The following is a 141,358-nucleotide window of genomic DNA, read 5'->3' on the forward strand; positions in this document are numbered from 1 at the left end:
GGTTGCCTAATGGTAACCCTGGTTTGTGAGTATTAATATTTACTCTATCTAGTAACCATTTACCAGTACATATTACACTATTGGGGCTCTTGGTGTTCCTTGTTTTTAGGTAGTACAAATAGAGACTGTGATGAAAACTAAACATCAGAGGTTACCTGCAGTGGAAATTACAGGTATGCATTGTCATTGTTAGTTCAGAGATTGGGGAAGATGTAAAAAGCAAAGCATAACTGAGAGCTGAGTGACCCTACTGGTCAGGGAAGTAATCTATCCCACTGAAAGACCAATGTGAAGGCTTGACAAGTCAAGGGGAAGGGCCTTCCTCCTGTCACAAAGGGATTTTCTCCTGATATTTATAGCAACAGTACTAATTTGCATATCATCATCAAGGAGAAAGCTGTTGTGTCAAGGCTCGGGTTTAGAAACATACCTACCTTCATAAACACATACAACAACACTTACCTAAGTAGAAGAAAGCCTCTCTATTTTTCTGATGTTTCCTACGCTGTCCTCTGGTCCTCCACCGTTGTCTGGGACCCTCCAGCAGCTGATCGAGGCTACGGCCGCTACGCTCCTCTTCTGATAACAGTGCGGGTGTGCTGCAGTCACGCAAACACAGCTGCCCATGAGCAGTAGCACGGAGCTGCTTGTCCTCAAGTGGCTCTGGCTTATTGCGCAGGCACGGACATACTCGTGCAGGCCCAGAATGGACAGGCTCGTGCTTAAAGAGGAGTGAGGCCCCAACCAGATTATCAACAAGCCCTTGTTGGAAATCTTTGGAGGGTCCGCAAACGGCTACCGGGGCTCTGCAAGACGCCATGGAAGCCTCTATAGGATCCAGAGGCTTCCCTCTTCTTAGGTAAGTATGTGATTTTGTATCCGAGCTTCTGCTCAGGTACAATTTAAAGGACAAGTCCAAGTAAAAAAAAAAAAAAAAATCAGGATCTACTTACCTGGGGCTTCCTCCAGCCCCTGGCAGCCTATCTGTCCCTCGCTGCAGCACCGGCCTGCACAGAACGATTGCGGCTATGGGAGTGCAATCGCAAGCGGTGTGGCCGTGTGCTTGCACAGCTGCAGTAGATGCAGACCCGGCAAGGTCGGCCTCTGCAAAGGAGAGGATCCGGGGACACCGGAGCCGCAGCGAGGGTCAGATATGGTAGGATGCCAGGGGCTGGAGGAAGCCGCAGGTAAGTAGATTTTCTTTTTTTCTCGGATGGGCGTGGCCGCGGTGGCAGCCCTAGGACCGCCTAACGCTGATTGGCGTAAAGTCCTGGGGCTCTGTTTTGCAGGAGCTCCGCCTTCAGTCTCCGAGCGGCTATTGCCGCTCGGGAGACTGTTAGACGGCGTAATCGCCGTCTAATTACCCGTACAGTGCTGCGATCAGCACCAGCGATGTACTGGGGACAGCCGTGTGACACGGCTGTCCCCTCCTGAGCTGCAGAGGTGATCGGCTGTCATAGGCTGAAGCCTATGACAGCTGATCACAGGGATTGGCCGGCGGGGGGAGGGAAGGAGGGGGGTATACAAGGGGAAAAAAAGCACACTTTTTATTTAAAAAAAAAAAACCCAAACACATACAAATAAACAAACAAACACGGGGGGGGGGGGCAATCAGACCCCACCAACAGAGAGCTCTGTTGGTGGGGAGAAAAGGGGGGAGGAATCACTTGTGTGCTGTGTCGTGTGGCCCTGCAGCTTGGCCTTAAAGCTGCAGTGGCCAATTTAAAGAAAATGTGCCTGGTCTTTAGGGGGGTTTAACACTGCAGTCCTCAAGAGGTTAAAGCCAGGTAGGTAAGTGTTGTATGTGTTTATGAAAGTAAGTATGTTTCTAAACCCGAGCCTTGACATACCAGCTTTCTCCTTGATGATGATATGCAAATTAGGACTGTTGCTATGAATATCAGGAGAAAATTTTCTATGGATGAACATTGTTTTGTGTGAATTAAGCACTAAAATAAAGTTTCGTAAAAATGAATTCACAGCTTCATATTTCCTCTTCATAAGTCCCCAGTTTCCTACTCATGCACCCTCTCCACTCTCTCCCTTTCCCACTCAGTCTCACTCGTGATAGGCTGACAGTCAGCAGGGGGTGTGGCTTCAGCCACTCTATTCCCCTGCATGCCCATGTAAAGAAATGGGGGAGTGTTTCAGACTGGATGGGTGTTTGCAGGCAGCCTTTCAGTCCGTGAGAATCCCTGAACTGTGGAAGCAGACTGATTCCACTTTATATTTGGCAAAACAAATATGTCAAATATATTTTGTTATGTATAATTGATTTAAAATAATTTTCTAGTAAATGCATGTAAAAGAACTATGACTGAACTGGGGACTTAAGATGCCAAATATGGCTGAGCATGGTTATTAGACAGAAAGAGAGATAGAGAAACATACGAACATATCATGCATGCAGTGACCCAACTAATCAAATTGCTTTCCCCAGTTTGCACTGTGTAAGTTCCTGCAGTGCAACCCACATAATTTGCATAGTGCACAATGGGGAGTGTGCTTTGATTAGCTGGGTTGCTACATACAATATCATAATCTCCTGTTGTATATGTGCTGTTTTATCCTTCATCTTTCTTGTCACTGTGTTTTGGTCTATCATCTTTTAGCCACTGTAAAACCCTATGTATAAACCCGCCAGCAGGGCAGTTTCTAGGCTAAATTGCACTCAGGGCGAGGTTGTAAAAATTGCACCTCCTAGCCCCACCCCCACCCCGTGGACTCGCGAACCCTTAAGCTGGCCATACACTGGCCCGATTTGCCGCCGTTTCGACAGCAGATTCGATCACTGGGATCGAATCTGCTGCCAATCGTTCGCACTACACGCCGAATTTCGATCCATTCCGTCCGATCCCGTCGATCGCGCCGTGCGGAAAATAACCGTCGATCGCCCGCGGGTAAAGAGCGCATCGCTAGCGGCGTTCGAGTGCCCGACGACCGACGCAATAGAGCTGCAATACATTACCTGCTCCGCCGGCGCGAGTCCCGGGTCTCCGCTCTTCTTCTCCGCTCTGGTCTGGTCTGGTCTCCGGCATGCTTCCCTTCTTCCTGTCCCGGCAGGAAGTTTAAACAGTAGAGGGCGCTCTACTGTTTAAACTTCCCCCAGACAGGAAGAAGGGAAGCATGCCGGAGACCAGACCAGACCAGAGCGGAGAAGAAGAGCGGAGACCCGGGACTCGCGCCGGCAGAGCAGGTAATGTATGCGGGATGGGGGGAAGCGGCGGCAGCACCACCACCACCACAGATTGTGATCGGTTTCAGGCTGAAATCGGTTTACAATCTGTTTGCAGTAAAGGTAGCCATACGATCCCTCTCTGATCAGATTCGATCAGATAGGGATCTGTCTGTTGGTCGAATCTGATGGCAAATCGACCAGTGTATGGCTACCTAACCCTTACTCTTTAGGGACAGTCACACAGTCACAGGTCCCAAGTAGATCAGCCTACTTACTAGTGACCAGCCGCTCATCCAGGAGGAAGCAGGGACCAGGAAAACACACAAGCGAAGAAAACTCGGAAAGCCGACTTCTCCATGGGCACAGCACACTGACAGCCTGCAGTACCGCTACAGGACATCAGGTGTCATCACAGGGTGGTGACGTGATGATGACTTGACGTCAGGCGCAGGAAGCCCAGCAGGAGTCAAGGAAGGTGATCGCACTGGTAATCTTCTTTCTTCTTCCATTTGACTGCACCGCGCATCACCAGCTCCCTAGCGGTTATGTCCTTCCGCCTGCGCCCCCCTTCTTCTACTTGCTGGTCTGCGCCCAGGGCGGCCGCCCTGCCCGCACAGCCCAAGAAACGGCCCTGCGCCGCCAGTATAGATAGCTTCTCTCCTTTGCTCCGCTCACGTTACTCTGCAGTCTGCACCTAAGGTTGCCCACTGTAAATCCTGTTACCGCTGCTGGCCATTGCCACTGAGCCCCTTTGGCTAAAGACCCCATTGCAGCCTCTACGCCCCAACTATACACTTCCTAATGTGAATGTTACTTCACCCCCTCGTATTATTAGATTTGTCACAATCAGAGTGTTCCAGCAATATCCTGGCACATATGAAATGAGCCGTAATATTCGCTTACCACATATATGGTGCAATTCTATTTTTTCTTCACTTCTGCAAACGGAAGTTGGCTTGAATTTTCTGCAAGGTTCAGCATATATATTTTTGATTGCTCCAGTTTATTAAGTCCCTATAAAGTAGGTACATTATAAAGACTAAAGGAACACAGAGGTAGAATTCAATTCAAGAGCACCAGTCTGTTACGTGTTTTACAATTTACTCAGGAGAGAGTGTGGTGGGCCGGTATCCAATAAGAGCCGCAATTATAGGTAAACGTTTTGTGTTAGTTGTGGACAGTGTGGTCCGAGATCATCTTTTATATTTGCATTTTCCGTGTCCCCATCTGTGAGAATTTCCATCAGTTCCTATTCTGACAGGAAGACTGGGAGGAGTTATAGTCCTAGACTAGTGTTTATTGTTATAATAAGCAGGGCCGGCACTGCCATTAAGGCAAAGGGGGCAATTGCCCCAGGGCCCCCAGACAGCTGCTGGCCCCCCCTGGGCCACCAGAACTCCAGGGGTTAAACGCCCAGGACTGCTCCAGGTGCCCCTGTAATATGTGGGATTGGCTGCACGGTATTGCAGTGCTGTGTAGGGGATTTGTAGGCCACACGCATCCGCACTACAATCCCTTGCATTGCCTACTGCTTGTACCAGGTGACTGCTTATTGGCTAGGAGCCGTCACCTGGTAGGAGCCGTAGGGGATGCAAGGGATTATCCTATACAGCACTGCTATGCCGTACAAAACTAGCGGCTCTCCCTGGGTCGGGGTGGATGTGCAGCGGACCAAATTGAGGTCCCCAGGGGCTGATTTTGGTTGGGATGGGGCAGATAACCTTTGCCCTGGGGCCCCTTGTGCTGCTTAAACCGGCCCTGATAACAAGTATGTCAAGAGCAGCGCCAACAAGATAAAGTACACTAAAATACATTTAAAAGGGAGCGGACAGTGGCAGATGGGGGGGTCGGAAGGACACTGAGGGAGCTGATGAACTACAGGGGGCTGAAAGAATCCCCAGGTAAGTATACTTCCTCTTCTTCCCCTCATGACAGGTGCACTTTACAGTTTAGCAGCTGGTTGGATTTGCACACACCAATCTGTGAATGTTATTTGTATCTGTTTTATTTATGCATCCGGGAGAAGGGCAGCGTGTAGGAGAGTTTCATCTTGGCATGCAGGACGATCAGAAGGTTGTGGGGAGAGTTGCTCAATGTTGCGCACATAAACAGGATCAGGATATTTTGTAAATGTGCGGCTTCACTGGAAGGCCAAACACAAAGCATCGTACCTTTCCGCCAATTTCTTCAGTGGCCTGTATTACTCAGAATTCCTCCTTATGAGGATCTGACAAAGCAGCAGAGTACCTGTGTGACTGGGGTCTCCTGAAAGCAGATACAGATTCTGGAAGATTGCAACCTGATCCAAGACTGTGAGAGCTTGTTCACACCTAGGGGAGCTTTCGCTATTTTTTAAGTGCCGGCGATTTTGAAAATAGCCTTAAAACGCTTGTGCAACGAATCCTTATGGGATTGTTCATATCAGGTCGTTTCGTCAGCTTTCCGCTGACCAAAGCGCTGCCTGCACCATTTTTTCGGCAATTTTGCTACAATGGAATGGACCTCAAATTGCTTTTGCGGCGATTGCCTTCGCGCTTTTAAGAATAAATACATTGTATTTATTATTTTCTGGGTCAAAGAGTTCACTTCCTGATTTGCGTCAGAGAGTGGAAAAATAAATAAAAAGCGCTTTACATAAAATTGTAGCGCGCAGGTAAGCGCCGGGAAGGGAAAAAAAATCACTCAAAGTCGCGAAACGCGGCCCTCAGCGATTTTGATTGTAGATATGAACAAAGCCTAAGGACTGAGACACGCTATAAGTGCTTTTCTGAGTGTTTGCTCTTTCTGAGCACTTTTAAAAAAATCGCTTCCATTCACTTTCATTAAAATCGCAGTAAAAATCACCACGATCGCGTAAAACATAGACGCGAAAAAAGTACACGATGGCAAAAAATTTTTTACCCCAATTTTATTGAAAGTGAATGGGAGCGATATTTTAAAAGCATTCAGAAAACGCAATCACTCAGAAAAGCGCTTATAGCGTGTCTGAGCCCTAAGGCCTTGTTCACACTACAAGAGCTTTTTCTAAGCACTTGTGATTTTAAAAGCTCTTGCTAATGTAATGCTATGTGTGTGTTCTCACTTGAGTATTTTGACTTAATAAAAATCCCCCATAGCATTGCATTAGCAAGGGCTTTTCAAATCACTGGTACTTAAAGCGGGAATGCCAGCCACAAAATCAAATTCCATTTACCGACTACTCTATGTTTATTGTGCAGCCTGCAACCTGACCCTGCATTGCAAGCTCTCCAGTATAATCAGAATTGTTTCTGCTGTAATACATCTTATCTCAGTCAGCCTGTGTAATAGATAGCGAAGATACCGCCGCAGAGACAAGCGGCATGGCAGATATCTCCGCGTATCAGCCAGCGGCCTCTGCCGTGCAGTTACATGCTGAGACTTTGCCTGGTCCTTCTATTGCTCACAGGTTAAGGGCTACATGCGTGCGAGCCGAGCGACAGGATCTTTATGCATCTAGGAGGGGAGTCAGCTGATGCGCGGTCAGCTGATTCCAGCCAGCGTCCGGATTGGCTGAGTGACTGGGGCGGCGCTGTGGAGCATGGTTGGATATATATAGGACAGGCCTGTCAGTAGCTCCTCGTCTGCTGTTGCAAATGCTATCGTGTTAGCACTCAGACCCTAGTCAGATCCCAAAGTGTGCTAGAACCGGCCGGAGCCGGGGATCCACTTTTAGCCAGAATCTGTTGATAGCTTAAAGTACTAATTGCATTGTTTATTTGTTATGACTTTCTGCTTACTCTGACTATCCTCCTGTTTGTCGATTCTGTACCTCAGCCATCTGATTCACGTTGCCGACCCTGCTTGTTATTGACGCTGAATCAGTCTTCCGTTTCTGTACTGTATCTGTCTGCTCGTTGCCTACTCTGCCTGTCTGACCTCGCTACCCGCACCAGTGGGCCTAGCCACTGGTGAGGGAAATTACTGTCTGTATCATCTACTCCTAGGCTGCAGTACTGTCTGTATCATCTACTTCTAGGCTGCAGTACTGTCTGTATCATCCACACCTAGACTACAGTACCGTCTGTATTACCAACTCCTAGGCTGCAGTACTGTCTGCATCATCTACTCCTAGGCTGCAGTACTATCTGTATTGCCTACACTTAGGCTGTAGTACCTTCAGTATCAACTACGCCTAGGCTGCAATACAGTTCGTATCACCTGTTCCACAGGGGATCGTTAGTGCAGTACTAATTGTATTACACCTCCTTGTGCTGTGCACCAAACACTACTAGGCTGCAGTACTACCTGAATCACCTGCTCCACAGGTGATCAGTTGTTCAGCTCTGGTTGTATTATCTTCTATTTGCGTTCGTGCTTCCACCACTCTTGGCTGCAGCACGGTCTGACTCACCTGCCCAATAGTGAGCACCGGTTGCAGTACTGTCTGGGTCACCCGCTCCTCGGGTGAACCCGCTCATCCTTATTACTGTTACACCAAACACTATCTCACATTGGTAGTCTTGTATCTGGCTATACTAGCATTATTGGTGATTCTGCAGATCACCACATAATCAGATATAGCATCTGTATTATTGGTGATACTGCAGATCACCAATAATCAGAAAATCTGTTAGCTGACACCAATCGTTACAGAACAGCAGACCAAAACAATATGGACGCACTACGCAGCCAAGTTGAAGTCCTGATTACCGCGGTGAATAATCTCACCGGGGGGATTAATACCCAGCAGACTCAGATCACCCAACTGTCTGGGACAGTCAGGGTACTTCAAACGGCTGTCGATACAGCGCAATCTCCTCCAGTCACAGAACTACGCATGGCTGTACCCGAGAAGTTTTCAGGGCATAGATCTGACTTTCAGAATTTCAGGAATCGTGTGCTATCCTATTTTGAGTTAAGGCCTAACTTGTCTGGTTCAGAGAGCCAGAGGATAGCGTTTGTTAACACTCTATTGTCAGGAGACTCGCAGACATGGGTGTATAGTCTTCATTCTGAGCATGAGGCATTATCCTCGGTTCAGGAGTTTTTTAAGGCCATGGCCATTATATATGACGATCCGGATATTGCGATTACTGCTGAGAGGAAACTAAAAACTCTCAGGCAGGGTCGTAATCCGGTGGAGGTTTATGCTGCGGAGTTTAGAAAGTGGGCTGTGTCAGCTAGATGGGGGACGTATGCATTACTAGATTGTTTTCTGTCAGGGTTGTCTGATGCAGTCTCTGATTTGATGTTGGGACATCCCGAACCCAAATCCATAGACGAAGCAATCTCTTTGGCAGTGCGGGTAGATCGCCGCCTGCGTTATCAGAAACAGACCCGTGGTAAAACCACTGTAAGATCTGTCTCCTACGCCTCTCCTCCACCTTCGTCATCTCCAGACGAGCCGATGCAAATCGGACATTCTAGATCGACACAAGAGGAAAAGAAGGTCAGAAGGACTATGTCTATACTGTGCGGAGCAGGGTCACATTGTCCAAAACTGTCCTAAGAAGTCGGGAAACGCTGCCGCCTAGGTGTAGTCAGAGGTAATACCCTAGGCGAGCAGTCAATACCTCTAAACAATAACCGTTTGCTCCTCCCCTGCTCCATCACTTGGGAGGGTCAGACCACGCCCACAGAAGCCTTTGTAGACTCCGGCTCTGCAGCCAATTTCATAGATTTTGATTTTGGGAAAAATTTGGGGATTCCCTTGCTCCCGTTAGACCGGCAGATTGTGGTTACGGCAGTTGATGGCTCTCCGCTACAGTGTAGACAGCCTCTGTCTCAGACCCCATTGCTGATATGCAATATAGGGGTGCTACATAAAGAAAAATTACATTTCTTTGTCTTGCATATGGCAACCTCTACTATCATTCTTGGCATGCCCTGGTTGCAACTTCACTCCCCTCAGATTGACTGGGCGTCAGGTCAGCTACAGAGCTGGTCTACCCATTGTCATCATCATTGTTTGGAGAGAGTTGCTGTTTGCGCCACCAAGATTCAGGTTAAAGGGGTGCCAATGCAGTACGCAGAATTTGCAGATGTATGCTGTCCTAAATCTGCTGATAAACTTCCGCCTCACCGGAGCTATGACTGTCTTATAGAATTAAGATCCGGTTGTATGCCCCCTAGAGGCCATCTGTATAATTTATCTGGGCCTGAGAAACTGGCAATGCAAGAGTACATTAAGGAAAATTTGGCCAAGGGCTTCATCCGTCCTTCCCGGTCGCCAGCTGGGGCTGGGTTATTTTTTGTGAAGAAGAAGGACAGAGGGCTTAGACCCTGTATTGACTACAGAGGTCTAAATAAGATCACAGTGAAAAATCGTTACCCGTTGCCTTTGTTAGACGATTTGTTCACGCAGGTGACCAATGCCAGTATTTTCTCCAAATTAGACCTGCGAGGGGCATACAACCTGGTACGCATCAGAGACGGTGACGAATGGAAGACGGCGTTTAACACGCCCAACGGGCATTACGAGTATTTAGTTATGCCCTTCGGGTTGTGTAATGCCCCGGCCGTTTTCCAGGAATTAATCAATGAGGTTTTCAGGGAGGTTTTGGGAAAATTCGTGCTTGTATATCTTGATGACATACTAATTTTCTCATCTAATGTGACGGAGCATCGAAAGCATGTTAAATTTGTTCTACGGAAATTAAGACAGAATTCACTGTATGCGAAGTTGGAAAAGTGCCTCTTCGAGGTCACGGAGGTGCCATTCTTGGGGTATATTATTTCCACTTCTGGTCTCTCAATGGATCCCGCAAAGGTCTCTGCTGTTTTGGAGTGGCCTCAACCTGTGGGATTGAAGGCACTCCAAAGATTTCTTGGCTTTGCCAACTACTACAGGAAGTTCATCAAGGGCTTCTCGTCTGTAGTGTCACCCCTCACCAGTCTTACTAAAAAGGGGGCTGACACGTATCACTGGTCGGCAGTGGCCCAGTCAGCTTTTGCCACTTTGAAAAATTTGTTCTGTTCCGCTCCCATCCTGAGACACGTGGATGTCACCTTCCCCTTCATTGTGGAAGTCGATGCGTCTGAAATAGGGGTTGGGGCTGTGCTGTCTCAACGCTCTGGTCTTCAAGGCAAATTACACCCATGTACCTTCTTTTCACGTAGATTCTCTCCAGCTGAGAGGAACTACGATATTGGTAATCGGGAGCTCTTGGCCATTAAGTTAGCCTTTAAAGATTGGCGCCATTGGCTGGAAGGGGCAGAACATACAATTACAGTTTATACAGATTATAAGAACTTGGAGTACATTGAAGGGGCCAAGAGGCTTAGTCCTCGACAGGCCCGTTGGTCTTTATTCTTTTCAAGGTTCAGATTCATTATAACGTATACACCAGGTAGCAAGAACGTCAAGGCAGACGGTCTATCCAGGTGTTTCGAGCCTGAGACAGGTCAGCCCTCAACCCCTGAGACCATTCTAATTCAGCAGGTGGTGTTGGCAGCTACTGAGACCTGGGAGGACTGGATGGCTACGCTTGGCCCTTATCAACAGGATATTCCAGAAGGGAAGCCTGAGGGGGTTCTGTTCGTTCCACTCCCTTTCCGCCTACAACTCTTACAATTATTCCATACCCATAAGAATGCTGGGCACCCAGGGGCCACCCGAACTCAGGATCTTTTGGCCAGATGTGTATGGTGGCCTTCACTGGCATCTGATTGTAAGGAGTTCGTGAGGGAGTGTTCAGTGTGTGCCAGAAGTAAACCCTCTCGCTAGGCTCCAGTGGGCACGTTACAACCTTTACCAGTGCCAAGCGAGCCCTGGACCCATTTGTCAATGGACTTCATAGGAGAACTCCCTAGGTCTGAGGGCAAGATGGTCATTTGGGTGGAAGATGGCTCATTTTGTCCCCTTGAAGTAACATGGCTCATTTTGTCCCCTTGAAGGGACTCCCCTCGGCCCAGGAATTAGCTGATCTTTTCATTCAGCACATCTTCTGGCTGCATGGCATTCCGGAGAATGTGGTGTCAGATAGGGGAGTCCAGTTTGTATCGAAATTCTGGAGAGCCTTTTGCCATCAGTTAGGTATTAATCTTTCCTTCTCATCAGGCTACCACCCACAGACCAATGGTCAGACCGAAAGAGTTAACCAGTCTCTTGAACAATTTATCAGGTGTTATGTGGCAGATGCACAGGCAGATTGGGTAAAGTTTCTGCCGTTCGCGGAGTTCGCGCATAATAACCTGAAGAGTTCCTCTTCAGGATTTTCCCCCTTTCAGGTGGTATCGGGAAAATCTCCCAAGTTTTCTCCTTTACCGGTGGCTTCTTCTCCTTTCCCGGCTCTAGAAGATTGGCAAAGGGCTCTAAAGGAGATTTGGGGTTCAGTTAAAGGGAAGGTTCAAGCAAAATAAAAAAAAATGAGTTTCACTTACCTGGGGCTTCTACCAGCCCTATGCAGCCATCCTGTGCCCTCGTAGTCCCTCACTGTTGCTCCAGTCCCCCGCTGGCAGCTTGCCGACCTCGGAGGTCGGCGGGCCGCATTGCGTACATTTTTACGCATTCCAGCTAGTGCAGGAACATTAACATACATTTTTACGCGTTAGTGGTTCAACGTGTAAAAATTTACGCATTAACCTCCCTGGCGGTTTGTTAAAATCCGCCAGGGGGCAGCAAATACCTTTTTTTTAATTTTTTTTAATTTTTTTTTTCATGTAGCGAGACAATGTCTCGCCACATGATAGCCGCTGCTGAGCGGCATCCCCCTAGCCCCTCCGATCGCCGCCGGCGAACGGAGATCAAGAGATCCCGTTCAAAGAACGGGATCTCTTGGAGGGCTTCCCCCGTCGCCATGGCGACGGGGCGGGATGACGTCACCGACGTCATCGACGTCGTGACGTCAAAGGGGAATCCGATCTACCCCACGGCGCTGCCTGGCACTGATTGGCCAGGCAGCGCACGGGGTCTGGGGGAGGGGGCGGCTGCGGCGACGGGTATAGCGGCGGATCGGCGGGCAGCGGCGGCGATCGGAGGTTACACGCAGCTAGCAAAGTGCTAGCTGCGTGTAACAAAAAAAAAATTATGCAAATCGGCCCAGCGGGGCCTGAGCGGTGCCTCCCGGCGGCATAGCCCGAGCTCAGCTCGGGCTTACCGCCAGGGAGGTTAAACCAGTAACGCGTAAAAATGTATGTGTTAATATTCCTGCACAAGCGGAAATGCGTAAAAATGTACGCAATGCGGCCCACCGACCTCCGAGGTCGGCAAGCTGCCAGCGGGGGATTGGAGCAACAGTGAGTGACTACGAGGGCACAGGATGGCTGCATGGGGCTGGTAGAAGCCCCAGGTAAGTGAAACTCATTTTTTAATTTTGCTTGGACCTTCCCTTTAAGAGGAATTTGGGAAAAGCCTTCCAGAGTCAGAAGAAACAGGCAGATAAGAGGCGGTCTGTAGAGTGGAAGTTTTCCCCAGGGGACATGGTGTGGATATCTACGCGGCATTTGGCGTTGAAACAACCATCACCCAAGTTAGGACTCAGATTTATAGGCCCATACCCTGTCACCAAGAAGATTAATGATGTCACATATGTGGTTGATCTCCCAGCCAGCATGAGAGGCGTGAGATCGTTCCATGTGTCTCTGTTGAAACCTGCTGTGCATGTGGATTCCTCTCTCCCCAAGTTCCACAGGGGATCATTAGTGCAGTACTAATTGTATTACTCCTCCTTGTGCTGTGCACCAAACACTACTAGGCTGCAGTACTACCTGAATCACCTGCTCCACAGGTGATCAGTTGTTCAGCTCTGGTTGTATTATCTTCTATTTGCGTTTGTGCTTCCACCACTCTCGGCTGCAGCACGGTCTGACTCACCTGCCCAATAGTGAGCACCGGTTGCAGTACTGTCTGGGTCACCCGCTCCTCGGGTGAACCCGCTCATCCTTATTACTGTTACACCAAACACTATCTCACATTGGTAGTCTTGTATCTGGCTATACTAGCATTATTGGTGATTCTGCAGATCACCACATGATCAGATATAGCATCTGTATTATTGTTGATACTGCAGATCACCAATAATCAGAAAATCTGTTAGCTGACACCAATCGTTACAGAACAGCAGACCAAAACAATATGGACGCACTACGCAGACAAGTTGAAGTCCTGATTACCGCGGTGAATAATCTCACCGGGGGGATTAATACCCAGCAGACTCAGATCACCCAACTGTCTGGGACAGTCAGGGTACTTCAAACGGGGATCGTTAGTGCAGTACTAATTGTATTACTCCTCCTTGTGCTGTGCACCAAACACTACTAGGCTGCAGTACTACCTGAATCACCTGCTCCACAGGTGATCAGTTGTTCAGCTCTGGTTGTATTATCTTCTATTTGCGTTTGTGCTTCCACCACTCTCGGCTGCAGCACGGTCTGACTCACTTGCCCAATAGTGAGCACCGGCTGTAGTACTGTCTGGGTCACCCGCTCCTCGGGTGAACCCGCTCATACTTATTACTGTTACACCAAACACTATCTCACATTGGTAGTCTTGCATCTGGCTATACTAGCATTATTGGTGATTCTGCAGATCACCACATAATCAGGTATAGCATCTGTATTATTGGTGATACTGCAGATCACCAATAATCAGAAAATCTGTTAGCTGACACCAATCGTTACAGCCCGGCTCTATTTGGTACATTGCCGATGAGGGGAAAGCTTGTTCCCCCCCCCCCCCCCCCCCACACACAAACATTCCTTCCCCTCACTGATTGGCTGAGGGCAGTTCAGTGTGAAACTGCTGAAATCTGATCTATGCTGTGCTCACATGTTTACAAAGCAAGTTAGATATGACAGTGCAGCGAGAAAAAATACGAGTAAGGGAGGAAATGACATCAGGATTGGCTTAAGTCAGAAGAAGTCAGAATGGAAAATGCCTGGAACAGTTTTCTCTTTATATACTTTATAGAATTCACTGAAATCAAAATGTGGACAGTACAATACATATGTTATGTAAGAAGAACAAGTATTTATCTACTTATAAAAGTGTTTCCCCCCCTGGGATAGTATAGCTGCCTCTGCTGCTTTAGCCACTTCACCTCCAAGGGTTTTTCCCCTCTAAAAACCAGAGCAATTTTCACCTGTCAGCGTTCCTTCCATTCAATCGCCTGTTTTTTGGGGGGGGGTTTTGCCACCAATTAGGCTCTCTATGGCCTGGTGCACATCAAAAACTGCTAGCAGATCCGCAAAATGCTAGCAGATTTTGAGACGCTTTTTCTGTAGCGTTTCAGCTAGCGTTTTGCGGTTTTGTGTAGCGGTTTTGGTGTAGTAGATTTAATATATTGTTACAGTAAAGCTGTTACTGAACAGCTTCTGTAACAAAAACGCCGGCAAAACCGCTCTGAACAGGCGTTTTTCAGAGCGGTTTGCGTTTTTCCTATACTTATGTAACGATTGTGGAACTTTCTCCGTGATCAGCGCACAACGCGTGCGCTGATACGGCGGAAATCCTCCACAAACGTATAATTTGCGGAAACCCAGCAGAAGGTGCAATGCACCTGTAGAGGGAAATTCCTGTCGACAGGGGGAGCTGTGGAGTGCAGAGGAACAGCTCCTCTGCCCTACCACACATGCCAGACAGGAATTGCACGAAGGGACGGAACGCAATCGCAAGAGAGGCGATTGAGAATGAGCACAGAGACAGATTGTATGTGTGTGCACCAAACTAGTCGCCAACCCGCGACAGTGCACACACTACAGCAGGTACGAAGCAGGAATGCGATCGCGAGAGGTGCGATCGCCAGACGTGACACAAGGCTACAGCAAGGCAGAGCACGAGAGTAGCAAAGGCACAGCAAATCATACAACGAGAAGGTAAAGAAAACAACAAACGCTAACTGAACGCAAACACCGCACTAATTCGCAACAGTGCACGCGTTCGTGTGCGGTCCCCGCATGATAAGCACAACAGGGACAAGCACGCCTAACTAACCACCGACAGACAAACATAAAACAGAGGACGCGAGCGCTTGCTTAACGGTTACCTCACCGAGCCTCCAGCAAGCGTTCGTAGCAGACAAGACAGACACACGAAAACAGGAACAGGCGGGAGATAGGATCCACAGCACTAGCGAAAAGAGGCCAGTGCGATCCAGGGAGACAGAACAGAAGGATCCACAGCACTAGCGCAGGATGCTAGTGTGATCCAGGTACAGAGAGATGGAGATCAGACGGATCCACAGCACTAGCGAAAGCGACTAGTGCGACCCAGGGAGACAGAACAGAAGGATCCACAGCACTAGCGCGAAGCGAGTGCGATCCAGGCACAGAGTAGCAGAACAGAAGGATCCACAGCACTAGCGCAGGATGCTAGTGCGATCCAGGGAGGCAGAACAGAAGGATCCACAGCGCTAGCGCAAGATGCTAGTGTGATCCAAGTGAGACAGATCAGAAGAGATAGCTGGTAGCAACCGCTGCACCAGCTATACTCCAAGAGCAGAGATCAGAACGATTTCCTGTCGACCACCGCTGGGACAGGACAATCGCAACAGAACAAACAAAACAGATAAGCAATCCTAACTGCACTAGAGAAACCTGCCTAGCGCAGTTTCTGGAATTACTCTAAGCTGAACTTCAAACAAAGAGTAAGGCTGACACTCCTCCCGGAGTTTTACACAGGAAGGAATCCTTATGACCAGCCAAGCATTGTGGGAAACACATAGTACTTATAGTACACGCCTCCAATGAATGTGGCCAGGCAATTTGCATGACAACGTATGCAAATTCCTCAGCAAGCACAAGCTGCAAAACTGACAGAAGCTCTCCTTTCCAGAGTCCTGCAGCATGCAAACCAAAACAATGGTCAAAAAGCTGCCTGCCTGCACAGGCAGCTGAGCAGATCATTACAACTTAACATTGAGGCAGAAACGCATCCACAATCCAAAAAAATGCCTCACCCCGGGAGTATGCGTTTCTGCAAAACGCCTCCCGCTCTGGTGTGCACCAGCTCATTGAAATACATTACCCAAGCGTATCCGCAGCCGCAAGCGGATCGCAAAACGCAGCCGAACCGCTCTGGTGTGCACTAGGCCTTTGGGGGTACTTTTTACTAAGAATTATTTTATTCTAACTGCATTTTAACAGGAAAAAGAAGGAAAAAAAAATTGAAAAGTGTTATTTCTCAGTTTTATCGTGTTAAAATAATACATGCTACTGTAATTAAATCCACACATTTCATTTGCCCTTTTGTCCCGGTTATTGCAGCTGAGCTCGTCCATACCGCTAAGGAGGTTAAAGTGGTATGAAACTCAGCATTTCCTCTTTGCTCTAAAAAGTTATTTACAGCATAAAATCTACTACCACAAAAAATAATGTAGCAGAACAGCATTCAAACAGTTAAACAGCACTTTGTTCTTCAGTGGAAAGCTCCTTGCTTCAGTGGGCAGCTTCTGGCCACATTCAAAAAGGTGATAACATTATCTTTTGTTTACATTCCCTTGTCAGATACATTTAGTAAACATTAACAAACTGCCGAAACTGAGCTGTACCGAGCTAAGAAGCAGGAAGAGCTGAGAAGTGATCACTAAATAGATTTTAATATATAAATTAGGCAGATATGCAATGAAAGGCAATCGCAGCTTTCAGAGCAGATAAACTGTACTTTAGGATTTGTAGTTTGTAGACAGACAAAATTACTTGTACACAAAAGCAAATATGATAGCTGTGTAATAAAAAGTAGGAAGACACATTTTTATTGAATGCATTGTCAGAGTTTTATCCCACTTTAAAGAAGATCTGTAACAAAAAATTTCCTCTGGGGGATACTTACCTCGAGATCATAAGGAGGCATCCCCCGTCCTCCAGTGTCCCGTCAATCCAGCGCTGCAGCCCCCAAACAGCGGTGAGGCAAATATTTACCTACCGCGATCCTGCGCAGGTTCACTAGCGGCTCTCTGTTCGGGTTAAGGCAGAAATAGCCGAACCTGATCGTATCTGCTCTACTGTGCAGGCGCGAGTCCTTTGCGCCTGCGCAGTAGAGCGGATACGATCAGGTTTGGCTATTTTCACCTTACCCAAACGAAGAGCCGCAGGATCGTGGAGAGGTAATTATTACTCACGCCTGCGCTGTCTTTTCAGGATTTGTCGAGGGGCTTTCAGGGGAGCCAGCGCTGGATTCCCCCAAGCTGCAGAGGACGGGGAAGCCTCATTGGGACCCTGAGGCTTCCCCCTTCCCAGGAAAATATCCCCCATAGGATTTTTTTTTTTCGTTACAGGGTCTCTTTAAGTAACACAAGGAGAATGAGATGGCTGAATAATGGGAAAACTCCAGGACAGACTCGCAGAGGGCAGTGTGAGGGAGCAGGGGGAGGACTGCTGAGCACCACAGACTTGTGTCAGACACACAGAGGTTGAGGGAGGATAGCTTGTTGTAGGCGGACAGCCTATTCATATGTAAGCAGAACCCTAGTGTGGAGATGGGCAGGGCAAAGCTCAGCTCTGAATCTTAGTTGAGAAGGAGGTCTCAGTCTTATCTGTTGCCTGTAGCAGGCACAGCACTGGGGTCTCCCTCTCTCTCTCCCAGAAGTTTGGATTTAGCAGACACAACTTTGCTGAGCAAGGTAAGCCTCACTGTCATTCTCTCTTCTGTATTCATCACTGGATACAAACTTTTTATGAAGTGTTTGTTCCCCACTTGGGTCCTTCATGCTCTCCTGACAGCCTGCAGCACACTGGAATGCAGCCTGCATGCCCCATGTCCTTCCAGTCCACCGCTTCACTGGGGATATTCAATACAGATGTGCCATAACTTCCATATAGATTCTGCAATTTAGAGTGTAAGTTCTGCAGGCGGTCATGCGTTCCCCGCGCTCCGCAAATGGTCCCTTCCCACCGCCGCATCCACTTGTCACCTCTTGTCTGGAAGGATTAAGTGATGGATGGGCATTACCTCATCGTTCGCTTGGCACAATAGGCAGATTAGCGGGAGAAATCGCTGTTTTTCCTGGAAGTTCTCTGAGGATGACTTATTCAAACAAAAGAAAACTGAAGCCATCTAAAGCAGCCCTCTAGTTTCTGCACTTCTGGTACCAACCAATCAGGATTTCTCTTTTTTTATCTCATCAACTTACCACCTTGTTCTGGTTGCTATGGGCAACCGCACTGCTTAACGTAAAGCTGAGATGAGTCAGAAGAGAAAAAAATTATTCATACCTGGGGCTTCCTCTAGCCCTTTCCAGGCTGATCTCTCCCTCACCGTCCTCCTGCGCTGCCCGGATCCTCCGCAATTTGCCCTGGAAAGTCCTCGTGTCAGGGATGTACTGCGCATGTGTGCGTGTCCCTGTCGTGTCTGTGCCTGCGCCGACTGGCCCTGACTGGAGGATTTTCCGGGGCAATTTGTGGAGGATCCAAGACTCGCAAAAGGACGGTGAGGGAGAAATCATCCTGGAGGGGGCTGGAGGAAGCCCCAGGTATGTATCATTTTTTTTCCCCTCCCCCATTTCAAGTACACTTAAATATTACTTCTGTCAGGGTCAGTTTATAATAGGCTGATTGCTGCACGTGTAATTTGCTGATGATTGAGGCTAGGTAAGGTTCACAGCGTTGCGGCGTAATGGTCGCTTTGTAACGTGGCTTTCTGCACTGCAATGCACCACCTATGTGAAATTCACAGTGCGGCCGTTGCGGTGAGATCTAATGGCGTGCAGCACCCCAATTCACTGCATGAAGTGTGTTGCCGCAAAACGTGCGTGTTAACAGTGATGGTGAAGCATCATTTTTAATTATTGTACGATCACCATGTGCGACACAATGGACAGATAACATGCAGCACGACTTTCCCATTCCATTGCGCTTCTGCTGATACAGGGAACGCAACTAAACTCCCACTGTGAACCTAGCCTTGCTGACAAAAAAAAGTGCAGCTTCAGGGCTTTTTTACACAGAACGCAGTGCAAATGCAACGCAAACATAATATACAGATGCATAGCAAACACAGCTGCAAACTCAAAATCCAAACACAGCAGAACAGAACCTGCTATATTAGGAAAGGCGCAATGCAATTCAAATGCATCTAAAACCGTTCTGCAGGCAAGCCCAAAGTCATCCTTATTTGTGTGTTGGTTTAACACCTACTAAATTCTACCAAATATCTTCCTCTCATGGTCGTTTCCCTTTTTTGTTTTTTGTTTTTGCTTTTACTGTATTCACTGGAAAACATATCTGCAAGTCCAGATGCGGATCTCGCTTTTCTGTAATGACTCCCTGTGAAGATATTTATAAAAAAAATGTTCTAAGTCCAGATAAGCCCCAGATTTGATGGTCGCTGACCGCATATTTGCTTGGTTAGCTCAGTTTGCGACTGCTGGTTTTCATATGGAGCACGTAGACATGTGAGATAAAGATCTTTAGCAAACCAACGATCAAATTGTAGATAATCTTCATAAAACAGTTTGTAATAGAACTCCAAAAATAGCAAAAAAGATATATATCAATTTCTCAAAACCACTCCAGTGGATACGTTCTGCCGACAATCGTCCTTTCCTCAAGGTGTGTATGAGATCGCCAGATATTTATTAACCCATGTAAAGGTGCCCATTATTGGTACAATTTTTCCTTCAAATTCGTTCTTTCGAAGCACTTTTTATGATCGAATTATATAGAAAACTGTGCCTTTTGCAGGGAAAATCGATGTGATACTATTCTTTTGTCAATTGGAAAAGGAAAAATTATCGTTCCAAAAGTTGGACTTTATGATCTAGTCGGAATATAAAACCTTCTTCTAATGGGAACAATTGATAATTGCCTTCTGATTAGTTATGATCGTTCAAATCGCGCCAAAAGATTGCACCTGATGAAAAAATTGGACCATTCATGTGCACCTTTAAATTGACTGGGTCTTTTGCATAAACTGACCGATTGCATGCGTTAGAACGATCTGTCGTTCAAACCTTTCTGCCAAACCTTTGCAGTAGACCTCATTTTCCAAAGACTTCAATCTCACGTGTATACGCAGCTTTACAAATATCGTTGCTGTCACGATTGGATGCCTTTAAATGCAGATCTTCCTGAATCTAACCGTTCTTTATCAATCGATTCCCTAAGTTTTTGGCACTTGGCCCTTTTGTCTCTGGCGAGAGACAACAAGAATGCTGCGAGGAACAGGTTCTCTTTTCCTCTATGTACGAAATCATTTGAGTAAATATTATTTCACCAGTAAAACATATTTATTCTGTAGTTATTAAGTATTGTTCAGCTACAGTGACAGGATCTAACTGTTCTGTTACCGTTATCTCTTTGGGCCCGTTCACACCTAAAACGCCTAGCGATTACAGCTAGCGTTTTGCGGCAGTGATTTTTCCGCAATTAACGTGGAAAAATCACTGGACACTGTAGCGGTTTGGGAGCGATCGCAAGTAGCGGTTCTATACATACTAATGGAGATTGCTCCGGAATCGCCGGCAAACTGCTGCATGTAACATGTTTGCAGTTAACAGTAACCGCAAACGCGGCAGTGAGAACACTGCCATAGTGTTACATGTGCTAGCGGTTTATAAAGACCGCTAACAGTTTGCTTTGAGCGGTATCGCGCGATTCCCGCTCAAGTGTAAGCAAGAAGTTAGAGTAGCCGTCAGGACTGTGTTTGTGTTCCGGCAGAGCAGAGGCTGGAAGAGCTCTTGTTTTCTGCTTGTTGTAGGTAACGGGATAAACATATACATGTTTTATGCCTGTATGAGACGTATCAAGCTTCAGTCTTTTGTTCTGATACTCCCAGAGCTCATTCAGTACAATGCAAGTCTGGGTATGCAATGTGCAGTAACCTCATACAAACCTAACTGGATTTCCCCAGCCTTTATTAGTGCAGAGCTGTCAGAACAGTGAGTGAAAATGAATTCTGAGTGCTTGGGTAAGCCTCATACAGACGCTAGGCTAAATCAAGGTTGTTGGCCAACGAATGACAAGTCGTAAGATAATCAGTGCATCATTTACCTGATCAATCAAAATTGGATGTGTGTATGCGCCTTAAAGAGGAACTCCAGCGAGAATAATGTAATAAAAAAAGTGCTTCATTTTTACAATAATTATGTATGAATGATTTAGTCAGTGTTTGCCCATTGTAAAATCTTTCCTCTCCCTGATTTACATTCTGACATTTATCACATGGTGACATTTTTACTGCTGGCAGGTGATGTCAGTGGAAGAAGACGCTGGTCACGCTGCTTGCTTTTTTGGTAGCTGGAAACAGCTGTTATTTCCCACAATGCAACAAGGCTCCCACAGTGTGATGTCAGAACCCTGGTCCTGACATCACACTGTGGGAGGGGTTTCACCACAATATCAGCCATATAGAGCCCCCTGATGAACCGTTTGTGAAAAGGAATACATTTCTCATGGGAAAGGGCGCATCAGCTACTGATTGGGATGAAGTTCAATTCTTGGTCACGGTTTCTCTTTAAGTGTGTAACAGGTGTGTTGTTTGTTCGTTATTGTGCATACAGTGTCATTCCTATCCTATGTTAAAGGGGAACTGAAGTAAGAGTTATACGGATATATGTAAAAAAGAAGAACCGAGAGCCAAATATAGTGTAGTAGGTTAAGACAATGGGTAAATGTAGAAGAGTACAGTGATATACTCACAAACCAGGGTTACCTCCAGGCAACCACTGTATGGGCAGGTGAGGAATTTAGCCTGTCCTCACTCAGGAATAAGAAGTCGCTCTCTGTAGACAGGAAAAAATTGGGGTAACCCCCTCCACCAAGGGTGGATATTAAGTATAGCGTAACGAGGACAGAGGCGCCAAAAGAGTAAAAACAGTAATTAAAAGTTTTAAAAGAATTGCTTAGGAGGCAGTGGTGGACTTACCTCTCACAAGCAGACACAACAAGCTGTGTATTCAGAAATAAAAAGATTTATTGGTACACTCCGGGGTGTACCAATAAATCTATTTATTTCTGAATACACAGCTTGTTGTGTCTGCTTGTGAGAGGTAAGTCCACCACTGCCTCCTAAGCAATTCTTTTAAAACTTTTAATTACTGTTTTTACTCTTTTGGCGCCTCTGTCCTCGTTACGCTATAAGAGTTATACGGAGACTGCCATATTTATTTCCTTTAAATCAATACCAGTTGCCTGGCAGCCCTGCTGGTCTATTTCTCTGCAGTAGTATCTGAATAACACCAGAAACAAGCATGCAGCTAATCTTGTCAGATCTAACTTTAAAGTCTGAAACACCTGATCTGCTGCATGCTTGTTCAGGGGCTATGGCTAATAGTATTAGAGGCAGAGGATCAGCAGGAAAGCCTGGCAACTGGCATTGCTTAGATGGAAATAAATATGGCAGCCTCCATATATCTCTCTCTTCAGTTGTCCTTTAAGGCTGGATTCACAGGAGTCAGTTGCATAATGCACGCATTAAAATGAGAGTGAACTGTGAACTGCAATGGAGACTGGACATAGACTAACGGACAACTATAGCGAGGGGAATATGGAGGTGGGTTCTTTGTGGAAGACAAAAAGGACACAGAGAGACCGGGAGCCCGATCTAGTGTATTATCAACAAAACACCAGAGTATATATGTACGTGAGACGAAATATACTCACAAGGTTTAGGTTGCTATATATATGCAACCACTTGTGATCGCGTGTGAGGAAGTACCGTCCTCACTCGGCCTTGCTTCTAGTAGTGTGGTAGGTCGCGGCTCCTCATAGGAAAAATGTGCCCCTGGAAACTGCCTTCCAGGAATGCACGCCCCTAGGCAGGGGTAGGATGAACTGGGAGAAGGGTAGGAGGCGCCCGTGGACTTATAACTGTTACTTCAATAATGATTAGAATAAGGTATTTAATTTTCCTACCTTATATCAGTAGATACGCACAATAGTAGTAGTAATTTCTCAAGCTTTATTTGGGCACAATTGACAACGCGTTTCGCGGCCACGCCGCTTCCTCAGGTCTATAGGTGTGCCTACAGTGTCCACACTTATGTCCTGGGCGCCATATATGGACTATATGGCGCCCAGGACATAAGTGTGGACACTGTAGGCACACCTATAGACCTGAGGAAGCGGCGTGGCCGCGAAACGCGTTGTCAATTGTGCCCAAATAAAGCTTGAGAAATTACTACTACTATTGTGCGTATCTACTGATATAAGGTAGGAAAATTAAATACCTTATTCTAATCATTATTGAAGTAACAGTTATAAGTCCACGGGCGCCTCCTACCCTTCTCCCGGAATATGGAGGTAGCTTTTTTATTTACTTTTAAACAATATCTGGCAGCCCTGCTGATCTTTTTGGCTGCAGTAGTGTCTGAGTAACGCCAGACATAAGTATGCAGCTAGTCTTGTCAGATCTGACAATATTGTCAGAATCACCTGGTCTCCTGCATGCTTGTTCAGGGTTTATGGTTAAAAGTATTAGAAGCAGGGGATCAGCAGTATAGCCATGTCACTGGTTGGTATTGCATATGGCAGCCTTCATATACCTCTCGCTACAGTTGTCCTTTAACGCAAAGCCTGCATGCAGTGAGTTACACAGTAGTTAGACTAATGCGGTCAGTTACAATTCAGTACTGTGAACAGGCCCATAGAATTGTATGGGCAGTGAGTTGACATGCAGAATTATTCTGCAACACAACTGCAACTAGGCCTCAAAGCGGACCTGAACTCAGAACTTTTTCTCTGCTCTAAAAGATAAGCAAGAGCATAATTACCTTTAAACAAAAAATATTTATTTGTTACAGCTAATACAAATCCTGCAATAAATCTTCAGCGTGTCTACTTCCTGCATTCATGGAAGCAGATATGGGGTTAACATCCTGTGTTTACAAATTAGCTGCTCTGCCGATGCAGCCAGCTGACACCACTGAGAGATCAAATTGCACTTGTGATTAGTCACAGATGAGGGGGTATTAGACAGGCTAAACTCTGTAAATACACACAGGTTGCATTTCTCTCTTATTGGAAGCCAGAATTATTGTTATCTTATCCGACTGACTACCTTAAACTTCTGATGCCGCGTACACATGTGAGATAAAAATCATTGAAGACTGAACGATCGATCTGCAGATAATCTTTATAAAATAGTTCGTTAAGGACCTCTAAAGATAGCGACAAAAGATATTTGTCTTATAAATACATCCGGATATGGTCTGACTGCCACCAATCGTTTGTTCAACAGGATGTGTATGAGATCGTCAGATATTTCTTTTGTGTGGACAGCGCATGTGTGGACAGGAGTAAATAATGTAAAAAAGTATTTTTTTGGGTCTTTTGCATGAACTGATCCGTCGGTCAAACCTGCCTGCCAAACATATGCAGCAAAACAATTCCCCTTTTTCAAAAGATTTTCATCTCATGTGTGTGCTTCGAACCAGGCCTCTCCCCTCTGTAAGATCATGACCCTCGGCCAGGTGGGGATCTTCTGTGCATGCACAAGCGTGCTGCGAGCCTCTCGTGACCTCAATTCTCTCTAAGCTGCGCAAGCGCAGAGCACTCCCGGCGACCGGAGTGCGATAATGAGAGGCTCGCCCGTGCATGCACAGAAAATCCCAACCTGAGTGTTCCATCAGAATCAGAATCAATTTTATTTTGCCAAGTAAGTTTGCACTTACAAGGAAATTGTCTTGGCAGTTGCTTAACAAACACAAACAAAAACAATGCAAGGACAGACAGTGTGTATATTACAAGTCAAGGACATTATGACCATCTTCTGGCCGGCGGGTACACTCGACGTCACACAACATTCGCAAATGGGAAGTCAAGTAATCGCGGTACTTTTTGCAGAGTTGTCGAAGATCTTAAAGATCTGCCGTGACAGTGGTTATTGTTGCACGTCACTAAACTTTGTTCACATGATTGCGCAAGACGCAAGATTGTAGAAACGATCACTCGTTGCTCGACAAATCGCCGGTGGTCGGAAGAAATCATTGGGAAAATCGCATAGTGGGTACAGCCTTCAGGTTCAGTAATCCTTCCGTGTATTTTTTTTTTTCTTCAGAAATCTTGTCTACTAATAGCAAAGGTTTGCAGCCTCGGTCTGGTCCACAGATGACCACAGCCAGGACTGATGACAGGCTAGTAAACTCGCAGCCATACAGTTGCAGTCACGTGCAGCGCCTTCTGGGAGAGCTTTTGGTGAAGGATTCAGGCTGTCGTAGATTTATTGCAGAACGTTCTCCTCTTAGCTGCACGCACGGGGCAGCCATAGCATGGCTGCAGCTCACTATCCATGTAGCCATCCACACTAAAGTTTGCAGATACAACCCAGATAATGATTGTTAGGCCCTATGTACGCTTCACCGCAACGCGCCCCATTTTGATTATGGGCTGCAAAACGATGCACCTCAATGCAGCTCAACACATTAAGTGCAAATAGGGCTTAAATGAAAAGGTTTGCTGGATCCACTCAGGTCAATTTTACTCTTATTTTTTGAGTTGCAATGCCCCTGCCACATTGCATTGCAACGCAAAAAATGTCGATCATATGACTCTGCGGCAGAGTGCGCTAACAGAGTCATATGCATAGCGCCACCCCCTGCTCAGTGACACACTCCCTGCTGGACAGGAAGTAAGTCACTGGGGATCCCGCGCTTTGTCTTTATACTACATGATGCGTCGCCTGTAGACTTGCATTACCCCAAGTTCTGAGCGTTAAGTGCTTGCGGTAGCACTCTGAAACCCTTATGTCGGGTCAGGTACTTCCAGCGCATAGCAAAGAACCGCAATATGTATGAAAGTCTCCAAAGACTTCAATCCCCTTGCGGTAAAATAAGGTAACGCAATGCAGATGTGTTTGGGTATGTGTGCGCACACAAATTCTAGTTGTTATCGGTGAAGCTTTTTAACCTCTTGAGGACAACAGTGCTGAACCCCCCAAAGACATAGGCCATTTTTTTGTGAAATTGGCCACTGCAGCTTTAAGGCCAAGCTGCAGGGCCACACAACACAGCACACTAGTGATCCCTTGCAACCCCCCCCCCCCCTTTTCTCCCCACCAACAGAGCTCTCTGTTGGTGGGGTCTGATCGCCTCCCTTGTGTTTATTTTTTTAATAAATATTTATGTTGGTTTTTGTTTTTGTTTTTTTATTAAAATGTATTGTTTATTTCTTCCCCTGAAAAACCTCCCTCCCCCAGCCAGCCAATGATGCGATCGGCTGTCATAGGCTTCAGCCTATGAGAGCCAATCGCTCTCCTGTGTGCCGGGGGACAGCCGTGTTACACGGCTGTCCCCAGTACATCGCTGCTGATCGCAGCACTGTACAATGTGTAAAGACGGCGGTATCACCGTCTAACAGTCTCCCGAGCGGCGATAGCCACTTGGAGACTGAACGCAGGCTGCGCGCAATCTCCTGCAGTAGTCGGCCCCAGGACTTGACGCCGTTAGGCGGTCCTGGGGCTGCCGCCGCGGTCACGCCCATTGGCGTGGGGCGGTCTTTAGATAGTTAACGTAGTTTAGAGTCGTTAGAAAAAAAACCATTTTCAGACCATTTAGCTGTCACCACTGAGATCAGGTGGCAGGCTCCGCTTTGCTGTGCCCCCCCCCCCCCCCTCCAGCTCTGGAATAAACACACAGGCTCAGCTGAGCTCCTAACCTGCTGTCTGCAGTCTGATGATAGTCACATTGTATTTATGGGGCAGCCTCCCACCCTGAACAAACAGTAGAGAATTGCTGGCTGGCATCATTTGAGATTTGCCAGCAGCCTGCATATTGGGTTTGGCTGAGTGTCATGCACTGTGCTATGGAGAGGGGAGGGAGAGGCCAAGCAGCAAGCTGCTCGCTGGACCTGGGGACAAAGCAGCATGCAGAAAATGTCCCCCGCAGGTTATTTTTTGTCACTGGTGTTTTAAAGACTGCAGAAGAATTGGGATGCCTGCCCTGTATAGATGTCAGAACGATTGCAAACGATTGCTTTGCTTGTCAGAGGTTTTATGTCTCTGCATAGCTTGAGGTTTGTAGCAGAGATCCTGGCAGCGATCACAGCTGGAGATTTGTGGCTACTGTAAACCTGTCTGTGTTGTGCACATAGCTCTGTGTATGATTTATCACTTGACTTCCCCATGTGTAGCATTGTCCTGTCTGGGAGAGGCGCAGATAAGGTGAGATTTATAATAGTGCACACTTAGGTTTACTTTACGCTAAGATTTTAATGAACTCACTAAAAAGCACATGCTGCATTTGTATGCATGCGCCCAGGTGATTCTAAAGCTAAACTTGCATGATTTAAAGGGAACGCGAGCCGAAGCTCGGGTTCAAAAAGAGATGCTCTGATGTCCCTGCTTACTCAGGGCGGGCCCCCGCCATATTGGGGCCGCCCTCCTTTTTCTGTTACAAGCGGGGCCATGCAGTAGCCGTGCGAACACAGCCGCGCATTCGCAGTAGCACCGAACCGCTCAAACACAATTCAAGAGGAGGTGCGGTGATATCATAGCTCCCAACTGTCCCTCTTTGGGAGCCCTGTCCCTCTGTCCCTCTTTCCTCCCCATTTGTCCCTCTTTCTGGACTCTGTCCCTCTTCTATATAAATATGGGTATTTCTCTACTAAAAAATGTGCTTGATTGACTCTAAACTATATGGGAGTGTAGACAATATACAAGATATACATATATATAATTACTTACTTAAAGGGAACCTTAACTGGCGAGCAAAAAAAAATTCACTTACCTGGGGGCTTTCCCAAGCCTCCCGCAGCCGTCCGGTGCCCGCGCCGGTCCTTCGGTGCCCTCCGGTCTCCCTCCGCCGCTAAGTTTCGTTTTCGGACGACTGCCAGTCGTCCTCGGGCCACTTCCGCATTCCTCGTCGTAAACTGCAGTAAAGCGCGCCGCATGACGCGTTTGGCGTCATGCACATGACGCGTTCGGCGTCATGCGGACGCGCTTTACTGCAGTTTACGACGAGGAGTGCGGAAGAGGCCCGAGGACGACTGGCAGTCGTCCGAAAACGAAACTTAGCGGCGGAGGGAGACCGGAGGGCACCGAAGGACCGGCGCGGGCACCGGACGGCTGCGGGAGGCTTGGGAAAGCCCCCAGGTAAGTGAATTTTTTTTTGCTCGCCAGTTAAGGTTCCCTTTAAATAAAATAAAACACATACACAACCTCCAAAGTGGCATTTAATTGGCCGTGGCCTTCTTTATTGGTTATTTAAAACACAAAGAGGTCCAAATAACTTTATTGAAATATATAAATATAAATATCAAAACTGTCATCAACGATCAAAACAGGTAAAAACAGTTCATTGTGATCCACCACTACGGTTCGGAACACTTGTAACACTCAAATTTTCCAAAAAAGGACCCCTTCACGAAATTCGTCCACACTAGCCTGTGTGACTTGAAGAACCAATAAAGCTTGACCACGACGAGCAATCGCTTTACCTAAAAAGGGGAAGGGTGGGTGGGGAGCTCCCCAGACCGCTCTGGACTAAAGGCAGATTATGCTGAGACGGACCCTTAATTTATACCCTGTACCTTGACCTGATAGGCTGCTGCAACATTGTATGAGCCCCAGCAACACCTGGCAGACTACCTACTGCTCACCTGCCGACCAATCACCAGATGAGCTACATTTTTTCACCCTGCAACCTGTGCCCAGTGACCTGACCAATCAGCAGCGCAGTTACCTCACAGCTTAACTTCAATGTTAAATTTTATGACAGGAGAGCCCCTTGTAACACAAACCCTTCTAATTGTCACAATCCCATGTAGGGCCTATTTTATTAGATTATTGGCCCTTCTCATTCCTATCCTTTAAATTGATATACAGTATTTCTAATTTTCAAATGTTAATATGAAGGAAAATGAACCAGGATAGAAAGAACCAGTGTCGTTTGAGTTATAAAACAACATATTTTTCTTATGAAATCTTCAAGGTAATTATGACTAGAGGTTTGCCGGGGGCGTGATCAGGGGTGTGGCTTAAGTGTCCCTCTTTCTCATCTCAAAAAGTTATTAGGTATGCTGATATGATTAGTGACAATGCCTTGTCGCTAATCTTCTAGGGGGCTACTAATGTTCTATTAATTATCAGTACTACACATACAAATCTTTACATCATACGTTTTTTTTTCACTTCAGTGTCACTTTAAGGTTCCTCCAAAATGTCAATGCTATTCTATATACACCAAATGTAACATAAAATTCAAAATTCTAACACCATAGGCTATAGTTTAAGTACAATTCTAGTTTTTCCTTTGCCAGTGATGTCCCTTGTGGTCAGTGAGTGTTGCTATTTGTTCCTCACCGGAAAACAGCAGTTACATGCTAAACACATCACATTGCATTTAAATGGCATATTATTGGCTATGTCACAATGCAGATTGGATTGTGCTGTTGGCCGCATGCTACGAGGCAATAACAATTGTGGTTTATTAACATCCAACCAGGTCTCTGCTTAGTGTAAATGAGGCTATTCAGAGATGCTGCCTGCAGCTACAATCTGTTTTCTGTGACCTTTTGTTAGTGGCCTCTCCAAAGAGCCTATTCTGTACAGAATGCAAAATCCACAGATGGCTGAACAGTTATATCCAAATGATGATGAAAACAGATACATAATCAGTTCTTTTGCTGGTTTTGTGATGTGCTGGTAGATATTAATTGGTCCTGCACATGTCACACCATCTACAGGTGCAGCTAACTGATAGATATATACAAGGGCCCGCAGGACGCGGATGAGAAATTGATCATAATGATTGATTGCTCAAAAGCTTGCTTGTGGATTGGCTCATGTACAGTAGATACAGCCTTAAAGGATATCCGAGATGAAGGATAAGAACTAGCTTTACTTACCTGGGTCTTCTTCCAGCCACTAGAAGTCATTTGTGTTCCTTGCCTCAGCTCTGGTATTCTCCCATCTCCCGCTAGCAGCCTCTGAAGGATTGCCAACCTGCTGGAGAGCTGAAATGCAACATGGAGGGCAGCGCACAGAGGCGCGCAATAAGAGTAAGTTAACCTGTCTTCCTGGCTTCTTCCCCCTCCCTCTGCCGCATGTCATGTTGCAGTTCACAGATGGGAGGGAGGAGCCAGGAAGCCTGCGCATTCACAGAGAGGACCGGCAGGCTTCCTGTTCCGGAGCACAGCGTGACTTTATGTTAGAGTCACGAGATCCAATGTAATTTATAATGGCCAGCCGGAGAGCAGGAGCGCTTACATAAGGGGCCGGTGAGTGTCTCCTCTTTACCAAATAGCCGTGGGCATGCTTATATTAATACCCACGGTGTCTGCTCAGGCTCCCTATAAGCATTCGGAACAGTGGTAAGAATCGGAACGCTCATCCCTAGCCCCCAACTTCGAACCTTTCGCCCTATAAAGGGGTCCATCCTCCAGATCAGATGTTTTTTGTGGCTATACATGTTATAGGTGTAAAGGTCGTGTAAAGGCTCATGCACACCTACAAACAAACTGTCCAACTATCTTCCACACTTGTCTGTTGGAAGATAAGTTGGGTGTGTGTACGGCTGGCAAACAACCAGATGACTAACTGATAACAGGTTGTTTGCCAGAGCCAACCGAAGGATCAATCTGACCAATTATCATGCAGGTTGGAATGTGTGTACAAGTCTATTGAACAACTTTGTTGATTTTGAATGCGGACATTTTGTGCAGTTTGTCATTTAGCTTACACACATAGGGCTTGATTCACTAAACCGTGATAACTCAAATATCACACCTTATCAACAATACCACACTTTATCAAAGATTTCACACCTTATCAAAGTTTTCACACCTTATCAAAGATATCACACCTTATCAAAGTTAACGCGCCTTATCAGAGTAGCATAGTGAGCGCTATGAACCCACAGGGCCTCAGGGCAGGACGAGTGCCATTGCCAATTAGCAGGCATTAGTGCATAACGCTCATTATGCTACGCTGATAAGGCGTGGTAACCTTGATAAGGTGTGATATCTTTGATAAGCTGTGATATCGTTGATAAGGTGTGATATTTGAGTTATCACGGTTTAGTGAATCAAGCCCATAGTATTTAAGTGAGTTGTGAGTTGGTTGGCGTGTGTGTGTATACACGTCAGGTAAACAACTAGTTGTGCAGTTGGTTGTGCATTAAGTTGGACGTGTGTATGAGCCTTTAGTGACACTTGTTTTATGATCCTTGCAAAAGGGGCCCCCAGGCTGTGCGGATCGCCGAGGGGAGGTGAGGGAAGGGGTGAGAACACTGGGGAAACCCATCAAAGTTTTGCTAAGGGGGCCCCATGATTTGTAGTTCCGCAACTGCCAGTACGGCATTCCAGAGGAGTTTAGGCAGGAATTGTTTCAGGCCTTGATAAAGTACCTGGTCATTGTTTATTTCTGCTGATGTGGGCCATTTCACTTGTGCGGATGGAGGGGGAGCAGATCTGCATAAAACCTTGGAAGCTTTTCGTACACATTAAACTAAAACATCTGCTGAACCAGGATCAGTAAAATAATCCCTCTTCCTGGTTTATCGCTCCATAATTTGGCCTGGCAGGTGAAATGAAGTGTGGATTTGCATATTACTCGCTAGGAGAACCAGATTTCTATCTCAACAGACCATACAGAAGGTTCCTGGAGGGTTCCTGAGAGGCTGGAGAAGTATCGGTTAGGAAGGCCTCACGCGGGAATACTGAAATAACGAAACTTTCAGCAAGTCTCACTATGGTTCTATAGGATGACATGTTGTTAGTAGGGATGCTCGTTCAGATTACGTGGAGTTGAGATTTCCGTGGAAATTGGATTTCTGCAACTCAGCAATTTTAGCCCAATCACAGAACTCGGAAGCATTGGACCAATCAGAGAATGCAGAATTTTTCTGCAAAATTTTAATTTTCGACCAATCACAAGACTGATTTTCCCTTTTTCGGATTTCCATTTTTTCCGATTTTTATTTTTTTTTATTTTTTACATTCTCTGATATTAATAAAATACTCCTCGAAAATCGTAAAACAGAAAAACGTAAAATTGGAAATTTTGTGAAATCGGGAATCAGTATTTTTCGACCATCCCAGGTTGTTAGCCGCAATGCATTAATCACTGTGACATTTCTATTGTCTACTAACTGTATATTATATAACAGCGTATTTTATGTACCCATGTGCCTTTTGCTGAATGACAGGGATTGGCCAACATGCGTAGTGATGATGAGTGGTCATGTGATCAGACCTCCAGATGTGCAGAGCTGGCTTCTAGCTGCCTCCGCCTCAGGTCAGCACACTGACTGACACACAATGACCTACCCCACAACATTTACATAGGAAAGGTGCACAGGCTGAGGAGCCCACTGTACCAAACCTATCCATTTCCTTGCAAATTTCCAATTGAGATGTAAACTTGCACATATAATTGGAAGCATAATAATGCTTTTTCTGTAGCCTCCAGCCAGGAAAATGTCCTGAAGGCTGCTTAGATTAGTGTAACCTTGGGGCAAAGGGGCTGCTTCCAGCTGGGAGCAGATCTGCCCATTGTCATAGACATTGGATGAGGGGGTGAATCCACTGCTATTCAAGTTATCTTGGAACAATCACAGTCTAGAAGCCAAACACACCAGCTATTCTCTTGACTTTTGTCATTTTCTGCATAGGCCTTAGGCTAGACACACATGGGTTCATTATGGGCCGATATGTCAAGCTGATCCCACCCTAACTGGAATTTGATTGCGTAGGAATCGACCCCTACATGTCAAACGAATTACTCAGGTGAAATCTATTAACCACTTTCCGACTATGTCTGACATTGGCCTTTTTCTACAGTCTAAAGCCTCGTACGTGCCTCGTACGCAGGTGCAGAACTACTGTGCCTGCGCAGTAAGCCGCGGACAACGTGGCCATGAGTGACAGCGGTGCTTGACGCAGGAGAAGTAAGGGTGACCTTGTGGTTGTCCTCTGCACCGTACGGTGACAGCTCGGCAGCGGCGGAGAGCGGAGGTGACAGCATGGGACAGTCGGCTGCAAGGGGCTGGAGAAAGCCCCAGGTGAGTAAAGCAGATTTTTGTAAATTCGCCTGATGATTCCATTAAGTCAGCTGAGGCGGCCAATAACGACTGTCTCAGCCCACAATCAGGCGTGTGTACGGCACCCGATGCCCTACCTGCAAACAATCCGCTGGACGGATCTACCCAACAGTGAACAGTGGCAGTGTAGTGTGAACCCAGCTTTAGCCACACATCTGTCACTCATGTCTTCATTACCCTACCTCTGCACAAGCAATTTTGAAGAGTGTAGAACGATGGGAACTCTTACTGGTGGCCGCAGTTCTGCTTTCATTATATTGATACATAGTTAAAAAACAAGGTCCATCAAGTTCAACCAGAATATAAGGTACAACCCTAGCCTGCACCCTCACTTATCTCAGCTGATCCAGAGGAAGGCAAAAAACCTTTACAAGGCCAAGGGCCAATAACCACTAAAAGGGGAAAAAAATCCTTCCCGACTCCAGATGGCAATCATATAAAATCCCATGATCAACAATGGGAATTACCTACCTGTAATATGGTGCCCAGAACTGAATTCCAGATTTGGCCTTACTGGAGAGCTAAACAGGGGCAGTATTATGCTAGCATCCAGAGTTTTTATTTCCCTTTTAATACATCCCAAAATATTATTTGCTTTAGCTGCAGCTGCTTGGCATCAAATACGATCATTAAACTTGTTGTTAACGAGTACCGGTACTCCTAAGTCCTTTTCCAAGTTTGATGCTTCCATCTGTATCTTGTTTACTTTGTATGGTGCTAGTCTAGACCGTTGGTATGACCAAAATGCATTACTTTAAATTGTTCAACATACGGTGGAAACTAAGATGATTGGTTAAACAATCCAAAAACATTTTTAGAGAATACAAAGTACCAGTACTGTATAAAGTAAAAATTACTTTCACTATAATTAACAGAATGATTGTTATCTTTTGGCTCACCATAAGCTTTTTTTTGTGTGGCTTTAACAAGGAACTTACACAATGAAAGTTGCTTTTGCCTGCTTCTGAGGATTTCATGGAAATGTGACATTGTACAGTCCCTACACTCAGATTAAGTACAATCTTGCAGCATCAAAGGGAAAAAAACATTGGCTTATTTCTGATGATGTGACATGAGTATATAAAATGCATATATGCCCGTCACATCATCACAACTTTTTGTATATTAAGAAGTTGCTTGCTTATCAAGTCAAAATTTCATAAAAATTGATGCTGCCTTTGCAAAGTGATCTTAAACTAAGTTACTTGCAATCCAAGGTTTTACTGTACATCAATACCCAAACATTAAAGTGAACCTGAGATGAAACTTATCTCAGGTTTTATACTTACCTGGGGCTTCCTCAAGACCCCTTGAGGCCGTTTGGTCCTTCGCCGTCTCCCTGGGTGGTCTTGCGGGGTACAGAAACCACCTAGGGAGACAGCGATGGACTGAGTGGCCTCAAGGGGGCTTAAAGTGGATCCGAGATGAAAAACGAATAATAACAAGTAACTTGTCTATATATCTTATCCAAAGTTTAGATAGTTTACACAGCAAATCTAGCTGCAAACAGCTTCAACAGTTTATGATTATTTATTCCTGTGATACAATGAGGGCAGCTATGTTCTGTTTGTCACATTACACACAGGCAAGCTGATCTGTATCTCCAGCCCTTAGCCTGTGATAACTTCACTCCCCTCTCCTCCTCCCTTCTCCCCTCTGCCTCTGAAATCTCTGGCTAGTAATCTCCTCCTCCTCCTGCCCAGACTGAGCTCCCATAAGCCCTTGCTACTAAGGCTCAGAGTGCCAAGGCACTCTGGAGAAGCTGTGGGCGAGGCTTGTTTAGTTTATAGGGAATTAGAGTATTAAGACAAAACAAAAAAAGTATTTGCCTTGAGGAATGCCCTATAAACTACTGTATATGAAAGGAACACAATTATGCAATGAGTAAAAGTTTATCTCGGATCCACTTTAACCTCCCTGGCGGTATGAATCGCGCGGCTGCGCGGCCACGGGAGGGTTTTTCTCACTTTTTTTTTTTTAGCATGTAGCTAGCCTAACGCTAGCTACATGCTTCCCCCCTCCCCGCGGCGTCCGCCCGTCCCCTCCGATCGCCGCTGGCGCCGCTTGCCCATAAGGAAATCCTGTTCTGAACGTGATTTCCTTGAGGGCTTCCCCCGTCGCCATGGCGACGAATGGAGTGACGTCATCGACGTTACAGGGAATCCCGATCCACCCCATAGCGCAGCCTGGCGCCGATTGGCCAGGCTGCGCAAGGGGTATGCGGGGGGGGGGCATGTATCGCGGCAGGTAGCGGCGCATCGGCGGCGATCGCAACAAACACGCAGCTAGCAAAGTGCTAGCTGCGTGTTTGAAAAAAAAATGATGCAAATCGGCCCAGCAGGGCCTGAGCGGCACCCTCCGGCGGCTTACCCCGTGTCTAGCACGGGGTTACCGCTAGGGAGGTTAAGGAAGCCTCAGGTAAGTATAAAACCTGAGACTTCTTTTGTCTCAGGTATCCTTTAATGCTTAGTAGAGTCTGAGCTCCCAGATCCACTCTTAATTTCATCAGCTTAATGCTTATGGTTATGTATCTTTTCATCATGTCCTGTTTCCGTTTCCTGGGTTTGCTTCAGGGTGCTTTGAAGAAAGATTACACTTTCATTATGAAATTATAATGAACACTGATGGGTGCCGTATGAGTTTATTTGCAATTTGCGTTTTTTAAAAATATCTTTGAGTTGCAATATGCTTGCAGCTAAGGATTTCCAAAGCTGAAAGTAAGTTACAGCCTTGACAGCAGAACTCTGCATGGAGAACTGTTGTCATGGCGCTGTGCAGGAACTCCCAGTTTGCTGTAGGCATAATTTAGCTGCGCAAGCTTACAGGCTTTTTACAGCTATATACACACTTGAAAAATGTGTTCCCCAAAACAATCCTGATAAAAAATTTCAGGCTGCAAATTGGGAACCATGATTGTGCTAAACTAAACAGCCTAGGCTAAGCAATAGTGGGAGGGTGGGGCTAAATACCAATATACAGCAATATATAGATATTGGGAGTGTTTCTGATGCTTAAACCAGTCAAATGACTTTAAAAGTAGCTATCCTGAATCATTTACTGCATTCTACTACATGTCACTACAGTGCCTCTTTAAAGGATACCCGAACTGAAATGTGACATAATGAGATAGACATGTGTATGTACAGTGCCTGGCACACAAATAACTATGCTGTGTTCCTTTTTTTCTTATCTCTGCCTGAAAGAGTTAAATATCAGGTATGCAAGTGGCTGACTCAGTCCTGACTCAGACAGGAAGTGACTACAGTGTGACCCTCACTGATAAGACATTCCAACTATAAAACACTTTCCTAGCAGAAAATGGCTTCTGAGAGCAAGAAAGAGGTAAAAAAGGGGAATTTCTTATCAGTGAAGGTCACACTGTAGTCACTTCCTGTCTGAGTCAGGACTGAGTCAGCCACTTACATGCCTGATATTTAACTCTTTCAGGCAGAGAAAGAAAAAAAGGAACACAGCATTGTTATTTGTGTACTGGGCACTGTACATACACATGTCTATCTCACTATGTCACATTTCAGTTCGGGTATCCTTTAAATAATTTTCAACACCTGGACTAATCCAACTGCGTCAGCAAACTATTCTGCTGTTGTGTATCTTTTAGAGCAGAGAGGAAGTTCCGAGTTCAGGTCTGCTTTCAGTAGAAGTTTACCTTAACTGACTTCTTCAGGCTCCATTGTGAGCAAGTTGTGGGTTCTCTTCACCCGCCAGCACCTTGCCTGACCTTCCTTCCTCTAGGAGCTATAGATGTCTGTGTAATACATGTCCGGCTCTGCTGGGTGCCTTCATTTCCTTGTGATAAAAGCCTGGCATATGAACTCAGTCTAGGACACTGTCTGCATTGCCCAAGTCATTTTTTTTGTTTTGTTTTGTTGAAAAATAAGTCTAACTGCCAACAATAGTAAAGCAAAACATTTCAAGATTAATATCTAATGGCTGAAAATACACAAAGCTTAAAGGGGAACTGAAGTAAGAGGTATACGGAGGCTGCCATATTTTATTTCCTTTTAATCAATACCAGTTGCCTGGCAGCCCTGCTGGTCTATTTCTCTGCAGTAGTATCTGAATAACACCAGAAACAAGCATGCAGCTAGTCTTGTCAGATCCGACAATGTCAGAAACACCTGATATGCTGCATGCTTGTTCAGGGGCTATGGCTAATAGTATTAGAGGCAGAGGATCAGCAGAGCTGCCAGGCACCTGGTATTGCTTAAAAGGAAATAAACATGGCAGCCTCCATATACCTCTCTCTTCAGTTCCCCTTTAAGAAAGTTGTCTATTTGAAAAAATCCATAACCAATTCAGGAAGATTTATTCAATTTTATTAGCGACATATCCACAAATATATTATTATTACAGTATTGTTATTTATTGTATTTATAATGCCCCAACTTATTACACAGCGCTGAAAAATAGATAAATAGGGAGACAGACAACAAGGTAGAAGATCATGCAAATGACAACTGAAGCTAGAGGTATATGGAGGCTGCCATATTTATTTCCTTATAAACAATACCAGTTTCCTGGCTATCCTGCTGACCCTCTGCCTCTAATACTTTTAGACATAGACCCTGAACAAGCATGCAGCAGATCAGGCGTTTCTGACATTATTGTCAGATCTGACAAGATTAGCTGCATGCTTGTTTCTGGTGTTATTCAGACACTACCCTCCACCGAAGAGATCATATTCTTCTCACTTCAGTTGTCCTTTAAGTTTTAGAGACCACATAATTCAAGTACTAGTCAGTTCACAGGTAGGGTATCCGATGAAAGGGGTGCATTATCAAGTTTGATACACTAATGGGAAGGACTTTGCCAGAGGCTTTTCATCTAGAGGGCGTGAAAAATGTTGGCGCAATATAAATACTAAACAATAATAAAAGGATTGGGGTAAGTACATAATAGGTGCTCATAATGAGTTATGGCATCGGGGGTGGGGGCAGCTCTTGAGAAGTCCTGCAGTCGCGCATGGGAGTGGGAGATGCATGAGACGGTCAGTTGTAGGTCCATAAGGGAATCGGAGAGGGTGGCTTTGGAAAAACATTAAAAACATATAAAATCACCCAATCAGTATATCAAGATGGCTAGCAGTTGAAAATACTAGATTACAGAAAATTACCAAGAATCAATGCTCACTTTGAATTCTATTAGTGCATTTGGAAACAATTCATTACCGTGCAAAAAAGCAAACAATAAATACCAATCTGCAACCTATGTTAGTCCAGAACGAAGAGGCGATATAAGTTCTAATGTGGCAAAGGCGCTGAAACAGGCGGGGCTAATCTCTCTGTAACCTGGATAAGGTGTGACAGTGCTAAATAGAGTAAAATGTGTTAGTGCTCCTAGGCAGTGAAAGGGTGTGCTTACCGATTCAGTGTGCTGTAATTTCTTGTCAATACGGCAGCGTGGTCAGGGGGCGGGACTTACACGTTACACAGTGAATCAGCTGCTTCATCAGAGGCCCTCTCCTGTTTTGCACAGTAATTAATTGTTTAAAGTAACACTATTAGAAATCCATGTGAGCACTAGTAGGGAGGATCAATGAGATGCAAATGTTTCTGAGTTCATGCAGAAATATGTACATTTTTATGCAAATATTTGCAGCTTGAAAATAGACCAATCAATTTAAATCTGGGTGGGACTTGATTGGTCCATTTTCAAGCTGCATATATTTGCATAAAAATGTATATAATTCTGCATGAACTCGGTAATATTTGCATCCTATTGATCATCCCTAGTGAGCGCACACATATATGTTTTTATTCCTTATTGATTCTTGGTGATTTTTTTTTTTAAATTTGGCATTTTCAATTGGCAGGGATCTTGACATATTTATTGGGGGGATTTTATCTGTTTTTAAAGTTTTACATTTTTTCCTGGATACGTCTCTAGTAAAATTGAATAAATCTTTCCAAATTGGTTATTTTTTGAAAAGGCCATTCTTGTTTAGCTCTGTAGAGAGATTGTCAGTCTGGTTTCTATGGCCGTGGCAGACACATTTTCTCAAGTGAATGTCAGTGTCACCGGGACGCCGTGACCTCCAGATATATTCCTGACACTGATCTATGCCTCTGTGGGGACAGCCCTCTGCTTCTGAACATGTCTGCTTGGCTCCACAGCGAAGAGCAGCTAACTATCCCAGTGTCATATATTAGCCTGTTATGTACTGTGCAGTATTTATATTTCTCAGCAGCAAATCATGTTATAAGGCAACATCTGTTCAAAATCTTATAAAGATCCCTGTGGATGGAAGACAAATTTTCCTCTTTTTGTAGCATTGTAAAGGAAGCATATTCTGCATTCCATTGAAAATGAATGTTATATTTTTGGGGACGTTGTGTCATTATTTAGGGATTATTTATAAATAAGTAGCAATATGACTGCAACTTTTCTGTCCATCTGTGACCATCTGTAGATCACCCCTTTAAAGCCCTGTATATACGCTTGTAAGTTTTTTGAGGGGGCCAATAACGGCCAAATCCAGCGTATGTACAGTATCCCCCAACCGCCGCCCTGTACAGCTGACTCCGCGTCTGTATGCCGCCAGACCAGCAATGTCACCTGTGGGATTGGGTCCCGATCCCCGACATCAATCCACCTGTGTGTATGGGCCTTTAGATGCACAATACAGTGATCTGCTTGTTTACAGTGGCGATCAGTGATTTGATGACCTGTTATTAACCTAAAAAGTGACTATTCTGAGCTGAATTACCTAAACTGAAGCCACAGGTTTTGATTGGTGAACGTCTGTTCACCAAAAGAAGGTTGCGGATTCCTTAAACTGGTAAACAGGGTATTTGGTGAATGCTATTAGCCAAATAAATAAAATAACATTTATATCACCCTTTCCTCCTGGCAGACTCAAGGGCAGGAGCTGCAGCCACTAGGATGCGCCGAGTAGGTAGTAGCAGTGTTAGGGAGTCTTGCCCTAGGTCTCCTACTAAATAACAGGAACATACAAATCTTGGTTTCCTGTGTCAGAGGCAGGGCCCTTAACCATTACACTATCCACTCACTTACACTATACGCCAATCAGGTTGATTGGTTTTCTTATTTAGAAGGCACACTCAGGAATAACGTGTTCAGTATTTTATTTTATTTTTGCCACAATTTTACACCGAACAGCTTTCTACTTTTTTTTTTTTTCTGCACATTTCCCAATTTTAATGTATTTCACAGCATCCAGAAAATTGTGTACGACAAATCTGATCTTAAATGCAAATGGCGATCACCAGAAAACCCTCCCCCCCCCCCCCCAAATGCCTGGTAAAACAAAGGTAGGGCTGGAACCCACTAGAGCGATTTTGTGAGCATTTAGGAAGCGATTTAAGACGCTAGTGATTTCCATAAACGCACAGCTAATGTTAATGGATGGGCCAAATTCCACTGAAGCAATTGCGATTAGCAAAATCGCAAATGCAGGACATGCAGCATTTTTAGCATTTAGCGTTTCTGCAATGTGAAGTATATAAACGCTGGCGTAATCGCTCAACAAAACCTACACAGAGCAATTTTGCTAGCGGTTTAAAATTACTACACACTGTAAGAAAATTAAAATTAAAACGCTAATCGTTACACAATCGCAGGCAAAACGCTTAAACTGTTTTGCTACCAAAATCGCCAGAAAAGGCTCATGAAATGGCTTACAAAACGCTCATACAAAACACTAGCGTTTGCGATTAGTGATTTGTAGTGGGTTCCAGGCCATACTGGTATTCTCCCTGCCCTCCTTTCCCACCATAGCAGCTGAAGGGTGTACAAACCTTTGCTCTGCTGGTACATTTTTAGAAGGAAGCCCAGACAATTGTAGGGAGAACATGCAAACTCCATGCAGATAGTATCCTGGCAAGGATTTCAAACTGGGACGGCAGCGCTGCACCAGTCCACCAGTGTTGGACTAGAAAGTGGTAAAAATGAGGAAAACCACTTGCTGGCCAAGCAGCAGTAATCAGGTGTTGCTGCTCACAGTGAAGACTTGCTGCAGGTTTCTCTTGGGAGTACATTTGAAATCGGCGCCGGGAGACTTGGGCGCAGGATACAGCCGGTATATGGCTGATCCTGCTTCTGCACAAGTCCGGGCCGTTTTAATTACTATTCCCCCTCCAGGCCACCATGGATAGTGGGGGAATGAAATAATTCGGCTTCCAGCTATTGCTGGAGGCCGAATTATTGTGATTTTTAAGCAACCTCGGCTCCGTCTACTGACGGCGCCGACGTTACTCACTGAGCGCCGCTATAGACTGATTGCCATTATAGTCTATGGCGGCGCTGGCTGCACCTAAATCTAACAGCACTGAAAAGCAATGGTCTCCGTCTCTTGGGGGTGATAACACAGGGTTTCTGCTGCTTGGGCAAGTGAATTTCTTCAACTTTTCCACTTCCTAGTCCGACACAGACACCCACTATCACTCTGGTGCAGGGTTGCCACTTCATCCCTTTAAAGGCAGACACACATGAAGTATATATGCCTTGTGGCTAATTAGATGCAGATTTATTTATTTATTGCATTTATAAAGCGCCAACATATTACGCAGCGCTGATTAGTCAGTGATTATGTGTAAGTAGCCCCAGAACCTGTATAACTTAAATGTGCCGGTATTTAAATGGATAAGGTGGCAACCCTGCGCTGAGGTCTCAGAATATTGCAGGAAAACAGAAATACTAGAAAGCGAGGAGCGCTTTCAGGAATAGAAAAAAGTGACAGCTGGTTTAATTCCACCAGGCACAGAGTATTTATACATAGCGCAGGGAAAATAGATAAGGGGAGTGTAGATACTCAGTGATCACTGCTACATACTGTATGTATATAAAACACTCAGACTCCGTGTCTACAGACTCTGTCTTGTGTATCTTTTGCAGACTACACTACACAGCATCACTTTTAGTATGGAGAAATCTTCACCCTGGGCGTGAGACATACAGTATGGAGGTTACCATATTTATTTCCTTTAAAAAATCCTTCCCCCCCCCTCAACCAGGTGCTTTGCTACTAACCGCTAAAGTCGGCACCATTGACTCCCATCAGAAATCGGCCGGCAACTTTTCAAAACTGTAAAATGCTATTTTTTTTTTTTATAAAAATAGGCTGGCAATGCCACAGAAAAGTTTGGTCAGCCAAATCAGCCAGAAGATTGATCTTTCAGATTTCGCTCATACTAACTGAAAACAGAAGAGCACAAAGGAGGCGAAATGTCACATTGTGCATTAGGGAAATTCAGGGTATCTTTAACCACTTCCCGCCAGCCCATTAGCGTCGGAAAGTGGTCGCATGTGTGCATGTATGTGCGCGCCCCCCTGGGAACCTGAAAAGTGCCAAAATGTTTGAAGACGTCTGTTTTGCAGGAACTAGTTAAACCATGCCAACCATATACTATTGCCATAGTTTCCAGCAATTTTCCTTAAGGGCTGGAACCCACAGGAGCGCTTTTGGCAGCGTTTTGGCAGCACTGCGATACGCTAGCACTTTGCCAAAACGCTGGGCCAATGTTAATGGATGGGGCAACTTCCACAGGAGCGTTTGCGTTTCCCAGAAACGCAAACGCAGGACGTGCAGCATTTTGGGAGCGTTAGCGCTTCAATGTAAAGTATTGAAACGCTAGCGGAAACGCTCAGCAAAACCTAAACTGAGCGGTTTTGCTAGCGTTTTGCGGTTCAGCACACTGTAACAAAATGAAAAATTATTCACAGGACCAATCAGGTTAAAAACGCAAAACGCTACGCAACCGCTGAGCAAAAAAATACAATGTTGCAAAACGCGACCGCAAACGCGCATGAATCCGCTTGCAAACCGCTCAGACAAAACTCTAGCGGTAGCGTTTCGCGTTTGCTGTTTTCAGTGGGTTCCAGACCAAAGGCTGGTTTCACAGTGGGACATTGCGTTTTAGGGGACGTTATGGTCACATAACGTGCCCCTAATGCAATGCCTGGTGGTGTTGGAGCAGGACGCTGCCAAGAGACGCGTTACAAGCAGCTCTTGGTGCGCCTGCTCTGTCGGAGGCGCTGCGGAGACCACGTGAGCGGAGCTCTCCGCTTCACGTGGTCCCGCCAGCCAATCAGCGGCCGCTCCAGGATGTAAACACTGCAAGTGCAGTGAATAAAAAGTAGCCATGTGCCTGGCTACGTAGCGGCCTCTCCCCGCCTCCTCTCCGCCCCTAAAATAAAAAAAAACACCCGTACTAAGCATGTGCAAACAGTCTAACGTGGCTTAGCAGCGTATAAAGTACTGCATGCAGTACGTTGTCTTGACGTGAAGCGTTACTGTGTAACGCAACGTGGGCACTGTGAACAGCCCATTGATTTATCATTGCTGTGCGGTGGGGGTGCGTTACAGGCTGCTCTAACGTGCGCCTGTAATGTCCCACTGTGATAGCAGCCTTAAGGTTTTAGCAGCAACAGCCTGAAGTTGGAAGATGTTTCATGGCATTAAGTAAGGAAATTGCTAGAGTGTGTATAAGCATGGACCAATACCACGAAGAGTTGATTGTTCATCTGCTCTTAGGCCCCATTCATACTTGAGCGTTTTGACGGCGATTTCGGCAAAACGCTCAGACACTAGCGCTTTTGAAAGCGCTAGTGTAATAAAACCCTATGGGCCCGTTCTTACTTGGGCAATTTGCGCTAATCGCCACAAATCGCCCAAAAACGTGAAACGCAAATGCGTAGCCTGCACCATTTTCAGGCGACTTCCCGGCAATCGCGTTGCAGTGCTATAGAAGCGCTAAATGCGATCGCGGAGAAATCGCTGCACTGTCCTGTGATTTTTCTCGGAAAATCACCCCCGCAAAACGCCGGCAAAAATCGCCGGCATTCTGCCCTTTCAAGTGTGAATAGGCCCTTAGTGACAGATTGCTGAGGAAGGTAGCTCTAGGCTTAAATATGACTATATAAAGGCGTAAGTGGGGTGGTGGGATTCCGTCGGCGATGTCGTTTGAGTCTTGGTGCTGATTGTGATTGTCTTTGATTCTTTGGTCTGTCTATTTCCTATGCGGCTTCTGCTGTCTTATTGTCTCCTCAGAGAGGTCATCTATGTTGTTTTTTATTGTTGCAGTAGGATGTGAAGAAATGTCCATTATATAAATAGAATAGATAAACTTTCCTGTCTTGTAAATAACACAATGTGGTCACGTTTCAGGAAACAGTAAATCTTATTTCCCTAGAAAACAAGTGTGAATAACAGAAGGCATATATGGTACATATACTGTATACAGATCAGCCGCTACACTGAAACCACGGATGGGTGATGAAAAGAACATTGATATTGGCCGGCAGCAAGTAAACAGTTTGAGTCTGAAGCAGAAAAATTGGGCAAGTGTAGGAATCTTGAAGACTATGACAAGAGACAAATTGTGTGACAATTAGATCAGAACACCCCTAAAATGGGAGATTTTGTAGGCCAAATCAGGTAAAAAGGGCGCAGGAGCCCTTATGGAAAAAACGGCGCCGCCATAAGTGCCTATTATAAAAGCTGTGATTAGTGGCAAACAATGGAAATTTGGGCGTATGGCGGCGGCTGCTTTCGGACGCCAGAATTTACTGTTTTTGCCGCAAATCGCAGCTTTAATAAAGCGTTAAAGAAGTTATTTATTGGCAAGGAAATTTGGCTCTTGGAGGCAAGGAGGTTTGTGGAAATGCAAATTGCGCGATTCTACTGACTTTGCAGTAGAGGAGGGGGGGGGATAAGGTTTAGGAGGGGGGGGGAAGGATTAGGCACCACGGGGGAGTGGTTAGGGTTAGGCACCACCCGGGGGGGTCTTAGGGTTAGACACCACCAGAGGGGTCTTAGGCTTTATGCACCACCGGGTGGGCCTCTTAGGGTTAGGCATCGGTAGGGGAGGGTTCTATGTGAGAGTAGATTTAGGTTTAACCATAGTAAAATATCTATAAAAATTACCAATATTTTACTATCGGAATCCAGCAGTACAATATCGCTAATTTTAGGAATACTCTACTAGTGGCATCCCATCCGCCCTTTTTTTCAGGCGCCTTGTAGGCTATTCCTGGTATGCAGTGGTATCTATCAAAATAAGGGCTGGTTCACATGGACGTCTGTCGTTTTGTTGCGTTCAAACGCTTTTCACTGAGCGACCTCAAACTGCTCGTTTACCCAAGTCGTCAGAAAGCTTTTAAAAGTGTTTGTAAAAGCTTTGGGATTTGAAAGCGTTTAGTGATTATTATATCCCCAGAGGATTATGGTCCATTTCCAGTCCTCTCCTGTGTGAAGAATTGCGGTCCACTCCCTGTCAGTCGCATACCTCCAGGACGCCTTCAAAATACGACAACAGCGCCTATTGGCTTTTCAAAGCGGCCGTCAGCATTTCCTATTGGTGTTTGATGAACGTTACTGACTCCAAAAGCAACATGGGGCCTCTGGAGGAAATCGATCAATCACGACACTTAATTAAACATTGAGAACACCTCCTCCCCCCCCCCCCCCCCCACGGAGCGCAGCATGGAGGAATAAAGGTAGCACATGCATACTCATCTCGTACCGATTCCAGGCGTTGCAGGTCCTGTCTGTCTGACGTTGCCCTGTTCTTAGATCGGGCACTAGAACTCAAACTCATAAGCAGGAAGTACAGAGCGACTGTGGTACAGAGAACATATACAGGACATGCAGCCCCTGGAACTTGTAGAAGATGAGTGTGTGTGTTCTGCCTGTAATTTTCTCCACTGCAAAGGTGGAGTTACGCCGTGTCCAATGCTGCAAGAGGCCAAAAATCAGGAGAGGGGAGAACAAGCCCTCCCCCCGGGGATGGGCATGACTACGCCAGTGAGTAAAGACCTAATACTTAAAGGATACCCGAACTGAAATGTGACGTAATGAGATAGACATGTGTATGTATAGTGCCTAGCACACAAATAACTATGCTGTGTTCCTTTTTTTCTTTCTCTGCCTGAAAGAGTTAAATATCAGGTATGTAAGTGGCTGACTCAGTCCTGACTCAGACAGGAAGTGACTACAGTGTCACCCTCACTGATAAGAAATTCCCCTTTTTTACCTCTTTCTTGCTCTCAGAAGCCATTTTCTGCTAGGAAAGTGATTTAGAGTTGGAATTTCTTATCAGTGAGGGTCACACTGTAGTCACTTCCTGTCTGAGTCAGGACTGAGTCAGCCACTTGCATACCTTATATTTAACTCTTTCAGGCAGAGAAAGGAAAAAAAGGAACACAGCATAGTTATTTGTGTGCTAGGCACTGTACATACACATGTCTATCTCATTATGTCACATTTCAGTTCGGTTATCCTTTAAGCAGGAGAAGAGACCCATGTAGGCCCCGGTGAGGTCACAACCTCTGTATCTCTTATGGTTACACCACTGCTTAAAGCAAACCTGAACTGAAAACCAAAATACAAGTTGTTCACTAGACATTGCAGCTGGTACCATGCTGGCCCTGACAATCCCACCAGCCATTACTATAGACTTACTAGCTGTTTGAAACAGGCCACGTCTCCCCAGCATAATGCTTGTCCAATCACTAGGTACAAGCACAGTTATATGAGCAGAGTGGACCCTTACATGCTAATTTCAAAACCTAGAAAATTGGAACCTGCATAATAGAGCAGGACACTGAGATAGGTTGGCGACAGTTGCAACCTATACCTTATGGTGCTGACTGCCTTTGCTAGCATCCAACTCCTATCGTTTTCAGTCGCGAGTCCTTTAAGATGTAAGGGATTCTGTGCTGGGGTCTTCAGGGTCAGGAAGGCTGTGCATTTTCTTTTCCTGTGCTATATTGTTTACAGTTCAAGTGAAAAAGGGGAAGTGAGGAGAGACGTGCCTGCCCTGAGTCGCTGTGATAAACCATAGCCCTCTGTCTCAGGACCGACGCAAACCACTGAGGTCTACTGCAGGATCGCAAAGTTATTACATTACTGACCAGCTACAGAAGGTGTTATACCTAATACTGGCTGAAGGAGTCCCTAAGTTCAGTCTACTTGAAAATCTGAACACATAGGCTATTTAAAGAGACCCTATACTAAAAAAAACCTCCCCTGGGGGGTACAAACCTCGGGAGGGGGAAGCCTTAGGGTCCCAATGAGGCTTCCCCCATCCCTGTAGCTGCAGGCAATCCAGCGCTGGCTCCCCTGAAGTGACCCGCAATCCTGGCTCGACAAGCCTGACAAGCTAGATTTATTTACCTTCCCTGGCTCCAGGTGCTGTTGCGGCTTTCAGCACGGAAATAGATGGAAACAGCAGATCTGTGACTGGTCCCCTTTACTACGCAGGCTCATGAGACTTGCGCCAGCGCAGTAGAGCGGCCCGACTGCCGATACTGCGCCTGCGCTGGAGCCGGGAAGGTAAATATTTACATCCCTGCTGTTCGGAGGGGCACAGTGAGATCGCCGTGGGACACAGGAGGACGGGGGAAGCCTCGATAGGATCCGGAGGCTTCCCCCACCCGAGGTGAGTACCCCCCAGGGGAACTTTTTCTCGTTAAAGGTTTTCTTTAAATACCAGAATATACCGTAACTGATAAATACAAATAAACTCATGCTTAGCTGAGCTTCAGGAGTGGATGAATAATAATTGGATAAAACTTAATGCTGACAAAACTGAGGTTCTTGTTATCGAGGGCCAGGGCTCAACAGCAAAGCAGCCCCAGTCTCAACCAACACCGCTAAGGATAGGGAGCTCAGACCTGAACAACTCAGACTGTGTGCGCAGCCTGGGAGTACTGATTGATGGGAAATTAAGCTTCAGGAATCAAATCTCAGCTGTTGTGAAACATTCCTTCTTTCACCTAAGGAATATTGCAAGGATTAAACACCTAATTCCTTCAGAGGATCTTCCAACCCTAGTTCATGCCTTCGTCACATCAAGGTTAGACTACTGCAACGTCCTCTACACAGGCCTGCATAAGAAAGACTTACGCCGCCTGCAATTAGTACAGAATACCGCCGCAAGGCTGTTAACGAGCCAACCCCGCCATTGCCACATAACACCAACCCTGAGCTCACTCCACTGGCTACCGATAAAATGGAGAATTCTGTTTAAGATTGGCTTACTGACATTCAAATCCTTGCACAATCTGGGCCCTGGATACCTGAAGGACTTGTTGCAACTACATCACACCCCCCACAATCTTAGATCAAAAGGACGTAACACCTTGGTCACCCCCAGAATCCAGCTCAAAACCTTTGGAGACAGAGCCTTTTGTCATGCTGCCCCTACACTTTGGAACTCCCTGCCACACCCAATCAGGACAGCTCCATCCCTGGAAGCATTTAAGTCTAAACTGAAAACCTACCTCTTCAGTCTGGCATTCATGAACATCTGACTATCTCCTCTGTAACACAACCCAGCCTGCAACCCTGTATTAATCTGAGACACAGCTATGCGCTGTAAGGATCCGCTCCTCTCGGCCGCAGTATGGTCTGAGGCGACGACTGAGGTAGTCAGCTGACACTTAGCAGGGGTTTTATTTAAATATGAAATAATAATTTCTGACCCTGCCTGGGATTGAACCCTGGTCTCCCACATCAGAGGTGGTGAGCTTGACCACTGTGCTATGACTAATACTGTTAGAAAGGTTTGCTGCTCAGTATTGGGTGGGTCTGTTGGCTTGTTGTGGTCATCTGTTTCAGCTGACCTCACTGTCAGCTGATTAATGCCTGTGTGTGATTGGCTGTTGGGTGCATGTGGCCGGCCACTGATTGGTTGCATGTAGAATATAAGCCTGCTAAGTGCTTCCTGTCATTGCCCGTGATAGCGTTAGCTTTTGCTAGTTGCCTGGGTGCTGTTATACTTCTGTGTCATTGGATTCCTGGATTTTGACCTTTGCCTGTACCTCGACCACTCTTGCCTGCCGCCTGCCTAGACTCGGATTGTTACTGGACTCTGTTATTGCCTGCCGCCTGCCTAGACTCGGATTGTTACTGGACTCTGTTATTGCCTGCCGCCTGCCTAGACTCGGATTGTTACTGGACTCTGTTATTTGCCTGCCGCCTGCCCTGACTCGGATTGTTATTAGACTCTGCTTATTGCCTACTGCTCTGTACCTTGCATATCTGATCTCACGTGTATGACCCTGGACTGTTCTGGACTCGATATATTCTGTGTGTCTTGTTTGGCCTGGAGGTTTATCTGCTCACCCTGCATTCAGCTCCAATACTTTGCACACTTAAGGCCTGGGTGTAACCGAAGTCAGGTAGGTGTTACTTCCTCACCTCCTGTTCAAGCGGGGACGCGCCACATAGGGTGAAGCGTGTGGTGATAGATTGGGGCATTGGAGCTGATTTGTGAGCAGGTACTCTGAAGGGCCTTACATTATCACGGGCCCAAAAAATATATATATACATGGAGGAGCTACGTCATCAAGTTTTACAGTTAACAGGAGCTGTAAATCAGCTGACCCAGATGGTTACTACCCTACAAGGACATAATCAAGCTTCTGCACCTTCTGATGCTTCTTCCTCCACCTCTCCAGTTCGACCTCTGCCTCCGGGGTCTTTTGTGGAACCCAAATTGCCATTACCGGAGAAATTTTCAGGTTCCCGCGAGCAGTTCAGCAATTTTATGAACACCTGTCTGATGTATTTCCGGGTTCGGCCTATTGCATCCGGCTCTGAGTCTCAGAGAGTGGCTTTGGTTATCTCCTTATTGCAAGGGGAACCTCAGACCTGGGCTTTTGGTTTGCCACAGGAGCATGTCGCCTTATCTTCAGTGGAAGAATTTTTTAAAGCAATGTCTGTATTATATGCTGATCCTGACATTTTCACCACAGCCGTTCAAAAGATCAGAGATCTCCGACAGGGTCGCAGGTCAGCCGAAGAATATGCCTCTGATTTTCGGCGATGGTCTGTACTTACTAAGTGGAACGAGGCCGCTCTGCTTGATCAATTTCTGTTCGGTCTTTCCGACACTATCAAAGACATTTTGTTAAGCCACCCAGTTCCAGTTTCTCTTGAAGAAGCCATCACGCTGGTCATCAGAATTGACCGTCGAGTTCGTCAGAGATGTCAAGGAAGGTCTCCTTCAGTTGTCTCCACCTCATCTATAAGCCATATTGGAGCCACTTCATCTTCCGTCCACGAGGAGCCTATGCAAATAGGTTCCTCAAAATTGTCTTCTGCTGAGAAGTTAAGGAGACGTACAGAGGGGTTGTGCCTGTACTGTGGTGGGGCAGGGCATCTTGCTCGAGTGTGTCCAGTTAAAAGGAAGCCGGAAAACTTCAGCGCTTAGGTGGGGTCGAGGAAACCCATCTAGGCGAGCAGGTATTTCCTCTCATATATGAACGTGTCTTATTGCCCATTAGTGTCAAAGGGGATAAGAAAGATTATCAGGGGCAGGCATTTATTGATTGTGGCGCTGCTGGTAACTTTATGGATTTGTCTTTGGCCCAGGAGCTCGGTATTCCTGTTTCAGCCTCGCCTGAAAAAGTATATGTGACTGCCATTGATGATACACCTTTACAGGATGGTCAACCAATTTCTGTCACGCCAGACATTTCGATAAAAGTTGGGGCACTTCATTCAGAACGTTTAAAATTTTTTTGTGCTAAACATTCCCTCCAGTCCAATCATTTTGGGATTCCCTTGGTTGAAGCTTCATAATCCTATTATTGATTGGCAGACAGGACAACTAGTCAAATGGTCATCCCATTGTGTTAATCATTGTCTCAATAATGTGCAATTGAATGCAGTCCTTATTGATGAAAAATTACCTTATGTGTATCATGAATATGCTGATGTTTTCTGTCCACAGGCTGCTGACAAACTACCTCCCCACAGGTCTTATGACTGCCCTATTGATCTCTTACCAGGAACCATGCCACCACGTGGTCATTTGTATAATCTTTCGGGTCCTGAGGATCAGGCTATGAAAGATTATATAAAAGAAAATTTGGAGAAGGGATTTATTCGTCCTTCGACCTCTCCAGCAGGTGCCGGGTTTTTTTTTGTAGAAAAAAAGGATGGTGGTCTCAGACCCTGTATTGATTACAGGGGTCTCAACAAAATTACAGTAAAAAATCGGTATCCTTTACCTCTTATTGACGATTTGTTTACTCAGGTGGCAGGGGCTCGCATTTTTACCAAGTTGGATCTTAGGGGAGCTTACAATTTAATCAGGATTAGGCAAGGTGATGAGTGGAAAACGGCCTTCAACACCAAAGACGGGCATTATGAATACTTGGTAATGCCATTTGGTTTATGTAATGCCCCAGCCGTCTTCCAGGATTTCGTAAATGATATTTTCCGTGAATTTTTGGGTCGATTTATTGTTGTGTATCTTGATGACATATTAATTTTTTCTTCTTCATTACCTGAACATCGTAGGCATGTAAAACAGGTTCTTCAAAAATTAAGGGAGAATTCCTTATATGCTAAGTTGGAAAAATGTGAGTTTGAGAAAAATGAAGTTTCTTTCCTTGGTTATGTCATGTCTGATTCTGGCTTGGCCATGGATCCAGCTAAAGTGTCAGCAGTCCTGGAGTGGCCACAACCTACTGATTTGAAGTCCGTACAGAGATTTTTAGGATTTGCTAACTTTTATAGGAAATTTATCAAAGGTTTTTCCATCAAGGTCGCTCCATTGACTGATCTCACTAAGAAGGGGGCGGATCCTTCTAATTGGGGACCTTCTGCTCTTAAGGCCTTCAAAATTCTCAAGGAGGCCTTTTGCGCCGCCCCCATCCTGGTGCATCCTGATGTGCAGCGCCCTTTTTTCCTGGAAGTGGATGCTTCTGAACGGGGGGTGGGAGCTGTCTTGTCTCAATTTGCAGGTACTCCTGAACTACTTCACCCTTGTGCTTTTTTTTCTAAAAAGTTTTCAGCTGCCGAGCAAAATTACGATATTGGAAACAGGGAACTATTGGGTGTAAAACTGGCTTTTGAGGAGTGGCGTCATTGGTTAGAGGGGGCTATGCATCCAGTCACCGTTTACACCGACCATAAGAACTTAGAATATATTGAAAATGCTAAGAGGTTGAATCCTCGTCAGGCACGCTGGTCATTATTTTTCTCACGCTTTAATTTCAGAATTACGTACAAACCGGGTTCTAAAAATATCAAGGCAGACGCCTTATCCCGTTGTTTTGAGAAGTCATGTGTGCTGTCTAAGTCTGATACACCCATTATACCTTCCCATTGTATTGTGTCTGCAAATATCACTCTGTCTCTTGATCTTTCTGAGAGTTTGAGGGCCTGCCAGAGTGAAGCTCCTGCAGGAAAACCGTCTGATAAATTGTTTGTTCCGCTTAACCTTAGGTTGCAGGTTCTCCAACAATTTCACGATTCCAAGAGTGTGGGTCATCCTGGGGAGACTAAAACTATTGATCTTTTAAAGAGACATGTTTGGTGGCCTTCCTTAAGAAGGGATGCTCAGGAATTTGTAAAAGCCTGTCCTGTGTGTGCCAGGAGTAAAGCAGTACGTAAATCTCCTCAAGGGTCTCTTCTATCATTACCCATACCGTCTAAGCCATGGTCTCAAATCTCTATGGACTTCATTGTTGAGTTGCCTCCTTCTCAAGGTTATACCGTAGTTTGGGTAGTGGTGGACAGATTTAGCAAAATGTGTCACTTTGTACCTCTTGCCAAGCTGCCTACAGCCAAAGAGCTGGCAATTTTATTTATTGAGAACATATTCAGATTACATGGAATACCTGAGAATATTGTATCTGACAGGGGGGTCCAGTTCGTGTCACGATTTTGGCGTGCATTTTGTGATCGAATTGGAATCACTCTGTCATTTTCCTCTGGGTTCCATCCTGAGTCTAACGGTCAGACAGAAAGAACGAATCAATCGTTGGAACAGTTTTTACGATGTTTTGTAGCCAGTCAGCAGGAAAATTGGTCGGAGTATTTACCTTTCGCAGAATTTGCCATGAATAATTTAATTAATGCTTCTACTAAAATGTCTCCTTTTCAGGTTGTTTTTGGACGGAATCCCAAGTTCTGTTCTCTCTCTGGTCCTCCATCTGATCTTCCAAGTTTGGAAAATTGGTTTTTACATATGACATCTGTCTGGCAACAGGTAAAAACTAATCTTGAGGTTGCTACAAAACGACAAAAATTTTTTTCTGATCATCATCGTACTCCGGAACCAGTCTTTGCCCCAGGGGATTTGGTATGGGTGTCCACACGAAACATCCCTTTAAGACAACCTTCATCTAAGTTCGGAGACCACTCCTCAGGGGAGGGGTACTGTAAGGATCCGCTCCTCTCGGCCGCAGTATGGTCTGAGGCGACGACTGAGGTAGTCAGCTGACACTTAGCAGGGGTTTTATTTAAATATGAAATAATAATTTCTGACCCTGCCTGGGATTGAACCCTGGTCTCCCACATCAGAGGTGGTGAGCTTGACCACTGTGCTATGACTAATACTGTTAGAAAGGTTTGCTGCTCAGTATTGGGTGGGTCTGTTGGCTTGTTGTGGTCATCTGTTTCAGCTGACCTCACTGTCAGCTGATTAATGCCTGTGTGTGATTGGCTGTTGGGTGCATGTGGCCGGCCACTGATTGGTTGCATGTAGAATATAAGCCTGCTAAGTGCTTCCTGTCATTGCCCGTGATAGCGTTAGCTTTTGCTAGTTGCCTGGGTGCTGTTATACTTCTGTGTCATTGGATTCCTGGATTTTGACCTTTGCCTGTACCTCGACCACTCTTGCCTGCCGCCTGCCTAGACTCGGATTGTTACTGGACTCTGTTATTGCCTGCCGCCTGCCTAGACTCGGATTGTTACTGGACTCTGTTATTGCCTGCCGCCTGCCTAGACTCGGATTGTTACTGGACTCTGTTATTTGCCTGCCGCCTGCCCTGACTCGGATTGTTATTAGACTCTGCTTATTGCCTACTGCTCTGTACCTTGCATATCTGATCTCACGTGTATGACCCTGGACTGTTCTGGACTCGATATATTCTGTGTGTCTTGTTTGGCCTGGAGGTTTATCTGCTCACCCTGCATTCAGCTCCAATACTTTGCACACTTAAGGCCTGGGTGTAACCGAAGTCAGGTAGGTGTTACTTCCTCACCTCCTGTTCAAGCGGGGACGCGCCACATAGGGTGAAGCGTGTGGTGATAGATTGGGGCATTGGAGCTGATTTGTGAGCAGGTACTCTGAAGGGCCTTACATGCGCTTTGAGTCCTATGGGAGAAAAGCGCTTTACAAATGGTATTGTATTGTATTGTATTGTATAAATATATCACTTTCTTCAGTTACAGCAGCTCTGGCCATGATGATGTCAAGAAATGTACAGAGGAATGAACTGGTGGAGCACAATGATTGTGGAAGGAAATAGTAACTTATACACACAGTAGACAAAGCTCTGTCAAGGAAGCCATCTAGGCTGAGAATCCAACATGTGTACTGGTGTCCCTCCCTTGAGGTCATTTAAAGATGTACCATGCCAGATGAGCACTGAACATTGCCTCCCCTCCTTACCCCACCTGCCGGAAGCTGCTCCATCATGCACTGCGCTGTCATCTTCCCCTTCCCATAGCAACAGCACCCATCACTCTGCTGTGGCCAAGATGATGCCTCTGTATGAAGTCGTGCCTAGAAGTGGGTGACAGTGACTGACAGTGTGAACGTTGCTTTAGGGTGGCATTATAGGGGCATTACAGGCACTCTTGCCTTGCAGTGTTAGGATCACAGGTTCAAATTACTTTTAATGAAATTTGTAGGTTGGGTGCATAACTAGGGTCAGAAATGGATGGAGATGAAATGGGGCCCTAGGCAAGATTGCAGTTATTACCCATCACTGATGGTCACCTGGCTTTTCTAGTAAGATTTGGTGGAGGCTAGCATCTGCCAGGCCCCTAGACTCTCTCCAGGCCCTACAGAGACTCTCTCCAGGTCTTACAGCTGCCTAGGTTTGCCTTATGGATGATCCAGCTCTGACCAGAGTGCAAAGCAACACCCAAAGTATCAAGCAAAAGTCCAAAGTAATATCAAACAAACAGACAATAGGGGTTTTCTTGGAACCAAGTATTCTCTTATTTATCCAAGTATTCACCTTGTCCAGATCATGTACACATGGAATCGTCGTTGAGAGCCTTTTCTTCATAACTTACAGATTGCTGTATCTTATGACTTTGGCCCAGTGGATGTTTGTATACAGTGTGCCTCTGAGGAAGCGGCTTTTGGCCGTGAAACACGTGTCAGGCAGTCTTTTGTGTGAATTGGAACTCGGAATCTGTAGCCATACGACATGTCCACAATTTGAAGATTTTCATGAATGAAGAATAAATAAGAGAATACTTGGTTCCATGAAAACCCCTATTGTCTGTTTGTTTTATACTGATTTGTTACATTATTAAGGGGCAGAACAATACTATTTTATTGTGTTGATAGTGTAAAAGTCCAAAGTAAGTAAGCCATGGAAGGTCACCTTCATCAGTGCAGACATGATTAGATTGCAAGCTCCTCTGGGGGACATTGTGACATGACTATGGACTCTGTAAAGCGCTATGAAAAATGTCAGCACTAATAATAATTTACCATCTCACAATATATTACATGTTTATTCAGTGTTGTTTGTGGTTGTGTATTATAAGTGTCTTTCTATATTCAAGTATGATTTATTCAGGTCGTGGTCAAAGTGGGTGGGTGGAAGTCACAATCTATACAAAAGTGAACCATTTGTATTTATTTAAATTGAACAACCTATTTACCATAAAATGATTCATAGTGACCCTTCCCTTTAGCTGTCATTTCTCCGCTGCTATGGTATTACCAATTTTCTCATGATCATTTCAGGTGTTTCATCTTTCCTTCAACCGGAGTCCCACTTTATTCTGTATGTATAACTCATACCTAACACTAGTCTGCATCTGGCTTTGTTCTGCACCAGTGCTTAGAAGTGGCATTTCTATATGTAGCTGCTTGTGACACGTGTGGGTAACACGTTTGAGACTCTGTATATTGGTTGGCAAAGCATTTCTTGTACACGTTTGTGGCTTATGGGTAGGTGATGGGGAGAAACAAGTACAGCAAGTGTGAAACACACAAACACAACAGCTCTCCCTCGTACACTGTGGTATAGATACACAAATGCATCCTAAATTACAGCCTTTTACGAAGAGAGTTTTTAGAAATTGGGTACGAATGAGAAAATGACAAATTGACGGGTGTGGTGTTCCTCAGTCAAGCTTTACCCAATGTAACCAGCTCGCAGTCCTAAAGAATAATTCAGTTCATGCTGCCATTATTAGAGTGCAGTAAATGATTCAGGATATCCACTTTCACTGCAATTTTCAGCATCAGAAACTGATTTCAACTCCTTTATATATAAATATTGGTGCATTTTGATAGGTAAGCCTGTCCTACCAGTAATGCTTAGCCGAGGCTGTTTAGATGTGCAGACCCCCCCCCCCCCCCCCCCACACACACACACTTCCCCAGAGCATTCTGGGAGAATAGGCATATTTTGTAACGCACAGTAAACAAACATTTCACAGGGCTGCACCTGACAGGGCTAAATATGTTGTGACTTGTGATATAACCCCAGGTGAGACTTATATTGAGACTGCCATATTTATTTCCTTTCAGGGCCCTTTTCCACTACGGCGTTTGCGATGGCTGAATCGCAAAACCGCAAACCGCTAGCGATTTTTCAAATCGCTACAGTTTGCTTTTAACATAGGAATCGCGGTAGATCATTTCCACTACCGCGATTATCCCTGCGAAATTTTGTGCATTTGCTGAATCGCAATCACTAGCGTTCAGCGCGAACGCTAGTGATTGCTAGTGGAAAAGGGCCCTTAATCAATTCTGATTCTGAGAGCTGTGACGTCTAAACTCTGCTCAAAGCTCAGATCAAACAAGGCAGCAGCTGCAGTTTGTTTACATGCAACAGCTTGAAAGTTAATTTGACTCCATAGAACTCTGCCGACGATACTTAGAAAGCTACCTTTTCAGTATAGGCCCTCTTGCTTCCTGATGATATTAATGCACTTAGTATAAACCTAACCAGGGCCTGATTTACCATAAGGCACGTGCTTACAGGCGCCTGTTTTTGGAAAGGCTGCTCAATCCCCTCCCCGAGTGCCTCCCTCCCTATTCAGAGTCCTGATGAGAGTGTAAATAAGAGGTTACTCACCCTGTTTTTGATATTCCACTGACAAGATCTCCCTTCAGTCGGGTACCTCTAGCTACTTAATACTGAGGTTCCTCTAGCTACCAAATACTTGGAGGCACCTCTAACTAAATATCAAGGGTACTTCTGGCTACCTAATACTCAGGGGTGCAGCTAAGGTTTTTGTGGCCCTAAGCGGACTGTAGGAAGTGACCCCATCCTGCGGCTGCAAAAATGGGTGTGGCTATTCCGCATACGAGGGTGTGGCCATGGCATGTGGGTGGAGCGGAAGGGGGATCAGGGCAGGGACACTTAATTGGCGTGGGTGTATTTGCCGAACAATGGGCATGGCCATGACATTGTATGGGCGGAGCGTAACCGTAGCACAGCAAATATAGCCAACTATGACCATTAAATAATAAATGCAGCAACAGTTAACCCAGACACCAGAAAATAAAACGCAATTTGTGCAACATTTCAGCAGAAAACAAACGCAATTCGGGCACATTTCAGCAGAAAACAAACGCAATTTGAGACACATTTCATCAGATAATAAACACAGTTCAGGCTACATTTCATCACATAATAAACGCAGTTTGGGCCACATTTCGTCAGATAATAAACGCAGTTCGGGCGACATTTTATCAGATAATAAACGCAATTTGGCCCATATTTCATCAGATAATAAACGCAGTTTGGGCCACATTTCTTCAGATAATAAACGCAGTTGGACCACATTTCGTCAGATAATAAACGCAGTTGGACCACATTTCGTCAGATAATAAACGCAGTTGGACCACATTTAATCAGATAATAAACGCAGTTGGGCCACATTTTGTCAGATAATAAACGCAGTTGGGCCACATTTCGTCAGATAATAAACGCAGTTGGGCCACATTTCGTCAGATAATAAACGCAGTTGGGCCACATTTCGTCAGATAATAAACGCAGTTGGGCCACATTTCGTCAGATAATAAACGCAGTTGGGCCATATATTTCAGCAAAATAAAAAGAATGTACTCACCTGACAGAAGTCTTCTCTTCCGGCCGGCTTTTAGCGCGCGCAGCTCCCCCGGAGATCTTGCTCCTCCTGCAGTCTCCCACGGACCCGCGCTGGCAGTCAGGCAGAGCAGGGCTATGGGAAGATGGCGCCTGAAGCCCTGTACTGGAGACACAAATAGTCTCCAGAGCAGGGCTTCGGCGGCAGCCATCTTCCCGTAGCCCTGCTCTTTGTACTGGCTTACGCGGCGTCATTGCGGGGCCTGCAGGCAACAGTGTGACGTCACGATGATGTCACGGAGCCTCCGAGGCCCCTAAAAACGTGAGGCCCCAAGCGACCGCTTGGTCTGCTTGGTGCCTCGTGGCACCCCTGCTAATACTCAGGGGCACCGGTAGCTACCTATGACGGGCAAAGGAAGTAAGGGAGAAGTGACAGCTGGGCCAGCCAGCACACTTGTGGTCCAACTCTGCGGGGGTTTGTAAGGGCAAGGAGGGCGAAGTCTAAGGTGGCAGGACATCTGTGCTTATAGGCTCCTGTGAGGTAAATCCAGTCCTGAACCTAACTATTTTGTTTGTGGCAGCAAGAGTAGAGGAGGATACATCACGGCAGCAGCTGAGGTTGTGGACACATTACTATGCAGGACGCCACTTCTTAGCTGAAGAATATAAACTAACTGGGGCCTCGTCTGATCTCTTCACAGAACAAAAATCAATACTAAATCTCTGCATTATCAATAAGGGAGGAGTTCTAAAACTTTTTGTGCAAATGATTTTGAACGTACAGTCAACCTATGAAAGAAAAATAATTTTGAATGGGTCGACATAAAATAAAAATCATTTCTGTGAAGATGAGTCAAGTAAGTATGAAGTCTACAAGACCGGACGTGTCTGTGAAACCAGTATAGTTTACCGTGTGCAGTAATTATTAGTGTCAGACATGCTTTCTGCTTCCATAGCTGTTCTTCCCTGCAACTTATACCTGTTATCTCCTCGCTTACTCTTTCTTTCCTCGCTGGTTACTGGCCTCGCAGTCAGTGGATGCTTACTGGTGAAATTGGCCCTGGAATTGATTGGCAATTGAGAGGCAGTCACATGGCCATAGCATTCTCAAAAACCTCAACAGATCAGGTAGGTCATGCAGTTTTCATACCTTGAAATCCAGTCATGCTTGAGTTAGAGACACCTGATCTGCATGCTTGTTCTGGGTCTATGTCTGAAAGTACCAGTATTTTTTGACTATTGAACACGTGTAACATTTTTACCTAAGACGATCAGCTAAAATCTAGCATGTGTACAGTACACAGACTCAGTGGTCAGTAGAGGGTCTTAATTTGGACAGCTGTAGCAGTAGTGTATCATGTTAGCCATCAGTAAAAGCAAGAAGGTTTGAATCGTTGATACCATTTATTGGCTAACTTAAATGAAAAAAAAAGAGTTTGCTTATATACATTCATCAGAAGAAGGAACAGAGGCCCATATGCAATTCACTTTTTCTCCTGAGTTTTCTCCTGGGAGATATTTTCACACCTTGTCATAAAATACCTTTTAACCACTTGCCGACCGCGCACTCATAACGCGTGGCAGCTGCAGGACCAGCGACGCAGATCTGCTTCCCCGGCTGCAGCAGGGTTGCTCGTAAACTACGCCAGCGCAAATCTACGCATCGTAGTACGCAACTACGCATCGTAGTTCGTAGGCGGAGTTTAAGAACTACACGTACGCATTTCCGCGTAGTCGTAGTCCCGCTATGCGTAGCTTCGCCCGCTACGCGTAGTTGATGTATGTATTGCGAAGTCAACTACGCGTGCGGTAACTGCATTTATATGGGTCATTGCGCAAGCACAGAAATTTTATTGCCCTTTATACGCATACAATTCCGCATTGGATGTTGGAATGTATGCTTATATTAGTTTGTGTATGCGCATAGTTAGCAGATTATTGCGGAAATTTTTCAGCATAAGGGCATAAGCGGTCGCATCAACCGCTACGCAATACGTGAAGCTTGCGTATTTTAATGCGTAGTCTACGGTATGCTAACGTAGCGAAGTGGCTGATTTAGGAGCCATAGATTGCGAATCGTATTTGCGTAAAAATATGCGTAGTTCCAGCGTAGCGAAGTTCGCTGACTACGACCATCCCTGGGCTGCAGGCTAATTAATCAGGAAACAGCCGCTCGCGCGAGCGGCTGCTTCCGGTCAATTCACGGCGGGGGGCTCCGTGAATAGCCTGCGGGCCGCCAATCGCGGCTCGCAGGCTAAATGTAAACACAAGCGGAAATAATCCGCTTTGTTTACATTTGTACAACGCTGCTAACAGTAGCAGCGTTGTACCAGATCAGCGATCCCCGGCCAATCAGCGGCCGGGGATCGCTGTCACATGACAGGCAGGAGCCTGTTAGAGGTTGCACAGGACAGATCCGTTTCTGTGCAGCCTCTGATCTCCGGGGAAGGGAGGGAGAAGAGGGAGAATCCTGCCGTGGAGGGGGCTTTGAGGTGCCCCCCCCGCCAGCCACACGCAGGCAGGAGCGATCAGACCCCCCCCAGCACATCATCCCCCTAGTGGGGAAAAAAGGGGGGGCGATCTGGTCGCTCTGCCTAATGTTTGATCTGTGCTGGGGGCTGTAGAGCCCACCCAGCACAGATCTTCTAAAACAGCGCTGGTCCTTAAGGGGGGGGGGGGGGGGGTAAAGGCTGGGTCATCAAGTGGTTAAGCCACCAGCAAGCAAGAAAATACTCAAAATAAATGTGATGGTACTTTTTCTCCAACTTTTTGGTACTTCTTCATTTGTAAAATGCTGAAAAGTTAGGAAGATGAAAATTATCTCCTAGATAAAATCCCTGACTGAGCATTCAGGGCTGGTGCACACCGAGCGGCTTTGTCTGCGTTTCTGCAGCCGCTTGCGGCTGCGGATACGCTTGGTCAATGTATCTCAATGGGGTGGGTCACACCAGAGTGGGAGGCATTTTGCAGAAACGCATACTCCCGGGGTGAGGCATTTTTTGGATTGTGGATGCGTTTCTGCCTCAATGTTAAGTATAGGAAAAACGCAAACCGCTCTGAAAAACGGCAGTTCAGAGTGGTTTTGCCGGCGTTTTTGTTACAGAAGCTGTTTAGTAACAGCTTTACTGTAACAATATCTGAAATCTACTACACCAAAAACGCTTCCCAAAACCGCAAAATGCTAGCTGAAACGCTAAAGAAAAATAACAAAAAGCGCTTCAAAATCTGCTAGCATTTTGCGGATCTGCTAGCGGGTTTTGGTGTGCACCAGGCCTCAGCGTGGCTTTGCTCAGGAATCATTATAGCTGAGTGTCTTCTCTGATGTTTTTTCAAGCCAAAGCCTGCCCCCTTCTGGCTGTGCTTTCCTGTTCTGTATATTCACAGCATCACAGAGAGCTGTGATGAGATGGGAGGAGCTGCTAATGTAAGGGTATATTGGAAAACATTTTTTTTTTAAATCTAGATTTGTTAGTCATAAGAGGTTTTTAGAAATGGTGATTTAATTTTCCACTTGAGCGGTGCGAATTCTTTGCGGAAACTGCGAAAAATGGATTTGCATCCGGATGCAAATTCGTATGCATTTGTATGCGAATTTTAACGCAAATTTGGGTACGTTTTCGCATATTTTTGGAAGTATGTAAATTTAACCATGTCAGCGCCTGTGTGCTTTTACATTGACTTTAGGCGAAAACGTAGGCAAATTCGCATGGAAAATTTGCATAGCGAAAATGCATGCGAATTTCCTATTAATTACATTGTATGTGAACCGTACACCGCCTTGCGGTGTGCGAATTCTGATGGCTCTGTGCAGATTTTTCCTGCACAGCAAACCGCACAGATTTCCTGACAAGTGGAAACAGGCCCACTATCATTGGCTATGCGAATCTGCGTGCATAAACCGCATGCAGATTCGCTATAGTGGAAATGGGTCCTCAATAATATGCTTTTCTGATGAACTGTGTTTTGCATGGAGTTTTAGTAAAAAAGAAACAAAAACAAAAAAAAAAAACAGTACACCAGAGCGGTGAAAATTCCAGGTAGATTTATTTTATCAAATTTATCGGGGGATATGTTTATTTTGTGCCAAAGCGTTCATCTCTGGTTTCCTTTAAGGAATAAGGCCAGTGATAAAACGCCACATTCCCGCAGCAGAATGACGTTTTTTTACCCCCCAAATCCTGGGGCAAAAATCCACGACTTTCAAAGTCGTGGATTTTGCTGCCCGGGGAGGCAGAGTTTAGCGCTGTAGCTCTGCCTCCATTAGCATCAATCCTCCGCTGATCACCACCCTTCTCCTCGCTCCTCTCAGTGAAAGAAGACTGAGAGGGGCGGGGAGAGGCGGCGATCAGCAGGGATTGACGTGAGTAGAGGCAGAGCTACAGCAGAAAGCTCTGCCTCTACTAGGAAGCACTCCCCGGTTTTTACACCGGGGATTTGGGGGGTATAAAACCATTGTTATTCCTTACCCTAAATAACAGGTAAAAACAAGTTTTTAAATTGGCCTCAGACTCTCTTTAACCCAGGATTGAACTTCATCCCAATCAGTAGCTGATGCCCCCTTTCCCATGAGAAATCTTTACCTTTTCTCGAATAAATCATCAAGGACGTCTGTGTGGCTGATATTGTGGTGAAACCCCACCCATGAGATGATGTCATGACCATGGTCCTTGCTGTCTGTGAATCTTGTTGCATTGTGGGAAATGATGGATTTTTTCCAACTGCCAAGTCAGCAATATCTCTCAAGCTACGTACACACATGCGACAACGATCGTTCGTTGTCAACGACGAACGAACTTTTAATTGGATGAAAGAACGACCTAAGTAAAGTTAGTTTTAAAAGGTGTGTAACGATCAGATCGTTAGAACGAACGTTACATCACGTAAAAGTAACTATTGCGCTTGCGCATAAAAATGAAAAGTTCCATGGAGAAATAGTGAAATGTGCATGTCAAGCCTAGTACGAACGATCGTTTCCAACGATGTACTACTTTTGCAAACGATCGTCGTTGGTAAAAATCCGCCAAGCTAGATCGTTCGTTTTGAACGATCTAGCTCGTCCGTTGTTAGACTTCATGGTCGTTGTCTGCTTTTTTTCAAACGATCGTCGTTTGAAAGGATCGGGGAACGATCGTTTCAAACGACTAGTCGCATGTGTGTACGCACCTTCAGTAACGAACATTCTGTACAGATCACCTGGCAGAACTAAAGATGTCACTACCAGTGATAAATTTCAGAATGTAAATTGGGGAGAGGAAAGATTATACAATGGACAAACACTGACTAAATCTATAAATTAATATTGTAAAAAAATAAGCAATTGTATTCATTATGTTTTTCTCACTAAAGTTAATCTTTAAAGATGAACTGTTGTGAAAATCTTAAAATGTAAAACTCATACAAATAAGAAATACATTTCTCCCAGAGTAAAATGAGCCATAAATTATTTTTCTCCTATGTTGCTGTCACTTACAGTAAGTATTAGAAATTTGACATTACTGACAAATTTTGGACTAGCCCAATGTTCTCATAGGGGGGTTCTCAGGGTTTTCTTTATTTTTAAAAGCACTTAGTGAATGACAGTTACTCCGTCCAACTGCCAAAATAGTGTGCAGCGAGCAGGGAGGCTGGCCAGCATCTTTGTATTAATCATTTTCAGGGAATCCTATATAATAATAGGCAACTGTCACTGCGTACAGCGGCGGCGGGTGTGCGCGCGACGGGCAAGTGCGTGCATGCGCGCGGAGACAGACCTAGCCTGTTTTTAAACGGGCTAAGGTCACTAGTGTTTTATAAAGAATAAAGGCCATGCTGCGAATCCCCCATGAAGAGATGGACTAGCTTAAAACCTGTCGGTAATGTCAGATTTCTACTACACACGTCATTCCAGAAGTGAAACGTTAAAGGCATTGCACAATAAATGATATAATTTGCCTAGCCATTCCACATAATATCTCTGCATGCGTTATCTAAGGAAACCGACTGTGCAAGCTGCCTAATGCTCACTTCTGAAAACGTTTCATGTTTGCGGTTTCACTTTCTTGTTCAGAGAAAATGTGGAAATAAAACACACTTGCTTCCTTTGATAAGGATAGTTTGAGGTCATTTTGAAATAAAAGTTTGAACTAACTAGAACTCTTTTTTTTTTCACTACAGGTTACAAAGAGGTTGGGTCGACAGTACATTGGACAGACGAGGAAACACTGACCTCTGCTGGCTAAAGATGGAAATGCATATCGAAGACATCCAAGTGGTGGCGTTCTGGTCTACTGAATGGATATAAAAGAATAATCAATCACTATTCATTGCTACACAACCAGGCATTGCACATATGGTCCTGCGTTTTATGGTATTTAGCTGCAATTCGCTATGATATAAACCAGAGTTTACATCCAACCTTCACTCTAATGCACTAAGAGGTTGGAAAAAAAACTGTCGGTTCAAAATGGATGGAGCGACACATGAGCACCACTTTACCCGGCTATACAGAGACTACCAAAGCAACAGCGTCATCGCACTCCATTACAACTATACTGGGAAACTCAGCAACAGCCGATACAAAGGTGGCCTGAAAGCAGAGGCTGTCGTCTTCCTGGTGGTATGTGTCCTCATCGTCTTGGAGAACCTCATTGTACTTTTGGCCCTCTGGAGAAACAAGAAGTTTCATGCGCCTATGTTCTACCTCCTTGGCAATCTGACTTTATCGGACCTTCTGGCGGGCATTGCCTACATGGTTAACATTGTGTTGTCAGGGGCAAATACACTTCGTCTCACTCCTGCCATGTGGTTTGTCAGAGAAGGAGGAGTCTTTGTCACATTGACTGCATCTATATTTAGTCTTTTGGCCATTGCGATTGAACGTCACATCACCATGGTCCGTATGAAGCTCTACAGTGGAGACAAAAAAGGGAGAATGGCCCTGTTGATTGGGGCGAGCTGGTTGGTCTCTATCCTGCTGGGGATTTTACCAATATTGGGGTGGAACTGTATTCAAAACCTCCCGGCCTGCTCCACCATTCTGCCTTTGTATTCGAAGGATTACATTTTGGTGTGTATTAGTGTCTTTCTGGCCATACTTATTTCTATTGTGGTCCTCTATCTCCGCATATACAGGATTGTCAAACTCAACAGCCAGAGACTGGGCACCCTTCGAAAAGGGGCACTAAGAAAGTCCCAAAAATACATGGCGCTTTTGAAAACTGTTACTATTGTGGTGGGGACCTTCATTGGCTGCTGGCTTCCTCTCTTTGTATTACTGCTGTTTGACGTCTCTTGTGAGGTCAACGCTTGCCCGGTTCTTTTCAAGGCAGATTACTTCCTTGGTCTGGCCATGATAAACTCTTTCCTAAATCCAATCATCTACACGTTAACCAGCAGAGACATTAGAAGAGCCATACTGAAGCTGGTGTGCTTCTTCTGCATCATCAGTGAAGATGGAGAGACCAGGGGGAGATTCAGCTTCTTCCCTGTTCTTGAAAGAAGCACCAGCAAATCCGAGAAGTCCTCCCACAAACAGGAAGGTTTAGAGACCACTGTGTCATCAGGAAACGGGACACCAACACCAGTGAAGTCACTCGTGCCCCCCAAAAAGTACTGAACTTAGTTATATTGTACTTATGGATTTAACTTAGCCAGGAGCCATCATTCATATCAGTATACTCAAGTTATTGAGCGATACCACCCAAGCATTATCTCTTCTTTGAAGGCGTGAGATATTCTGAAGATAAATGTTTTGCATGAAGTGGCTGCTCCACTGTTTACACCACCTGTACATATCAAAATCCATAGGTAAACAGAATCATTCACTGTTCACAATATCATGAGTTAAAGACACCCCAGGCCATATGCAATTAACTTTTTCTCCTGAGTTTTCTCCTAGGAGATAATTTTTCATCTTCTCTTTGAAATAACTTTTCAGCCCTTTTCAATTAAAAAAAAAAAAAGTACCAAAAAGTATGCGAAAAAGTACTAGCAAAATTATTTTGAATTTCTTCTTGCTCGCTGGAGCTGTAAAAGACATTTTATTGACAAGTTTGAATTTTTATTCACATGCAATTAACTTTTATTGAAAAGTTAATTGCATGTGAACCCTAAGCCTATATGCAATTACATTTTTCTCCTGAGTTTTCTCCAAAGTGATGTTTTTAAACTTGTCAATAAAATGCCTTTTAAACCATCAGCAAGCAAGAACATACTTAAAATAGTTTTGATAGTACTTTTTCACTTACTTTTTTGTACTTTTTCAATTGAAAAGTGACAAAAACTTATTAGTTACATATTGAATAGCGGAAGTAATAGAGGTGCCAAAAAAGTATAAAATAAGTTAAAAACCGTCTAAAAGGAGGGAAATGGGTGGATTCAGTTTGTTCTAACAAATATAACAATCCAGATAATATTATAAAGACCACAAGAATACTCCTTTCATGATGATGATTGTCTTATAACATGAAAAATTTCTGCTAATGTATTGAGCACTTTCTAGCATCAAATTTTCCACTTTTGTTTTTTCTCCCCCCTCCTTTCTTTTTTCTTGTTCCCTTTTCCAAAACCCCCCCTCCCCCCCCCCCCCGTTTCTTTTCTTCAGTGTTCTCATTATATTGCCTGATGAAGCGGGATGTTTGCCCGTGAAACGCGTTGCATCACTATTGGAGAATTGTGTTAATAAATAGAATTATAAAATCTTACGGCTATATCAGCCTTGTCATTTGTACATTTGGGGGAGGTGAATCCACCCATTTCCCTCCTTTTAGACGGTTTTTAACTTATTTTATACTTTTTTGGCGCCTCAGTTACTTCCGCTATTCAATATCTTAGTCCACCCTTGGTGGAGGGGTGTATCTCCATTTTTCTGATCGATAGAGAGCGACTTTTTAGACCTGAGTGGGGTCAGGTTGCAATTCTCCCCACCTGCTGCATCAGTGGTTGCCTATGTGGTAACCCTGACTTGTGAGTATAATCTTTAAATTTACCATATCCCCAATTTTTCTAAAATACTACACTATATTTGGCTCTCGGTCTGTTTTATCCCTGTCTTTCTTATTAGTTACATAGTTAGTTTGGTTGAAAAAAAGAGACATTATTTATATGTATTTGAGAAAATAAAGAAATAAATAAATAGAAGATAAAAACGTATTTCTTCTGACAAAATTTAGGAGAAAAAGTTACCGTAATTGCATATGTGATTCTTTGCATAGCAAATACAAATAATCTTAAAGAAAAAACGTAACCAAGAATTGAACATCATCCCAATCAGTAGCGGATACCCTCTATCTCATGGGAAATCTTTTCCTTTTCACAAACGGATGATCAGGCGGCTCTGTATGGCTGATGTTGTGGTAAACCCCTCCCACAGGAAACTGTGAGGACCATGGTCCTAGCAGTTTTCTGTCTGAACCTCGTTGCATTGTGGGAAATAGCTGTTTCCAAGTGCCAAAAATGCAAGCAGCGTCTCCTTCCACTGACATCACCTGCCCGCATTAAAAAGATCACCATGTGATAAATGTCAGAATGTAAATCAGGGAGAGGAAAGATTTTACAATGGGAAAATACTGACTAAATCATATATACATAATTATTGTAAAAATGAATCACTTTTTTTATTACATTATTTTCACTGGAGTTCCTCTTTAAGTGAACGGATTGTGTATTTGAGTGAAAGAGTAACACAAAAGGGGTAGAGCCCATTCAGACGAAGGCATTAAACAAATGGCACCGTTTCAAATAGGAAGTTACATAGAAGTAAATGCGAGCATTAGAAAAAAAAAATTATTATTATAGTAGTGGGAGCAGGAGAGACCCATTATAATAATTAAACATTTGTCTGGAAAGGGTCTTAAAAGCGGACCTAAAAGAAGAAGGTCTTTGATTGGCTTCTGTGGTTCACTCTTAGCATTTGCTGCATGTTTCTTTGCATTGTTTATGAAAACTCAGCACCTCAGTGCTTTGGTGAGAGACCAGAGAAGAGTATTTGAAAAGAATACATACTGATATGATGGTGGTGGCTGAACCACATGTATAAATATTGTATATAGAAAAGGTTTAAATTAATAATGTATTCTTTAAAATAGCATTAACACAGATGCAGTGGTGTTATAAAAAACAAACACTCCCATGTATATACGGATTTCAGTGAACGGCGATGGCCAATGAGCTTTAGGCTGATCTGACAAGGGAGGCGGGGCTGCAGGAAGCGTTTTCTCTGGTCAGCATCTAACACCAGAGAAGGTGGGAAAAAAGAACCTGTAGTGGGTTTTTACTGCCATCTGTAAACCATTTGGTAAGAATTCGGTTTACTGTGAGGCCTATAAATGGGTATTCGTGGTACAGAACAGGGAGAGTGGCAATAAAAATGTTCATAGTTTTTCCATTGAACATGACGTTACCTTGTGTCTGTACATAAACCAGCTGCTGTGTTCTCTCCATCACTTGCCTGTGATGAGCCTCCTCAGTGCAATCACTGGCAAAAGACTAAAGGTTGCCACTAATGCTCCAATTTCTAGAAAAAAAAAAAAAATTTGGTCGAGCGATCAGAAATTCTGATCGGATTGGTTGTAAATCTCAGTTGATGGGCACAATCCATTGCAAATGATTATAAAAATAGTCGTCCGATTAGATTTTCATCAAACCAAAATTTGGATTTTCTTGGTGGTGGTGATAGATAGGAAGCAAAGGTTGGTTCGTTGATGGTGTAGTGAACGATTATTCTCCCGATCAGAATTTTCTGATCGCTCAAATGATTTTTCACCAAAAATTGGATCGTAAAAGGTGGCCACACACCATACAATTTAATTATCTGTTCAATTTAAGAATTGCAATCAATTTTTGACTGATTGTAACATTTCAAAAATACGACCAATGTGCCACACACCTATGTTCAATTTTTTCCCCAATTATGATAAAAATGATTGGAAACTGAGAAAATTGCTAGGGTGTGTATATTAATAAATTGGCAATCTACCACTCAACATACAATCTTTAGAAAGTTTGAAGAAAAATATCTGGCATTCCGGATAGAGAAAAATCGAAGAAAATGGGAAATCCAATCAGATTTTTCAGTCGAATGGAAAAAAAAAAAAAAAAAAAAAGCTTTCAATTATTTCGGGAGATACGATCGTTTTTATCGAATTGCCATAAAATTGGATCATTTTATTGTATCGTGTGTGGCCACCTTAACAATGAGAACCAATCTCCACAGAGGTGCAGTGTAACTATCTGCTGTCCATCACTTTTTGCAGCTGCGCATGCGCACTTCTCCTTGTGCCAAAACAGGCAGTGTAATTATTATTCATCATCCCCGATTAAGGCTCGGTCCACACTACATGCGGTTGCAGAACACAATCCGCGGTCCGGGCTCCGGTTTTAAAAAAACGAAACGAAAATGGCTAAAAAACGGATCCATGGTGCATTTTTTGTAGCACGTTTCAAGTCTGTTTGCGAGTTTTAAAACGTACCGTGGGTGGGAGTGCCGCAATGGTGGAAGCGGTAGCAGCCAGGGAGAGGGCCAGCGGGCACACGGTGGGGAGGGGGGTTGGACCCCCCAGTGCCCTTTCGTACTCCCCCTTCAGCTATTTTTGTTGAAAACATTGCCTGCAGCAAGCAGGGAACTCATTCACTTCCTTGAGTTCCACCACTTGCCACGTCACTTCCTGCAATGCCACCCTCTTTGCCAGCTGGCCCCCTTCCTGGCTGCTAACCCCTCCAGCATGGCAATCCGGATCTCCCTCCGTTTTTTTTATGCAAAGTAGCCTGTGAAGAGGGAGATCTGTTTTTCTATTGTCTTGCCTTACCCCTCTGTGTATCCAGAGTCCGTGAAAACCTTGCAAATCTGGACCCTCCATTTAGTTTTTCAAAGCGGATCCCCCGGATCTGTTTTTGAAGTGGGTGAAGACGGTTGCTATTTTTAACATGGTTATCCATGGCTCCGGTTTTGGTCCGGGACCAAAAACCGGAGTGCAGAGACCAGAAAAGCCTCTGGACCTACCCATGGCTTCCCCCTACTTAGGCAAGTATCTAACTTTTCCCCCATGCGGATTACAGGTATCCTTTAAGGATGCTTGAAATGGTATTGCTGCAGCCACAGCAGCGGTCCTCTTCTTACACCATCTCTAATTTGTTGGAGGATCGGTTAGTAATACAGGGCAAATACACTTCTTGCAGTGCTAAACCTTGCCTTATGGTCCAGAATTCGATAGTTCTGACACAATCATGTGCCCACTATTTGTAGGGACAAGGGCCCTGACCTTGCGTTAATACAAATTTCTGGAGGTCTTCTATATTGTGGTGAAAGTGGTAAAACCTGCAACCTCCCCCTCCCAAACTTTAAGCATGTTAACACAAATATTTTACACGGTTTGCCTCTTGTGGCATTTATAGATTTATAGTAATTCATCCTTATGAATAAATCACCATGATTGATTCGCAAGGACGGATTTCTAGAAATGCCTCATGAAAAAGGTAAGCCATGTAAAATGATGCAGGTCTTCTTTTACATCACAAACAGCTGGAGGTAACCACATACAGTACTATCATAACGTGATATTGGGCTCCCCCTGGTGTTCATATACAGGAAAAAAGAAAAAAAAAAAAAAACTGCAATAAAATTGTCAGGGACCTTTTTTCTTTTTAGAAGGAAGCAGTTGTACATTAATGTATATGTAACTTTATTGTAAATATATATTTGTATCCTGGCTAACCATTTCTGTGTTTGAGCTTTTAAATGCACCTGTGCAGCAATAAATGAATTTTCCATATCTGGCATCATTTGTATTTTTTTGTGCTTTTGTGCACAAGTAAGGCCCAGTGCACACCAAAACCGGTAGCAGACCCACAAAATGCTAGCAGTTTTTGGAGCAGATTTCAGAGCGATTCTAGGCATGTTTAGAGATGTTTTCTAAACATACCTAGCGGTTTTGGGTGCGTTTTTTGTGTAGCAGATTTCCTATATAGTTACAGTGAAGCTGTTACTGAACAGCTTCTGTAACAAAAACGCCTGGCAAACTACTCTGATCTAGCGTTTTTCAGAGCGGTTTGCATTTCCTATACTTTACATTGAGGACAAAACGCTTCAGAAAACCGCAAACGTGCAGCAGGAGGCACGTTTGTGGTTTGGAAAAAAACTCAAACCGCTGGTGTGCACCATCCCATTGAAATGCATTAGCCAAGCGTTTTTACAGGCGGATGCGGCGGGCGGATCGCACCTAAAACCGCTCAATGTGCACTGGGCCTCATATTGTCTGTTTACAAATTCCCAAAGTACAGTTTATCTACTCTGAAAGCTGACATTGCATTTTATTACACAGCTGCTAAATTGATATATTAAAATCTAGTGATCACTTCTCAGCTCTTTCTGTTCCTCAGCTTAGTACAGTTCCTAAATTGGCCCTAAACTACGATACATGCACTACACGATACATACATAGACATATGACTATGGCAAGGATTAGATTGTGAGCTCCTCTGAGGGACAGTTAAGTGATAAGACAATATACTCTGTACAAAGCTGCGGTAGATGTCAGCGCTATAAAAATACTCAATAACTTTGATTCTTCTGTTTTTAAAATATGAATGCATTTTCCATAAGAATTAAAAAACAGCAAATAAAAGCATTTTGTCACTAGGGATGGTCACTTACAAAAAAGACTAATTAAATGCCATCAAGGTGGAATTTGATTGGTCAATCTTCAAGATGCATAATTTGCTTAAAAAAAACAAAACAAAAAAAACAAATATAATATGCATCAAATTGGAATTATTTGCATCTTATTAGCTTTCCAATTAACTGCCAATTCACTACTCGGAGACTCAAACCCATTTTTACGTGATTTCACTGTTTGTTTGTTTTTTTGTAGATAAGTGAAGGGAAAAATAAAGTTTAAAAATGATTTGCAAAAATAATATGCAAAAGGACATATAGGGCTGTTTTCCACTAAGAAATGCAATCCTGTGCAATTGCATTCCTTCTATTCTCCACTACCGCAATTTGATGAGTATACAGCGCCATTGCAATGCATTTGTGATTTGCAATGCATTTGTGATTATCTTATATCGGAGTACACACAAGCCAATATTCCCTCCTGATCGACAAACATAATCTGAAGTGAATTATGTTGCAGATTGGGAACCACCAGTTATCGTCTTATTGGTCTTTGTTTACTGGTAAACACTGATGGGACATACACATACTGCACCATATACATGTGAAGCCCACTGATTGACGTAAACAAGGACCAGCGAAAACGTGCTTTGGACACAGAGAACACACTGGTCGAGCAACTGAACGTGTGTCTATGGTGCTTCTGCTTTTCTGACCAATCAGCAATGGATAAAAAATTGCTGGAAAGAAACATTCTCTAATTCTTAAAGTTCATTTAATGAGATTGCCAAAGATATAAATAACCTGAAACGTGGAATAAAATGTGGAATCCTATAAACCGGCAGTACATAAATATATGAGTTTAGTGCAACATAAAAAGTGGGGCAGAATTCATACTTTTTTTTAAAAGATAAGTGTTCAAGCATACAATAGAAAACAGTTCTAACCTAAACACACAACATTGACATAGGACGTTTCCCCAGCACCCCTGCTTGACTTGCTGGAACTTCCTAGGTAATGGAAGGACAACCTTCCTGTATTCAGTCCCATTGCAGGCTGTGTCACCATTCTGTGGACAGGAGGCTCCATAGGTGATCACAGATGAATATCCTGGAGTGTTGGGTGCTGTCGATGCAGATCGGCTGAGCTACCTCTCCTCCATGGTGGACTGAAGATTAGTGTTAAGTAAAGAACACACACAACGCAAAGCAAACACCTTTTAAAAACAGAATTATGACCCGAGTACATTGCAGTTGGTATTTAATTTGCATTTGAATACCTTTTCATCTGTGTTTTAAATCGAACCTAAAGTGAGGCATATGGAGGCTGCCATATTTATTTCCTTTTAACCAATACCAGTTGGCTGGCATTTCTGCTGATCTTTCTGGCCAGTAATGTCTGTATCACACACCTGAAACAAGCATGCAGCAAATCCAGTCTGACTCCAATCAAAACAGCTGATCTGCAGGTTTGTTCAGGTTCTATAGTTACTAGTATTTGAGGCAGAGGATCAGTTGGACAGCCAGGCAATGTGCACTGTTTAAAAGAAAATGTTAGCAATGATATCCCTCACTTCCGGTTTCTTTTAAACAACATTGGATACAAAAACCTGTACACAAGCTAAAGTGTTGTCAGCCAAGCCCATCTGTCTGGGCCATCTCTGGGGCATCCACTGACTACTGTACATCTCCCAACACACATTGGCTATCATTCATGAACGTACTGTCTGTAAGGTAAATCCGTGCAGGGAAACACCGCTGTCGGTATTTCAGCCTTCTGGGTGGTCATTCATAAAAATGTTTCTAGTTGTGATAGGAGTGCGGAGATATCCCGCTGTAGGCTAGCGGTAGGCTGTCGGTAGGCATGCGGAAACAGGAGAAGCTGGCCGTGTCCCTCCATGCGGTGTTTTCTCTGCTGCTGCTTGGGAGGTCCGTCCCATTCACTTACATGTATTTCACATGCCTATTGCTACATCCAGGGGAGCGGTAATCCCCGTCCGCTTACCTTAATTTTTATGAATTTACATTTTGTTACATTTCCGCATAGAATTACCGCACAATGCGGTAATTTATCGCTCTGCTAGGGAAACAGCCTTTATGAATACACATTTTGCTCAGTGCTCAGTAAAGTCGGCTGTTTTTAGCATTTCCGCATGCTGGAACGCTTTATGAATGATAGCCATTGCAGTGGGCGTGTGCGACACTGCCAGGAAGTTGAAAGGTTGGCAGCTGTGGTCTATCCCCGGAGAACATGGTGGATCCCTTATAGACTGGGGGCTAGAGGTGCAGCACCCCATGGGTAAATAATGACGCTCACCCCAACACCCCCTCCCCCCAATGCCACACTCCATTACGAACCTCCCTTATGAACCAGGTCATAAAATATGCTCAGCTGCCTATAAGTCAAGGTCCTGAGCAGAAGTGAATTGCTCATTAGGGTTTATGGCAAATTCCTGTTCATCATAAATCTGTCCAGGACAGACTGCTTCCCCTTGTCAAAAAAAAAGCGGGAAACTGCTTCCATGTGACTTAAAGTGCACCCAAGATGTTTTAAATAGCATATATACTCACCTGGGGCTTCCTACAGCCCCATGTAACCTTGGGCTCCCTTCCATTCTCCCGGGCGTGTCCGTTCTTCTATAATCTTGCCTTACAACAGGGTAGGTCTGTGCAAGCCTGGCCTCGTGCCTCCCCTTGCGCTCCATTCGCCGGAAGCACCCGCCCCCGTGCAAGCAGTACGGCACAGAACATTCCAGCAATGGGAGCACAATGGGGCATGCACAGTCCAGGGAAAGATAGTAGAAGATTGGACCACCTGGGAGGACAGCAAGGGAGCCCCGGGAGCTGCTGCTATATAAAACGTCTCTGGTTTCCTTTAAAGCAAAATTCTACTCTTGCTAAAAACTTGCGATAAAGGTGAACCAATATTAAAAATGACCTTTGTATTCCAAGTCTGAAAACAATTTTGAGCCCAAACTGGTTTTATTTTCTAGTCTAGAAGGTGTACTCCATGTTTGACTCTTCCTTATGAGTAATTTGCTCTACAGTGTGATTCACCACATCTGCCCCAGCTGAGTGACAGGAAGCAACAGAGATTCCCATCGCATGTGAGGACAGATGGCTAATTGGAGCAGCCCAATCAGGCAGGAAGGGGCGGGGACAGTTTACTACTCAGGTCTCTGTTAAACTCCATACACATAATTAAAGCAAACCAGAGATGAACACTGGCACAAAACAAAACATTTCCCCCTATAGATTTTACAAAATAAATACTAAACCTGGTATTTTCACCACACTGGTGTGCCGTTTTTAGTGATTTTTGTACTAAAACTCCACGCAAAAAATACAGTTCATCAGAAAAGCATTATTTAGTGGGCTGTGTGCGCAAAATAAAATCACCATTTCTAAAAAAACCTCTTACGACTAACAAATATAGATTAAAAAAAAAAAAAACATTTTCAAAATGCCCTTACGTTAGCAGACACCAGCAGCTCCTCCCATCTCATTACAGCTCTCTGTGATGCTGCAAGTATACAGAACAGGAAAGCAGAGCCAGAAGGAGGCAGGCTTGGGCTTGAAAAAAGACAGACTCGGCTATAATGATTCCTGAGCAAAGCCAGACTAAATGTTCAATCAGGGATTTTATCAGGGTTGATAACAAGCAGGCTGAGCAGTGAAGGATGAAAGAGAAAGCAGGGTAGGTGTTTTCTCTAATGTTCCCACTGATACATATAGTAATTACATGATGGTGCTTCGTCTCTGGTTCACTTTAAAGAGGTAGTAGTCATAGGGCTGGCTAACAAGCGCCCGGACGGTGCAGAGAGCAGCTGTCAGGCGGTGACTTCACGGCTTGTCAGCTGCAAGTGTGAAAGAGCCCTTAGTGTGAACAGGAATTTGCCATAAATCCTAATGTGCAGTTCTCTTTTGCTCAAGACCTTAACTCAAAGGGAATCTGAAGTGCAACGATATATGAAGGCTGCCATATTTATTTCCTTTTAAATAATCCCATTTGCCTGGCAGTCCTGATGTTTTTGGTTTTTGAAACAAGCATGCAGCCAATTTAGTCAGACTCGGTCAAAAACATGTGATCTGCATCCTTATTCAGGGGCTATGGCTAGAGACAGGGCATCAGAAGGAAAGCCAGGAAATCTGCATTGTTTAAGGCTACTTGCACACCAAGACGTTGCGTTAGGTGCTACGTTAAGGTCGCATAACGTGCACCTAACACAACCTATGGTGCTGCAAGAGCCGACAGAGTGAGCCGCGTTAGGCGGCTCACTTCCTATAATGTCTCCCAGAGTGGCGCTGATTGGCCAGCGGGTCCACGTGATGCGGAGCGAGACACTCCGCATCACGTGGTCCCGCCGGCCAATCAGCGCCCGCCAGTGCAGTGAATATTAAGTAGCCATGTGCGCGGCTACTGTAGCTGGCTCTCCCCGCCTCCTCTCCGCCCCCCACTGCGCATGTGCAAACAGTCTAACGCGGCTATAGCCGCTCCAACGCCGTAGCATGCTGCACTTTGCGGAGAACGTACAGCGTTACATGTAACGCAACGTGGGCTGTGTGAACAGCCCACTTGTGTTACATTGCTGTGCGTTGGGGGAGCGTTACAGGCGCACTAACGTGCGCCTGTAACGTCTTGGTGTGTAAGCAGCCTAAAAGGAAATAAATATGGCAGCTTCCATATCTCTTCTGATCTGATTTTAAAGCAGACCTGTAGTGGGGGGATATGGAAGCTGACAATGTATTGCCTTTTAAAAGCAATGCTGCTGTCCTGCTTATCTTTTTGGCTTTAGTTGCTTCTGTACCACAAAGGAAGTAAATATGGCAGCCTCCATATCCCTCTCACTACAAGGTCACTTGTAAGACAGGATGTACAAAGAAATGTTGATCTGTAAGCAAATACCTGCCTTTTTATGCGCAAGTTCCTAGTAATCTGCCTGAACTGTGTAAATAAATCTTTGCCTATTCATAAGAGATGCCCAGGCTTGGGTCAGAGTGTAACAAAGGCGTCTATTCACAGAGGGATGACATACGCCACCACACAGAGCAACCATGCTGGCAGCTGCAACTCCACTTATACAAATATTTTCTTAAAATCAATAAAAAAAAAGGCCAAATGAAGCCAACACAGATAAGTCCAAGTAAAGGATAAACAGGGGCTTAAATGCCAAGTATGCCATTTATAAGGATGCAATGGGTACGTTACTAGCACCGCAACGCATCTTTCCTCAGAGCAGCAACTCCAACTATAACCTTCTGGGGACCGCCGTAGGTTGAATCAACGTCCAGCAGGTGGTGATACAGTTCTGACCTGACGTTGATTCAACGTCCACGCTAAAGAACCGTCCTGACGCGATTGTGCGCACCCGAGCGAGGAGATTAAGCTGTCATATGACAGCTGGCATCTCCCCTCAGTGATCAGCAGTTATCGCGTATGGCTGCTGATCACTACAATCGCCGTCGGATCGTAGTGATCACTTTGACAGCAGCGGCGGCAGGGGGGGGGGGGGGGGTGTAACGCTGGATTCCAGAAGGTGAAGAGGACATTAGGATCCAGAGGCTTCCCCTTCCCAAGGCAAGTACCCCCAGGGGCTGCTTTTTTTTTCTTTTACAGATTCCCTTTAAGGGCCTGTTCCCACTTAACCCTCCTGGCGGTAACCTCGACCTACACTCGGGGTAGCAGAAGAGGATTACAAGGCCCCGGGAGGAATTTTCTGAATAAAAAAAAAAAAAAAAAAAAAAAAAAAAAAAAACACCACTTGTTGTAAACCTGGTAGCTAGCACTAGGCTAGCTACCTGTGCCCCCCAAGTCCCTCTGCTCTGCTCCAATCCCCCCCAATCGCCACCGTTATATGTACCACCCCCGGGATCACGCGATAGCGCAGCCTCTCCAATCACCTCCAGGCTTCACTATGGGGAGGATCGGGATGGCGCATGACGTCATGTTCCGATCGTCACCATAGCGACGACTGAAGCCGATTGGGGAGGCTGCGGACTTCTTGAGGAGAAAGAAAAGACGCAGGACTGGTTGTAGGCAAACTGATGTCCATGTAGAAAACCGATTGAGACCAGATCTAGCAAATAGCGATCAGATCTGACAATTCTTAAATGTCTGCACAGAGGTTTAGACAAGGATTGCGATCTCACTCCCTACCTGACTGTAAAAATCTTTAAAGCATACCTGACCCGATATGCTTAGATAAATATTGGTACATAGTGTACCAGTCCTACTAAGAACTTGTCTTCGGTCCCTTTTTATTGCGTTGCTTTATGCAAATTAGGCAGTTTTAATTAATCCCAGGCTCTCCTGAAAAGTAAACAAAAGACTAACCAATTCTATGTGGCTGAGGAAACACTGCTGACAATATAATGCTAAGAAGGCTTGTGGTGAGGTTCCCCCTATCACCTATTCGCTCCCAAAAAAAATGTTCGGAGCTCTGATGAAAGCTAAATATTTTAACTTAATTATGGCATTTAAAGAGACTGAAGCGAGTATAAATCTCGCTTCAGAGCTCATAGTTAGCAGGTGCATGTTTGCATCTGCTAAACCGCCGCTAAACGGGGGTCCCTTCACCCGCAAATGTTAGTCGTGGAATTGGTCGTTCCTGGAGGCAGGGCTAACGGCTGCAGCCCTGTCCAGTCGTGTCTATCAGCGGCGCATCGCCGCCTCTCCCCCGCCCCTCTCAGTGAAGGAAGACAGAGGGGTGGGGGAGAGGCAGAGATACGCGCTGACAGACGCGCGTCGGGCAGGGCTGCGGCGGTTAGCCCTGCCCCAACCAGGAAGAGGGGATGCGCTGCACGGAGGGGATTTGGGGGTGAAGGGACCCCCGTTTAGCGGCGAGATAGCGGCGTTTTAGCAGGGGCACGCATGCCCCTGCTATCTTTGAGGTCTGAAGCGAGATTTATTCTCAGGGGACTGATAGAAGCCCCAGGTAAATAAGATTTTATTTTCAAACACAATGGTAGACACACTGAACAAGTACAAGGGTTGAGTCAAAGAACGAGCACAATAGGAAAATCATGGATAGGAAAGTCATAGAACAAGCACAGCGGATGAGACACAGAACAAGCACAGCGGACGAGACACAGAACAAGCACAGCGGACGAGACACAGAACAAGCACAGCGGACGAGTCACAGAACAAGCACAGCGGACGAGTCACAGAACAAGCACAGCGGACGAGTCACAGAACAAGCACAGCGGACGAGTCACAGAACAAGCACAGCGGACGAGTCACAGAACAAGCACAGCGGACGAGTCACAGAACAAGCACAGCGGACGAGTCACAGAACAAGCACAGCGGACGAGTCACAGAACAAGCACAGCGGACGAGTCACAGAACAAGCACAGCGGACGAGTCACAGAACAAGCACAGCGGTCAAGCTCAATGGTTGGGTAACGATGTAGTGAAAGGATACTGCCTTTGACAAGTGTTGAGTCACAGTTGTAGTCCCAATCAATCTTGGTTACAAAATGAAAGAGTTTAGCCACATACCTGAAAAGAACGGAGTAGTAATAAGAGTGCTTATAGTACATCTTTCATTATTAAAAGCATTCATTATACTGTATTTGTGCAGCATAGTCACAATTAAAGAAAAACACGTTTGTAAAGCATCTAGAAACAAAGAAGCAAATTCAAACACACATATCACATCTTAAGGAGAAAGAAAAGATGCAGGACTGGTTGTAGGCAAACTGATGTCCATGTAGAAAACCGCTTGAGACCAGATCTAGCAAATAGCGATCAGATCTGACAATTCTTAAATGTCTGCACAGAGGTTTAGACAAGGACTGCGATCTCGCTCCCTATCTGACTGCGAAAATCTTTGAAGCGTACCTGAAACTATATGCTTAGATAAATATTGGTACATAGTTTACCAGTCTTACTAACAACTTGTCTTAGGTCCCATTTTATTCCATTGCTTTATGCAAATTAGACAGTTTAATTCAGCCCAGGCTCTCCTGAAAGGTAAACAAAAGACAAACAACTTCTATTTGGCTGAGGAAATACTGCTGACAACATAATGCTGAGAAATTCAAAAGGCTATTATTGCCTTTGATCCTGCATCTGAATGAAGCCTATTTTAAGTCACACTGACATGGCTGCTGTTTCATCTTTAATTTGCCCCACTACACCTTAATCCATCTTTTGCTGTACTAGAGTTCTGGGATGTGAATATGGGTTGAAACTGCATCCCAAAACCTGATGGACAGATAGTTCAAGACTCAAATTGAGTAGAATTGGTGGCATCGGCTATAAAATCACTACCATCAAAGTGAATAACCGTGATGGTGATCAATAACGCTTGAGGTGTGGTGCATTTCACCTTAGATGTATGTGCGTGTCTAAGGAAACCAGCTGTGTGATCAGCATGTAATATGCTGAAGTCAGATGACTGTTACCAAGACAGGAAAGGTAGGGAGGATAAAAGTCCCCAAATGGGACTCAGAGAGCAATAAAAACCTGGCAGAGGTTCATTTCCTCCCCCGAGCTCTCCACATTGAGAAGAATGAATAGTGTGAAGTCCCAGTGTTGTAATGACAGCACTCACAATGCTGAAGGGATCACTACAGTGGTATCTTCCTGAGCCTCTCTCTCCACGGCTCCAATCTCTTCTTCCAGAAACTTTAGGTCTTCAATTTCTTTTTGGAGAAATGTTAATGATGTATAGGAAAAATACAAGTCACAAACTGGGCACAAAAAAAAAAAAAAAAAAAAAAACCACTTTAGGAAGTATGAAAAAAGTCACAGCCCCAATCTTATAAGGAGATAATCTACATATTGTACACACTTTAGATTTCAGGAAGGAACATTTTGACTGAGAAAAATCTCTCTGGGTGCATATTAACCCCCTCGCTACATGATAGCCGCTGACAAGCGGCATCCCCTAAGCAGGAAATCCCGTTCAGAACGGGATTTCCTGCTGGGCTTCCCCGGTCGCCATGGCGACCAAGCGGGATGACGTCGTGGACGTCAGAGGGAATCCCGATCCACCCCTTAGCGCTGCCTGGCACTGATTGGCCAGGCTGCGCAAGGGGTCTGGAGGGGGGGGGGGGGGGGGGGGAGGGGCGGCGAGGCGGGTAGCGGCGAATCGGCAGCGATCGGAAACTGCACGCAGCTAGCAAAGTGCTAGCTGCGTGCAGTAAAAAAATAAAATAAATAAAAAACAAACAAAAAAAAAAAATTGAAAAAAAAAAAAAAAAAAAATCGCCTCAGCGGGGCCTGAGAAATACTCCTACGCAGGTTACCCCAAGCTGAGCTCTGAATAACCGGCAAGGAGGTTAAAAATCCAAAGGCCAATTTTCTGTACAAACACTCCCTGACCTTTCCTTTGCCACTGTCAATCATTCTCTGCTTCTCCAGACACTCATCACTGGGTGTCAAGAGCCTAGCATATTCTTGGACTTGTTCCTACCTGTCTGGGTGTTCTTTCACTCTCTCCTACTCCAATACCAACTACTCCCCACACCTGCTGTCTGCTGGTGTACCATAAGGCTCTGACCTTGGTCCTCTTCTCTCTATATACTCATGGCCCGGGACAACTAAATGCTCTTTTGGCTTCCAGTATCAACCCTATGCTGGACACCAAAATATGTCTTTCAGCTCCTGACCTGTCTATACTTTTATCTCGTGTCCCTGGCTGTTTGTCTGCGGTTTCTGCATTCATGTCATTCAGTTCCCTCAAACTTAAAGTGAATAAAATTAATATTTCCTCTCCCTACCCAGTGTTCTCCCCAGGGTCTTTTAGCCGGGTGCTCCACCCGGCTAGTTTTGGTGACCACCCGGCTGTCATCGGCTCACCTCCTCCGATGCTGTAACCAGAGTTGCTCACAGAAGCACTGGTCGTGCATTCTCATTTCACGCCACCTGGCTACCATTTCATGCCACCCGGCTGGAAAAAAATTCTGGGAAGAACACTGCTACCTATATTTATCATTAATGTAGAAAACTCCCCGTCCGTCATGCTCCAAGCCTAGAAATTTTCAAACGAACCCTCAAGACACAACTCTACAGACAAGCTTATAAAGTTGATATCTAGCTAGAATTTAAGGCTCACTGCCTCATCTGTTAACCTCTTAGGCTACTCTCCAAGTGTCTCCAAGCCACTACCCTCCAGAACAGTGCTGTCCAACTGGTGGCCCATATCTGGCCCGCCGAGCCTCCTGCTGCGGCCCGTCTGCCACTAGCTGTGTGTCTGCCGTGTGCATCTCCCCCCCCCCCCCCCCCCCCCCAAGTTCTCGGAAAGCAGAGCACTTGTCACAGCAGTCCTTTTGACCTAAACATTTTACCCCACTATTGGTACCCTATTTATTGTGGATGGCACACCACCATGTAGTCTGGAAAAAAAAAAAAAATTTGGCCCACTTCCTTATACCACATATTTAAAAATGCTAGTTACACCAGCGATACACTAAGGCCTGAGACGCACTGTGAGGGCTTTCTGAGAGCTTTTCTGACCATCAGCGCTGAATTTTTTTTTAATTTTTTTTTTAAACTATCGTTGACTTGCATCAAAGATTTTTTGGAAAAATCGTAATTGTGGCAATTTTAGATCAATGGGAGAGTTTTTAAAAAAAAAACACTTAGACATCGCTGATGGTTAGAAAAGCTCTCAAAAAAGCAATCACTGTGTGTCTACAGCCTTAGTGGGATAAACATTGTGATTATATTGCCTAGTGCACACGCTAGATGAAACTCAGCCAAGATACTAAAATGTGTACAGCAGCACCATTATCCCCTGCATAGCAAAATAAAGTGTCGCTAGCCTGCAGGCTACTAACGAGTATGTACAGCCTCAGGCCTGATCATGTCCCGATCTCTGATGAGCAAAATGCCTTGTAAGCGTGTGTCTAGAAGGCTTTAGTTTAGATTGCTTCTGTTCTGTCTCATTCTACCCTTCCTTGCTTGCTTCTACTAGCAGTCAATATTAGCAGGCTTCCTGCACTGTTCACTTGTGTAAACAGGTTTTCTGAGATGGGGGTAGCGAGTGAGGCCTCATTAGGATCCAGAGGCTTCCCTCTCCTTAGGTAGGTATTTAATTTTATACCTGAGCTTCAGCTCAACTATACTTTTAAATTGTGTATTTTAAAAAACTTTTGCTAAAAATTTAACCAAGACATCGTTTTGGCTTCTTTTTGTACCCAATAAGTGTACTTCCCGACCTAATCCTGCCATTCAGTAGCCCCTCATCCTGCCCCCCAGGTAAATGCAGCTATTTCCTTCCAGAAGGTAGAGGCCATTGCACTCACATATTACTGTACATCTGCCCATTTATGCACTCCCAAAACTTCTGCATTGCTCTCAGCAGCTGTGTGCATCACCATGGAAACATCATGGTACTTCTTCCTTGCTGCCAGAGTGCATTAGATTTAAACAGTGAGGGAGTCCTTTACATTTCAAAGGGGGCACAACTGTGTGACATCATGTCAGATTTAGCCTACAGAATCATATATAAGTCTGTATGTGATTCAAAACTTCTTATTGTACGGTTCTGATCCAGTTCTGTATAATACCTGAAGAAGAAACTTAGGCCTCTATTCATCATTGTCTTTGCGATAACTTTTTCCAGTTCGTTAAATTACCGAATTCTAAGTTTATCGATTTCTAGTTGTGTTCATCAAGGTTTTTCTACATTCGGTTTGACTTTGATAAAATATCGATAACAATGCTGTAACATGTCGATATTTCCATTTTACAGCGGTAATTTAACACAAGGCCACAAGATTCCCATGGAATTGTGGGTAAACAGGCAGTCCTTTGAACACCACATTGCAACATTCAGAATTGGGCTTAACACCTGGACCAGGATTCTGGAAGTGGCTTGGGACAATCCCAATTTTACCAGCTACGGCTTGATAGGAGCCTTTTCTGAAAAAATGTAGTGCAGCTAGCAATTTGGTTAACCCTGGCACTGCCTGTGTTCTCTTACAAGATGATTCAAGAGAAATGCAGATGTCCTGGTATAGCAAATAGATCCATTCTCTTGCAAATTGATATGGTTCAAGACCTTATTCTTGCCCTTCTGCGCTTTTGAATCACTCTCAGCTGATACATAACCACTTCAAATGGCTCCATCTTCTCTGTCAGCAATGATCTGACAGGAATAACGACAGAGCAGTGAAGGAGATAACTAATCCTAAATGTAACGCTAAACCACGCACACTTTCATTTTAATTAATTGCCCTTTCTTTCGTTTTATCGCATCATTACCGAATGCTCGCTAACAGATAACTTTGATGAATCCCAAAATCAACTTATCGAGTTCGGTATTTTACCGAGCTGTCGGTAATTGATTCGATAAGTCTTGATGAATCGAGGCCTCAATGTTTAGAAAGCTTGCTATAAGCCCTGTACCGTTAGTCATTAAAGGTATCACCGGAACGTATGTTGGTTTGATGTCTGCATTTCTGAACCTGGAATAAAAGCGTTGCTGCCAATTATATTTTTTGAGAACACGATTAGTGATACCCTATTATAGCACATAAATTTTCACTATACTATTACTGTTGCTCTGCTACTGAAGGATATTTTATGTCAGTTTCTGTGGCGGAGTTCTTCTCACAGACTCTCTGCAACTCCTGCTCAATTTTCTGAAGTTTGGATGACACTTTCTGCTTGCTTTCTTCTGTTTCCAGGAGCGTTTGGGCAACCTTTTCTTCCACAGACAGAACATCTGAAAAGATGGTCATAAACAGGATGTGGTTTTAAAATTAAAATAAAGCACTAAACATTGCTAAAACGTATTCTAACTGATACTAATGGACAGCAATGAACAATGACTGTATTCACTCGCAGCAAAGTCAACTTGAAGAGCAAGAGGACACCCCTTTACAAGCTAGACATCTAAACTAGGAAAAATGCATAGTCTCACATATAAAGCTACACACCTGATATCTGATCATTACTTTTTAGGCAACAGTTTAGGATAGAACACTGTACAGTTTGCACTGAGAGGAAAGCGGTCAATGAGGGCCGTCTGTCCAGTCACATTGCTAAAAGGGAGGTCGGAGACATCAGGGAGACCTGTATACACTACATTTTTGTCCGAAACAATCAGGAGTAATAATTTCAGCTAAAAGGAGTCTAAACTGTGTATGTAGCTTAAAGCAACTATATAGGAGCATTAACCTCTTGCCGACCGCGTCACGCCAGTAGGCGTGGCTGCGGCGGCAGCCCCAGGACCGCCTAACGCCAATTGGCGTAAAGTCCTGGGGCTCTGTTTTGCAGGAGATCGCGCGCAAGCATCTCCTGCTTGGGGGGCGGAGCTCCGCCCCGCCTTCAGTCTCCGAGCGGCTATTGCCGCTCGGGAGACTGTTAGACGGCGTGATCGCCGTCTATTTACTCTGTGCAGCGCTGCGATCAGCAGCAGCGCTGCACTGGGGACAGCCGTGTGACACGGCTGTCCCCCTGGGGGGACAAGAGAGCGATCGGCTCTCATAGGCAGAAGCCTATGACAGCCGATCGCCGTAATTGGCCGGCTGTGGGGAGGGAAGGAAGGGATTTAAAGGAAGAGGGGTTTTTTTTTCAAAATACGGCAACAATAATATTTATTAAACAAAAAATAAACATGGGGGGGGAGCGAGCAGACCCCACCAACAGAGAGCTCTGTTGGTGGGGAGAAAAGGGGGGGGGGGGGGGGGAAATCACTTGTGTGCTGTGTTGTGCGGCCCTGCAGCTTGGCCTTAAAGCTGCAGTGGCCTTTTAAACTAAAAATTGCCTGGTCACTAGGGGGGGCTTAGCCCTGCAGTCCTCAAGAGCTAAAAAAAAAAAAAAAAAAAAAGTCAAATACCTATAGAGAGCTCTGGATGCTATAGAGCAGACATGTTCAAAGTCTGGCAGGGGCCAAATGTGGCCCGCTGAGTCTTTTCTGCTGATGCCCAAAGCTCACTACCAGTTAATTCCATGCAGCCCGCAAGCTGTAGCTGCGGTGTCACATGCAGGGACCACCTTGTTTTACCATCGTCCTCCCCCTTTGCAGCAGTAACAGGCACTGATTAGCAACTGCCACTGTGCCAGCAGCAGTACCAGCCGCTGACTAGCAGCAGCCACTATGCGAACAGCAGTAACAGGCACTGATTAGCAACTGCCACTGTGCCAGCAGCAGTAACAGCCACTGATTAGCAGCAGCCACTAGGCCAGCAGCAGTAACAGACACGGATTAGCAGCCGCCACTGTGACAGCAGCAGCCACTGATTAGCAGCTGCCACTGTGCTAACTGTACATGGTATTCGGGTTATTTCCCTTGGAAATTTGTTATTTGACAAAATATCACAGGCATAGTGTACCTAAGGCAATCAGCAAACATTGTGTTTAATTTTGTTAGATCGGCCCCCTATCACTATCAAGAATGGTGATATGGCCCTTGGTCTAAAGAGTTTTCAGACCCCTGCTATAGAGCCTTCCCTGTCCTTTCTTGTTAGAATGGTTCCAGAGCTGTCCCCTGTTCAAATGAATCACCTCAGAAGCATTCAGGTTCTTAGATAAATATGTGTTTTTTGTTTGTTTGTTTGTTTTTAAATACATTTTAGCCTTGGGTTCTCTTTAAAGCAGGGCTGTGGAGTCGGTCCAAAAATCCACCGACTCCTCAGTTTAGGATTCCACCGACTCCACGACTCCGACTCCTCTAATTTGCATATTACAATTTTGTTGCTTAAAAGTATTTAACATGAAATTTGTCTCTTAAAGAGAAACTCCAACCAAGAATTGAACTTTTTCCCAATCAGTAGCTGATACCCCATTTTACATGAGAAAGACAATGATTTTCACAAACAGACCATCAGGGGGCGCTGTGTGACTGATTTTGTGCTGAAACCCCTCCCACAAGAGGCTCTGAATACCGCGGTACTGCTGGCAAACTGCCACAATGTAACAATGTTCAGAGACAGGAAATAGCTGTTATTAGCTGTCTCTAACAGACAGAGCAGCTAGAAACAGCTAAATAACCTGCCCACAGTAACAATGTCACCATGTAATAAATGTCAGAATGTGAATCTGGGAGAGGAAAGATTTTACAATGAGCAAACACTGACTAAATCATTTATACATAATTATGGTAAAAAATGAAGCACTTTTTTTACTACATTATTTTCACTGGAGTTCCTCTTTAACTGCCAACGATTAGGAATTTTACAAGACAACTGAAGTGAGAAGGATATGTAGACTACTATATTTATTCCCTTTAGACTAAAACTAGTCCTTGGTAAGAGTACTTGTAAAAGGTACAAACCGGAACAAAGAACATCTATCAGGCTATAGGCAATGTAAGTGTGGGTACATGTAAGAATGATGTGCAGGTACTCTGCAGGGGAATGAGGGGATTCTTCTTCTATTACACATTCTTCATGTACAATCTGAACATGGATCAGGCCCTAGACAATGTGACTGTGGGTACATGTAAGAGTGATGTGCAGGTACTCTGCAGGGGAATGAGGAGATTCTTCCTCTATTACACATTCTTCATGCACAATCTGAACAAGGTTTATGGGTGACAGACAACACCTCTGTGTTCAATGTGCACAGCATTCTCAGTGGATTCCCTGCAGCTCTGTGGGGAGTGCATATGTAGAGTATAGTACTACTGTGTAACAAAGTAAACCTGAGAGATGAAATTAAAGTTTTATACATACCTGGGGCTTCCTCCAGCCGCCTTCAGGATAATCAGTCCCTCGTTGTCCTCCTCCACCACCTGGATCTTTTGCTATGGGTCCAGGTACTTGAGCCAGTCTGGTTTAGTGCGCATGCACACACTTCGCCGCCAGGAGCATACTACACCTGTGCAGCACTATTGCGCAGGTGCAGAATGTTCCTGGCTGTGGGAGCGGCATGCGGCCAGACAGCGCTGACTGGCTGAATTACCAGGACTCATAGCAGAAGATCCGGGTGGTGGAGGACAGCGAGGCACTGATTAGCCTAAAGGGGGCTGGAGGAAGCCCCAGGTATGTATAAAACTTTACTTTTCATCCGTCTCAGGTACCCTTTAATTTGTAGTCACCAAACCAAATTTTAACAACATATCAAATTATTTGATTTCATCAGCAAAGAGAGTGCATACATTTGCATAAATCAGCATCAGTGCAGAATTATTTCCATCTCATTGACCATCTGTATTAGTGACACAGCTACACATCAGGCTTTATTCTTACAGCATAGATGTTATTTAGTATATATAAGAGATTCCTGTGTACACATCATATATACAGTCACAATCAGATATGTATATCTGACCTTAAAAATACCGAGACTGCTTTATTGAAGCAGCCCAAGTAACTAATTTTGATTGGTTTATTTCATTTTTGTGGACTAAGCTATTACTGTATATATACATTATTTTTAATGACTATTATCTGAGAAATAGAACATTTTATCATATTTTCTATTTTAATTACAGTTACAAATTCATTAGGAGTCGGAGCATTTTTTCCCCGACTCCGACTCCAGGCACCCAAAATTGCCCGACTCCACGACTCCGAAGCCCTGCTTTAAAGGACAGGTGCGAGAAGGAAAAAAAAAATAAAATTAAAAAAAATGAATATATCTACTTACCTGGGGCTTCCTCCAGTCCCCGGCAGCCTATCTGTCCCTCGCTACAGTTCCGGTGTCCCGGGATTCCCTCCGTTGTAGATGCCGAGGTCGGCATCTTCTGCACCGCTTGCGATCGTGCTCACGTGGGTTGAAGAGTTCTGCGCTCTCGCAGAAGGGGACACCGGAGCTGCACAGAGGGACAGATAGGCTGCCAGAGTTGGAGGAAGCCCCAGGTTAGTAGATCTTTTTTTCTTCTCGCACCTATCCTTTAAAAGGGAATCTAAAATCTATTTTTTTTAAAAATGGAGTTGAAGTTACCTGGGGCTTCTTGCAGCCCCCTGGAGCCGTCCTGTGCCCACGATGTTGGTCCAAGTCCCTCCGGCCAGCAGCGGTGACCCCCCCAAAGCTTTTGGCCCACAAGCCTCCTCATTGCGCTCCCGCAGTCGAGAATGTTCTGTGCATGCGTAGTACGCAGAAAACGCTACTGCACATGCACGGATGTGGAATCGCAATAAGGGAGTGCACGGCCCAGGACTAAGCATGCGCAGTAGCCACCGACTGACGGCAACCGCCCAGCATTGCGGGGGTCAACACTGCTAGCCATGGGACTTGGACTGGTGTCGTGGGCACAGGAAGACTCCAGAGGGATGCAAAAAGCCCCAGGTAAGTTCAACTAATTTTATTTTTAGACTTAAAGAAAATCTGTAAAAAAACAAAAAACAAAAAAAAAAACGTCCCCTGGGGGGTACTCACCTCGGGTGGGGGAAGCCTCTGGATTCTATTGAGGCTTCCCCTGTCCTCCTCGGTCCCACGGCGGCAGCGAAAATCCTCCCGGAGCGGCAGCGATGTAAATATTTACCTCCGTGGCTCCAGCGCAGGCTCAGCTCTTCCCACAGAGATAGGCGGAAATAGCCAATCTCCGTCGGGCCGCTCTACTGCGCAGGCGCAAGTCGCCTGCGCAGTAGAGCGGACCCGACGGAGATCGGCTATTTCCGCCTATCTCCGTCAGAAGAGCCGAAACAGCGCCCCCGCTGGAGCCTGGAAAGGTAAATATTGAACAGGCTGTCGGGCCGGATTTGAAGGGCTGCAGCGAGACCCCCATGGGACAGAGGAGGACGGGGGAAGCCTCATTAGGATCCTGAGGCTTCCCCCTCCAGAGCTGAGTACCCCCCAGGGGACGTTTTTCGAGTTACAGTGTCTCTTTAAGTCTCCTTTTAACATACTAAATAATCAGCGCCTGCCTGTATACTTTTGTCAATCAGATTTTCGTAAACTTTTTGGGCCTACAGGCCTGAAAAGCAAAGCAAAGTCTGATTGATGCTGTATGAGCAGAATCCCTCATTCCCCCCCTTGTTACTGCATCAAGCAAAATCATCAGAAATAAGACAAGCACCTCTGATCAGATCGGAGGTCTGTATTTCTGCGTCCATCAGTGAGTCAATCATGGCCTCCTGCCAGTCCAGGCTTTTCTTCAATGGTGCAGCTGCATTGTCCAAAAGCAAGAACTTGACCATCTCCTGGATCACGTCCATACAGCCTTGTTGTTCATGAAACATTTTACCTTGCGGAGTAGGTGGACAGATGAATAGATCTGTCAATGAAAAGGAAATATGATCAAATCACAACATGCAGGTTTCCTCATCAAATCGGTATAAACTGCTACGCCAGACTGCAATGGTAAAAGTGGTGAAATGGGCCAATCAAAATTGGATGTGTGTACACATCTTAACCACTTGAGGACCTAGGGCTTTCTACCCCTTAAGGACCGGCCACTTTTTTTCCATTCAGACCACTGCAGCTTTCACGGTTTATTGCTCGCTCATACAACCTACCACCTAAATGAATTTTGGCTCCTTTTCTTGTCACTAATAAAGCTTTCTTTTGGTGCTATTTGATTGCTCCTGCGATTTTTACTTTTTATTATATTCAGCAAAAAAAGACATGAATTTTGGCAAAAAAATGATTTTTTTAACTTTCTGTGCTGACAGTTTTCAAATAAAGTAAAATTTCTGTATACATGCAGCGCGAAAAATGTGGACAAACATGTTTTTGATAAAAAAAAAAACCCCATTCAGCGTATATTTATTGGTTTGGGTAAAAGTTATAGCGTTTACAAACTATGGTGCAAAAAGTGAATTTTCCCATTTTCAAGCATCTATGACTTTTCTGACCCCCTGTCATGTTTCATGAGGGGCTAGAATTCCAGGATAGTATAAATACCCCCCAAATGACCCCATTTTGGAAAGAAGACATCCCAAAGTATTCACTGAGAGGCATAGTGAGTTCATAGAAGATATTATTTTTTGTCACAAGTAAGCGGAAAATGACACTTTGTGAGGAAAAAAAAAAAAAAAAAATCCATTTCTTCTAACTTGCACCAAAAAAAAAAAATGAAATCTGCCACAGACTCACCATGCCCCTCTCTGAATACCTTGAAGGGTCTACTTTCTAAAATGGGGTCATTTGTGGGGTGTGTTTACTGTCCTGACATTTTGGGGGGTGCTAAATTGTAAGCACCCCTGTAAAGCCTAAAGGTGCTCATTGGACTTTGGACCCCTTAGCGCAGTTAGGCTGCAAAAAAGTGCCACACATGTGGTATTGCCGTACTCAGGAGAAGTAGTATAATGTGTTTTGGGGTGTATTTTTACACATACCCATGCTGGGTGGGAGAAATATCTCTGTAAATGACAATTTTTTTAATTTTTTTTTTTTTTTTTTTTTTACACACAATTGTCCATTTACAGAGGTGATGGGGGGAGGGTGGGATTGGGTGTGGCGGGAAGTGGGGTCTCAGGCAATCAAACAATCACGGGGCAATCGAAGTCAATCACGGGACAATCAAATACAATTACAGCACAATCGACTCCAATCACAGCACAAGCAAATCTGATGCACTCGGAAGGTGGTGGTGGGGGGGGGGGGTTGGGTGTGGTGGGAAGTGGGGTCTCAGGCAATCAAACAATCACGGGGCAATCGAAGCCGATCACGGGACAATCAAATACAATTACAGCACAATCGAATACAAGCGCAGCATAATCGAATACAAGTGCAGCACAGTCGAACACAATGCACTTGGACGGTGATTAGGGGGGGGGGGGTCTGAGGGCGATTTGAGGGGGTGGGGGGTTGATCAGGAGCCCGCACGGGGCAGACTGAGTCCTGATCTGATGAGAGGCAGACACAGGGGGTTACTGATCAAAGATCAGTTAGTGATTGCTGGGGAGGACAGATGTAAACAAAGAGCAGGGGATGTAATCAGAAGGGGGGTATGAGGGCAATCGAGGGCCTGGGCACGTGATCGGTTACCCCCGCGGGGCAGTTAGGGTCTGCTCTGATGGGTGGGGGTGCTGAGGGGTGATGGACAGGTGATCAGAGGGGGATCAGAGGGTAAGGTAGCTGTATACAGATGTATACAGTATACAGGGGGGTAGTCTGGGATGGGGTGTGGGGGTGATCTAAAGGTAGGGGGGGGGGATCAGGGGTGACTAGGAGGCAGTTAGGGACCTAAACTAAAGGGCAGCGTCGCTAGTTAGTGGCAGGTGGGGGTTTTACAGGGGTGCAGGGGTCTGCTGGGGTGATCAGGGGGGGGTATGAGGCCTGGGGTGGGTGATCAGGGAGGCTGTGGGCAAAATCAAGCTGCGTGCAGTGTCACTTACAAAGTGCTTCCTCCTCGCTGATGGTCTCTGGAACAATGAGACCACGAGGCGAGGAGGAAGCACGTATAAGGCACTTTGTTTACCTAACAAAGTGCCTTATACACTCTGATTGGGCAATTATGCGGATTCCTCCGCTCGCCGGCTCTGCTAAGTGGCCGGCGAGCGGAGACAAAATGCCCGAGTAACGATCCCGGGCGGAGGATCGCGTCACGGATGACGCGATCGCTCCGCCCATGCCCTTAGAAGGACCGCCGCCTCTGTGTGTGAGCCGGTCCTTCAGGGCTCCACTTCCTGGCCGCCTCTGTGCGTTAGGCGGTCGGGAAGTGGTTAAAGTAAACCTGAGATCAACGGAAAAAAATAACATATACCTGGGGCTTCCTCCAGCCTCCTTTAGGCCCATTGGTCCCTCGCTGTCCTACCAGGCCACCTGGATCCACGTCATGTACAGCGCTTCCGATTTGCATTTTTTAAAAATAAAACTTTATCATACTTATCAGGGGTCCTTCTTCCGCCCGTAGCCACGCCCCCTAAAGGAAGAGGTCACAGGTGCTTCTCTATGACGCGCCTGTGATCTGTTCCTTTAGGGGGCAGGGCTACGGACACAGGAAGGAAATACAGAGACCTGGCAAGTATATTAAAGTTTTATTTAATGCTAATCGCTCGGCCCCCAAAGCGCTGCATAATCTCTTTGATAAGCAATTTATGCAGCGCTTATATACTTTGCATTGAGCGCTAACGCGCTCAAAATGCTGCATATCCTGCGATTGCCCCTAATCACAATCGCACTAATGGGTTCCCTCTCACTGACTTACATTGGCAAAGCGTTTTTGGGAATCGCCAGTGATCCCAAAATACTGCCAAAAACGCCCTAGTGGGTTCCTACCCTAGGGGCTCTTTCACATTACATAACGCTTGCAGGAAATCGGCTTCTGCAAGCGTTATGATCTGCGGCGTGATGTCGGGATGTTGCGGTGCAACGCCGATTAACAGCGGTAGTTCTAATTGAACTGACACGAAAACAACGGCGCAATAAAAGCTCCCGTCTGCGTCAGACCACAACGTGCCAAATGTCAGTGTTGGATCAGGCTAAGGATCAGGGGTGACTTTTCCAGTAGGAATAGTGAGCAGCAGCAGTTTCACTATGTGGTTTCCCAATGGGTCACCTCAACCATACTAGTTCCTATTATTATGTGAATCAGGATATTTCAGCGCCGTCATAGCAACAATGCTATGCACCTCGCGTATCAGTAATTCGGGGCTCTGGCGGCTGCCAGACCCCGAATTACATCTCCCTCCAACAACTGGGAGGGGGAATAGTATTTAACACCACCCCTAGTTCAGTGGCAGCAGGGGGAGCAGTCATTCGGCCCTCCCTGTGCCGGGGACGCCATGTACTCACTATCATGGTTTAGGCGGCCTCATAGGGATGTTCCTGTAATGTGATTGGTTGCTTTTCAACAGTTCTCCAATGGCACCACCCTCTAGAAACTTGTATGTTTCAGACAGGTTGTAGTAATAACTACGCCTACACTATTCGACCAGCTTGAGGGCCATTTCACACTGATGTGCGGTGAGTTATGACGCACCACACAATGGCCTCGCTTCACTATACCATGTACAGTAACTAAACTTATGGTGGAAAATTACTGCCATTGTAAAATACCGTGTTTTTTTTCCCACACTCATAAACATTTTTACTGAATGCTTGTAAACTTCGGTAAACTAGTGCGGTAACATGGCGGTAATAGTGAAAAAAAAGTTCATCAAATGTTCTGTAAAAATGCGAAATAAGTCTTATAGTTCCAAAGTCCAGCAAAGCTTGAAAGGCTCTAGACTACATGAAACTGGACGTTATCGTTCACAGAAAAGAAAAAAAAAAATGAATGCGCATTGCGATGTAGTTTTTTCACATGACGCATTATTTCCCATCAGGTTAATCTTTGCTAGGAAAAGGCAACTCGCACTGAAACAGACCTCCGACGTGCATACCATGTGACTGTAGTACATACACAAAATTGCATTTGATCACAAGTTGGCAAGTGTGAGAGGCCCAGTTTACACAGACGGTTTCACTATGGTAAACGACGACCACTGCGCTCATAGTTTGTGCTTCTGAGGGTGCTGTGATTGGAGAACTGTTCCCTATTACATTTCCTGCTGGGTCCCCTAAAGTAGACTAGCATCCAATCTTTTTCCCATCGTTCACACAATTGCTCTGCTTGATCACGCCATTTCCCATCTAGAGAGGTTTGTAAACAAGGCGAGCTGTTCGCCGCGAATAGCTATGAGCAGGCTGGTCCTGTACTACTAACAGGTCGTAATGTCCTGGAGTATGCATCCTTGATTGCGCACCTGTGGCCGGGCACACTTTGCACATATGTGTGATGTCACGAATCAAGGACGCGCACCGCTGAACCTAGGCATGCGCACTAATGGACGTGTGAGGCCACAGGCATGCATACTACTCTGGGACATTGCGACCTGGAAATAGTATTGCCCATAGATGTTCACTGGGGAGTTGTTCGCCAACATCTCTATTCCTGTCTCATTTTCAAGGTAACTGCTGCGCTTCCATATCCCCCTGTGGTGGTTGAAACGTGATGCATTAGTCCAACGACAGGAACCAATACCAATCGCTTCTCTGCAAAGTTACAGATTACCCAGCAAGCTCATGGTGAACAAAAACTCATTGGACACGGTCTACAGTATATGCATGGTGGATTATTGTGGCTCTGTATAATTAACAAGCTGACATCATTGCATTCCAGGGGTTCTGGAGGTTCTTTTAGCTTTCAGGAACAAGGGATAATTTGCATATTCAGCATTGTGGGAGACATATGTACACTCCAATCTGAATAATTGCAAATACGTTCTGTTCTAAGGCCCGGTTCACATTAGCGTTCTGAGCCAAAAGGATCCGGTGAGCAGATCCGGTCTCCGCTTCACCGGATCCGGATGGCTCAGTCCGTGGCTCGGTTCACATAGTGTAAACAGATCTGATCGGATCCGTTTTCACTCAGCAAATACATACCTAATTTTCAGTAGTGGCAGGCGGTAGAGGCTTTCTCTTCTTCCGCTGTGACTACACAGCGTGTCATGTAGTCACATGACGCTGAAGAAGACGGAATCCTCTACCGCCGGTAATACTGAAAATTAGGTATGTATTTGCTGAGTGAAAACGGATCCGATCAATCATTGATCAGATCTGTTTACACTATGTGAACCGAGCTACGGACTGAGCCATCCGGATTCAGTGAAGCGGAGACCCGATCCGCTCACCGGATCCTTTTGGCTCAGAACGCTAATGTGAACCAGGCCTTAGAACAGAACGTATTTGCAATTATTCAGATTGGAGTGTACATGTCTCCCATATGTATAAACCCTCCCTCACCCACCCGCCGTTAGATTTGCATCAGCACATGCCCCCATCACCCCGTGGAACGGTCCGTTACGTTTCCCATTGCCCCAATGCTGCAGTATTTTTGTCCTGATCCGTTCCGCTGGGCAGAGCGATCCGGAAAACTAGGGCCTGCAGCATATTTTATATATCCGTGGACCGGTGTTCCAACTAACTAGCATACATTGACAAAACAGCATACATTTAAAGTGATATACCCTTTGTTAGTAGAATCAGTGTCCCCTTGCCCGCTCGCTGGGCTCCGGGCTCGGTCCTCGCTTCGCTCGGACCTCGCTTCGCTCGGACAACTTTTTATTCTAACTCTATGTCCACTTGGATACTGGAGATTGCACATCAGCACACAGGCAGCTAACTGGGGTTGAAAAGGTTAATGCTGCTGATGGGCATTATGGGGTTAATGTATGATCTGCATGCCTTTGCACATGCTCAGTAGCATTTATATGCTAAACACCGGAACGTATCTGTACATACGCATGTGAAAGGATCCATAGCATTGGATCCATTCACATCCATTCCGTTTGTACAGTATGCGTTTCGGTTCCGATCCATAAAAAACGCTAATGTGAAGTGGGCCTTTTAGGAGGCAAACTTTTGTTTTGCTGCTCCTTTGCAGAGAAATGTTTAGCAGCATCACCTAAAAACCGGACATGCCAGAGCGCCCTTATGAAGAGAGGGGCACAAGAACCAGGGTTGCATGCTCTGTGGATGTCATAATCTATAAACACATACATAAGGTCATATCTCTGACTGACAACCAGCACATTCCACAGCATAGCACAATCTACTCTATTTTATAACACAACACCAAACCCCACCACTCATCGCCTTCACTTTCCCCGCTTCTGCCGGCCCCGCCTCTTCAGCCAATCACTTTGCTCTGCGCACTTACTGACAACCGTAACCATAGCACCCGCTCAGCAGCCGTCCTATCCCATCGCAGGAACTCCTCTCCGCCCACAACCGTTTGAATCCTCCCGCCGTGACCCGGGCGACGGTTACTAGAGCAGCTTCTTTACCTCACAGATAGACGTGTGTGTCCGGGTCGCCCCTCTGCCGTCCCGTTACCTGAGCGTTGCCTTGCCGCTATTCCCGAGCCCGGAGCGTGTCGGGATATGTGTCGCCTCAGAGACAGCTGCGCTATGGGGGAGGAGTCCGAGGACAGTCCGCCTCCTAACAGGGTGGGCCTGGCTGTCTTCCCTCACAACGTCACTCTGCAGTGCGAAGTTCGGATCTTTTCAATGATTCGGATGATTCGAATCGGATCATTGAAAAGATCCGGATCTTTGATCCGAATCTCGGATCATTTTACAAGGGAAGCATTCGGGGGTGAAATGACTAGCAGGACAGGAGAAGGAGAGGGGGGTCGACACACAGAGAAGGGGAGAAGATGGACAGAGGGCAATGAGTGGACAGAGAAGGGAGGAGGGACGAGCAGAGAGCAGAAATGTTTGTTTGCACACAATACCCACATGCTGCAATCATAGGCTTTACATATATTTCACCTACATGTTCATCTGTATACCTTGAATGGAAACGTCGCACAGTGAAAGAAAGCATTCCCAGAAGATAAGTGCAGCTGTTTAGAGCGAGTGCAGGAGGATCATATTGCACTGCAATCACAGTGCCTGCAAAGTTACTGAGCTGTGCTGAGCTGAGCCAAAAGTTTCCAATGTGTTCACTGTGCACAACTACGGAACAGACAGTCTATAATGAGCAGCAGGGCTGTATTTAGGGTTTGGGCTCCCCTAGGCACCCCAAACCTACGGCGCCCCCCCCCCCCCCCCCCCCCCAGGAAAACGTTGCGGCGAAAAATGGGCGTGGTCACAGAATGCAGTGGGCGTGTCCATAACACAGTGGGTGTGGCCAATTAAAATATCCTAGTAAGAGTGCAGCCCAAAGTCAGTGGGACCATGGTTTCTCCCTGGGTATAAGTAAAGTGACCTTAAAAAAGCAAGTAGGAAATGTCCCCCCCCCCCCCCCCCCCCAAAAAAAAAAAAAACCACACACATTAGCCAGTGTTCTCTCGCACAAAATAGTGGTAGGTATTAGAGTGTGAGCTCCCCTGAGAAAAGTCAGTAACATGACTATGTTCTCTGCAAAGTGCTGCAGAAGATGGCAGTGCTATATAAATACATAATAATATGGTAGGACATTAGACTATGGGAGAATTAGATTGTAAGCTCCTCAGAGGATAGTCAGTGACATGACTACGTACTCCGTGAAGTACTGCTGAAGATGTAAGTGCAATACAGTACAGTGGTATGGCAGCATGATGGCGTAGTGGTTAGCACTCTCGCCTTGCAGCGCTGGGTTCCTGGTTCGAATCCTGCAAGGAGTTTGTATGTTCTCCCTTTGTCTGTGTGGGTTTCCTTAAGACACTCTGGTTTCCTCCCACATCTCAACAACATACGATACAGATAAGTATAATATTAATTGGCTTCCCCTAAAAATTGGCCCTAGACTACGATACATACATAGACATATGACTATGGTAGGGATTAGATTGTGAGCCCCTCTGTGGGACAGTTATGTGACAAACCAATACATACTCTGTACAGCGCTGCGTAATATGTTGGCGCTATATAAATAATTAGTATAAGTACAGTAGCCAGGACTATAGGTGTCCAAATGTAGACATACTATAGGTGTCCCTAGTATCGATATCCAGGTCTATAGGTATCCCCAGTTTAGGTAGTAGTCAGGGGCGTAACTAGAAATCACTGGGCCCCCTTGCGAGAATTTGGATGCCCCTCCCCCCATAGGTGCCAAATAATCATAATGTGGCAGTGTTTCACCATAAAATAATCGCAATGTGGGCAACATTTCACCAGAAAATAATCGCAATGTGGGCAACATTTCACCAGAAAATAATCGCAATGAGTGCAACATTTCAGCAGAGAATAATCGCAATGTGGGCAACATTTCACCAGAAAATAATCGCAATGTGGGCAACATTTCACCAGAAAATAATCGCAATGAGTGCAACATTTCAGCAGAGAATAATTGCAATGTGGGCAACATTTCAGCAAAGAATAATCGCAATGAGTGCAACATTTCAGCAAAGAATAATCGCAATGTGGGCAACATTTCACCAGAAAATAATCGCAATGAGTGCAACATTTCAGCAAAGAATAATCGCAATGAGTGCAACATTTCAGCAGAGAATAATCGCAATGTGGGCAGCATTTCACCAGAAAATAATCGCAATGAGTGCAACATTTCAGCAGAGAATAATTGCAATGTGGGCAACATTTCACCAGAAAATAATCACAATGTGGGCAGCATTTCAGCAGTAAATCACACAGTGGGCAGCATAACACCAGTGGGCTGGCTGAGTACCTGGCTGGGTGAGCGGGTAGTGGGCTGGCTGGGTAGCTGGGTGAGCAAGCAGTGGGCTGGCTGGGTAGCTGGGTGAGCAAGCAGTGGGCTGGCTGAGTAATTAATTGCAGTATTTGTATAGTGCCTTTCTCCTGTTGGACTCAAAGCACTTGCGAGGCAGCCACTAGAGCGCACTCAGTAGGCAGTAGCAGTGTTAAGGAGACTTGCCCAAGAAACTTGTTACTGAATAGGTGCTGGCTTACTGAACAGGCAGAGCCGAGATTTGAACCCAGGTCTCCTGTGTCAGAGGCAGAGCCCTTAACCATTACACTTTCCAGCCACTGCCTGGCTAAGCGAGCGGGCAGTGGGCTGGGTACCTGGCTGGGCAGCGGGCTGGCTGGGTACCTGGCTGGGCATGCGGGCTGGCTGGGTACCTAGCTGGGCATGCGGGCTGGCTGGGTACCTAGCTGGGCATGCTGGCTGGCTGGGTCCCTGGCTGGGCATGCTGGCTGGGTACCTGGCTGGGCATGCGGGCTGGCTGGGTACCTGGCTGGGCATGCGGGCTGGCTGGGTACCTGGCTGGGCATGCGGGCTGGCTGGGTACCTGGCTGGCTGGGTACCTGGCTGGGCATGCGGGCTGGCTGGGTACCTGGCTGAGCATGCGGGCTGGCTGGGTACCTGGCTGAGCATGCGGGCTGGCTGGGTACCTGGCTGGGCATGCGGGCTGGGTACCTGGCTGGGCATGCGGGCTGGGTACCTGGCTGGGCATGCGGGCTGGCTGGGTACCTGGCTGGGCATGCGGGCTGGCTGGGTACCTGGCTGAGCATGCGGGCTGGCTGGGTACCTGGCTGAGCATGCGGGCTGGCTGGGTACCTGGCTGGGCATGCGGGCTGGCTGGGTACCTGGCTGGGCATGCGGGCTGGGTACCTGGCTGGGCATGCGGCCTGGCTGGGTACCTGGCTGGGCATGCGGCCTGGCTGGGCATGCGGCCTGGCTGGGTACCTGGCTGGGCATGCGGGCCGGCTGGGTACCTGGCTGGGCATGCGGGCCGGCTGGGTACCTGGCTGGGCATGCTGGCCGGCTGGGTACCTGGCTGGGCATGCTGGCCGGCTCGGTACCTGGCTGGGCATGCTGGCCGGCTGGGTACCTGGCTGGGCATGCGGGCTGGCTGGGAACCTGGCTGGGCATGCGGGCTGGCTGGGGAGCGGGCTGGCTGGGTACCTGGCTGGGCAGCGGGCTGGCTGGGTACCTGGCTGGGCATGCGGGCTGGCTGGGTACCTGGCTGGGCATGCTGGCTGGGTACCTGGCTGGGCATGCGGGCTGGCTGGGCAGCGGGCTGGCTGGGTACCTGGCTGGGCATGCGGGCTGGCTGGGTACCTGGCTGGGCAGCAGGCTGGCTGGGTACCTGGCTGGGCATGCGGGCTGGCTGGGCATGCGGGCTGGCTGGGTACCTGGCTGGGCATGCGGGCTGGCTGGGTACCTGGCTGGGCATGCGGGCTGGCTGGGCAGCGTGCTGGCTGGGCATGCGGGCTGGCTGGGTACCTGGCTGGGCAGCGGGCTGGCTGGGTACCTGGCTGGGCATGCGGGCTGGCTGGGTACCTGGCTGGGCATGCGGGCTGGCTGGGTACCTGGCTGGGCATTCGGGCTGGCTGGGTACCTGGCTGGGCATGCGGGCTGGCTGGGTACCTGGCTGAGCATGCGGGCTGGCTGGGTACCTGGCTGAGCATGCGGGCTGGCTAGGTACCTGGCTGGGCTTGCGGGCTGGCTGGGTACCTGGCTGGGCAGCGGGCTGGCTGGGCATGCGGGCTGGCTGGGTACCTGGCTGAGCATGCGGGCTGGCTGGGTACCTGGCTGGGCATGCAGGCTGTCTGGGTACCTGGCTGGGCATGCAGGCTGGCTGGGTACCTGGCTGGGCATGCAGGCTGGCTGGGTACCTGGCTGGGCATGCAGGCTGGCTGGGTACCTGTTAGGCTTGGAGGTGTATTCTCCACCGTCAGCATGCAACACATAAGCTGACATGAAGGAGGTACACACACCAGCACAAGGAATCAGGATAGCCCCAGTTTAGTGGAGGAGAGGACTGACTCCAATAGGAGATTGTGGCGCACAGGGCCGGTGCAGATCCGAACAGCCACAAACAATACTTTCGTGATAACGTCTCAGCGCAAAGTAGCGCTGAGCGCATAAACCAGGACTGAGGAGATCAGGACAGGTTGACAGAATGAACGCTTGCTTAACTAGCCACTACTTAGTGACAGCAAGCGTCCACAACAAGACAGACTGGAATGAGGCAGCCAATGCGTTGCAGCGATGGCGTGCCTCACAAAGACAGGACAGGATAGTCAGGAAATAGGAGGATCAAGATAGATGAACGTAACACAGACAAATATACAACAAGTATGTTTTCCTAGCGTATTACAATTACAGCTATCAATGAAACTATTTGTAACGTCTGACTAACATATGTATATATCGGCAATGAACCGATATATGACATAAGCAGGAACACTGACTAGGACTGGAGCAATACAGGGAACAGGACTCAGAAGGATTCGCTATCTCTTCGCAGAGATGAACGCAATCCACAAACAGAACCAGGAGCAGGATACTAACTCAGCACGGGTGATCACGATACGCGCAAACTACCAAAACGTGCTGGAAGGCTGACTAACTGAACACAGGATATAAACAGTTCGTGTACGTATATATCAGCGACACTGATGTATCAACGTAACACGAATACAAGGAAAATAACAAAACATGCAAGTATGCGTATATATTGGCGATGAACCAATATATGACACAAGACAAGCAGAGTAACAACTTCTAGAACAAGAGCAGAACTAGGAGGACTCGCTGACCCCTTCGCAGGAGTCAGCGCAGTCCACACAGACTAGGAACGAGGTGGGGCACGAGCAGAGTAACAGACAGAATCTGACACTATGGTAGCCCATGGAGCATTGCAGGAAGCAGTTCTTTATACTGAGGTCATCCAATGGGAGCAGACATGCAGATTCCCACACAAGTGAATGGTAATTAATCACAGGCTGACAGCAGGAAAAGGCAGACAATGATATGCAGCCTGCAGGAAAGGGATTGCCACTCCATTGCAGCAGACAATGGGTATCATTCATAAAGAGGCTGTTGGTAGTGCGGGAAAACACCGTTCTTCTCCGCAACCGGTAATTAAGACTTCTGGGTGGTCATTCACAAAGAAGTTGCCTGTTGCGGTAGAAGTGCGGAGGTTTTCTGGAGGAAGCTGGCGGTAGCGTGGCGGAAGACATGCGGAAAGATAAAAGCTGCCCGATTCCCTCCGTGCGCTCCTCTGTCTGATGCTGCTTGGGAGGTCCGTCCCATTCATTTACATGTAATCCGCCCGCCTATGGCTACTGTCGAGCAAGCGGTATTTTCCTTCCGGATACCGCTTGCTCTAATCTTTATGAATGGACGTGTTTGTTACCTTTTCTAGATAAATCTAGAAAAACTCCGCACAAGGCGGAAATGTATCGCTCTGTCATCTTTTCATGCGGAAAGAGCCTTTATGAATGGGGATTATGCTGAGTGGTCGGTAAAGTCACCGGTATTAAGCATTTCCGCATGCGGAAATGCTTTATGAATGATACCCAATGTTTGTTTTCACAAAAGCAACTGTCATTAACTTCAGAGCGGCTGCAGATGGAATCAGCAACCAGTTTAAGTGCAAACCAAACTATGCAAGCAAATGCATGTAATGACATTAGAACTGCTTGGGTTGCAATACCACTGCAGCCAGCAGTAAATGCTGCAGAAGCGATCGTAATAGTACCTGGCTGGGCATGCGGGCTGGCTGGGTACCTGGCTGGGCATGCGGGCTGGCTGGGTACCTGGCTGGGCAGCGGGCTGGCTGGGTACCTGGCTGGGCATGCGGGCTGGCTGGGTACCTAGCTGGGCATGCGGGCTGGCTGGGTACCTGGCTGGGCATGCTGGCTGGCTGGGTACCTGGCTGGGCATGCGGGCTGGCTGGGCATGCGGGCCGGCTGGGTACCTGGCTGGGCATGCAGGCTGGCTGGGCATGCTGGCTGGCTGGGTACCTGGCTGGGCATGCTGGCTGGCTGGGTACCTGGTTGGGCATGCTGGCTGGCTGGGTACCTGGCTGGGCATGCTGGCTGGCTGGGTACCTGGCTGGGCATGCTGGCTGGGTACCTGGCTGGGCAGCGGGCTGGCTGGGTACCTGGCTGGGCATGCGGGCTGGCTGGGTACCTAGCTGGGCATGCGGGCTGGCTGGGTACCTGGCTGGGCATGCGGGCCGGCTGGGTACCTGGCTGGGCATGCGGGCCGGCTGGGTACCTGGCTGGGCATGCAGGCTGGCTGGGCATGCTGGCTGGCTGGGTACCTGGCTGGGCATGCTGGCTGGCTGGGTACCTGGTTGGGCATGCTGGCTGGCTGGGTACCTGGCTGGGCATGCTGGCTGGCTGGGTACCTGGCTGGGCATGCTGGCTGGGTACCTGGCTGGGCATGCGGGCTGGCTGGGTACCTGCTGGGCATGCGGGCTGGCTGGGTACCTGGCTGGGCATGCGGGCTGGCTGGGTACCTGGCTGGGCATGCGGGCTGGCTGGGCAGCAGGCTGGCTGGGTACCTGGCTGGCTGGGTACCTACCTGGCTGGGCGAGCTGGCTCCTGGCTGGGTAGCTGGGCTGCAGTTGCCAGCGGCTCCTTCGCGTGTCTCCCGGCTTTTCCCGACTCGCTCCCGCCCTCCAGCAGAGCGGCTAGGCCCAGGACGTGATCCTTAACTCTGCATGCCGCCGCCTGGTCTAGTGACGTCACTAGACCAGGCGGCGGCATGCAGAGTTAAAGGATACCACAACTGACATGTGGCATAATGAGATAGACATGGGTATGTACACTACAGTGCCTAGCACACAAATAACTATGCTGTGTTCCTTTTTTTCTTTCTCTGCCTGAAAGAGGTAAATATCAGGTATGTAAGTGGCTGACTCAGTCCTGACTCAGACAGGAAGTGACTACAGTGTGACCCTCACTGATAAGAATTTCCCCCTTTTTTATCTCTTTCTTGCTCTCAGAAGCCATTTTCTTCTAGGAAAGTGTTTTATAGTTGGAATTTCTTATCAGTGAAGGTCACACTGTAGTCACTTCCTGTCTGAGTCAGGACTGAGTCAGCCACTTACATACCTGATATTTACCTCTTTCAGGCAGAGAAAGAAAAAAAGGAACACAGCATAGTTATTTGTGTGCTAGGCACTGTACATACCCATGTCTATCTCATTATGCCACATGTCAGTTGTGGTATCCTTTAAGAATCATGTCCTGGCCGGCCGCTGCCACTCTGCTGGAGGGCGGGGTGAGCGAGCTCCCCTTATCTGTAAGTGCGCTCTCCGCCGCTCCCCCCTAGGTGGCCGCCCCACCCCCCCCGAGGACCCGCCCATGGCACCGGCCCACGGGTGCCTCTTAATAGATACGGCCCTGATGAGCAGCACATTGCAGCCAGTATGTGTGCTCTACACATATCTGGCAGTGGCACCGATGTCCCCTCTACCTGTCCCTGCAAGGCTGCCTCCCCTGAGTCCCCTCCAACAGAGAGATTTATCTCTGCTCTGCTTCTAGGACCCCGCTGCCCGCTGAGAGGGGGCGTGTCGCTCCTGGCCCGCCCCTTTTGAGATCCGAATCACTCATTTTGATGATTCGGATGATTCGACTCACAAAATAGATTCGGATCAAAGATCCGAATCGTTCATGATCCGGACAACACTAGTGGGCAGAGAAGGGGAGTGAGGTGGACACAGAGAAGGGGAGATGGTGGACAGAGACGGGCAGGGAGTGGACAGAGAAGGGAGGAGGGACGAGCAGAGAGCAGAAATGTTTGTTTGCACACAATACCCACATGCTGCAATCATATGCTTTACATATATTTCACCTATATGTTCATCTGTATACTTCGAATGCAAACGTCGCACAGTGAAAGAAAGCATTCCCCAAAGCATTCCCAGAAGAGCAGTGCAGGAGGATCATATTGCACTGCAATCACAGTGCCTGCCCTGTCCTAGTCCAGCACGCTGTCTACAAACTTACTGAGCTGTGCTTCTGAGCCAAAAGTTTCCAATTTGTTCACTATGCAGCACTACGGAACAGCCAGCCTATAATGAGCAGCACATTCCAGCCAGTAGGTGTGCTCTACACATATCTGGCAGTGGTACCCATTAGTGATGGGTCGTTCGCGAACGAGCCGGCTCTTTGCTGCGAACGACGAGCCGGTTCTCAGTTTCAAAAGAGCCGATGTCTCAACCGCCCCACACAGCCCTGCTTTGGTCTGTAATAAAGGGCGCTGAGGCATGCTGGGAGATGTAGTCCTCCTCTAGCAGCTTGTAGGAGTGTATGGGGCGGAGCAGAGCAGTAGCAGGAAGGAATTGCACCAGTCACAGAAGCAGTCTGGAGTTGTCATAGAGACGGGGGCGGGGCTTTTACTCCGATTCTGAGTGGTGTCTAGTGATATTTATTGAAGAGCCGATTGAGAGCCGTAAGAGCCGGCTCTTTAATGGGAGCCGATTCAGAAGAGCCGTTTCTCTGAGAAGAGCCGGAATTCCCATCACTAGCACCCATGTCCCCTCTCTCATCTACCTGTCCCTGCAAGGCTGGCTCCCCTCCAACAGAGCGATCCATCTCAGCTCTGCTTCCAGGACCCCACTGCCCGCTGAGAGGGGGGCGTGCCGCTCCTGGCCCCGCCCCCTTTGCGATCCGAATCACTAATTTTGATGATTCGGATGATTCGACTCACAAAAGAGATTCGGATCAAAGATCCGAATCGTTCATGATCCGGACAACGTGGAGAGTCTGGAGACTAGTGATGGGAATTCCGGCTCTTCCCGGAGAATCGGCTCTTCTGAATCGGCTCCCATTAAAGAGCCGGCTCTTACGGCTCTGAATCGGCTCTTCATTAAATATCACTAGAGACCACTCAGAATCGGAGTAAAAGCCCCGCCCCCATCTCCATGACAACTCCAGACTGCTTCTCTGACTGGGGCAATCCCTCCTGCTACTGCTCTGCTCCGCCCCACACACTCCTACAAGCTGCAAGAGGAGGACTACATCTCCCAGCATGCCTCAGCGCCCTTTATTACACAGCGAATCAGAGCTGTGTGGGGCGGCTGAGGCATCGGCTCTTTCAAGACTGAGAGCCGGCTCTTGTCGTTCGCAGCAAAGAGCCGGCTCTAAGAGCCGGCTCGTTTGCGAATGACCCATCACTACAGACAGTGCTGCCTGCCTGAGCATAGCGCCTTACCCTGACCGCCATGGAAGAGCAGGGGGTGCTAAATGGGCTGATAGCAATGCTGGATGCCAATGTGCTCAGTGTGCGGATAGCAATGCTGGGTGCCAATGTGCTCAGTGTATGTATATGTATCCAGATATTACACAGTCGTATGTGTGAACTGTGAAGCAGAAAGTGTTTACTTCCTGTCTAGCTGCTGTATGTGATCACAGAAAGTTCCCTGGAATTGTCCTCCTCCTTGTATGTAACAATGAATGTTAGTTCCCCCTGAAAGGCTTTATTATTATTTATCGAATTTAAAAAGCGCCAACATTTTACGCAGAGCTAGACAATAAATATATACAATGATACAAGGATGACAGACATAACAAGGTTATACAACATAGAACAAAGTTATACATGCAAATTGAACAAAATACATAATCATGCAATATGGGCTGGTTAGGTAGGCCCAGTAAGTACAGGCTGTCATAGGACAGGAGTACATGATCCTGTAGATTACACTAGGGCATACCTCCCAACTTTTTGAGATGAGTCAGCGGGACACTTAAGCCACACCCCCTGACACACCCCTAGTCAATCATACTAAATATATATATATATTCTATCCTTTATTAAAAAAATAATTGTGGGTGGGAAGAAGGGTGAGGGTGCCCATGGGTGAGGAGGTAAAAAAATGATCGAGGCACCAGCCTGCGGATGCGGTGTGTGGGATGCGGGTCTGGGATAATATTGTCCCTCCCTCCGAATGTGCCCCTCTGTATGTAGAGATTAAGAGCGCAGCGGAGCTGGCAGTCTTACCATTCCTTCTCGCGTACCGGGCATCTGGTCTTCTCTGCTTCCTGTGACGTCACAGGAAGTAGATGGAAGCTAGAGCCCGGTACGTGAGAAGGAATGGTAAGACTGCCCGCTCCGCTGCGCTCTTAATCTCTACATACTGGTGGGCACATTCGGGGGGAAGGAGGGACAATATTATCCCAGACCCGCATCCCACACACCACAGGCGCCAGTAGGCGCCTCGATCATTTTTTTTGCACATCTGACCCCCCAGCCGCGTGGGACACGGGGGGGGGGGGGGGTCATAATGGGATAGCGGGACAGCCACCCCCAAATCGGGACTGTCCAGACTAAAACGGGGCAGTTGGGGGCTATGCACTATGGAATGGAGGACCCTGCCAGAGGCTTACAATCTAAAGGGTGGGGTGAAAGCACTAGGTGAGGCTGTTTAATATTCAGTAGAGAGTTACTGTGTGGTAGGAGGTGGGAAGGCCATCATAAAGAGGTGGGTTTTGAGGGCTTGAATGAGTTGAAGGAGGGAGCAAGTCTGATGGGTGGTGGAAGGGCGTTCCAGAGGGTGGGGGCAGCTCTGGAGAAATCCTGCAGGCGGGCATGGGAGTGTGAAATGCGTGGGATGGTGAGGCGAAGGTCGTTGGAGGATCGGAGGGGGCGACCTGGTGTATACCTGTGAACAAGCTCCGAGATGTAGGTAGGGCAGGTTTTGTGCACAGATTTATACGCCAGGCATGGAATATTGAAAGTTATCCTGAAACGGATAGGGAGCCAGTGCAGGGATTCACAAAGGGGAGATGTGGATGCGGAGCGGTGCGAAGAATGGATGAGTCTTGCAGCCGCGTTCATCACTGATTGCAGGGGGCAGTGCGTTTCAAGGGGAGGCCAGAAAGGAGGGAGTTACAGTAATCAAGGCGGGAGATGATGAGGGCATGGATGAGCAGTTTGGTCGTTCCCGGAGAAGAAGAAGGGGCTGATCTTAGAGATATTACGGAGGTGGAAATTGCAGGCTCTGGTGATGAGTGGCTGGATAGTGTACTGGTTAAGGGTGACATGGGTGACCAGGGTTTAAATCCTGGCTAGGTCAAGTACCTATCAATCCACACAAATCCCAACATTTCGGGCGAGGTGCCCTTTCTGAGCACTTGAGAAAGGGCACCTCGCCCGAAACGTTGTGCTGGTTGTGACATGCTGTGTATACTCTTGTAACACTCCAATAAATGGAAATCGTTGGATAAGCATCCGCTGAGGGTTGAGTTCCTTATGGGATTTGTGTGGATTTTTGGAGGACTGGTGACCCTTCCTACCATAGGAACCCCCCACGATATACTTATTGCCTGAAGCCCGCAGACACCCCTGTGCACGTTGTTGACTAGGTCAAGTACCTATTCAGTAAGGAGTTCAAGGCAAGACTCCCTAACACTGCAGGGTGGCCTCCTGAGCGCGTCCCAGTGGCTGCAGCTCTTGAGCGCTTTGAGTCCGACAGGAGAAAAACGCTATACAAATATTCGGATTATTATTATTATTATTATGTTTTTGATGTGTGGGATGAAGGAGAGTTCAGAGTCCAAGGTGACACCCAGACAGCGGGCCTGGGAGGTAGGGTGAATGGTTGTGTTATCGATTGTCAGGTGGAAATCTGGGAGGGGTGCAGCAGCATGGGGTGGAAAGATCAGGAGCTCAGGCTTGACTCTAGTAATGGGAATTCCGGCTCTGTTGAAAGCTTCGGCTCTTCTGGCTCGGCTCCCTTTAAAGAGCCGGCTCTTTCAACTCCCAAATGGCTCTTCATTAATATCACTTGTTTACCTGAGGCTTATCAATCATGCTCCTGCGCACTGCCGCCTCCATTACAGGCTTTCCCCGCCTTTGCTAGCTTCATCCAATCGGAAGCCAAGCCGCGAACCAGGAGTACTTCCTGGGTCGCAGCTTGGCTTCCGATTGGAGGAAGCTAGCAGAGGCGGTAGGGGGAGTAATGGAGGTGGCAGTGCGCAGGAGCATGATTGACAAGCCTCAGGTAAACAAAGCAGGCTAGCGACAAGCAGATTGTCTCTAGTCTGGCGATATTTTCAGGTGGGACAGGAGTGGCAATAGAAGGACACAGGCATGTCATTGTGCACATGACATGCCTCTCGGTCCTATTAAAGAGAATCTGTACTCTAAAATTTTTACAGCAAAAAGCATACCATTGTATTCATTATGTTCTCCTGGGCCTCTCTGTGCTGTTTCTGCCACTCTCTGCTGCAAACCTGGCTTGTAATTGCCAGTTTTAGGCAGTGTGTACAAACAAACTAACCAGCTTGTGATAGGCTCACATAAGCAGAGTGTGCGAGTCACAGGGACGGATCTAGACCAAGTTGCCCCAAGTTGCGCCTGGGGCAAGGTCAGGTTTTGGCGCCTAAACTGCCATTCCCAATCCAAATTTTGCCGCCTTTTTAAGAATTCAACAAACTGCGCCTGGGGCAAGAGACCCGCTTGCCGCCCCCCCCCCCCTTAGATCCGTCCCTGGTGAGTCATTCAGAGCCTGCAGGGGGCCTGGAGGGGGTGTGTATAGCTTCTGCCAATGACAAGCAGTGCAGCACATTCCACATATTCCAGCCTCTGACAGAGCCTACAGAAGAGAGAAGATTAGATCATATAACAGAGATAACACAGCTACTGTGCAATTAGGAAAGGCTGCAGTAAGACAGACCACATTAGAACAGGCAAAGGAACTTATAGGATAGAAGAACTAGGCTGAACATTTTGGGCACTCGGAGTCGTTGATTTCATAAACTGAGGAGTCGGATGATTGTTGTACAAAATCCACAGCCCTGTTAAGTATTAGACTAAGGAGTCGGAGCCATTTTGGGTACCCGGAGTTGGAGTCGTGGTTTCATAAACTGAGGAGTCGGAGTTGGAGTCGTAAGATTTTTGTACCGACTCCACAGCCCTGGACTCTGTACAGCTTTGGGTCTCGAAATGTTCCCTGAGGGATAATTTCCAGATGCCTGGTGGATTACAATAGCAGATGTGCTCTTCCCATGTCTGCATGGGTTTCCTCCAGGTACTCCAGTTTAATCACGCATCCCAAAAACATAAAAATAAGTTAATTGGCTTCCCCTAAAATTGGCCTTAGACTATGATACATACACTACATCATACACATATAGACGTATGACTATGGTAGGGATTAAGATTGTGAGCTCCTCTGAGGGACAGTTAAGTGACAAGAGTCAGACAATATACTCTGTACAGCGCTGCAGAAGATCTCGGCGCTATATAAATACTAAATAATAATGTGTAACGTAGCTTAAAGTGGCATAACATTCTGACATAACATTCAATAAAAAATGTGTTTTCCTACTTTATTACCCATATGGTTATCATACTTGCTTTTTGTGCACAAGTAATATTGTCTGTTTACAAATTCCCAAAGTACAGTTTATATGGTCTGAAAGCTGCAATTGCATTTTATTGCATAGATGCTGTATTTATATATTAAAATCTAGTGTTCTCTTCTCAGCTCTTTCTGCTCCCCAGCTTAGTACAGTTCAGTTCTGACAGTTTGCTGATGTTTATTAAATGTATCTAAAAAAGGAATGTGAACAAAAGATAATGTCATCACCTCTTCGGATGGGCCATAAGCTGTCCACTGAAGCAGGGAACTTTCCACTGAAGAACAAAGTGCTGTGTTTAACTGTTTAAATGCAATTCTGCTACAATTTTTTTTGTGGTAGTAGATTTTATGCTGTAAATAATCTTTTAGAACAGAGAGGAAAAGCTGAGTTTCATACCACTTTAAAAAAAAAAAAAAAAAAAACTGAGACGAAAAAAGAAAAAGATTTGATACTTACCCAGGGCTTCCTCCAGCCCCATATGTACGGCCAAGTCTCTCACTGTCCTCTCCGAGTGCCTCCGTTCTGCTAGCATTCTCAGTAACTGGCTGAGGAAAGTTACCGCGACCGCCAGCAGGAGAACGGTCACTCGGGATGTCAGTGAGGGCCTTAGCAGTGCTTATGGGGCTGGAGGAAGCCCCGGGTAACGATCACATTTTTTTTTCTTTGTCATCTTGGGTATGCTTTAAGTTCTTTGCAGGGCATGCTAAAAATTCCCCCTCTGTGATCTGGCTGATGCTGTCACAGGCACACAGGTGACACCTTCCCTCTAGAAGGGGTTGGCATAAGTCACACAGCAATTTCAGCAGGTAAGATCTGTGCAGAAAAATAAGTGGGAAACTCCTATGTCCTGAAGGGGAAGAACTGAAGAATTTGCTTTTCACACCATACTGTTGAATTGGGAAAGAACTGAGAAGCAAATGGCTACTCAAAAGGTGTTACCAGGAAGGGTTCTAAGGAAAATATCTTTTGTAAGATTTTACCTCCGTTTCCTGGTAACCGACACGAGAATCTCTAGGATGACATTGCTTTTCAGCTATTAATATGTATTGCTTGTGGCAATGAATATGCACCTGGGGACTGTGTCCTGAAAACACCTTTACTGTAATTGCCTAACCTCTCACAACATCAAGATGAAGCTTAGTTAGTTGATAACTGTGAAGCTCTAAAGGTGCATACACACGCACTACCGATGGCAACGACGGGTCCGCCGGACCCTCCCGCTGGGCGGACTTTCAGACGACAGTAATGCGTGTGAACGCGCTGTCGGCGGACTGATAAGGCTGTTTCTGAACGATCCGAGATCAGAGGCTGAATGTCTGCTCAGCGGCAGGGTCTGACGGACCCGTCGTTGCCGGATGTAGTGTGTGTGTACGCACCTTAAGAGATTGGAGATGCACAGACTGGTTGTACAACTTAAACCTAAAGTTCAGGACTGCAAGTTAAAAATGATGCTACACACTATTAATCTCCATTTGTAAACACTATTGCTAAAGTACCACTGATAAAGGGATCCAAGCAGCTTTTTTCTGCAGTTTGTCCTAGCTGCAGGAGCTGCCATCCCCCCCCCCCCCCCCCCCCGTTATTTATTCAGGGGACGGTGTGAATGTAATTAAGTCCGACTTCTCTAAACTGATGTACAGTGTGCCCCCCCACGCTGATGAAAGTTTTTGTTTGCCAATTGCTACTGCTAAATTATGGCAATCCTTCTCTTTCTGCTGATGGCAAGCCATGGAAGTAGGGCAATAAAAGCCTCTAACGAACATTTAAAGAAAACCTGTAACTAAAAAAAAAAGTTCCCCTGGGGGGTACTCACCTCAGGTGGAGGAAACCTCTGGATCCTATCGAGGCTTCCCCCCGTCGTCCTGTGTTCCACGGTGGTCTCGCTGTGCCCCTCCGAACAGCGGGGATGTAAATATTTACTTTCCCGGCTACAGCGCGTAGTAGATCGGACCCGACAGAGATCGGTTATTTCCGCCTATCTCCGTGATGAGAGCCGCTACAGCGCCCCCGCTGGAGCCAGGGAAGGTAAATAAATCAGTGCTTGTCAGGCTTGTAGAGCCAGGATTGCGTGACGCTTCGGGGGAGCCAGCGCTGGATTGCCTGCAGCTACAGGGATGGGGGGAGCATCATTGGGACCCAGAGGCTTCCCCCTCCCGGAGTACCCCCAGGGGACATTTTTTTTTCATTACAAAGTCTCTTTAATGTAAAAAGAAGAGGTAGAATGTAATTTGTTTTAGTAATGAGCCACATTGTCAGCATGCATTTTTAAAGCAAAACTGAAGCAAAAGGGATTTGTTTATTTCCCTTTAAGCAATATCAGTTGCCTGGCTATCCTGATTCTCTGCCTCTAAGAGCCCGTTTCCACCTGTGACGCACGTGTCTGCAAGATGCGCGACGTCACTTCCTGGTGTGTGGATACGCAGACGGATTCCATCAGCCATGGCGTGCACGGCTATCGGATTCGCAGCCTCCCGCACCATGTCGCATGGCAATGTCAGCCAAATCACTAGCGCAAGCAATTCGGCTGGCGCCGCCATTCTACCCTATGGCAGAGTTTCCCCGCGCGATCTGCCCACGGGGAAACTCTCCGGATTTGTCGTGCTTGGAAATGGGTCCTAAATCAGCCATAGACCCTGAACATGCATGCAGCAGATCAGGTGTTTAGCTGCATGCTTATTTCTGCTGTGATTCAGATACTACTGCAGCCAAATAGATCAGCAGGGCTGAGAGACAACTGGCGTTGCTTAAAACAACACAATCATGACAGCCCCATATGTTTCACATCAGTTGCCCTTTAAGGGAAAAAAAGTGGCGTTTCGGGGTCATGTTGCTGCAGAGTGCTCTGTGCTCTACCTCTGAGAGAGCAGAGGGGTTGGGGAGAGGCGGGGAATGGGTGGAGGAGAGACATAGCTGGATTATAATGCCAGATAGGGCGTTTTGCAGGAGTGCCTATCCTGCAAGGGGCGCCCCTTCCTTATGTTAGCAGCCGACAAGCTGCAGGGGGTGCAGAGAGCAATGCAAAGGGGACACAGAGGCGTGGCATGGAGCAGGGAACATGCCTCTTTGTCCTATCTTCCCCCCTCCCCCCCCCACACACACACACACTTAAAGAGACTCCGTAACAAAAATTGCATCCTGTTTTTTATCATCCTACAAGTTCCTAAAGCTATTCTAATGTGTTCTGGCTTACTGCAGCTCTTTCTACTATCACAGTCTCTGTAATAAATCAATGTATCTTTCCCCTGTCAGACTTGTCGGCCTGTGTCTGGAAGGCTGCCAAGTTCTTCAGTGTTGTGGTTCTGCTATGAACTCCCCCTTACAAGCCCCTCTATACACACTGTCTGTGTATTATTTAGATTAGTGCAGCTTCTCTCATCTTTTACATGCTGGATAAATCATCCTCTGAGCTGGCTGGGCTTTCACATACTGAGGAATTACAGACAAAGGCAAAGCTGTTTGCAGGAAGAAAAGAGCAGCCTGAAACTTCAGTGCATGAGAGCAGAAGGGGGGAAAGAAACACACAATGATCTCTTGAGATTCAAAAGGAAGGGTGTATACAGCCTGCTTGTGTATGGATGTATTTTCTATGTGTGGACATACTGTACATCAACCTACTTCCTGTTTTGGTGGCCATTTTGTTTGTTTATAAACAAACTTTTTAAAACTGTTTTTAACCACTTTTAATGCGGCGAGGAGCGGCAAAATTGTGACAGAGGGGAATAGGAGGTGTCCCCTAACGCACTGGTATGTTTACTTTTGTGAGATTTTAACAATACAGATTCTCTTTAAAGGATACATCCAGGCACAATTAAAAAAACAAAATCCACTTACCTGGGGCTTCCTACAGCCCCTGGCAGCCGTCCTGAGCCCTCGCCGCAGCTCCACTGGCTCGCGGTCTTCTCCGCCAGGTCGGCTTTCTGCATCTGCACAGTACACTCCTAATGACGTCGGCCAGACCACGTGACCCACACTTTGGAACGCACAAGAAGCCAACCTGGCGAGGTCGGCTTCTGCAGCAGAGAAGACCGGGAGCCACCGGAGCTGCGGCAAGGGCACAGGATGGCTGCCAGGGGCTGGGGGAAGCCCCAGGTAAGTGGGTTTTGTTTTTTTATTTAACTTGGCCCTTCTCTAGTCCTAAAATGGTGAGTGGTATAAACAGTATCTCAAAGAATTCACTTGTATTTTATGCTAATAAGAATGACTCAGCATTGAATAGTGTACAGAGGTCTGGTTTTCTTCCTCTGTGCAAAGATCAGTGCTGGGCTATCTGCAGATCTCTGGTGATTCAGTGTGAGAGCAGGACCTGCAGTCTGAACAGAAGACCCTATTTATAGGACACTATGCTGTGAATGGTGCCTCAGATAATTCTGTCTCCGTCATGTGGTCTAAAGGAACTCCACAACAAACTAGCTGCGTTGGCGATGTAATGAAATGTTTTATGCAAAAAAAAGGTTATTCATAGGTACTATATTTATAAACTTAAGCATAGAACCTGAAAGTCCTACAGTGCTACAAACTGGTGCACACCATACAACTGTCACTTCAGATCCTACTTCCAATCAAGTGACTGCTCAGGTCAGGCAACACAAATATCTTTCAAAATACCGACCACCATTCCCTGTATATGTTCCATTCTGGTGACATTTTTCCACTCAAATCAATGTTGATATACAAGCGGAAAACTTATTGAAATGTGAAAAAAATTGCATATGTGTGTAGCTTTCTTTTATATCTGATGTCAGATCTGAATAGGAGATCTGTCGCTCATGTAGGATCTGAATTGCAAATTGCATGGTGTGTACCAATTTGTTAGTGTGCACCTCCAGACTAAAAATCTACTCAGCAGCACTGAAAAGACTTGGCATTTCTTTAACAGTTTCACGGCATCATCACCTTGTTTTTCTTACCCAAGCCTCATTTTTAGCTGCTCAGAAGCTAAGCTCCACCCAATCAAAGAATACCGCCTGGGTATTTTTCCCCTGATGCTGTGCGAAGCATGATGGGATTTCTGATATTGTTGTTCTCGTTGTCTAGCAGCTGGGAGGAGTCATTAGGATACAGGACAGTTGGAACTGTGGCTCATGTTCCCTGTCACCTCCTTTCAACCAAAAAGATGGTTGCCCCATGAAATCACAAACATTTGCCTGTTCTTTTAAAACAGGGTGGGTAAGAGATTATATTACCTATCTATTTTAATTAACATAACTAATGTACTTAAAGGGAACCAGAGATGAACGATTCACACAAAATAAACATATCAGTTGATAGCTTGTAAAGAATAAATGCTCTACCCGATAATTTTGCCACTCTGGTGTGCCTTTTTGAGTGCTTTTTATCCATTATTGCTCCAGGAAATATCCAATATGGCCGCCGGCTCATATCTCTTCTGCTTCCAGGTTATGAGGTGTTCTGGATGTGCTGTCTAGCCTCAATGAGACTATAGACAAGCAGGGCTGCTGCTGCAGGCTTTCATCTGTGTGCTTTCATTATTCTGGTATGCTGTGTGGCTGCCTGTAGGAAGTGTCTCTCATAGTAATGAAACTGCACACAGTAGATAATAATGATGACTGGCTGCACAGACAGAGCACACAGATCACACAGCCACACTTGTCTGTTAGACAGAGATTTTTCCTGCAGCAGCAGCCCCTCACATGTCATCAGAGCTCTCAGTATGTAAAGCAGGAAATCTGATCCAGGAGGGGGAAGGCTTGGGCTTGAAAAGACTCCACAGAAGAGTGACTCAGCTATAATGATTCCAGGTCAAACCTCGACTGACTCAGTCAGGGATTCTTATCACAGCTGATTATAGACAGATTAAGCAGAGAAGATTTAAACTAAAAGCAGGGTAGGTGTTCATTGTCATGTTCCCACTGATAAATGTAATAAAACGCATGAGGGTGCTTCGTCTCTGGTTCTCTTTAATGACGGCATGTTTGTTTGGGCTGAAGTTCCTCTGTAACCAGTTCACCCCCAAGTGGTTTTTACCCTAACGGACCAGAGCAATTTTCACCTGTCAGTGCTCCTCCCTTTATTCCCTAATAACTTTATTACTACTTATCACAACAAAATGATCTATACCTCGTTTTTTTCGCCACCAATTAGGCTTTCTGTGGGTAGTACATTTTGCTAACAATTTTTTTATTCTAAATGCGTAGGAACGGGAAAAATAAGAAAATAATGGAAAAAATTATTATTTCTCAGTTTTCGGCCATTATAGTTCGAAAATTAAACGTTCTCCTGTGGTTAAAACCAACACATTTTGTTTGCCCATATGTTCTGATTATTAAACCATTTAAATTATGTCCCTATCACAATGTATGGCGACAATATATTATTTAGAAATATAGGTGTCATTTTTCTGTCTTGTTTTTTTTTTGTCCATAATTACAAACTCCTATGTAGGAAAGTAAAAGTAATTTTCCCTCATAAAATATAAAAGCTGAGTCCCTAAAGGTTTTAAATTTAGGTTAGGACACTTGCCCGGAGGTTTGCCTCACCGTGGCGCAAGTGTCTAGTATAATATACTTTGCATGCAAACCATATTGGAAGCTAAAGTTCCTCCTAGCTTAATAAATGTTAGCACTTGTCTTGGATGCAGGGCATGCATTTTTCAGTCTAGCCGAGGCGGTGTATGCCTGTGCGATTAACCATTCAATTGCAACATGTGTTTAAGGATGCGCAGCCTCTCCCCCACCTTTTCTTAAAGGGATACTGTAGGGGGGTCGGGGGAAAATGAGCTGAACTTACCCGGGGCTTCTAATGGTCCCCCGCAGACATCCTGTGTTGGCGCAGCCACTCCCCAATGCTGCAGCCCCGCCTCCAGTTCACTTCTGGAATTTCTGACTTTAATGTCAGAAAACCACTGCGCCTGCGTTGCCGTGTCCTCGCTCCCGCTGATGTCACCAGGAGTGTACTGCGCAGACACAGACCATACTGGGCCTGCGCTGTGCGCTCTTGATGACATCAGCGGGATCGAGGACACGGCAACGCAGGCGCAGTGGTTTTCTGACTTTAAATTTAGAAATTCCAGAAGTGAACCGGAGGCGGGGCCGGAGCTTTGGTGAGCGGCTGCACGGGCACAGGATGTCTGCGGGGGACCATTAGAAGCCCCGGGTAAGTTCAGCTCATTTTCCCCCGACCCCCTACAGTATCCCTTTAACTTTGCAACTATGTAACTATCAGGTTAGCTGCTCCCAGCCCCTCCTCCTGAGTTTCCTGTTTGCATAATAAGTAGTAGCAGATTTGCATGTGATTTGCATCTGAATTGAATGCAAGGTGTTAAAGAAGTCTATTTAGGTGCTGCACACTGAGCTGGTGGTCATTTCAGATGCAGCCTCAGCGGTATGCGCTGGCGTTCTCCTCGCTGTTCAACAAAATGTAAGTTACACATTTTCTTTTTGCTTAGCTGCTCCCAAGGTTTTAAATTTAGGTTAGGTCACTTGCCCGGAGGTTTGCCTCACCGTGGCGCAAGTGTCTAGTATAATATACTTTGTATGCAAACCATATTGGAAGCTAAAGTTCCTCCTAGCTTAATAAATGTTAGCACTTGTCTTGGATGCAGGGCATGCATTTTTCAGTCTGGCAGAGGCGGTGTATGCCTGTGCGATTCACCATTCAATTGCAACATGTGTTTAGGGATGCGCAGCCTCTCCCCCCACCTTTTCTCAACTATGTATTTGTTTTTTAAACAGAGTCTTTTTCTTTCTTTCTTTTTTTTTGGGGGGGGTGGGGGATTGGAAGTGTAAGTTATTAATTTTATTAATATTGTGTATAAGTGTATGTGTATGCATGTGCCTGTATGTGTAATTTAACTTTTTGGCGACTAGATGGCGCTAGTGAACACTCTCCTGTTTAGGAAGTGTTACATTTTTTTTTTTATTTTTTTTTTTACATTTTACTGAACGGTGACTGCTTCCCATTTTATGAATGCACAGTGCCGCTGATCGTGGTCACTTCCATTCATTCCAGGCATTGTGTGTAATGATCGGTGAAGCACAGAGAGGTCTGATTACCGGTGATCTGCAGTATCACGGGGAATACAGATGTATACCAGATTATATGTGATCAACAGTATCAACGATAATCCGATATACTAGCTAACCTCTGTTCACCTGAGTAGAGTGTAGTGTTTGGTGTAACAGTAACACAGAGGACTAAGCCTCAGTGCAGCAAGGAGTACTGCACAGATTCCTTCCGCAGACCTGAGCTCTCCAAGACGGGAGGAGTCAGACTGACAGTAGGAAGGATAGTCTGAAAGTGACACTAGGAGAAGGTGTCACTGACAGGACGGGGAACCGCCTCCAACAGTGAGGTCGGTTCTCGAGGTCGGACAAGCCAGGTCTTACACACACGGACAGATAAAGTACAGTATCGTAAAGCAAAGGCGGAGTCAAGGTACAGGCAGGGTTCGGCAACAGGGTATCAGAAAAATCGAGGTACAAGATCAGGAGGCAGAAACAGAGTCTAAGGACGAGCCGGGGTTCGGCAACAGAGTATCAGAAATATCGAGGTACAGGATCAAGTTTCAAGAGGATAGTCAGGCAGGCAAATAGGTCATAACAGATAATCACAATCAAACTAGTACTTTAGCTATCAAAAGAATCTAGCTAAGTGTAGGATTACAGCTCCAGCTGGTCCCGGCACACTTGCGGATCTGACTACGGATCTGGGTGCTTCCACATATGTGATCGCACGCCAGACAAAGAGCAAGTGAACAACCAGCAGTATATATACTCTAGGACCTTTCCAGGACCTCCCTAATTGCTGGTCCAATGAGAGCAGTGGAATTTGTCAGCTGACCCAGCTGGTCAGCCGACTCCCTTCTAACTGCTATTTAAACTCTGCCTCTGTGCTCGCGCGCGAGTAAGTCTGAATCTTGGTGGACTATCAGTCCCAGCCACACCAGTACTGTCATGCAATGTATCTAGTGCGGGGGCCGCCTCTGATGCGGATTCCGCTGTTACCAATGCGGATTCCGCCGTTACCAATGCGGATTCCGCCGCACTGCCTATGCGGCATGCTGCGTTTTTTCCGTGTTGTGACGCCATGCTGGACGCGGAAACAGCCGCCTCACCTTGAGAGACGGCGGCCTTTCCGCGTTTCCTTACATTGTGATTGCATAGAGGACTGCTTGGGCCTCTTCCCCACTCACGGAACACGGAGACCTAACTGCGGCGGGAGCGGCGTTCACATGTGCGGTGCGGCGGCGGGAGCAAGTGACTTATTGAAACGTCATGTTGCCGTTAACAGGGTAAAACAGGACGTTTTAATAAGTCAGTTTGCTGTTCATAGGTTAAGTAACCATTTAAAGAGAATCCGAGCCGGTGTCATACCTTTGCAAAAAATATACTACCGGATAAGGCTTAAAAAAAAAAATCAGTTTAACTTACCTGGGGCTTCTAGCAGCCAATAAACGCACAAAGCCTGAACAACAACTAACAATAAACAGTATTTACCTCAAGCTAAGGACTATTAAAACAGCTTTTATTACTTCTACATTTAAAATAATTTACTTTCTTAGGTCGCTGTCACTATTGTATACAAATTCAATTTCTTATGAATTGGGAGTCAGCATTACAGGAGAAATATTCTCCGCCCCTCAGTTAATATAGTAATAATAAATTACACGAATCCCCCACCAAGACAACCCTCTGGCAAGCTTCTAGCAGCCCCCTGCAGTCATCCTGGCCCGGGCACCATTCTTCCACGATTGTCCAGCAAGCAGATTTTTTTTTGGGGGGGGGGGAGGGATGGGGGTTCATAGGATAATGCAAATATTTTATGCAAATTTATAAAGCTTGAAAAGATACCAAATGAAATGCCTGAATTCCATTGATCCTGTGTCAGGCTGCAAAAGGGCCCGTTTCCACTACATGTGGTGTGGCACACAAACTCACACTCCCTTCCACTTTATATACTGTGTTTTTCACCCAAAAAATAAGAATCTTAGATAAATTTTTGCTCCAAAATATTCTCCAATTTTTAGGGGAAGTCTTATTTTTTGTACTGTACATTTATTCAGTTAAAGAGAATCTGTATTGTTAAAATCGCACAAAAGTAAACATACCAGTGCGTTAGGGGACATCTCCTATTACCCTCTGTCACAATTTCACCGCTCCTCGCCGCATTAAAAGTGGTTAAAAACAGTTTTTAAAAGTTTGTTTATAAACAAACAAAATGGCCACCAAAACAGGAAGTAGGTTGATGTACAGTATGTCCACACATAGAAAATACATTCATACACAAGCAGGCTGTATACAGCCTTACTTCTGAATCTCAAGAGATCATTTGTGTGTTTCTTTCCCCCTGCTGCTATCTTCCACTGAAGTGTCAGGCTGTTTCTTCCTGCAGAGTGCAGACAGCTCTGCCTGTATGTAATTCCTCAGTATGTGAAAACCCAGCCAGCTCAGAGGGGGATTTATCCAGCTTGTAAAAGATAAGAGAGAAGCTGCCCTAATCTAAATAATACACAGGCAGTGTGCAGAGAGGGGCCTGGAGGGGGGAGATGCATCTCAGAATCACAACACTGAAGAACTTGGCAGCCTTCCAGACACAGGCCTGACAAGTCTGACAAGAGAGAGATAAGTTGATTTATTACAGAGATGGTGATAGTAGAACGTGCTGCAGTAAGCCAGAACACATTAGAATAGCTTTTGGAACTTGTAGGATGATAAAAAACAGGATGCAATTTTTGTTACGGAGTCTCTTTAAGAAAAACAAAAAAAAAATCAACATTTATTCAAATAAAGTCACTTCATCACATTCTGGAACATGATCATAACTCTCCAAACCCCCAGATTTCATCATGAATTTCTAGTGACTATCTCCTTTTACATGTACAACACTCATGACTTGCAGCATTATTGTTTTGGGTGTTGTGGAGTCTTGAGTGCAATTTATTTTGGTCTTTTCCTGGTGAATCCTATTGCCAACTGATTTTCCTTTTTTACATATGGTAACTGCCTGGACACTATTTCGATTTACTTTTTTATGAACTGTAAGGAGGGCTTATTTTGTAGTAGGGATTACCGTATATTTTGAGCTTCCTGAAAAATCACGCTTGAGCTCATTTTTGGATTAGGTCTTATTTTCAGGGACATGGGGTAGTGAAGGGGCGTTCCATGGATATGGCCGCCGGGGGTCCCCTCCAATAGTAGCCAAAGGCGGGGATGAGGACAAGTGCCCATCTCAGAGGTCACTGAAGGGAAGCCAGACTGTCTCCAAGAATTGACAGGAACCAAATCGGAAGCCCCACTGTGATGTCATCACTGATTCCTCAGGGTCCTGCTAAGGGGTTGTCCACCCCATTGCTATTTGGAGTAATATGTTTTTCAAAACTAAATACGAGCTTCAATAAACTACTTAAAGGACAACTGTAAAGAGAGGGATATAGAGGCTGCCATATTTATTTTCTTTTGCACAATACCAGTTGCCTGGCAGCCCTGCTGATTTATTTGGCTGCAGTAGTGTCTGAATAACACCAGAAACAAGCATGCAGCCAATCTCGTCAGACCTGACAATAATGACAGAAACACCTGGGGCTTGATTCACAAAGCGGTGCTAACCTACTTAGCACGTCTAAAGTCTTTAGACGCGCTAACCAGGGTGCTAAGTAGGTTAGCACCGGATTTCTCAATCAGATCGCGCACTAACTTTGTGCGCGCAAAGTTTTACGCGCGCTAAGTCCCATAGGCTTTAATGGGCACTTCGCGCGGAGCGCTCTGTGCTCTGTGCAGTACGCACGTAACACATAAAGTTTTACGCGCATAAAGTTTTGCGCGCGTAAAGTTTTATGCGCGAAAAGCTTGTTTAGACGTGCGAAGGGGGTTTTCACAGGCGTGCTAACAGTTAGCACCGCTTTGTGAATCAAGCCCCTGATATGCTGCATACTTGCTTAGGGGCTATGGCTAAAAATATTGGAGGCAGAGGACCAGCATGATGCCTAGCAACCGATATTGCTTAAAACGAAAAAAAGATATGGCAGCCTCCATATACCTCGCACGTCAGTTGTCCTTTATGCTGGATACACACCATGCGTTGCCGCGTTCGATGCGGCCGTTGATACGCGTCGATTCGATTATTTCCGACATGTCCGATTCAAGCTTCGATGGATCGTTAGGTCGATTTGCCATACTTTACATGGCATTCGACCTAAAAATCATCGAAATTAGTTCGGAAATGCTCGGAAATAATCGAATCGACGCGTATCGACGGCCGCGTGCGACGCGGAAACTCATGGTGTGTATCCAGCATATAGCAGTTACAAAAACTCTAAATCTTGTTAATTTCATTAAACCTAAACTGCTTGTCAGTTCTTTACATTCCACCCTTCAGCAAAACAAAGAAGAAACTTCACTGTGACTCAGCAGTTCCAGTTTATGATCTATGTGCGAAAACTTCCTGGTCTGCAAGAAATAGCTGTCACACCTCTTGTATAATGCTGTGGAAGAGGCAATACAGCACATAGTGTACACTGGGAAGGGCCGTCAACACCGCCATGTCATGACCAAAACAGAGAGGAGTAACAAAAATGTGAAGAGATTAAAGATTTTTAATGAAGGGCATAGATGGCTTTATCAGAACCCCAATTTAGGCAGTTTTTAAAAGTCAACCTAAAGCTTTGAAGAAATAAAAAAAGGATACTTACCCAAGAAGAGGCAAGCCTCTGGATCCTTTACAGCAGGGACGTAACTAGAGTGGTGCAGCCCTTGCGACCACAGGGGGGCCCAGAGGTGGGGGGGGGGGAGAGGGGCAACTACGAACCTTCCCTTCCTCTGATACAGGGGATTATACTTCAGATCAGGTGATTTTGTAGCTTTTTATGGGTATGATGATCATGATGGCCACACTTGTTTTATGACCCCAAGGCCATAAAAGGGAGGCAAGGAAAGGGGTTTGAACAATGGGGGGACCCTATCAAAGTTCTGCTGGGGGACCCCATAAATTGAAGTTACACCACTTCTGCAGAGGCTTCCCGTATCCTAGAGACCGCCGCTGCTGCCCGGGACCGCCTGAAAGATCGGGGCCATGCTATTCTTTGTGGATGAGCGCTGCCCTATTGCGCCTGAGCAAGTAGCACAGAGACAGTTTCCTGCGTTGGCCCGGCTGTACTGATGCACAGAGGGGAGCACCGGCACAATAACATCAGACAAACTCTTGTCTGATATGTTCCAAGGATCCACGTGTAGCAATGGGGTCGAGGAGGGCCGCCGAGCGGCGTGCGTTGGAACGGATTCCCGCAGGCGGGGCGAGCAAGAACAATGCGGTTGTGCGGTGCTCAGGCGTTGGGGATCGCTGAAGTTTCGGCACGCCAGATCTTTAGAAGACATTATGAGGCCGCTGTATACAGGTTAGTCTGATTGTTGGCCATGTTGGTCATTATCCACCACAGAAGAGTTCAGCCCAGCAAGTGAACATATTTTTAGACTAGCTTACAAATACACATGCTATGCAGTGTGAAAATGTGTTTGTAAACACACCAGGCGCAATCCAATTCACTTTTTCTTCTAGGTGATATTTTTACATCATAAATAAAATGCCTTTTAAGTCACCAGCAACCAATACTTTTTTCACCTACTTTTTGGTACTTTTTCAATTTTAAGAATGCTGATGTTTTTTCTGGCTGCAAATAAGCGCATCTGGACTGAGTATGTGCAGGTAAGCAGGAATGAGCTTTCGAGTAGCTTCATACTCGAAACTACTGGAATTCAGAGTTAATTAAAGCACCTGTGGGGGCGGGTGAGGGAGGCTTAACTTATGCATGATGCCTTCCGATCTGCTGCGTCACACGTCACGTTCCAAGTCGTGATCATGTCACTACCACGCTTCCTCCATCAACTCGAAAGGAGGAAGCGTGGTAGTGATGTGAATGCGACTTGGAACGTGACGTGGGACACATCTAATCGGAAGGCATCATGCCTTAAAAAAAAGGCCTCTATGGATGAATAGAACGGTTAGTGATAAAATGAAGTGGAAAAAGAATGCCTAGAAGGTTATAAAACAGGAGGGGACCGAGGCTGCATAAAGCAATTGTAAGGAGTGCAATAAAAGTTGTAAAAAAGAAATTAGGCTGGCAAAGATTGAAGTTGAAAATCAAATCTGTAGAGATATAACATCTGACCCAAAGATTTTTTACAAATACATCAACTCTATAAAACAGAAAGGTTGACTGTATTGGACTCCTAAAGGATGAGAGTGGGAACTCAATGGTGGATGACCAAGGTAAGGCAGAGTTATTAAATGCTTTCCTTGCTTCTGTCTTCACAAGGGAAACAGCACTGTTGCAAATTACAGAGGCAGAAGAGTCTCAATCTTCCAATTGTAAATATTAAATGCTTAACACAGGAAGAAGTGAAGGCAAGACTAAATAAATTAAAAAAAAGACTAGTCACCTGCCCCAGATGGCATACATCCTCTGGTCCTAAGGGAATTAAAGGATACCCGAAGTGACATGATGAGATAGACATGGGTATGTACAGTGCCTAGCACACAAATAAGTATGCTGTGTTCCTTTTTTTCTTTCTCTGCCTGAAAGAGTTAAATATCAGGTATGTAAGTGGCTGACTCAGTCCTGACTCAGACAGGAAGTGACTACAGTGTGACCCTCACTGATAAGAAATTCCCCATTTTATCTCTTTCTTGCTCTCAGAAGCCATTTTCTGCTAGGAAAGAGTTTTATAGTTGGAATTTCTTATCAGTGAGGGTCACACTGTAGTCACTTCCTGCTGAGTCAGGACTGAGTCAACCACTTACATACCTGATATTTAACTCTTTCAGGCAGAGAAAGAAAAAAAGGAAAACAGCATATTTATTTCTGTGCTAGGCATTGCACATACACATGTCTATCTCATCATGTCACATGTCACTTCGGGTATCCTTTAAGTTCAGTTATAGATAAACCCCTTTATCTTATCTTTTGTGACTCTCAACTAGCAGAGTTCCAGTGGATTGGCGCACAGCCCATGTTTTCCCATTATTTAAGAAGGGCAAAAAATCAGATCCGGGAAATTATAGACCTGTAAGCTTTTACATCAGTTGTATGCAAACTATTTGAGGGGTTACTAAGAGATACTATACATGACTTCATAGTAGAAAATAATCTTATTTATCAGCATCAACATGGGTTTACTAAAGACAGGTCCTGTTTGACTAACAGTGAACGCTAATGAGGACATTGGGAATGCTGTAGATGTGATATACTTGGATTTTGCAAAGGCCTTCAACACTGTTCCCCAAAAAAGACTGGTGCAAAAGTTGAGGATGCAAGGACTGGGAAAGAGTCTGTGTGCATGGATAGGGAACTGGCTAATGGACAGAAATCAAAGAGTTGTGGTTAATGGATTATATTCAAAATGGGAGACGGTTAGCAGTGGGGTCCCACAGGGGTCTGTACTGGGTCCTGTGCTCTTCAATGTATTTATTAATGATCTAGTAGATGCAGTAGTGAGAAATGTTGCTATTTTTGCAGATGATACAAAATTCTGCAGAATCATCAACATTAGTGAATATAGTGACATATTGCAACAGGATCTGGATAGGATGGTATATAGGCATGGCCGGATTTAGGCCAAGGTCACCTAGGCCATGGCCTAGGGCACCACAGGAGCAAGGGCACCAAAGCAGCAGGCTAAACTGGTGCAGCATTTCCAAGCTTTCAAATGCTGCAATGCAGGGGGATCAGGCTAGCACCTGACCATGGTACTCTGCTACTAGCCACCTGTGCAGCAGCCACCTTGCTCTATGTGCACATTTGCATTGTGGCCGGCAGCTATGGACTTGGACAGCATTGGAGATGGAAAGGAAGAGGAAGCTTCTGCCTTGGAGACGAGCGAAGAAACAAGTGACACTGATGGCTGTTGTGGTGTGAAGGCGAGCTGGCTACGTATACTGAAAGGGGTGTGTGGGAAAAGGAAAGGAATTAAGGGAGTCATCTGGCTACCTATACTGGAGGGAAAGGGGGGAGGGGTCATCTGGCTACTTATACTGGAGGGAAGGGGGAGGGGTCATCTCGCTACCTATACTGAAGGGGGGCGGCTGTTGACAGTGGCCTTGGGCGGTAAAGAGTAGAAATCCGGCCCTGTATATAGGTACATAAATGGCAGATGAAATTCAATGTTGAAAAATGTAAAGTCATGCATTTTGGTCATACCAATGGTCTAGGACCATACAAAATAAACGGGATACAGATGGGGACCAGGGATGGTCGTAGTCAGCCAACTTCGCTACGCTGGAACTACGCGTAGTTTTACGCAATTACGCTTCGCCAAACTACGGCTTCGAAATCAAATATTCGCTTCGTATGCATTTCGTAGAATACGAGTTAAAATACGCAATTACGCATAGTGCGAAGCGTAGTGTATGCGGATGCTTATGCCTGTATGCAGAAAATTTTACGCATTAATTCCTCTTTAGATGCTTATCCTGGGAACTCTTCTATGCGTACATTTCCCTTTCCAATGCGTAAATTTGTAAGGCCCGGTTCACATTAGCGTTCGCTATCCGGATTTTCCGGATCTGATCCGGACCGCATACTGTACAAACGGAACGTACGTTCCGCATAGCAATGCAAAGGCTATGCGGACGTTCACATACGTTCCGTACAGTACGGAACCGGACCGGATCCGGACTCTTTTCCAACATGCGCTATTTTTTGTGTCCGGATCTCCGGCCCACGCATCCTGACCGGAGCCTGACCTGAGCCTGACAGCACCATCAGGAACACAGAAACCAATGGGAAACGGAAGGCACAGAACACACTGCCTACAAAAACCTGACGTTCTACCCCACTTCCTATGCGTATCCAAGCGGCCATTTCGGATGGGGACACATGGGCCAAGCATGTCTGGAGTGGAGCAGCAGTGACAGACGTGCTGGAGCTGTTTGGCAGCATATCGGAGGTGGAGGTGATGCCTACAGCGGAGGAACCTGATTGTACATGTGCACCAGGTGCACCTTCTGCTGACCCGAACATTTTTTTATTTATATTTAACTATTTTTTGCCCACGGATCCGGATGGCAGCCTGATGCATGCCTGATACAAACGGACCGGATCCGGATCGGAACCATACGGTTCTGATCAGGATCAGGTCAGAATCCGATCAGGATCCGGTCCGTTTACTTGCCAAAACGCAAGTGTGAACGGGGCCTAAGCATACAATCGTACGCGGAAAAATAGACGCGAGTAATGCAGACGTAGTTCACTACGCAATACACATGTTAACTACACATAGTAAGCGTAAGCTACGCGTAGCGGTACTTCGCTACGCGTAAATTCGTAAGCGTAGTTCTGCAACTTCACCTACGAACTACGATGCGTAGATGCAAGCTACGATGCGTAAATTCGCACTGGCGTAGTTTCTGCTCATCTTTGATGGGGACATAAAACTTGGAGAAGGACTTAAAGAGACTCTGTAACGTCAAAAAGATCCCCTGGGGGGTACTCACCTCGGGTGGGGGAAGCCTCCGGATCCTAATGAGGCTTCCCACCCCGTCCTCTGTCCCACGGGGGTCTCGCTGCAGCCCTCCGAACAGCCGGCGACAGAGCCGACTGTCAGTTCAATATCTACCTTTGCAGGCTCCAGCGGGAGCGCTGTGGCTGCTCTCGGCTCCGAACTACACGGAAATACCCGATCTCAGTCGGGTCCGCTCTACTGCGCAGGCGCCGGAAACTTGCGCCTGCGCAGTAGAGCAGACCCGACGGCGATCGGGTATTTCCGTGTAGTTCGGAGCCGACAGCCGTCAGAGCGCCTGCGCAGGAGCCAGGAAGGTAAATATTGACATCATTATTCTCGGAGGGCTGCAGCGAGACCCCTGAGGGACGAAGGACGGCGTGGGAAGCCTCATTAGGATCCGGAGGCTTCCCCCACCCGAGGTGAGTACCCCCTAGGGGATCTTTTGATGTTACAGATCCTCTTCAAGAGTACTCATCGACAACAAGTGAAATAATCGTATTCGATGCCAAGCCGCTGCAGCTAAAGCTAATACAATTTTGGGATGCATTAAAAGGGAAATAAAAACTTGAGCTGCTAGCATAATATTGCCCCTGTTTAACTCTCTAGTAAGGCCACATCTGGAATATGGAATTCAGTTCTGGGCACCACATTACAGGAAAGATATTGCAGTTATAGAGCAGGTGCAGAGATGAGCAACAAAATTGATACGTGGGATGGAAGGTCTCACTTACCAAGAAAGGTTAGATAAACTGGGTTTAGAGAAAAAACGCCTTAGAGGAGATCTAATTAACATGTATAAATACATCAGAGGGCAATATAAAAGCTTGGCGGATGAGCTTTTCATCCCTAGGCCTTCACAAAGGACCAGAGGACATGATCTGTGCATGAAGAAAAAACGTTTTAGCTATTTATTTAAGAAAGGGTTTTTTCAGTAAGATTGATTCATATGTGGAATGCATTGCCACAGGAAGTAGTTGTGGCAAATTCTATATCTGAATTTAAAGGGGGCATCCATGACTATAATTACTAGGTAATGCCCAGTGGTGTTGATCCAGGGATTTTATCTGATTGCATCTGGAGTCGGGAAGGAATTTTTTTCCCTTTTGGGGCTAATTGGACCATGCCTTGTAAGGGTTTTTTGCCTTCCTCTGGATCAACAGGGATATGTGAGGGAGCAGGCGGGTTGTTGTACTTTGTTTTCTGGTTGAACTCAATGGACGTAGGTCTTTTTTTCAACCCAAATAACTATTTGACTATGCATAAGTTAACCATCCCTCACCCGCCCCTACAAGTGCTTTAATTAACTCTTCGATTTCAAGTAGTTTCGAGTATGAAGCTACTCGAAAGCCCATCCCTGCAAGTAAGGTGTGAACATGCCTAATAGAATGAAGCACTCATGCATGAAGGTAAAAAAAAAGCTGTGCACAAGTGGCTTTATCCCACTGGGCATGTGCAGTACTTACATGTCCAGATCTGGGAGCACAGCCAGAAGCTGAAGTGAAACCCAGCACTGGAATTGTGGCCGCTGTAGCAGGACTGGGCCAAGGCTCTGGGGGCACCAGCTTAAGGGCACAGAGCCCTAAGGATGCACCTGTGCCTCCCCAAGGGCCCCCTTTGTCCAGCCATTGCAGAGTATATGCGAGCAGAGCGTGCTGGAACAGTTACTCACCTCTTAGCACTGCTGGGATCTCTCGCATATAGAAGAAACGTTGCAAAAGGCAAAAGAAATCCCAGCATCGCTGATAGATAATTTACCCAGCATGCTGTGGGAGGGAGGAAGGGTACCTAATACTGGGCTAATACTGGGGGCACATCTGGCTACCTATATATGGAGGAGGTGCACTTTGGAATATCTGCCTCTGGTACTGGATGACTTGGTCCCGGCATTGGGCTGTAGGAGGATCCAGGAAAACTCTTGACCATTTAGAAGCTCCCCACTCCTCAGGTAAGTAACATGCCCAACGCCCAACACACACACACACACACACACACACACACACACACACACACACACACACACACACACACACACACACACACACACACACACACACACACACACACACACACACACACACACACACACACACACACACACACACACACACACACACACACACACACACACTTTTCAGCATCTGTAACATTGATGTGTTGTTGAAGAGCGAACAACTGTGTTAATGGGCTCAGACAGGACTACCAAAATCAATCAGCATACCTTTCTACTACTACAGATTTTGTAACATTGTACACTCAAGATTGTATCATTAGTGGGCACTTTAAGACAAGACACAGAACATTTATATCAAGCTTTCCTGATACCTCCACGTCTCCATACTTCCTGGGTTAGCTCCTCCCCCTAACCCCTATAGGACCCGTATAGATCTATAAATAAAGGTCATGACCCTATACACCCCATTCTCTTTTTTTGTCCTCAGACACTATAGGATCCGTGGTGGTATGGTTATTTTCAACTGTATATTTTATTCTATCTTATTCTATCTTTACACTAATTAATCTATTTTCTAGCTCATTGAGCACCTTACCCGTAATGCTAGGTTTTTTTCCAGCTACCTACATTTTTTTCCCTGGCTGGGAGACTTCTATGGCTGCTAAATGCGCCCCACATAGAGCTCCTAGGGATCAGTATGGTGTTTTGCACGGGCTAAATGCCTGTAAGGATTCACTGTGTGTCCGCTTCAGGATGCGCTTGGCCTACCTGTGGGCTTTCTCCTCATCTCGTATCATCTTCATGTTGCTCAGGGAGGACTGGGAGCGCTGCAATGGCAGCGGCGGCTTCCGGTATCCTCCAACAGCGTCCGGAAGTGGATTCTGCGCATGCGTGCGCCAGCGCCGGCCAAAGTACTCGGAGGAGTTCCGAGCGGACATATTGGTTGTGGGCGCACGTGCCCTTTCTAGCGTGCGTAGGTGGAGCACGCTTAGGGCGCTGTATTTAAGTCAGTTCGTTCCTCTCCTTCAAAGAGAGAGGAGTGGAGGACTGATAGGCTCCGCTGGTTGGTGCATTTTGCCTTTGACAGTGTGGACTTTCAGGAACTTAGTTGAAATAGTAAGTAGGAAATATTATCAATGGTCTAATCATAGTGTTGGCTCTTTTGGCTAATTTATATGAGATTATTGATTACTGGTTTGTATTCCCCACAGTGAATCCAGCCGAAAATACTGATCCAGGTCCATCTGGGTAAGGTTTTTTTCCATATATCTTAAAGGGGCCTTAAAAAAAAAAAAAAAAAAGGGGTAGCATACAATTAGCAATTAAATTATTGCTTATATGTTCTAGAACACAGAATCAGGAGGATACAGACCAGGGATCTAACAGACCAAGGTCTACAGTTCAGCCAGTAGATAATGCTTCTTCAGGAGCTTCTAGGTAAGAAATGGGATATTATCCACATAAATATTATTCCAAAAAAAAAAAAAAAAAAAAAAATCCCCAATAAAGCAATTAAATATTGCTTATGTTTTGTAGAGCGAGTGGTACAAGAGGATCTGAAGCAAGATCTAACCGTACGCATTCAAGGTCAAGATCAAGATCGAGATCAAGATCAAGATCAAGGCCAAAGAAACATATTTCAAAAAAGACTCGCAGATCATCTAGGTCTAGATCCAGGTCACGCTCCAGGAGAAGGAGGCATTCCTCTAGATCAGGCTATCATCATCACAATTACAGATATAGATCACCATCACCAATTAACAGACGCTTACCGGATAAAAATCAATGTTGGGCTTGTCCCGGTCAGGCAATGCCAGGAAAGACTGTGTGTGAGACATGCTTTGCTCAGCTAGCAAAGTCACAAGAGAACAAAACCGAAGACATATCTGACATAATAAGAAAGGTGGTGAGAGAAGAGGTGATGGCACATTCATCAACCTCTCAACAAGCGGAAAAAGATCAAGAATCAATTGATACGGACAGAGGAGAAGATGATGAAGCCCCTTGTCTATTTGACTTCAGACTAACAAGCCCTTTCATAACGGCTATAAAGGAGGCACTAGATTGGGCAGAACCCACCGGCGAGGAAGAACAAAGCAGGGAGTATTACTCACATTTATCGAAAAAATTGAATACTTTTCCAATAATGAGGGAAATAAGAAACTTAATTCTGGAGGAATGGAAGAAGGTGGAAAACAAAACCTCATTTCATAATCGTTTTTCCAAACTTTATCCATTAAAAGACGAGGAGGTACCTTTCCTCTTAAACCCGCCAACAATAGATGCTTCTTTATCAAGACTAGCGAAGCATGTGACGCTTCCTAGGGAGGATTCCGCAATCTTTAAGGATCCGCTTGAACGGAGAGTAGACAACGACCTGAAGAGATCATATGTATCGGCAGGGGCTACCTGTAAACCAGCCATAGCTCTTACTTCAGTGGCAAAAGCTCTTAAAGTCTGGACATCCAATATAGAGCAAGCAGTTCAACAGGATGCAGATAAGGAAGAAATATTATCAGCAATGGAAGATTTGAAAATTACGGCAGACTTTGTAGGCGAAGCTTCAATGGACATCCTTAGATCCCTTTCCAGGATTATGCTAAACTCAGTCACCGCAAAAAGGGCTATGTGGTTAAAGTCATGGAGGGCAGACATGGGCTCCAAACAGAATTGGGTTAAGATACCATACGATGGAGTATCTCTCTTTGGGAACGAGATGGATAAGGCGATTTCCAGAGTAACCGGAGGAAAATCGGGACTTATCCCACAAGACAGGCCACAGAAGAGAAATTTTCCGCCCAACAGAAAACAAAATACCCGTTTCAAAGACGCAAGAACATATAGACCAGGTAAACCGTTCAGAGGTAACTGGAAAAGTTCACAATCTTCTCTAGCAAGATCACTGAAATCTAATACATCGTCTTCTGGCCAAACTAAGCAGTCTTTTTGAAGTTACGCCCACCCGGACGTCCATGGTGGGGTCCCGTCTGATGAACTTCAAGGACGTTTGGGTGGAAAAGGTCAAGGACAAATGGGTAATTGCGACAATATCAGCAGGGCACAAATGGAAATTTCGATACTCTCCGAGAGACAAATTTATTCAAACACGGCTTCCAAAGAACCAAGAAAAGGCAGCCACATTGAGAGACTATGTGAATTTATTGCTGCAACAGAACGCAATACGCACAGTCCCATCAGGGGAGGAAGGAAAAGGTATCTACTCTCAGCTCTTCCTTGTGCAGAAAAAAAGCGGAGGATACCGTCCGGTGATAGACCTGAAGTATCTAAACAGATCGATATCAATTCCGAAATTCAAAATGGAATCCCTCCAATCAATTATTCTGGTCATCATGCCCCAAGATTGGATGCTATCCATCGATCTTCAGGACGCGTATCTTCATATACCCATACAGGAGAAACTGCAAAAGTACCTGAGATTTTGTATAGACGATACACATCTCCAATTCAATTCTTTGCCCTTCGGGCTCTCAACAGCACCTCGGACATTCACAAAGGTGTTAGTATCAGCAGTGGCGGAGTTGAGGCTCAAGGGTATCAGAATTCACCATTATCTAGACGATATCTTGATTTTGGCAGACTCAGAGCTGAAACTAATCATGCACAGAGACATCACAATCAAATTTTTGGAAGAGTTGGGTTGGATAATCAACCTCAAGAAGAGCCAGATGACTCCATCCAGGAGATTAATCTACCTCGGAGCAACCTTCGACACAGTGTTCAACACAGTGTGCTTACCGGAGGAGAAAGTACAAAAGATTCACAAAATGATGTATTCAACAATGTACCTTCCTTACATCTCAGCAAGACAGTGCCTGCAGGTACTAGGAGTAATGTCATCAGTGATTCCCATGGTGAGATGGTCCAGATGGAACATGAGAAAATTTCAGTTGAATTTCCTAGGCCAATGGAATCAATCATCAATGAGCCAAAGAATAAAGCTATCAATACCTTGCAGGATTTCATTACTATGGTGGACCAACCAGGACAACTTAAGACAGGGCTTCTCACTTATTCCCCAAAACTGGAGCATAATTACGTCAGATGCGAGCCAGGAAGGCTGGGGAGCCCATTGTCTTCATCACTGGGCACAGGGTCAGTGGCCGGAGGTCCAGAAAAAAGTTGTTTCCAATGTATTAGAACTCAGGGCAGCTTTTCAGGCAACCAAAGCTTTTGCACATGTTGTGAGGAATACAGCCTTATGCTTAAGGATGGACAATCGTGCAGCTGTAGCATATGTCCAGAAGCAAGGTGGGACCAGGAGCTTATCACTAATGAAGGAGCTTTCTCCATTAATGAATTGGGCAGAGGAGAACCTGATAGCAATCAGAGCAGTCTACCTTCCAGGGAAATCGAACGTGCAAGCGGATTTCCTATCTCGGAATACGCTCGACAACAACGAGTGGAAGTTGAACTCGGGAGTTTTCAAGCAGATAGTACAATTGTGGGGTCTTCCTCAAATAGACCTTTTTGCATCAGACCACAACAACCAATTGCCAGTATTTCTCTCCAGACACTGGGTCCCAGGCACAAGTGGAATAGATGCTTCGACGTTTCCATGGAAGGCATCACTGGTATATGCCTTCCCCCCAGTTCCACTATTACTGAGATTCCTGAGGAGGCTGATGACAGAACAAATGGAAGCAATAGTGGTGGCTCCTTACTGGCCCAAGAGGCCTTGGTTTCCTCTGTTATTCAGGATGTCACTTTACCCTCCTCTGAGGTTACAGATGTCACAGAACATATTAACACAGAACGGAATGAGTCATCAGAATCCGGAGATGCTGTCCTTAGCGGTATGGAGATTGAAAGGAAAATTCTAATCGAAGCAGGATTCTCTCAGTCAGTGATAGGTACCTTATTGCAGGCAAGAAAAGTCTCAACAAACAAATCATATCACAGAATATGGAAAAAATTCATAGACTTTTCTTCAATCAGGAGAGTTGACTTTATGTCCCCATCAATACCTCATATTCTCGAGTTTTTACAAACAGGCGTTGACCTTGGCTTAAGTGTCAGTACCATAAGAGGTCAAATATCAGCCATTTCAAGTCTGATAGGCAAGAGACTGTCTGCAGACAGACTGATCCAGTTGTTCTGCCAGGCATTAATGAAAATCAGACCGCCAATCAAAAAGATACTTCCCTCATGGGATTTGCCGTTGGTTCTGGAATACTTATCGGGGCCTCCTTTTGAGCCTATTGAATCCTGTTCTATTTGGAACCTAACTCTGAAAGCAACATTCCTAGTAGCCATATCTTCGGGCAGAAGAGTCTCAGAGATTCAAGCTTTGGGAGCTACTGATCATTATATTACCTTTTTCCCAGATAGGGTAGTTCTGAGACCAGTAATGACTTTTCTACCAAAGGTAGTTTCAACTAAACATCTAAATCAAGAGTGGACGCTGCCAGCCTTTCCAGACTCAGAAGAAGGATCTTCATACAAGCATCTGGACATTGCTAGGATTTTGAGAGTTTACATTGAGGCTACAGAACCTTTTAGAAGTTCGGATCATCTGTTTGTTTGTCCTTCAGGCCCCAGAAAGGGGAAGGAGGTTTCGGCTAGGACAATAGCCACCTGGGTAGTCAGATTGATAAAGTCAGCCTACAGAAACATTGGAACAAATGAAATGCCCTCAACTTCAGCACATTCAACCAGAGGTGTATCAGCTTCATGGGCAGCCTCATCGGGGGTTTCGCTTACTACAATATGTAAAGCAGCAAATTGGGCTTCCCCAAATACATTTATCAAACATTACAGAATAGATCCATCTGTGTTAACCTCTGTTAATTTTGGAAGAAAAGTCTTGGCATCTGTGGATAAATAATTATCTGACCTTATATAAATATTTTGCATATTCCCACCCGTCTGGTTTATTGTGTGCTAGTTATATCCCAGGAAGTATGGAGACGTGGAGGTATCAGGAAAGCTGGAAAATTTGTACTTACCTCTGTAATTTTCCTTTCCTGATACAACTCCACGTCGACATACGACCCTCCCTTATTTTTGTGTGTCTGAGTACTATAAACAAGAATGGGGTGTATAGGGTCATGACCTTTATTTATAGATCTATACGGGTCCTATAGGGGTTAGGGGGAGGAGCTAACCCAGGAAGTATGTCGACGTGGAGTTGTATCAGGAAAGGAAAATTACAGAGGTAAGTACAAATTTTCCAGCTTTTCTCCTGGTGGACTCAAAGCTCCAGAGCTGCAACCAGTAGGATGCGCTCTATAGGCAGCAGCAAATGAATAGATGCTGGCTTACTGAACAGTTAAGGCCCGTACCTGTACCCACAATGCAATTTTCCCGGCGACCGGGATTCTGTTGTGTATCTTTTAGAGCAGAGAGGAAGTTCTGAGTTCATGTCCGCTTTAAAGCAAACCCAAGTTTATAAAGAGCATGGATGCCTGTCCATGAGAAACTATCTAACAAACTCTTATCATGGGGTCCCTCCATGGACACGGTGAAGTCGAGGAGGAGATGCCTCTGGAAGTAACTGTTTGCTTTAGGGCTCTTTTAACCAGCTCCCGACCACCTAACACACATGTGCATTCCCTGCAAATCAACACAGCGGGGATCCGTCATCATCCCTTACATTTTAATGGTACGTACACACTGGCGACTTTGAAAAAGCAGCTTAACGACGGTTCTGCCGACAATCGGGGAAATAACTTTACCAAACGATCATTAAGTACAATGACAAACTAACGATATCGGCACGATGAGAAAATCCAACAGGACGGATCGTATCGAGCGACAATCATTACAAAACTATAGTGTGTACAGTTATCTGCCGAGAACGATCGTTACAAGGGCCAATGCACTTGCGTTGGATTCTGCCCAGCTTCCGTACTTCCTGTGTAGCGCGACCCGTAAAGATTGTTACATTACAAATTTCAAATAAACTTTGTTCTCAAGTTAACAATCATATTTTTATCTATTGTAACTCCATGTTAGTGGTTTTTTTTTTAATATATAAATATGTACGCAGCATTTCCCTCTAATCGTTCTTTTCGGTGAGAACGATCGTTAAAATGTGTATAATGATCGCTGCATCCCATCGTTGCATTCCAATCGTTCCAATATCGTTCGTCTGGTAACTATCGTTCCTTGCAAACGATAGTTATCGCAAGTGTGTACGTAGCATAAGCCTCTGGCAGGGTCCTCCCTTCCCTAGTGTAATCTACTGGATTGTGTGCTCCTTTCCTATGACAGCCTACCTAACCAGCCCATAATCGCATGTTCATGTATCTTGTACCATTTGCCTCGTAAAACTTTGTTCTACGTTGTATAACCTTGTTACGTCTGTCATCTTTGTATCATTGTGTATATTTATTGTTCAGTGCTGTGTAATATGTTGGCGCTTTATAAATACAATAAATAATAATAATCAGCCTGCCAGCCGCGATCGGAGCTCTGTCACTTAACTGTCCCTCCCGACGGCACACATTCTAATGCCTCTCATTGGGTATCATTCATAAAGAGGCTGTCGGTAAGGGGAATCAGTGCGGGAAAACACCGCTGGCGGTGTTTTAGACTTCTGGGTGGGCATTCATAAAAAAGTATCCATGTGCGGAAGCACTGCGGAGATTCCCCGAACTAGGCTGGCGATAGGCAGGCGGTAGGCAGGTGGAGACACGGAAGCTGCAGAGTTGATACATTTCTCCGTGTTCCGTTCTGCTGCAGCTGCCTGGGAGGTCTGTGTGTCTCCATTCACTTGCATTGGTATCGCCACATCAGAGGGAGCGGGACTTCCCGACCTGACACCGCTTGCGGTGTTCTTCATGAATGAACATTTTGCTACATTTGTTCCGATAATCACCGCACAAGGCGGTGATTTATCACTCTGCTCGTTAGTGTCATTTTTTCATGCGGAAAGAGCCTTTATGAATGCTGACTTTGCCGAGTGGTCGGTAAAGTCAGCTGTTTTTAGCATTTCCGCATGCGGAAATGCTTTATGAATGATAGCCATAGGCTTCTAGGGCCATTTTTTAAGGGGGGGGGGGGGGGGGGGAATAGAAGAAATATTTTTTTTTTTTTTTTTAATAAATAAATAATAATTTTACATTAATATAAAAGAACAAAAACAAAAAAAAACTAAAGATTGCAGCAGCAATCAGAGACCACTAAAACATAACTATTAGGGGGGAAAAAGTAGGTAAAATTCATTTTGGGTGCCAAGTTGTAGGACTGCACAATAAATTGTTAAACCTGCGCAGTGCTGAATTGTAAAAAATGACCTGGTCATTAGGTGCGTATAAACCTCTGGTCCTCAAGAGGTTAAGCTGCTTTTTCACTTGTTGCAATTCACTTAAAAAAGTATTATTGATTGCAACAGCACCACAATTTACATGAAAGTCGTGGGCCTCATTTTCCATTAGTACAATTTGTTTTCTGGAATCGCAATCACCAGCCTGCACAGTTTTTGGTGCAATTGCACTTCCTTACAACCGCTGCACGGCGCAATCGTAGAGAGTGGAAATAGTAGTTTGCGCAATCGCAAATGCAGTGCACTTGCAATCGCGCTTCTAAGTGGAAAAGGGCCCTTATACTGCAAAGCACAATCGCAAAACACAAAACGCTTTCAAGACTCATTTACACTACGTGCGATTCCAAAGTGATTTTGAAGCTAGGAACACACATGTAAAAATGCATCTATGGCCTAGTTCTCACCAAGAAACGCTAAGTGTAAATGCAAACGCTTAGCATTTTTGTAGCAATTTGCAGAAGAGATTGCCGGCATGTGCTTAGCAATTTTCTATTTATGCCTAGGGATTTTAAAACTTTTGGGTTTAGCGATTTTTCAGTTCTTGTACACTTTGATCTGGTAGTGAACAGCTTTTGACAAAAAAACGCTTTGAAAATCACTCTGTTCAGCGATTTTTAAAGTGATTTTACAGTTTTTCCTCTACTACTACATAGGCTATCATTCATAAAGCATTTCCGCATGCGGAAATGCTTAATACCGGTGACTTTACCGAACACTCAGCAAAATCCCAATTCATAAAGGCTCTTTCCGCATGAAAAGCTGACATTCCCATGAAGAGCGATACATTTCCGCCTTGTGCGGAGTTTTTCTAGATTAATCTAGAAAAAGTAACAAACACATCCATTCATAAAGATTAGAGCAAGCGGTATGCGGAAGGAAAATACCGCTTGCTCGACAGTAGCGATAGGCGGGCGGATTACTTGTAAATGAATGGGACGGACCTCCCAAGCAGCATCAGACAGAGGAGCGCACGGAGGGAATCGGGCAGCTTTTATGTTTCCGCATGTCTTCCGCCACGCTACCGCCAGCTTCCTCCAGAAAACCTCCGCACTTGTATCGCAACAGGCAACTTCTTTATGAATGACCACCCAGAAGTCTTAAAGGGGAACTGAAGAGAGAGGTATATGGAGGCTGGCATGTTTATTTCCTTTTAGACAATACCAGTTGCCTGGCAGCCCTGCTGATCCTCTGCCTCTAATACTATTAGTTATAGCCCCTGAACAAACATGCAGCAGATCAGGTGTTTCAGTGGTTCAGACTTATAAGTCTGATCTGACAAGACTAGCTGCATGCTTGTTTCTGGTTTTAATCAGATACTACTGCAGAGAAATAGACCAGCAGGGCTGCCAGGCAACTGGTATTGATTAAAAGGAAATAAACAGGACAGCCTCCATATACCTCTCTCTTCAGTTCCCCTTTAAGTACCGCTTGCAGAGAAGAACGGTGTTTTCCCGCACTACCGACTGGTCCTTTATGAATGATTGCCATGGGGTATCATTCATAAAGCATTTCCGCATGCGGAAATGCTTAACACCGGTGACTTTCCTGACCACTCAGCATAAGCCCCATTCATAAAGGCTCTTTCCGCATGAAAAGGTGACAGAGCGATACATTTCCGCCTTGTGCGGAGTTTTTCTAGATTAATCTAGAAAAAGTAACAAACACATCCATTCATAAAGATTAGAGCAAGCGGTATCCGGAAGGAAAATACCGCTTGCTCGACAGTAGCGATAGGCGGGCGGAATACATATAAATGAATGGGAGGGACCTCCCAAGCAGCATCAGACAGAGCAGCGCAGGGAGGCAATCGGGCAGCTTTTAAGTTTCCGCATGTCTTCCGCCACGCTACCGCCAGCTTCCTCCAGAAAACCTCCGCACTTCTTCCGCAACAGGCAGACTTCTTTATGAATGGCCACCCAGAAGTCTTAATTACCGGTTGCGGAGAAGAACGGTGTTTTCCCGCACTACCGACAGCCTGTTTATGAATGATACCCATTGAGGTGTAATTACCTCTAAAATGCTGGAAAAAAAAATCACATTGCTCTGGTATAAACTAGCCCATAGAAAGACATTAGCCAAGCCCTGTGTGTTTTACAGTGTGCATTTCTGAAAACGCATAACTTGCAGCATTATTTTCAAAAAAACGCACATAATGGCCTCAATTCACTGAGCTTTATCGAACGTTTGATAATTTACCTCATGAGTAAAGTCTAATTTTGAATTCACCAAGGTGTTATAGATTTATTGAAAGTTTTATGGATAAAACATTTGATAAATCTATAACACCTTAGTGAATTCAAAATTACATTTTACTCATGAGGTAAATTATCAAACGTTCGATGAAGTGTTCAATAAAGCTTAGTGAATTGAGGCCAATGTATCTCAATAGAGATGAAGAAGAAATCGTTTTTACATACGATTTGATGTGGGGTTTTTGTATATATATAATACTGTGTAGATAGAGGGAAATTATTGAAAAACGCAAAATTCCAAATAAAACCGCACAGAGCAGTGAACACATGGTTTTCTGCACTGCCTAGTGTGCTCCCAGCCTAAGGGCCCTTTTCCACTGCTGCCGTGAACTCTCGCGATGCAGTGCGTACGCACAAGCAGCAGTTTCCACTAGCCATGATTGTGCCATTTACTCATTGAGAACCGAGCGCGATCGCAGCAAAAATTGCACAACTTTACGTTTGCGTGCAGGTAAAAAGCGAAGCGCAGTAGTGGGGAATTCGCCTTTTGAATGGGATCTCAGCCAGTGGAAAAGGGGCCTAAGAAGTCCTACATGCTGAGTTTTTCTTTTTGTGTTTTTAGGGACATTTTCTACAGCTGCTAGCGCTTCTACACGCAATCGCGCTGCGGTGCGTACGCACAAGCAGCAGTTTCCACTAGCCCCGATTGCACTGTTTACCCATTGGGAACCAAGCGCGATCGTGATAAGAATCACACCAGCTGACGATTGCGTGCGGATAAAAAGCGTTGCGCATTATTAGGAAATAAGCACCACAATTTACATGTAAATCGCACTGCTCTAACGATCTGCTAAATGGCTGCTTCTCCAGCTGCAAGTGCAATTGCTTCTTTTCCACTTGTAACGATTGCAACGCAAACCGTCGGGAGCAAATCGCAATTGCACCAGTTATCGTGCAGCGCAAGGATTGCAATTAATGGAAAATCAAAACTCTCTAATGGAAAACTGTACCGCAATTTACATGTAAATAACAGTGCAATAGTGATCAGGAAAATGGCTGCGATCCGCTTTTTTAAGTGGATCGCAGCCAGAGCAAGTGCTCTTAGCACCCACTGTAAATCGGAATCATAAACAAGCCCGTTTGCTTTTAGGTGCCAACAAGACACAATAAACAAGAGTTGATACAAGCACCCAACAGGACATCCCATAAAAACATGATGTTAGGCTAAGTTTCCACTAGTGGGTTGCGATTTTGTTGTGGGAACGTGTAAACGAATTCGCATGGGAATTTGTACGCATATATATGCATATTTTAACATGTAAACACAGGCGTTTTGGTATATTTTTCTGCATATGCATTTTTTTTAACTATGTCAGTGCCTGTGTGATTTTTATTAAAATTTAGGCAAAAACGTATGCTAATTCACGTTAAAAATTCGCATGGTGAAAAAACTGGCGATTTTCCCATTAAT

At 45.8% G+C, this 141,358-nt stretch overlaps 3 protein-coding genes across 9 annotated transcripts; 2 read left to right on the top strand and 1 right to left on the bottom strand.

Moving 5' to 3' along the window:
• The first annotated feature begins 17,522 nt into the window (after positions 1-17,522).
• On the top strand, positions 17,523-66,086 carry LOC137562734 (sphingosine 1-phosphate receptor 1-like). 3 transcript variants are annotated; one of them, XM_068274373.1, is made up of 2 exons: positions 17,523-17,697; positions 64,231-66,086. In XM_068274373.1, the coding sequence occupies exon 2, from the start codon at positions 64,520-64,522 to the stop codon at positions 65,669-65,671; it is 1,152 nt and encodes a 383-aa protein (XP_068130474.1). In that variant the 5' UTR covers positions 17,523-17,697; positions 64,231-64,519; the 3' UTR covers positions 65,672-66,086. The 3 variants fall into 3 exon arrangements, with proteins under 3 accessions (XP_068130474.1, XP_068130476.1, XP_068130475.1); XM_068274375.1 differs by lacking the exon at positions 17,523-17,697 and adding an exon at positions 26,869-27,170; XM_068274374.1 differs by lacking the exon at positions 17,523-17,697 and adding an exon at positions 59,045-59,205.
• A 6,332-nt stretch (positions 66,087-72,418) lies between these two features.
• Positions 72,419-96,477, bottom strand: SPC24 (SPC24 component of NDC80 kinetochore complex). Of its 5 annotated transcripts, none has more exons than XM_068272206.1 (6): positions 96,329-96,477; positions 89,583-89,780; positions 84,195-84,341; positions 80,220-80,322; positions 79,086-79,162; positions 72,419-72,833 (listed from the first exon to the last, which is right to left on the bottom strand). In XM_068272206.1, the coding sequence occupies exons 2-6, from the start codon at positions 89,743-89,745 to the stop codon at positions 72,727-72,729; spliced, it is 597 nt and encodes a 198-aa protein (XP_068128307.1). In that variant the 5' UTR covers positions 89,746-89,780; positions 96,329-96,477; the 3' UTR covers positions 72,419-72,726. The 5 variants fall into 5 exon arrangements, with proteins under 5 accessions (XP_068128307.1, XP_068128308.1, XP_068128305.1 ...); XM_068272207.1 differs by having other exon boundaries at positions 96,280-96,477; XM_068272204.1 differs by lacking the exon at positions 96,329-96,477 and adding an exon at positions 96,153-96,211.
• Positions 96,478-130,310: 33,833 nt separating this feature from the next.
• LOC137561004 (lamina-associated polypeptide 2-like) lies at positions 130,311-132,358 on the top strand. Its single transcript, XM_068272209.1, has 3 exons — positions 130,311-130,656; positions 130,756-130,845; positions 130,945-132,358. Exon 3 carries the CDS (start codon positions 131,219-131,221, stop codon positions 132,356-132,358), a length of 1,140 nt encoding a protein of 379 aa, XP_068128310.1. The 5' UTR covers positions 130,311-130,656; positions 130,756-130,845; positions 130,945-131,218.
• Positions 132,359-141,358: the final 9,000 nt, after the last annotated feature.

Source organism: Hyperolius riggenbachi, chromosome 3 (genome assembly GCF_040937935.1).
Source record: "Hyperolius riggenbachi isolate aHypRig1 chromosome 3, aHypRig1.pri, whole genome shotgun sequence".
NCBI lineage: Eukaryota > Metazoa > Chordata > Amphibia > Anura > Hyperoliidae > Hyperolius > Hyperolius riggenbachi.

What these genes read in the sequence shown, in the direction of transcription:
- LOC137562734 (XM_068274373.1), top strand. Translation starts at nt 64,520, where the DNA reads ATGGATGGAGCGACACATGAGCACCACTTTACCCGGCTATACAGAGAC.
- SPC24 (XM_068272204.1), bottom strand. An exon ending in GACCTCCGATCTGATCAGAG is followed by an intron (nt 84,342 to 89,582) that starts GTGCTTGTCTTA and finishes CCATCTTTTCAG; the next exon opens with ATGTTCTGTCTGTGGAAGAA. An exon ending in CTCAACACTTGTCAAAGGCA is followed by an intron (nt 72,834 to 79,085) that starts GTATCCTTTCAC and finishes ACTAATCTTCAG; the next exon opens with TCCACCATGGAGGAGAGGTA.
- LOC137561004 (XM_068272209.1), top strand. Translation starts at nt 131,219, where the DNA reads ATGCCAGGAAAGACTGTGTGTGAGACATGCTTTGCTCAGCTAGCAAAG.